This window comes from Dasypus novemcinctus, chromosome 17, assembly GCF_030445035.2.
Source record: "Dasypus novemcinctus isolate mDasNov1 chromosome 17, mDasNov1.1.hap2, whole genome shotgun sequence".
NCBI lineage: Eukaryota > Metazoa > Chordata > Mammalia > Cingulata > Dasypodidae > Dasypus > Dasypus novemcinctus.
The window spans coordinates 67,508,811-67,651,375 of record NC_080689.1 but is presented as its reverse complement, the minus strand read 5'-3'; the positions used below and the strand labels follow the sequence as shown (position 1 = coordinate 67,651,375).

Sequence of the window (142,565 nt, the reverse complement as noted above, 5' to 3'; positions counted from 1 at the left end):
GCGGTTCAAACCCCGGGCCTCCTTGACCCGTGTGGAGCTGGCCATGCGCAGTGCTGATGCGTGCAAGGAGTGCCCTGCCACACAGGGGTGTCCCCCGCGTGGGGGAGCCCCACGCGCAAGGAGTGCGCCCATGAGGAAAGCCGCCCAGCGCGAAAAGAAAGAGCAGCCTGCCGAGGAATGGCGCCGCCCACACTTCCCCTGCCGCTGATGACAACAGAAGCGGACAAAGAAACAAGATGCAGCAAATAGACACCAAGAACAGACAACCAGGGGAGGGGGGGAAATTAAATAAATAAATAAATCTTTAAAAAAAAAAAAAAAAAAAAGACACAGAGGAGAGACAATAAGAGACACAGCAAGGAAGCGGATTTGGCTCAAATGATAGAGCGTCCGCCTACCACATGGGAGCTCCAGGGTTCAAACCCAGGGCTTCCTGACCCATGTGATGAGCTGGTCCACGCACAGTGCTGATGTGCGCAAGGAGTGCCCTGCCACACAGGGTGTCCCCCACGTAGGGGGTCCCATGTGCAACGAGTGCGCCCCGTAAGGAGAGCCGCCCAGCATGAAAAAAGTGTAGTCTGCCCAGGAATGACACCGCACACACAGAGAACTGACGCAGCAAGATGACATAACAAAACAAGACACAGATTCCGGGTACTGCTGACAAGAATAGAGGTGGACACAGAAGAACACACAGTGAATGGACACAGAGAGCAGACAACTTGGGGGAGGGGGAGGAGAGAGAAATAAATAAAAATAAATCTTAAAAAAAAAAAAAAAAGAGACAGTGGACCAGGGAGCTGAGGTGGCGCAGCAGAATGACCACCTCTCTCCTACTCTGAAGGACCCAGGATGGGTTCCCAGAGCTGTCTAATGAGAATACAAGCAGCAAATGGGACACGGAGAGCAGACAATGGAGGGATGGGGGAGAAATAAATAAATCTTTTTTAAAAATTCCTAGTTTATGGCATTCTGCTTTATTTTTCATGGATATCATGTCTTTTCTTGTCTACTTGAGGATATTAATTATATCATTTAAAAATTTTTCTTTGGCTGCTGTATTAGCCAAAGGGGTGCTGATGCAAAATACTAGAAATCTGTTGGTTTTTATAAAGGGTATTTATTTGGGGTAGGAGCTTGCAGATACCAGGCCATAAAGCACAAGTTACTTCCCTCACCAAAGTCTATTTCCACGTGTTGGCACAAGACGTCTGTGGGGGTTCAGGCGTCCTGGGGTCCTCCCTTCCTCAGGCTTCTTTTTCCTGGGCTCGGGGTTTCTCTCTTCCTGGGCCTTGCGTCTCTTTCCTCTCTGAGCTTACTTCCCAGGGCTCCAGCTTAAGGTTTCAGCATCAAACTCCAACATCAAAAACCCTCCAACTCTGTGCTTTGCCGTGACTTTTATCTGTGAGTCCCCACCCCTTAATGCCCTACTGGCACAAGAGGTTTACCTCGATTACTTAACCTAGTAAACCTCTGAATCCAATATAATTTAATATGCCCAGAGGAAAAGATCAGTTTACAAACATAATCCAATATTTCTTTTTGGAATTCATCAATAATATCAAATTGCTACAGCTGCCTACATTGCGCCTGTTTCCTAGGCCTTTCTCTTTCCCTGTTTCGTTTGCTTGTTTTTTGTCTCTGTCGTTCTGATGATGCTTGACTGACTGTTCATGTTAGAGAGTAGAGCACCTACAGCTGTTTGGTAGCTCAGTGGGGACAGGCTGAGCTTAATTAGTGATAAACTCATAGAAAGCAGTTAGGTGGGGCCCCAGTTAATTGTTAGAGTTCCTCAAAATGTCAGAATTGGTAGGTCCCCCGTTTCCACTTGTAGGATATAAGCCTGGCTAGCATTCTAGGAGCTGAATAGGCAGGGGCTGAAGGACCAACCAGCTTTACTTAAATCCTCCCTTTCTATCTTTTGGGGTGGGCAGTACATTCTAGGGTTTGCCTAGGAGAGCAGTAGGCTCCATATGGAGATTTCAGTCAATCCTTAGCTTTTCAGCTCCATACAGCATTTTGGTCTTCACACATAACAGCTTCCTCCCATTTCCTTTTTTCCTAATTTTGAGAACCATTTTGCATAAATTAAGGATTATCTAATCCTTGAAGTTTCAGGTAAAACATTTTATAAAACAATCTGCTCCTGATGTTTATTTTTCCGTACCATCAACCACAATTCTCATCTACCTCTGGGTTCACTGTGTTATTCAGTCCCTAGATTATTCTCTAGCTTTCTTTCAATCGGCATTTACATCCCTACACTACCCTGTTCACCCACATTAATTTCCGCACTTTTACAATAAAGTTATTTAAAACTTCTACATACTTAAAACATCAGTAGTCCATCTCAGTCCTCCCCTTATCTCCTTTAAGAATCCTACCACCAGGTCTTGAAAATATTTTCCTACAGTCTCGTCTAGAAGCTTTATGGTTTTTGCTTTTATATTTAGGTTTTTGAACCATTTTGAGTTAAATTTTGTATAGGGTGTGAGATAGGGGTTCTTTTTTCCATCTTTTAGCTATGGATATCCAGTTGTCTCAGAACAATTTGTTGAATGGACTGTTCTGCCCAAGCTGGGTGGGTTTGACAGGCTTGTCCAAAAATCACTTGACCATAGATGTGAGGGTCTGTGTCTGAACCATCAGTTCAGTTCCATTGATCTATGTGTCTGTCTTTATGCCAGTACCATGCTGTTTTTAGCACTGTAGCTAGGTAGTGTGATTTTCTCTGGAAATGAGAGTCATCCAACTTTGCTTTTCCTTTATAAGATATTTCTGACTATTCAGGACCCCTTATCCTTCTAAAAAAATTCATTAATCATGTTTTCCATTTATTTAAAAATGCTGGTGGAATTTTTAAAATCAGGATTGCATTGAATCTGTATATCAATTTGAGTAGAAATGGCATCTAAATGATATTTAGTCTTCCAATCCATGAGCATGGACTGTTCTTCCAATTATTTAGGTCTTTTTTGAACATTGAGTTGCAGTTTTCTGAATGCAAGTGCTTTACATTTTTGGTTAAGTTTATTCCAAAATATTTGGGTTTTATCTGTCATATTTTATTTCCACCACTCTTTTGACACTTTAGTTACTTTTACTGATATAATCTTCATTTCTAGACTCTCTTCCAAGTCTCTCTCTCCTGTCTTTTCTTTTCAGACTGTAGCACAGCCTTTAGTATTTCCTGAAAAGCTGGTCTCTTGGTTACAAACTCAGTTTCTGTTTATCTGTGAATATTCTAAACTTGCCCTTATTTTCTTTTTATCCACCCCCTTGCGTCTTTTTGCTTGTTTGCTCTCTGTGTCCATTTGCTGTGCATTCTCCTGTGTCTGTATTTATTTTTATTTATTTTCCTCCCCTGCCTTGAGGCTTGCTTGTGGTCTGCTCTGTGTGTCCATTTGCTGTGTGCTTTTCTGTGTTTGTTTTTGCTTGTCTCCCTTTTTTCTTTTCTGTTGCGTCACCTTGCTGAGTCAGCTCTCCGTGGTCCTTGTGGGCTGGGCGGCGCTCCACAGCGCTTGCTTGGTGGCACCCAGGCTGGTGGCTCTCCACTGCATGTGGGTGAACCTGCCTTCACAAGGAGGCCCCGGGACGTGAACCCTGGGCCTTGCATGTGGTAAACGCGAGCCCAACTAATTGAACCACAGCTGCTTCCCCCACTTGCCCTCATTTTTGAAAGACAATCTTGCTGGATATAAGATTCTTGGCTGGAAGTTTTTTTACTGCAGTATCTTAAATATATCAGACCACTGTCTTCTCGCCTCCATGGTTTCTGATGAGAAATCAGCACTTAATCTTATCGGGTATCCCTTATATGTTATGCATTGCTTTTCTCTTGCTGCTCTCGAATTTTCTCTTTGTCTTTGGCATTTGGCATTCAGATCAGTATGTGGCTCAGAGTTGGTCTATTTGGATTTGTTAGGGTGGGAGTACTGTGCTCCTTGGACATGCCTATTTATGTCCTTCAATAGGGTTGGGAAATTTTCTAAAATTTTCTTCAATTCAAAATTTTGGGAAATTTCTTCAAATATCCATTTTGCCCGTTTTCCCTTCTTTTCTCCTTCTAGGACACCCATGACACATATGTTGGCACATCTCTTGCTGTCATTTAGTTCCTTGAGAATGTGCTCAATTTTTTCCTTTCTTTTCTTCATCTGTTCTTTTGTATGTTCACTTTCAGAGGCCATGTCTTCAAGCTCACCAATCCTTTTTTCTGCCTCCTCAAATATGCTATTATATGATTCCAGTGTATTTTTCATTTCATTTATTGTACCTTTCATTTCCATAAGAGTTGCTATTTTTCTATGTATGCTATCAAATTCTTCTTTGTGCTCATCCAATGTCTACTTAATATCCTTAATCTCCTCAGCCATCTAATTGAATTTATTAAGGAGATTTGTTTGAACATCTATGACTACTTGTCTCAACTCCTTTATGTCACCTGGAGGCTTATCCTTTTTTCTTTTTGGAAGGCTTGTCTTGTTCCTTTAACTGGGCCATATCTTCCTGTTTCTTGTTGTGGATTGTACTTTTTGTTGGTGTTTTGGCATCTGGCTTACTACAGTATTTATTCTGGGTGCAGTTTCTCTCCTTAGTTTAGGGCTTTCTTGCCCTTTCTCCCTTGCTGGTTGTGTAGCAGGAGCCAAGGGTGTAATTGGTTTTGTAAGCTGTGGAGGCTCAAGCTGTCCTCATAGCCCGACGGACTGATGAAGCTTCTCACAACTTTCTCCTTTGCCAGGGATAGGGACAGAGACACAGCTGTGTGGAATAATCCAAGTTGTGCAGGCCTAGACTGTAGTTGCCCAGAGAGACTGATGAAACGTCATGCCCATTTCTCCCCTCCCTGAGGCGGGATGGAGCTACAGGTGTGGGCAACAATCTATGCCATGTGGGTCCAAAATGACGGCAGTTGCCCAGGTTGACTTCCTACTGTTCAGTCTGTGCCAGCAGAATGTACCTGCAGTTACCTGGAGAAGGTGTTACAGGGCTCACCAGCTTCTTCCTTGTTAGAGGTGGGGCTGAAGCTTAGCCTAGGCCTGCAGGCTGATCTGGGTGAAAGAAGATGGTCCCTACCGGCAGTGTGATTTTCAGTCAGCCCGGCTTGCCCTCACGCCAGGGGTGGAGTCAAAATGGTGACTACTGGCCTCTTTCTGACTTAGACAGGTTCAAACTTTAGCTGTTCTTAGAGTTTTTACTTTAGCCAGCTGAATTTACTCATCAGTAGCTGAAGTCAGTGTCCAACCATCTCTTACTCCCCTGTGTTTGGGAAATGGAGCTTCCAATTCCTGTCACAGAATAGCTCCTGGGGTGGCTTGTGCTGCCAGAGTAGGAGGCTCCCTGGCCTCCACAGAGAGGTCTGTAGTTCCCCAGAGAGGCTGGCGCAGGTCCCCGCAGCTTCCTCCCTGACGCAGGTGAGGTTGGGGCCTACGCTAGAGCTGCAATATGATCTGGATGGAAAGAAGCCAGTCCCCACTAGCACTGGGATTTTCAGTCCACCCCACTTCCCCTCATGCCAGGCATGGAGTTAAGATGGCGGCTACCTGCCTTTATCTGACTTTGGCAGGTTTAAAGTTTAGCTATTCTTAGGATTATACTTTAGCCCGCTGAATTTACTCATCAGTAGCTGAAGTTGGTGCCCAACCATCTCTTCCTCTCCCATTTTTGGGAAGTGGAGCTTTCAATTCCAGCCTCAGAACAGCTCCCGAGGTAGCTTGTGCCTCCAGTGGAGGATGGGTACTGGCTTTTGGGGCATGGAACACTCTACTTACGAGTCTTCTCAGCAGATGGGCAGTCTCCTCCTTCCATTCTTTCAAGGATGTTGCAGGATGATCTTCTGATCTCCTGGAGCCTCCAAACAGGTGCTTTAGTTAGCTCTGGGTGATTACTAACTGGCTTGTAGCACAAGCTGACTCTAGGAGCTTCTTACTCTGCCACCATCTTGCTGGTTGACACTCACTGCTAAATTTTGTTAATTCCCTTTTTCATTCCTAATTTGTTTACTTATGAATATTCTTTTTTCTTCTCAATTAGTCATGTGAATGGTTTGCCAATTTATTTTAATAATCTTTTCAAATATTTGCCTTTTGGATTTATTAACCATCTCTGTACTTAATTGTTTTCTATTTCCTTATTTTCTGCTATTATCTTTTATATCTGTATTTTTTACTTTCTTTGGGTATTCTCTCTTATTCCATTTCAGTCTTCTTTGGTTGAATGCTTATCACATATATTTTCCTTTTCCTTCCCCCCTTTCCATTGTTCATTCTTCCCTCCCTCCCTCCCTCTCTTCCTCCCTTTCTCTCTTCTTTCTTTTCTTCTTTTTCTCTCTCTTTCTTTTGCCCTCAAAATACTACTATATCTCCCAAGTTTCAATATGTAGTAGTTGCAGATATTTAATAATTTCCATTCTGGTTTACTATTAAACTCATAATTTTGAATTATTTTTACTTATCTATGTATATACTTTACTACAGTGATATGATCCAGGGTCTTTGAAATTTACTAAGGCTTTTCTGTGACATAGCATCTGTGCTCTCTTTGTGAATGTTCCATTGGTATTTGAAAAGGAAATATGTTCTCTGAGATTATTCTTTAACATGTCCAACCCCTTTTTTAGCCTTAATTTGAAAAATCTAAGTCTCCCACTGTAATAGTGGATTTGACCATTTCTTGAAATCCTACCCTTTTTTTCCCTGTTCATTCTGAGGTTTTGGTCATCTTTTCTTTTACAGCCATGAAGGTGGAGGAGGAAAAGGCTGGTCTAGGAGCACTGAACCCTGCTCACTACAGGAGGCCGTGTCAGGACCAGGAAGGTAGGGTCATTTTAAGAACAAATCCCACGAGCGACTAAGAATTCCTTGGGTGTCCTAACAGCAGCCTTTCCAGCTGCGAATTGAGAGTGCCAGAGGTCCTCTTTCCTGGCCCACCCTCACTCTCCTCTAAGCTTGGGGGAGGCACCTTCACCTCATCTTATAGGGACCGGATGGTCGGGCTGGAGACTGGACTCTGGTACCCCGCCTGTGTGCAGTAGGGCATGGCTTCTCCCAACGCAAAATTAAACTCACCTAATTTTACAAGATCTATTAAGTATAATAAATGCCAAACAGGGAAATTTTATAGATTCTAAAAATGGCCGTACAGTTAAAACCAGTGCAAGAGAATGTTTTTGTTGCTCCAGAATTTCTGCCTAGGGCCCCAAGCCATGGAGTTGGAACCCCTAACTAGCCCACATTCTACAGAGAAGCAGCCACCAGCTTATGCAGAGGCTACCAGGTGGGGCTGCCGCTCAGCCATTGTCCTGGACCACCTGGAGGGACATACTAACCTCTGGCCCAGTGGGCCACCTGCCGAGCTACAGAATGGGTGACCCTCTTGGTGGCTGCCATCCAAGGGAAATGATGAGGAGTTCCTGGGAGAACTTGACATGTGTTTTGAGTCAAACTCTGTGAGATGGTCTGTGTGAGAGGGGAGTTCCTACAGAGCAAGGAAGGGGCTTGACTTTGAATTAGGGTGAACCACTCCCCATACTTCTCCAGTTAAATATCCATGCTCTGATGATCATAACTAGAACCAGGAAAAGATGGGACAAATTAGAACTGGAGCAGAAAATAAAACATTTCCCTGACAGCCATCTCCCCAGATTTCTTGAAGAATGATACTTTTCATGTGTATAGCCCCTTATAATCACCACAGTCATGTTTCCATATATGATCCCATTCTATCTTCTCGAAAACCTTGCCCAGTAGAGAGTGGGGTTTCATTCCCACATTACAAATGAGAACACCAAGTCCCTGAAAGGCAGTTGCTTCTCATTTCCATTCCTGGTCTCAAGGGTGGAATAAGAACTCATCATTATGTAACTAGAAAAAGACCTTGAATAAAAGGGTCAACTCAGATCAGCAGAATATCTCAGCCTACATGTAATATCAGGTGTTAAAAACTGCTTTTTGACCTTGAATAAAAGGGGGAAATGGAAAGGACAAATGAGTTTATATGGCTACGAGTCTCCAAAAAAGAGTCAGGAGGTCATCAAAGGGGTTGCGCTTATGCACACCTCAAAAGGGTCCCAGAAACAACCAAAGTAGATACAACCCCAGGTACTGGTTCTCCTGAGGGCTACAGAAACCCACAGGTTCTGTGGTCATGGCAGATGGCTCTGGAGTTCAGGGCCATGTCAGTTGGCCCTCTTTGGAGTTTGTGTTCCTGAGTGTGATGGAGTTGGACTCAGATGTGACCTTTCTACACAGGCCTCTTCTATCACTTTTACTGGACCTGTGGTTGGCGCTGGGGTTGATGTATACTCAGGAGACCTGAATCTCTGGACTGTCCATGTGACAGCCAGGCCCCAAGCCTCAGCAGACTTGCAACTCCTACCCTCTGCTTTATTGGACTTACCCCGGCCAGTGAATAGGGAGGTGAAGAAGGTCAACCACCATACCAGGGAGCCAAGAGTGCCTACAACTGAAAGCAGGAGAATTGCATCCATCATCCATGTGGAATCTAAGCCCCCTATGGATATAGAGGTGGAGTGGACATAACCATCCCAGGGGCCACAGGATGGAGGAATAGAGTATGGATTAGAGTGGACTTACTGATATTCTACTATGGAACTATTGTGATTAGTAATGGAAGAAATTGTGCATTGATGGGGAGAAAGTGGCCACAGTAGCTGCTGAGGATAGGGAGAGGGAAGAAGAGATATGATGTGGGGGCATTTTCAGGACTTGGAGTTGTCCTGGGTGGTATTGCAGGGACAGATGCTGGACAATGCTGTCCTGCCATGGCCCACTGAGTGGCTGGGGGAGAGTGTAAATTACAATGTAAACCATTATCCATGTGGTGCAGCAGTGCTCCAAAATGTATTCACCAAAAGCAATGAATGTCCCATGATGAAGAAAGAGGTTATTGATTTGGGATGAGTGGGGTGAGGGGGGTGGGGGTATGTGGGGACCTCTTATTTTTTAAACGTAATATTAAAAAAAAAATAAAGAAAGAGAAAGAAAAAAAAGAAAAAGAACTCATCGTTAGAAGAACGTGATGTGATGAAGCCTTGGAGCAGAACTATACTTCTAAGAATGCTGGTGGCTCTGGCTTCCCTGGGATCACCTCTTGCCCTAGGCAAGGGAAGCCACCATGCTGGGAGGAGAGGCAGGAGGGAAGGAGGGTCACCAGTTGTTCTAATGTGGGTCTCCTAGGAAGTGAGGTTTTACTTCATTAGCATCTCCACCTAACACACCTCACCCTCATTATACCCAAGAGGCTGGAGGCCCAAAGAGCATGCAGTGGTGAGAGGCGAGGTAGGCTGGGGTTCCAGAGAGGTTGGAAACTGAAGTCCAGGTAACTTGGCTCCCCAGTGCCTAGCAATGTACCAACTGCAAAGTGGAGACACTCGGCAATTCTCTATCAGGCTTAGACACGCTTCCCCCAGGTTCAGCTGGGTGTGGATTCCTTGTATCTCCAGCCAATGAACGCCCAGGCATTCAACATCTGCAGTTCATGAGTTTGAACTAAGAGGCAGTTCCCGATCCAGAAAAGAAAAAAACAATGTGGGTCTTGATGGAAGAACCCCAAATGTGATTTCCCAGTTTGTCCCAGCCTTTCAAATGTCATTTGTCATTCCTGGGCTTCAATAATGGTCAAAATAATCAGTATTTGTTGAACTTCCTGTCCTTGGGTAAATTGTTGTGTTGGGATTCCAGATTCAAACTTACTCTAGAACTGTGGTTCCTAAATGTTTTTACTGCAATGCACTTAAGTAGGGCAAAATACCTCCTCATTCCCTTACCCCATATATTCTCATTTCTTCACTTAAAAAAAAAGAAAACAAAGTATAAAGGTCCAAGGGAAAAAAAAAAAAAAAGGCCAAGAGTGGAAAGTAGCTTTAGATTCAGCATGTAAATGATTTGAAGGAAGTATTAAAGAGAGTCTTACAGCCTGAAAGTAAAAGACAGGAGAGAGAGGCTTAGAGGAGAGTGTAGAAGGCAAGAATAGCAGAAAAGATAACCAAAAGAGTAAAAAGACAGATGAAAATATGATATGACATATGGCAGAAGTAAATAATGTATTTACAGAAATATTGAATGTGAATGGGATTTAATTCCCCAATCAAAAGATATAGGCTGACAGAATGGATAAAAACAAACAAACAAAAAAGAGCCATCCAGGTGCTGCCTATAAGAGACTCATCTTAGACTCAGGGATACAAATTGGCTGAAAGCGAAAGGTTGTAAAAAGATACTCCATGCAAACAGTAACCAAAAAAGAGCAGGGGAAGCTATACTAATATCAGACAAAAGAGACTTTAAATGCAAAAACATAATGAGATATAGAAGGACATTATATATTTTTAAAAAGGGATAATGTACCAGGAAGAAATAAGTCATAAATATCTATGCAGCTAACCAGGGCTTCCCAAAATACATGAGACAAATTCTGGCAAAACCGAAGAGAGAAAAAGACATCTCTACAATAATCATTGAAGACTTCAGCAAACCACTCACATCATTAGATAGAACAAGTAGACAGAATTTAAACAAGCAAAGCGAGAACTTGAGTACTACAGTAAGTGAGCTAGACCTAACAGATATATACAGAACATTGCATCCCAAATCAGTGGGTTATACATTTTTTTCAAGTGCTTAAGGATATTTCTCCAGGATAGACCACATGTTGGGTCACAATGCAGCTCTCAATAAATACAAAAATATTGAAATCATACAAAGTACCTTCTCAGATCATAATGGAAAGAAACTGGAAATCAATTATAGATGGGAAAGGGGAAAATTCACAAATGTGTGGAATCTAAACAACACATTTCTAAACAATAAGTGGGTCAAAGAAGAAATTTTAAGAGAACTTAGTAAATATATTGAGATGAATGAAAATGAGAATACAGCTTATTAAAATGTATGGGCAGAGCAGGTATAGCTCAGTAGTTGAGTGCCTGCTTCTCATGTACAAGGACCCAGATTCAATCCCAGGTAACTCCTTAAAAACAACAAAACAAAATGAAAACCCTTATGATATATAGCAAAGGCAGTGCTGAGAGGGAAATTTATAGCTCTAAATGCCCATATTAAAAAAGGAGTTAAAATCAAAGACCTAACTGAACACCTGGAGGAACTAAAAAAAAAATTGCAACCCAATCCCAAAGCAAGCACAAGGAAAGAAACAGTAAAGATTAGAACTGAAATAAATGAAATTGAGAACAAAAAAAAAAACGAGAGAAAATCAGCAAAACTGAAAGGTGATTATTTGAGAAGATCAGTAAAACTGACAAACCCCTAGCTAGACAAACAAAGGAAAAAAAGAGAAAATGCAAATAAATAAAATCAGAAATGAAAGGGGTACGTGACCCTGTAGAGATAAAAAAGGATCATAAGAGGATATGAGAAACTGTGTGTCAACAAATTAAACAACCTAGATGAAATAGACAAATTTCTAGAAGCACATAAACAACCTGCATACAAGAACTCAAAGCAATCACATTTAAAGAGATTGAATCAGTCATCAAAAATCTCCCACCAAAGAAAAACCCAGCACCAGATGGCTTCACAGGTGAATTCTACCAAGCATTTTGAGAATAATTAACACCAAACTTGTTTAAACTCTTCCAAAAATTGGAGAGGAGTGAAAATTACCCAAAACATTTATGAAGCCAACATCACCCTAATACCTAATACCAAAGCCAGATAAAGATCTACAAGAAAAGAAAATTATAGACCAATCTCTCTAATGAACATAGATGCAAAAATTCTCAACAAAGTACTTACAAATAGAATACAAAAGCATATTTAAATAACTATACACTACGACCAAGTGGGATTTATTTCTGGTATGAAGGGTGTTTCAACACAAGAAAATCAATTAGTATAATACACCACATTAAAAAATTGAAGGGAAAAAATCACAGGAGGGAACAGGTGTAGCTCAGTGGTTGAGCACTTGCTTCCCATGTATGAAGTCCTGGGTTTAATCCCCGGTACCTCCTAAAACAACAACAAAAATTCACATAATCATCTCAATTGATGTGGAAAAGACATTCAACAAAATCCAGCATCCTTTCTTATTTATTTTTTATTTTTATTTTAAAAAAATTTTATAGCATCCTTTCTTTATTAAAAAAACACTTTCAAAATATAAGAATCAAAGGAAAGTTCCTCAATATGATAAGGGGCATGTACAAAAAACCCAGAACCAACATGGGGAAATGATGAAAGCTTTCCCTCTTATATCAGGAACAAGACAAGGATGCCCACTGTGACCACTAGCAGTTCTAGCTAGAGCAATTAGACAAGAAAAAAATAAATAAAAGGCAACAAACAGGAAAAGAAGAAGTAAAATTCTCACTCTTCTCAGATGACATAATCCTATAATTAGAAAACTACAAAAAGTCTATGTCAAGCTACTCAAGCTAATAAATAAGTTCAGCAAAGTGGCAGGATACAAGATTAACATACAAAAATCAATATTGTTTCTGTACGCTAGTACTGAACAATCTGAAGAGGAATCGGGGGAAAAGTCCATTTACAGGGAGCAGATGTAGCTCAAGTGGTTGAACGCCTGCTTCCCACATATGAGGTCCCAGGTTTGATCCCCAGTAACTCCTAAAAAGAAAAACAAACAAACAAATGAAAAAATGAAAAAACCAACTTGGGAGAACTGGTATAGCTCTGTGGTTGAGGGCTGGCTTCCCACATCTGAGGTCTATCTGAGGTCTCGGGTTCAATACTCAGCCTCCCTACCTAAAAAAAAAAAAAAAAAAAAAAGGTGAAAAAAGAAATTCCATTTACAATGGCAACAAAAAGACTCTAACACCTAGGAATCAATTTAACAAAAGATGTCCAGAACCTATATTCAGAAAACTACAAAACATTGCTAAAAGAAATCAAAGACCTAAACAAATAGAAGGACATTCCATGTTCATGGATTGGATGGAAGACTAAACATCCTAAGATGTCAATTCTACCCAAACTGATATATCAATTCCATGCAATACCAATACAAATTTCAACAGCCTATTTTACAGAAATACAAAAGGAAATTAACAAATTTATTTGGAAAAAAAGGATACCCAAATAGCCAAAAACATACTAGGAAAGAAAAGCAATGTGGGAGGGCCTCACTGCCTAACCTTGAAACATTACAAAGCTATAGTGGTCAAACTGCATGGTATTGGTATAAAGTTATACACACTGATCCGTAGAATGGAATTAAGAATCCAGAAATAGACCCTCACTTCAAGGCCAACTGTTTTTTGACAAACCTACCAACTTCACATTACTGAGACAAAACAGTCTTTTCAACAAATGGTGCTGGGAGAACTGGATATTCATAACCAAAAGAATGAAAGAGGACCTGTATCTCACTTCCTATACAAGAATCAACTCAAAATGGATCAAAGATTAAATATAAAAGCAAGCACCATAAAACTACTAGAAGAAAATGATGGGAAACCACTTCAAGATCTTGTGGTAGGTGGTGGTTTCCTGGACCTTATACCCAAAGCATGGGCAACAAAGAAAAATTAGATAAATGGAACCTCCTCAAAATTAAATATTTTTGCACCTCAGAGGACTTTGTCAAAAGGGTGAAAAGGCAGCCAACTAAATGGGAGAAAATATTTGGAAATCACTTATCTGACAAAGTTTTACTATCCATGGTATATAAAGAGCTGCTACAACTTAATAAAAAGGCAAATGACCCAATTAAAAAATGAACAAAATGGAAGCAGATGTGGCTCAAGCAATTGAACACCCACCTCCCACATGGAAGATCCCAGGTTCAGTTCCCAGTGCCTCCTGTAAAGCCAAAACAAACCAACAAACAAACAAAAAAAAAGGTAAAACCAGGTCAGGGAAGCTGATGTGGCTCAATGGTTGAGTGCCAGCTTCCCATCTACAAGTTCCCAAGTTCAATCTCTGGCCCCTGGTACCTCAAAAAAAAAATTTTTTTTAAACGGGCAAAAGACTTGAATAGACATTTATCCAAAGAAAAAATACAAATAGCACAAAACAAACAAACAAACAAAAACGCATGAAAAAATGTTCAACATCACTAGCAGTTAGGGAAATGCAAATCAAAGTTACAATGAGATATCAATTCACACCTATTAGAATGGCCACTATTAAAAAGATGGAAAACTACAAGTATTGGAGAGGACATGGAGAGATAGAAATGCTTATTCACTGTTGGTTAGAATGAGGAATCTACAGCTACTGTGGAGGACTGTTTGGTACTTCCTAAGGAAGTTGAATATAGATTTGCCACATAACCCAGCAATACCACTACTGGGTATATACCCAGAAGAACTGAGCAGTAACACAAACAGACATCTGTACAGCAATGTTCAGAGCAGCGTTGTTCACAATTGCTGAAAAATGGAAACCACCCAGGGTGTTCATCAACCAATGAATGGCTAAGCAAATTGTGGTGTATACACACGATGGAGTATTATGTAGCTGTAAGAAGAAATGAAATCGCGAAGCTTATGATAACATGGATGAACCTGGAGGACATTGAGTGAAGCAAGCCAGACACAAAAGGACAAATATTGTATGCTTGTACTATTATGAACTAAATATTGCATAAACTCATGAAGTTAATAGCTAGAATATAGGTACAGGAAATAGAATGAGGTTAGAGAATGGAAGTTGAGGGTTAATCTGTGCAAAATTGATGAAAAGTTTATTCATAAATCTTTGGAAATGAATAGAAAGGATGAAAGCACATCACAGGGTTTGTAACTAGCAGTGTTAATGTATAGGTATGGCAGCAGTTGAAAGGGAAAGTCTAACGTCATGGATATTGCCAGAAAGAAAGCTAAAAAATGTGATATGAGACTGTATAGCATAGCAAAACCTTGTGTGAAATACAAATATGGATAATATTGCATATATTAGAGTGTTTTTCTTTGAAACTGAACAAATGTACATTAATGTTACAGGATATTAGTATCACGCAAAAATACAACCAAAGCAAAATACATTTAGTTATATATATAATTTTATTTTATTTTTGTTTTTGTTTTTTTTGGATTTTTTTCCTTTTTTTTTTAATGTTACATTCAAAAAATATGAGGTCCCCATACACCCCCCATCCCCCTCACCCCACTCCTCCCCCCATAACAACAACCACGTGCATCATCATAAGACATTCATTGCACTTGGTGAATACATCTCTGAGCACCGCTGCACTTCATGGTCAATGGTCCACACCATAGCCCACACTCTCCCACAGTCCACCCAGTGGGCCATGGGAGGACATACAATGTCCGGTAACTGTTCCCACAGCACCACCCAGGACAACTCCAAGTCCTGAAAATGCCCCCACATCACATCTCTTCCTCCTACTCCCTACCCCCAGCAGCTACCATGGCCACTTTCTCCACACCAATGCCACATTTTCTTCGATTACTAATCACAATAATTCATTAACAGAATATCAGTGAGTCCACTCTAATCCATACTCTATTCCACCATCCTGTGGACCTTGGAATGGTTGTGTCCACTCCACATCTATATCAAGAGGGGGCTTAGATTCCACATGGATGCTGGATGCAATCCTCCTGCTTTCAGTTGTAGGCACTCTTGGCTCCCTGGTGTGGTGGTTGACCTTCTTCACCTCCATGTTAGCTGAGTGGGGTAAGTCCAATAAACCAAAGTGTAGGAGCTGAAGTCTGTTGAGGCTCAGGGCCTTGCTATCACATGGTCAGTCCAGAGATTCAGGTCCCCTGGGTATACATTAAACCCCAGCGCCAACTACGATCTGGTAAAAGTAACAGGAGAGGCTTGTGAACAAAGATCACATCTGAGTCCTGCTCCAACACAGAAACACAAACTCCAAAGTAGGGCCAACTGACATGGCACTGAACTCCATCTGCCATGACCATAGAACGTGTGGGTCTCTGTAGCCCTCAGAAGAACCAATACCTGGGGTTTTAACTACTTTATCTGTCTCTGGGACTCGGCTGAGGTGTGCATAAGGGCAACCCCTCTGATAACCTCCTGGCTCTTTGTGGAGACTCATAGCCATATAAACTCATTTATCCTTTCCATTTCCCCCTTTTATTCAGGTCAAAAAGCATTTTTAACTCCTGGTATTATATGTAGACTGAGATATTCTGCTGGTCTGAGTTGACCCTTTTTGTTTAGTAATATATTAATAATCTTCTATTAAGGGTAAAAAAAGAAGGGAAATATACTAAGTGAAAAAAAACTAGACAAAAGGTACTACATATCGTTTGACTCCATCTATACAAAATATAAATATAAATAAATTAGAAAGAAGGAAACAACAGCAGTTATTCATGGCAAGGGAAGCATAAAGAGACTGAGAGGTGATTTTTAAGGGGTGTAGCTTTTTTTGTCAATTATTATTAGAATTATGAAAATGCTCTAATAATGATTCACATGATAAATGTACAATTATGTGATTATACCAGGTACCACTGATTATACACTTTGGAATGGATTATTAATGTATGTATGCTTTATTAATATCTATCAATAAAATTGATCTAAAAATAATACTATAAACATTAAATAAAATTTTCAAAAAGAATGTCCTTTCCAAGAGCTGAGGGAAGCCCAACTGCCTCTGCATGCACAGACCTAGTTGGGGTTTTGTGTGGTCCCAAGGTTATCCAGTGATTGGGCTTCCTAGAGGAATACGGAACAAGAGTACTTGGTAGCTCTAGTTCGTGAAAATTTCATTTACAAAACTATCTTTGAGAAACACGGAATAACTAACTTGCTTGGTAGTTCAAGTAGTCCTTGGTTGTTGGTAAAAACGGCAGGTAACAGAAAGACATCCTACTTTCTGCAACAACCAAAGAGGGGACGTGGATGGTTGGAGTAAACCTGTGACCCGCTGAGGGACAGTCTCCTGCACGTGAATCATCGGCCACATCTGGTACCTGCTGCAATGGAGAAACAAAAATGGGGAGCTGGGCGCTCCGCTCCTTGGGGTGGAATTCTAACTCCAGCACCGGGGTATCCCCTCGCAGCGGCTGCTGAGACGGTTCAGAGGTGGAGTTCCACCAGACCTTGGGGAAAGGGCCCTGTCCAAAGGCCGGTGTTGAGTAACGCGGCCTCCCTCCTCCTCTACGCTGTGCCCACAGGCTGCTGCTCCGTCCACCTTGTTCCAGTCTCCAGTTACCCGCAAAGGAAAAGAGACCAGAAGGGGTGTCCTCCAGGCCTGCGGAACGTGCGCTGGGGCCTGCGGCCCGAGCAGGCCCAGCCGGAGCCGCCGGGCCCCGAGCGCCGCGCCCGCACCGCGCGTGAGTTCCCTGCGCGCGGGGACGCGTCCCGGGGCGGGTCCAGCGGGGCGCGGCCGGGCAGGGGGGTGCTGGGCGCCCCGCGGTCAGGGGGTGCTGGGCGCCGCGCGGCTCGGCCTGGCCCGCGGGCCCCTGCGCTCTGCTGCCAGCGCCGAGGCCGCCGTGCGCGCGCCGCCCTCCGCCTGGCGGAAGCCCTCTGTCTCTTTCCGGTGACTTCGAGACCTCTGCTCAGGTCCATCCTGTGCTCTCTCGGTGGTTAATTCTCAGAATGACTGCCTTCATTTCCAAATTCCTGGGGCCACAAAGCTGTTGCCCTGAGAACCAGGGCGCCCTGCCTGGCGCGAGGCACTGTGCCCACTGAGCTGCATTTGCTGTATTGCCGCCTCGCCCTCCTCATCGGAGCTTGAAGGACTGGTACAGAAGCACGCAGCCCTGCCTTGTAGCCGGCAGACCCCGGGAAGGTCTCTCCCAGGACAGCAAAGCCCCCGGGTCCTTCCTCTGCTGCTCCAGAAACTAGTTCTGGGCTACTTAAAAATCAGTGTGGAAAGAAAATTATCCGTCTTAAGAGGAGTGGATTTAAAAAGAAAGAAAGAAAATGAAAGAGGTGAAAGGGCCTGGAACCTTAGTGCACAACTGTGACATTGTATTCTTTCTAGACTTGCATGCTTCTGGACACATGATTTCACCCCCAGCATATCCCAAATCTGCACAATAAGCAGTATTTAACTGGTTTCTGCTATGTATTTCCATTTCTTTTTTTTTTTTTTAGATTATTTATTTATTTTCTCTCCCCTTTCCCCCCACCCCGGTTATCTGTTCTCTGTGTCTATTTGCTGCGTCTTCTTCTTTGTCCGCTTCTGTTGTTGTCAGCGCATGGGAATCTGTGTCTCTTTTTGTTGCGTCATCTTGTTGTGTCTGCTCTCTGTGCGTGCAGCACCATTCCTGGGCAGGCTGCACTTTCTTTCGCGCTGGGCGGCTCTCCTTATGGGGCGCACTCCTTGCGCGTGGGGCTCCCCTACACGGGGACACCCCTGCATGGCAGGGCACTCCTTGCGCACATCAGCACTGTGCGTGGGCTCCACATGGGTCAAGGAGGCCCGGGGTTTGAACCGCGGACCTCCCATGTGGTAGACGGACACCCTATCCACTGGGCCAAGTCCGCTGGCCCCATATTTCCATTTCTTAACAAGGCAAAATTAGTTCATCTGACCATCTAAACCCTCAAAGGAGAATGAGAGGCAGTGACTGCCTCTTAGCACTCGTGCAGCAGGAGATCTGACGCACATGCTCCCAAAGACAAGCTGGGCACACACGCCTGCCCCACGCCCTGCAGCTGCCTGTGAAACTCCTCTCGTGGGAACCAAGTCTAGCAGGGCCTGTGGCGTTTCCAGAGTAAATGTGTCTGTGTGGGAGATGGGTAATGGGGAGTCCTTTGAGGTGTTCAGCCTAAGAGATGGGTTCTGATTAAAACATGCATGCATGCACGCACATGCCCAAACATGCACACACCTGCACGCACACACATACACAGTGCTCAGTGACAGGAACACTGGAGACCAAGAGAAGAGCAAGCCAGGTGGGAAGACTTCTGTTCCCATGTTGGTTCTGGATGAAAATCTCTGGCATTTCCCTGTTGCCCCATCACTTCCCCACGTCCAGGGGTTGGGTCACCCTTTGCAAGGAAACGGTTTATCTCCCGGGGCTTGAAGGAGCCCACAGGTGAGCCACAGAGGCCGTTATGCCTGGTGTATCTTACGTTGCTTTGGTGGTTTCTGGTTTGGATGAGGGGACACTGGCTTTAACTGGGAGCTGAAAGGGAGAGAGTATAGACCCTTCAGGCACGAAACCTTCCCTTCAGGTCCCGCTGTTTCCCACCCCATGCACCTTGCCTGCCTGTCCCAGGCGATGCTGCAGAACAGGGCAGAGAGGATGGGAGAGCCTAGGGGTCCGGGAAACAGCAGGCCGTGCTTGCAGGCTGGAGTAAAGCATGAATCCCTTTCAAAGGGTACTTGTGGACCTGTGAAAAGGCATTTGCACATGTGTAGGGTGCCAGGGGCCATCCTAATTGGGAGACAACATCTTAATGAACAGGGTTTTATCCCATGAAATGTCTTCTGGTCATGAATTGTAACAACAACAAAGTTTTACCCTTATATCTGGTAAAAGAAATAATTTTTACGATCGTTATCCAAATGGAAATGCAAACATTTAAAATCAGTAACCCTAAGCGCATGTTCCAGACCCCACATCCAGAAGCCATGGCTTAGGGAGCCGCAAAGCCTGCCAGCAGAGGGACAGCCACGGGGATGCTTCTGCCAGCAGAGGGACAGCCACGGGGATGCTTCTGCAGCCTGTGGGGGCAGAGCTTGTTGATGCCGTTCTCCACGGGGGTGGGAGAAGGCTCGCCCCTCGGCCGCTCACTTCTTTCAAGGAAAGTGGGGCATTGTGTATGTGATCGAGGTATAAGCCCTGCTCCTGCTGCGTTAAATGGCCAGTGACGATGGCCCGCAGTAAGGAAACCAAAACGGTGCCAGGATCATTTTACCTGGTCGTCTGGATAATTGCCTGAATTTCCCACTTTTCCTTGCTGTAGGGCACCTGCCCACAAGTGCTTTTTCTCTGACTGTCCTGTCTATTCTGGGAACTCACTTAGACAGCCCCGGCAGGGGTCCAGCGGACCTGGGCGCGTGGCACCGGTGGGAACTTGCCTATGAAGGGGTGGGAGTCCTGTGGGGGGCGGGGGCCGATGTGGCTGGGCCTGAGGGTGTGGCAGGCTGTGCAGGTGACGGATTGAGGGGAGACCCCCTTAGGTCCTGCTCCACAGAATAACCTGGTAAGGTTCAAACAAGGCAGTGTAGGGGAGGGCGCTTTGCACCTGAGAAAATGCTCTGCAATGGTAGTTCATAATTTTGTTAAATAAACATAAAGTGTTAATAATCATGGCTATTAAGGTGAATTAAATACTAGATAACTCCCTTTTATTCCTTTCAGGGTGTCTCTAATACAGACTCTAGGGTTCCTAACTGGGGTTCCTAGCCACCAGCACAAGCCAACTGCCTGGCAGGGATTCTGACCTACTAGGTGAGGAATGGGCCTTGGGCATCTTTTTTCTCCTTTTAGGTCCCACAGTGCAGCCCTGGTTAAAGATGCGCTACCTACAGAAATTCAGTACTTCCTAGAACCTTGTGCAGTCCCGGCTGTCGCCCCAGCCAAGGCTCCTTGATCCCACGGCAGGCCTGGGCCAGGAAAGAGGCCAGCCCCAGTCTCTGGGTCCTTCTTGTGCTCACTCCATGCCTGGCTCATGGAAAGCAGCCGCTGCTCCAGACTGTCCTCTGGATGCTCTTTGAGCCCCGTGGAGCCATCCTCTCATGCTTGGGGAAGACTGGCCCATAAACAGACAAGTCTAAATGGCGTGGCAGTGTGGTGGAGGCTGTCTGCACAGGGAAACACGGGGCAACAAGGAGAAGCACCCAAACCCAGGAGGTGGGTGGCGGGACCCAGGGACCAACATGGGCTTTGGGGAGCAGGGGGCTCCTGAGGGGCATCTTCAGTGATGGGTGGAAATTAGCTCGGGAAGGCAGCTGGGAGAAATAAAGGGAAATTTGTATATCCTCTCAGTTAAACTTCATGCCAGTGCTAGAAGGGCGATATTATCATCCTTGTCTTTAGACTGGGAGACCCCAGTTCAGAGAGATGTAGCTGATAATCAGTGCTCATCAGTGAAGCTGGGGTTTGAAAGCAGTTCTGCTGACTTCAAAGCCTGTGCATGCTCTTTCTACTCCGGGTGCTGCTTTCCTTTGTAAGACATCAGTGCTCAGGAGGCATGCTGGGCGCGGGCTGAGAATTGCGTCCTTCAAGCAGCCATACTACCTACTGGTGAAAGGGCAAGGCTGGGAGTGGGAATCAGGAGGGAGCAATCCGCCACAGCAGTCGACTCCTTCTTTTGCCCCCTCTCTCCTTACCCCATCTCCCACCCCATGTGAATATGATTTAGGAAGTCAATAGGTAGCAGCCCCTCAATTTTTTTTATTATTTTTAAAAAATTTTATTTCTCTCCCCTGCCCCCACCCCAGTTGTCTGCTCTCTGTGTCCATTTGCTGCGTGTTCTTCTTTGTTCACTTCTGTATTGTCAGCGGCACAGGTATATGTTTGTTTTTGTTGCGCCATCTTGTTGTGCCATCTTGTTGTGTCATCTTGTTGTGTCAGCTCTTCGTGTGGGCAGCGCCATTCCTGGGCAGGCTGCACTTTCTTTCGCGCTGGGCGGCTCTCCTTCCTGGCACACTCCTTGCACGTGGGGCTCCCCTGTGCGGGGACACCCCTGCGTGGCAGGGCACTCCTTGCGCGCATCAGCACTGCGCATGGGCCAGCTGCACACGGGTCAAGGAGGCCCGGGGTTTGAACCGCGGACCTCCCATGTGGTAGACGGATGCCCTAACCACTGGGCCAAGTCCGCTTCCAGCAGCCCCTCAATTTTGACTCAAGCAGGGCCTGTGTGCTAAGTAGATTCATCATGCTTTGGTGAAAAAGGTAGGAGCTGTGCTTTCTGCCCAGGAAACAAGTGGAATTTCTGGCTCTAAGAACCTCCTGAGAGGACGTTAGGAATAAGAGGATTAGAAATAGGGTTGCCCATCCCCCTCTCTAGGCTGCTAATAGGAACGGGAGCCAAGATCAAGAGAAACACCATCAGCCAAGTCCAGCCTGCATGTGCAGGCCCCGGGACCTCAGTGTCATGTGCAGAGTGCAGGATTCTTGCAGCAGGAGCAGCTGTCTCAGTTTGCCTGGAACTGAAGGGTCTCCCAGGATGTGGGACCCTCTATTTGAAAACCAGGCCAGTTTGGGAAGAACTGGGATGATTGGTCATGCTAAATTGTTGTGAGTTGGTAACTGAGATACAAACAGACATAAAATACTTCACATGGGGGAATGGGTGTAGCTCGGTGGTTGAGCACCTGCCTCCTAAAAAAGAAAAAAAATTCACATGGTACATGTAGGCATGTTCTATTATATATGTTAGTTCCCTCATTAATGCAAATTTAAGAACAAGGAGCTAGAATTTTTTTCCTGTACAAGCAGACATGTGTTTGGTGTGGCTGTCAGTACAGCAAGGCTTGTGAGAGCTTTGGGAGGGGTGTGAAAAAGAATATTGAGGTCTTTTTCTGCTTGCCACATATTGATCAACTCTGGGGTCAATAAAAGATCAAAAAATGCCCCAAGAGGAGCAGTAAAGGAAGGAAAGGCTGTTTTTCATCAAGTCATTTGAGCCTCACGTTTTGCAGGCCTCAGGACCAGCTCTGTGCTTCCCGTTGTCCTTCTTTCCCCCTCTCTGATGGAGAAGGAGCAGGGGTTGGGACAGCAGACTAAGTTTTCTCTCAAGTCTCTCTTTCACTAAGGGGTTTCTGAGACAGGCTGGGTCTCAAACACAGGCACGAAGAAACCAGGTTTCTTTTAGAACTTGAAATTTTAAAATGGGATTGGGTTCCTCTCCTTGGTCAACTAATTTGGATCTTGGGGGGAATGAGGAAGTGGGCAGGGAGAAGAGAGAAAAGGGGAAAGGAGGAAGGTAAAGAAGAAGGGGGTAAGGATCATTCTAGACCTTTAAGTCCTCTCAAGATGCAGAGGACAGGAAGACAAATTGAAATTCCCCAGAAGAAGCTTGCACTTACTCTTTCTTCTTGTCCTTTGACACATTAAAACCTGGATCTCCTGGAATTATCAACATGTACAACATTCCCTCATCAGCCTCGAGGGTTATTCTCCTAGAAACAAACAAAAAACAAAACAAGCAAAAACCTATTAGAAGAGACTCCTAAGCAGGTGGCCTAAGGCCTTAAGGGGAAACCAGGGTTGGATGCCCAAGTGTGCTTGTGAACCACCGGAAGCCCTAACGTGTATGTAGCTTTTACAGACCAGAGTCACCTTGTTTCTCGGGCGTCAGCCAGCACGGACTCCAGCCTCCTTGCCCACATTCTGGGGGAGGTCCTCAGTCTTTGCCTAAATGTCGTGTATCCCTGGGGCTTCTAGTCTCAGTGTCACTTCTGGCCCCAGGTACCTGCTCTGACCGGCTTGTGCCTCACCTCCTCTACCTCTTCTCGGCTTTCACCTCCAGGCCAGCTCAGATGTGGAGTTCAGTCCTTTTCCTTTTCCCAAAACGGCCACTTCAGGCTTTGTTGAGGTTTGGAACCACGGTGGGAGTTTATATAGCTGAAATACACAATTTTAAAAATCAGAGACTAGACCTCCCTGTTCTTAAAAATCCTCTGGAAATTTCCCAGTGGCCGTGTTTCTCGGCAGTTACAGCCTCTCACCATATTTTTTGGCAACTCCGCCCTACCCTCACTCCCCTTCCCAAGGCCCCTCTCCGCAGGTGCTCCTCTCCCACAAAGGGCAATTCCCTCATTTTTCAGTCAGCTCAATCTACCTCTGCCCTGCCCGCCTTTGGCTCAAGGGCCTCCAGCTCCGGTTGCTTGTTCTTGGCTCCTTTCCAGCTGAGTCTCCTTCCAGGCGTCGTGCTCCTGAGGGCTAATCTGTAAAATGCATTCACCCAGCAAGTGCTGATTACGTGTCCATGCCATGCGAGCCTGTGCCGAGGGCCAGGGGCATGATGTGCCCTCACAAAGCTTACCGTCTAGGGAGCAGGTGGGGAGCCCACGAGAGAGGGAAGCCTCTGGAAAGGACTCTCCCAGAGCCAAGGACCACACCGTGTCCAGGGCTAACTTCCAGATGCTTATAAATGCCTCCGGGTCTTCACTAGTAGTTGAAGGCTAGGCTGCTTGCAGTTTGCAATCCTCTTGGCAATCCATTTTATGCTTGCTCATCCAGGGACTAAACAGTCCCCATCCAATAAAAGCATGATTATGTTTTCTTCTTTGAGTACGCTTCCCGAAGCGCGTCCCTGCCGAGGTGGTTTCCCTAGTGACAGCGAGCTGAATCTGTTCCCGCAGTTGGGCCGACACAGTGTGACTCTCTCCACCAGCTGTGGAACAGAGGGGCTATGACCGGTGGCTTTTCTCATTACGTGGATGAACTGCCACGTGCGGCATGCGCGTGGACTGCAGCTCATTACAGTGCCCTGGTCTGGGAGCCCAGCAAGTGGCATGGGCAGGAGGAGGGCCAGAGAGAGGAAAGGGGGAGTGAGGGCAGAGGGGGTAGGGGAGCATGGAGTTTAGAAGCTGAGAAGGATTGAGCCCTTGGAATGTTTAGAAGGGCCAGGCTGGAAACCGGTAATGAGGGAGGAAGGCGTCACACCTCTTGGCAACCTCTGCCACCATTTGAGTGACTGATTTTTTTTTTAAAGATTTATTTATTTATCCCCCCGCCCTCTCCCCCCCCAGTTGTCTGTTCTCTGTGTCTATTTGCTGCATCTTCTTTGTCTGCTTCTGTTGTTGTCAGCGGCACGGGAATCTGTGTTTCTTTTTGGTTGCGTCATCTTGCTGCGTCAGCTCTCCGTGTGTGCGGTACCATTCCTGGGCAGGCTGCACTTTCTTTCGCGCTGGGCAGCTCTCCTTATGGGGTGCACTCCTTGCTCGTGGGGCATCCCTACACAGGGGACTCCTCTGCGTGGCAGGGCACTCCTTGAGCGCATCAGCACTGCGCATGGGCCAGCTCCCCCTGGGTCAAGGAGGCCCGGGGTTTGAACCGCGGACCTCCCATGTGGTAGACGGACACCCTAACCACTGGGCCAAGTCCGCTTCCCGAGTGACTGATATTTGCCAAGTACTATGCAAGGCACATTTCATACATTATCTCATCTAAGCCCCACCACAATCTAGGTAGGTAGGCGTGATCATTCCTACTTTATAAAGAGGGAAACTGAGGCTTGGAGAGGTTAAGACCTTGCCAAGATCCTACTGTGTGTGATCAGCAGAGTCAGGAGTTGAACCTAGGTCTGGGCTCTTTAAGCACCACACCATAGAAAGGATCCTTCTGGAACCCTTTGGGGGTTTCTCTGGGGTTCTGTGGGTTACCCACAGCCCCTGACACCATATGGCCTGCAGCAGCTGCTCAGGGGTGCTCAGGAAAGCTGGGCCAACCTCAGCCTCAGCGCAGTGGAAGGGGCAGCGCCCCGGACACCAGGTGGGGCCAGCCCCTCACTGCCCGGCTCCTCTGAGGGCAGGAACTCTTGGGATGCCCCCTGCAGCCGTCTATGTGATGGTGGCCTTTGCTTGGAGGTCAGCGTCTAAACCATGCCCCTGCCCCTCTTTGTTTTCTCCGTTGTGAAATGGGCATTCTTGATCCTTAGGCTTAGGTATGAACATGTGGTAAAGGAGAAGCCTGAGGTAGGATAAAGTGGCATGGGGGATGTCAGGAGACCCGGCTGTCCTCCAAGCTCTACTGACACGCTCTGTGGCCTGGGGAAGGGGGCTTATGAGATGTAGCCTGGTCTCAGCGTTCCCCTCCATGAAATGAGGGGCGTGGACTCCACAGCTGACCTCCCTCCTAGCTCTGGGACAGTGAACCCAGGCTGTGGAGCTCCCTGGAGCAGCGGCTGCTCCGTGACCTCTAGTCAACCTTGGCACATTGTAAGTACTCCGTAGGCACTTGCTGGACCCAACCCAGGAGGTGAGGAGTTTCTCAGAAGTGCAAAATAATCCCCAGTGGGATTCACTGCACACCCTGAAGTGACCAGTTCCCGCTGTCCATGGGTTCTCAGAAAATACTCACTGAGTGATGACACCTTAGGGGTGGGAGAACAGGATTGGGAGTTTGGGTTTAAAGTTGGGGAAGGAGAGAAACCAGCTGCATGGAACGTTGTTGACCAAGCTTTGCTTGCTGCGAAACGTGAGACCCAAGGGCCCTCCCCTCACTCCCTGCCAGCCCACCCCCCACCATGTGCCAGAGAGGCCAGGGCTCGGCCAGGCCACTCCAGCCAGCTCACCTGCCGCCAAGTCTCTTAAGGAGGCCCCGGGGAGTCTCAAGGCAAATCCCACGACTGCCTTTATAAAGGAGCCTGAGAAGAGCGGGGTCTGGGCTCTCCCTCAGCCCCCAGCGTGGTGGGAAGGGCTCATGGGGGAGGGGAGCAAAGGGAACAGCTCTGTCAGTCCTCCCTTAGGTCCTCAGCTGCCAGTGCACCGGCCGTGGAGACCTGGCTTCCTGCTTGAAGTTGGTGGCAGTCACAGAGCTTTCTCTTTCAGGGCACCTGAGGCCTGACTCTCTCTCTGTCTCTGTCTCTGTCTCTGTCTCTCTCTCACACACACACAACTTCTCACATCTTCTCTCACGCATGTGCACAATCTTTCTCACATGCAGTATCTCTAATCCACTCACACTCCGGTTTTCCTCACACAGAATTCCTCACACTCTCTCACCCATCTCTCTCCTCTCTCACAAGCAGCCCCTTGCTCTCTCTTTCTCTCCACCTCCTCAGCCTCTCACACATTCCTACACGCTGCGCCCACACACACACTCACAACTCACTCCACTGCCTCTCCCCTGCCTTCCCCTCTCCCCACGCCTCCCCTAGCGATTAACTGGAAACAAAAGTCAGTCTGGTGAGCCCGGCCCCGTGGGGAAGAGATCTGTGGAGGCAGCGGCCAAGGTGGGAGCAGCGGAAACAGGCTGGGGCCAGGGGCAGCCCCGACGGCCAGCGGCCCCAGCGCTCAGCAGTTCCAGGAGGCAGGTAATGCCCAGACAGGGCTGGTTCGGCCGTCCCGCTCTCCACCTTGTCTCTGTTGTGTGGTGCTTCGGTTTATTTGCCTTCCTACCCGGCCTTGAGGGAAAGGGGAGTCCAGGCTGGGGCAACAGTAGGCACAAGGGCCCGAGGAATGGAGTGCCCTCCTCCTCAGGAGGAGAGCACGCACAGTGACTGGACCCGGGGTGGCTTGTGCCAGGGGCAGCTGGGGTCTGGGACAGGTGGGGTTCAAGATGGCGGGGGTTCGGGTAGCTGGGATCTGGGGTGGGTGGGGTCTAAGGCAGCTGGGGTCCAGGCTGGGTGAGGGACACTGATAGAGCCTACAAAGGCAGGTTAGGGCCCGGTCACAAGGGATTTCTTGAGCCACGTCACAGACTTTAGGCAAGAGGAAGCCACTGAAGGTGTCTCAGGTGGAGGACAATGGCACGATCCAATCTAACTTGAGGAGCGAATGTGGCTCAAGCGATTAAGTGCCTGCTTCCCACATGGGAAGTCCGGGGTTGAGTTCCCAATGCCTCCTAAAAAGGCAAAACGAAACAACAAGCGAAACGAAAGATAAAACCAACTCAGGGGACTGATGTGGCTCAGTGGTTGAGCACTGACTTTCCACATATGAGGTTCCGGGTTCAATCCCTAACTCCAGTACCTCAAAACAAAACAAAACTACATTTCAAAAGAGTAGATGTTATACTCTGATTCTATAGGAAATTGGTGTCCCCGTACCCCTGCCCCAGAAGCAAATTCATAGTCTTTTCCCAATTTGCAGAAAAAATAAGGTTATGGAAAGACTTTTGCCAGTTTAAAGTTTTTCTTTTATAAAATTTCCTTAAACTTTTGGTGTCTACTAGCAAGTGTCAGCATTCAATACATCTAGTGAAAAGGAAGTAAGTCAAAAGTAATAGGAAAATTCAGAAATAAAATCCATTTAAATAAATGAGGTCCACTGATGTTTTTATGCAGATAAATGGCGTTATCTGCTAGTAAACTTATTTCTAACTCATGTGCACAATATTTACTGGTGCACCCCAGGAGTCTACTAAAGTTTGAAATATTTTTAAATGAGATGTTTTAAAAGCAAACCCTATTGATACATAGGGAATGGAGGTGAATGGGGTGATCAGAGCCAGTGGGAGCAGTGGAGGCTTTTAGCAGCACCCCAAGCAGGAGGTAATGAAAACTGAACCAAGGCAGTGGCAATCGAAAAAAAGGGACAGAACTAGAAAATACGCAAATGAAGTAAGTCAGTGTCTGATTGGACATGGATAGTGAGAGATAAAGTGCTTTCAGGAGCACATCCAATGTTTCTTGCCTGGGTGGCTGGGTAGCTAGGCGTGCTAGAAATTGAGCAGTATTTGGGGTATTGAGGGAAGATGGGATGTGAAACTGTTTTGAATACATTGAGGTTGACATGAGAAGCTGTAGAATCTCCACATGGAGAGGGCCATAGGCAGTTGGAAATGGTCAATACAGGACCTGGAGGCACACACAACCTTGTCTATGCTAAAGGACATGAGAATGTGGAGAGAGAGGAGAGAAGAAGGCCAAGAAGGAAGCCAGGGGAGGACCAATATTTATGAGTGAGCCAGACAAAAGAATATTGAGGTAGGAAAAGGATAGGGAAAAAAAATGTATCAAGAAAGTACTATCCAAGAGTAGCTCGTTAGTTCAGAGGGAGAAGTCACCACTACTGATTGACGTCACAGTGTGGTTGGTTTTCTTGATTTTATTAATTTGACAGCAAATTCTATTTTATTAATTTGGTTGGAGCCATGAGGGATCTGGAGGCAAGTTTTGTGAGCTCAGGTGCCTGGCATAAGTGAGAGTGGCAGGGTGTTATAGTAGAGACCGTGGCAAGCAGGAATGTGGGCACAGGCCAGGCATCGGGGCACCTGCATTTTCAAGAAAAGCTGGAGATCTGGATTTCTATATGGAATCTCACAATTTTAAATAACAGCGATTTCAAAAACTTATCCTCTATGAGGGTTGAATTAAACACACTTTTGAGCTGCCAGTCTGAAACCTCTGCCTAAGTCAATGTCCTTAGTGTGTGGAAACTTTAGCAGTTGCAACAGCTTGAACAGTGAGTGGGGGAGGAGGAAGGAAGTGGAAGGAGCTAGTGTAGACCACTCCTTCAAGACGGTGGGGGTGAAGGAAGGGAGAGGAGAGGGAGAGAGCCTGGGAGGCAGGCAGGGTCAGGGGACGGTGTTTTAGCGTAGGAGAGCTTGTTTCTAGGTAGAGAGAAAGCAGGTGGAGAGAAGTAATTTGAAGACCCAGGTGAGAAAGGCAGAAGGGGAAGAGGCAGAAGGGGATGGATGGGACCAGGTATTGGGCTAAAGGAAGAACTCCTTTTGCTCAAAGACAGACTGCAACAGGGGTAAGGGTATAGGAGGGCTAGAAGGGAAGAGGTGCAAGTTGATGGTGTTTATGCCTGACAACCTTTATTTTCTTGGTGAAGTGGGGTAGGGATGGAGCAAGAGATTTGAAGAGTGGGGCAAAGGTTAGGAATGGCATTGAGGGAGCCAGGAAAGGGTAATGACAAGGAGGGGAAGGTTACTGCACTTCCAAGACCTGCTGAGGGTGGAAAGCCTCCACTTACACAGTTGGGTAGTTTCCTCAGGAGCCTGGTGCTGGGGTTGGCGGTAAGGGGGGTTAAGCACTTGTTATAGCCCAGACCCTGTGTCAGGTGTTCTATCCTCCTTACTTAATTGATTCCTCCAACAACCCTGTTCACTCAGGCTGAGTTGCTCATGAGTTAGTGGCAACTCTGAAAGCCCATTGTTGCACCCTGCCTCCACGACACCACCATACCACAGAGTACCCCCAGGACCCCCAGGACATACCTGCAGAGATGAAGGCTGGGCTGGTGAATTATTTGAGTGTTGGCTGGCTGACTTTATTGAGAAGTCAAGGGGCAAGAGAGTGGAAGTTATGATGAAAGAGTAGTTGAAATAATTGGCCATTGGGGGTCCATGGAGAAAGAAGTGAGAGCAGAAGGGGCTGATAAACTGAAAGGAAGAGAGGCTGGAAAAGGAAGGCTTTATGAGGTCCCAAGATAGATGATGAGAAAATGAATGAGGGCAAGGGCAATGACGTTGATGTGGACAGAACATATTCTTGAGAACTTCCAATATGGGAGTGTAGGCGAGGGATGACTCCATGGCATCTTGCCTGTGCAGTTAGGTGGACAGCTGTGCCTTGAGCCAAGGTCTGGCTCTGCTTACCTCTTTATCTTGGTATCATACCACTCTTCCCCTTGCCCACTGTGTTGCAGCACCACTGGCTAGCACATTCCCACCTGAGGGTCTCTGGAACAGTTGGAAGGAGCACTCTTCTACCAGTATGCATAACTGGCTCAATCTCATCTTCCAAGTCACAAAACCAATAATACCCCCTCCAAAGAGAGGACTTCCTTGACCTAACTAATATAGATGACTCCAGTTGTTTCATTTTCTTCAATGCACAAGATTGACCTGAAATGATCATTTATGTACTTATTTGCTTATTTATTATCTCTCTGTCTCTCTCACTAGACCGTATGCTCAAGAGACACACAGGCCTTCTTCATGGTTTTATTTTTTAACACCTAGAATAATGCCTGGCCCATAGTAGGCACCTGTTAAATTTTGAGTGAGAGAAAGAAGGAAGGAAGGAATGCAGGAGACGTCTGCTTGAGGAAGGATATGGGTTTGGTGTTGGAATGCTGAGTTTTAAGGTTCGCAAGAGGCATCCAGGAGTTGGCATCAGTGAGCAGTTGGCGGGCAGGCTGGGAGCTTAGGAAACAAGCTGTGACCTCACCCCTGCCCTTCCTGCCCATGAAGAAGGTGGGTGCACATGGCTCCCTCGTGCAAGAACATCGTTTTGCATGGCCGACTGCCCGTCAAGGCCAACGCACTGGGAGTTGACTGGTTTGGAGCCCAGTGGGAAGAAAAAGGACACCTGTGGGTTAGTTATGCTGAAGCTGAGTCAAAGTCTTTCTCATTATACTTTCTTGTCCTCTCTGCTGCCCTGGTTTTGGCCACTTTCCATCCTTCTTCACTGTCAGCTGCAAGACCCTGGAGTCTGGATGCAGACCAAATTCCTTCATCTCTTTTATCTCAAAGAATATCTCACCCACATCCAACCCACAGTGATATGAATCTAGCCGCACTCAGAAGTTGGACTTGGTTCTACCGAATTGGGAAATACTTCTCTCCTGCGCTTGGCTCCTTCTCCACTTCTCTCGGCCTTGTGGTCCTCCTGCCTGCCCCCGGGCACTTGGCAGACCCTGCTGCCCTCCTTTTGCAGGGTCTCCAGCTGCTGAGCAGCTCCAGGACATCCTGGGGGAGGAAGATGAGGCTCCCAACCCCACCCTCTTCACAGAGATGGACACACTGCAGCACGACGGAGACCAGATGGAGTGGAAGGAGTCGGCCAGGTGAGGTGGGGGCCCCAGGAAAGAGATAGTGGGGGGCCGAGTTGGGCTGCCTGCCACATCTTCCCCGGGCCCAGGCTGGACTGTCCCGAGAAGGGCCACCCACCAGCGGCACCTCATATCTTGAGTTCTGTCAGCGAGCTTCCTGGTCCCCAAGGACCCGCCCACCTACCTGCCTTGGTGTCTAGAACTGGGTTGGACACTAAGGAGAAAATGAAAAAATATGACTTCATCTTCATCCTCAAGGAAATTAAAATCCAAGAGGGATGGTAGAACAGTCACTCACAGACCCTTAGAGAACAATACAAGGACATAGGTTCTTAAATGTCAAATGGTTCATGTCAAATGTTGTAGGAGAAGGGAAAGCACCAAGTGGGCTAGAGAAGATCAGGAGGACGAGACAGGGCTTGTATATTAAGCATGCTGAGTTCTGAGTGGCAGAAAAATCCTCCAGATGCAGAGTTCTAGAAGGCAGCTGCAGAAAAGGTACTTGGCAGAGTTTGGGGCTGGAGCTATTAGAGCCCTGGAGGCAAGCACGGGGAGCATGCTCTGTACAGGGACAGTAGAGGGAAGAGGAAGCTAGAATTCTGGAGAGGAACCTCAGCGCTGAAGTCCCAGGTGCCTTGGGAAGATCAGAGGGCGGAGTGGGGTCAGCCGTGTCCCCTGGGCCTGGGACCGAGCAACCCCTGAACTGAACTGGAACTGGCAGCACCACCAAATTCTGCAAAGAGCCCAAGGACGGGGAGGGACTGGTGAGGGGTGGAGGAGCCTGGCAAGGAAGTTGAGTGAGTCTGGAAGATGCATGATACCAGTGTTTCTCAGCGTTTTTTACATTATGGCTCCTCTCCCCGCTGCCAGGAGAAAATTTTCATTTAATATAACTCTATTAGTCAAATTTTAATTTAATGTATTTCTAATGAGACAAATTAAATACCAAGCAATAAGATTTTGTCAGGTGGAGTTGGAGGGCCACAAACCCTAACTTGAACTTTTCGCTCCCCAAGGACCAATTTTCATCCCCTTGAGGGCAATATCGCCCTGGTTGAGAGTGTGTGGACTGACTCCCTAAGTGCCCGGGATTGGTTCTGCCTGGGGGCCACCATGACCCCCAGAGCCAGACAGCTGCCCCCAGCCATGGCCTGGGCTCCTGCCTCACCCATTTCTAGCACCCTGGAGTGGGAGGGAGCAGGCTTTGATACTCCCTCTGATCTCTCCTGCACAGGGGTTTCTAGAAGCAGGGTGGCTCTCTTGTCTAGCAAATCCCTGCAGGCCTCAGGGAAGGCAAGACCCCCCAGCCCCACTTCCTGAGCTTTACTGGTGGGGTCCAGTGGCTGTCTGGACACGGTCGAGCCTCCTCCTTTTAGCCCTGCCATCGCGCCCTTCCTGTGTGCTAAACGTTTCACAGGCTCATCTCATCAAGCTGCACAGTGGCCCTTGAGGAGCAGGGGTGGGTGCTAGCCATCGAGGATTAGGGGGGCGAATGTCCCACCAAGGGTCACCACCTTGAAGGCTGAAGCAGTTGGCTGAGCTTTCCCCGTTTTCCCAAATGCCCTCTCCACTTCCTCCAACTTCCAGAGACTCTGTTTTGACTTCCAGGGGAGGACCTAGGTCTGGAGACAATTCCAGTGGGGTGGGAGATAAACGGGGACAGCGAGGAGCCCAGGATGCCTGTCCAGGGCTGATGGGGTGGGGGGAGGAGGGCATCACAATGACCAGGGCCAGCCTGGGCTGTGGGGGCGTAATGCCTCCGAGGGGCTGGGGCCCCACGTCACTGCCTGCCCTGGGCGAGGCCCTTTCCTGTCCAAGGAGAGCTGGAAGGGCCTTCTCAGAGCCCGGAGGGAGAGGAGGCCTTCGCCACACCCTGGACAGGATCTGCACCCAGGACCCCCTGGCAATAATTGCCTTTCCAAGGGCCTGTCCCACCCCTGTCAACACACATGCTCAGAGCCTCTGCCGAGAAGGCCTCGGGTCCGTCTGCCTGTGTCCATAGACAAAAGGCACCCATTTTCCGTTCCCTCCGGTGTGGATCCCAGAACCCTCTACACTAAAGAGCCCTGCCATGAAGCTGATAAACTGAGTAGGTAAGGATGTTTCAAGAGGGAGGCTCCTCTTGAAATATAAAGGGGGCCGGCCGGCACCTGCGTACAAGGTGGTGGGTTTCCCTGCAAGGCAAACATTCTAGGAGACCCTGGAAGATCCTCAGTTTGGCGTCGCTCCATCAGGAATGAAAGAAAATGGTCTAGAAGTTCAAATGACTGGACCCAGTTCCAGGCAGATCCCGGAGAGGAGCGGCTTGAGCAGGGGCAGCAGAGGAGCTGAGGGTCCCCTTCTCCCTCTTTCGTCTTGTCGCCAAACTCCATCTGGTTTCCGGCTAACTTGGGGTGTGACCGGCAAGCCTCTTGTGAGGTCAGAGGGGCTTGGCCATTGGCCAAGAAGTCCACCGTGGCCTGGATGGTTGTGCTGGCTCCTCCTCCAGGCAAACAACAACAGTGGAGTCGTTTGTGCCGCCCCCACAAAAGAAGAGCAAGCCTTTCCCCGGCTCACAGGCTGTGGGATCCACTCAGGGGATTTCAAGAAATTGCCAGAATCTAAGAATCAGCAAATCTTAGTGGGTCTGGGGCCACCTAGGAGTAACAGGAACACATGCTGGGGAGAAGGGACACTGTCACAGGACACTTAGGCCCTGGGAAGGTTAGAAGTCCAACTATTCCCACTGCAAAGAGCATGGGGGAAGGGCTGCCCTTTCATGAAAGTATTTAATTTGCTACAGGGACTGTTTGCTTTATTGAGTTAGGAGATTAGCGCAGTGAAAATCTCAAATCCTCAAGGAATTTTCCCCAGCGTTGCTTGGTCAGGGGTTATTATAGTTTGGGGGTGTTTCGGGCCTTTGGAGAAGGAGTCGCTCCTGGGTGGATTTAACCGGCTCTTGGAGCTCGAGGGAACCTGCTCCTGTGCACATAAAGAGGACTGTGTGTGCAGACGTCATTTCTAATGTGATCAATGCTGGTGGGTCAGGCTGTTAATAAGATAGATTTTTTATTAACTCTGCCCCTTTACGTGCCCAAGAGGGAAATGTAGCTGGTTGTTTGCTGACAATGACCTTGCCTGAAGGAGGGTTAGATCAGGCCTGGTAGGGGCGAACCCCTCACTGTGAGCAAACAATTTACGCAGCATTCCACCCTCCTGCAAGCCTGCTCAGCCTGCGAGGGCAGGGGAGGGCAGGAGAATGGCCAGAGCTGGAGCCCACCCAAGTGTGGAGGGCCCTTCGGGGTTACTTAAAAACAACCCGAGCTTAGTGCCTTCCAAGAGTTCTGAGAACAGCACAAATTCCAAATTCAAACTACTTCTCTTTTCAACTCAGAGTAATGGCAAGAACCTGCCAGAAACGTCTTAAGAGAACATATGCTTCTGGAACTTTCCTGTGGTGACCAGGAAAGGGCAGAAAGAGGGACAGGAGAAGGGGGTCAGTTGAGTTGGCTCACACCAGATCAGCACATTTTCAAAAACCCTGAATAGTCTCTGTACATAGGCGGGGCATGCTTTCTCTCTTCACACAGGGTGGAGGAGACGGCTTGAACTTTCTCTTTTTTTCTTTTTTCTTTCTCTCCCTTTCCCTGCTCCTCTTCCCCGCCATTGTCTGCTCTCTGTGTCCATTCACTGTGTGTTCTTCTGTGTCCGCTTGTATTCTTGTCAAAGGCTCGGGAATCTATGTCTCTTTTTGTTGCGTCATCTTGCTGCGTCAGCTCTCCGTGTGTGCGGCGCCACGCTGGGCAGGCTGCACTCTTTTTATGCTGGGCGGCTGTCCTTATGGGGCACACTCTTTGCATGTGGAGCTCCCCTATGCAGGGGACACCCCTGCATGGCAAGCGCACATCAGCACTGCACGTGGGCCAGCTCAGCACACGGGTCAGGAGGCCTGGGGTTTGAACCCTTGACTTCCCATGTGTTAGGTGGACACTCTATCCATTGAGCCAAATCCACTTCCCTGAACTTTCCATCTCAACGCTGAAACTGCTCTTGTTTAGGGCCTTGTACAGTGCCCTCCTAGAAATATTTTCTTTCTCAGTCTCTTAATGGGATATACCTCCAGTCCTGTGGTCTCACCACCCATTTGGGGTCAACTTGATGGGACCAGAGCTGCCCTCTCCCATAAAAGCAGAGTAGGAAGCTGAGCTGTCCCAGCACAGACATCCACAAGCCTCATTCGTTCATTCAGCAGTATTTCCTTTAAGGGCTTACTGTCTGCAAGCTCTACGCCAAGTGCCAGAGATACAAAAGTGGACAGCGGGTGCCATCCCTGTCCACGTGGGCTGTCTGGCAGAAAGGCAAAGAACGAGGCATCTGGTGATGAGGGCGTTATGCACATCGCGCGGCGCAGGGGACCTAATCCAGACAGGAGGGGTCAAGGGAGGCTTCTAGGAGGGAGGGGTGTGCAGGGTGAGCGTGGACGGGGAGTGGAAGTTACCCAGGAGGGGGTGGAAAGGAAGCCTTTGGAACAGAGAAAACAGACACAGGAGAGACTGCACAAGAGCTCAGCAGCTTTGCTGGGGAGCGAGGGCGGGGCAGGGCAAGGTCCTAGGTGAGCCGTGTTATTGAATTTGTTTTTCTTTTTTTTTAAAGATTTATTTTTTATTTATTTCTCTCCCCTTCCCCCCAGTTGTCTGCTCTGTGTCCATTCACTATGTGTGTTCTTCTGTGTCCACTTAGATTCTTGTCAGCGGCACTGGGAATCTGTGTCTCTCTTCCTTGCGTCATCTTGCCGCATCAGCTCTCCGTGTATGTGCCGTCGCTCCTGGGCAGGCTGCGCATTTTTCTCATGGGGTGGCTCTCCTTAGGGGGCGCACTCCTTGTGAGTGGGGCTCCCCTATGCGGGGGACACCCCTGCATGGCACGGCTCTCCTTGTGTGCATTAGCACTGCACAAGGGCCAGCTCATCACACGGCTCAGGAGGCCTGGGGTTTGAGCCCTGGACCTCCCATGTGTTAGGCGGACGCTCTATCAGTTGAGCCAAATCCGCTCCCTGTTATTTTTGAACGTGATGCTGCAAACTTTGGAGGGCCACTGAAGGGCTTTAAGGGAGAGAGGGACAGGATCATGTATGTGTTTTAAACAGATCACTTTGGCTTCATGAGGAAAGTGGAGAAAAGGAGGCAAGACTTGGCAGGTTGGGATGTTGGTTTGGGAGAGAGATGGTGAGCACCTGCGCTGAGAGATCTAGAGGAAGGGGGGATTTGAGATGTAATTTAGCAGGTAGAATTGCCAGGACTTGATGACAGATGGCAGGTGGAGGAGGAAGCTAGATTGCCCAGGTTTCCAGCTTGGGCAAGTGGGTAACACTTAGTAGCAATTCAGGAAACATGAGTAGAGCAGTGAGGTTTTGGTTCACTGGGTGCTTTTCTGTTTGGTTTTAGGGGAGGTGGGTGATGAGTTCCATTTGTGACATGTTATGATTGGGAAAACTCCAAGTGGAGGGTCCATTGGTCACAGGTCTGGAGTTCAGTAGAGAAAAGGGATCAGCAAGATGGATTTGTGAGTCATCAGCATCTCGATGGAAATCAAACCCGTAGGAAAGGAGGAGGTTGCCCTGGGGGCGTGGAAAGTGAGAAGAGCGTCCAGCCTGGAACCAGGGGGGCCAGCGCTTAAGGGAGGGGCAGGGGAAGCAGAGGCCACAGAGGAGCCTGGGAAGGGCCAACCAGAGAGGAAGGAGGGAGCAGGAAGTGTGCGGGGTCCTGGAAACCAGAGGAAGAGAGACACAAGACGAGGGAATGGCCAGCGAGTGGAGAGAAGTGTCCGCAGAGTGGAGCAGCATGGTCGGAGGTGGGGGCAGGAGCCGGCGGGAAGTGGGCTGAGAAGGGAGCAGAAGAAAGAAGGTGGGGGCAGCAAGCCTGGGCGGTCCTTCCAAGATGCCAGTAAGTGGAGCGGAGGAATTAGACAGGTCTGTCAAGGGGGGTGTGGACGGGGTCAAGGAGCGTTTTTGTTTTTTGTGTTTTTGTTTGTTTTTGAGGATGAGAGAGACCTGAGCATATTGAAGGCTGATGAGAAGGGGCCAAAAGAAAGAGAGGTTTAAAGGCTCAAGACGCCTGGAGGCTGCTGGGTGGAGCAGGCCGGGGGGGGCAGGTGGAGGGCTCTCCTCAGCGGGCAGGACCACATCCCTCTCCTGGGCCAGGGCCGAAGGAGCAAAAAGACAGGAGATGGAGCGGCAGGTTGGAGGCTCCGAGCAGGGAGCTGAAGGAGTTCTGGGCTGGCAACTTCCAGGCCGGTCTCTTGGGCAGAAGAACTGATGGGAGGAGCAGGATTCTGAGGTGGGCAAGCAGACTCTGCAGAGCCCTGTGGCTGCCCTGGTTTATTGCAGAAGAACCATCTATGGGGATATGTGGTCAGATGAGGGTTTTTAAGATTGTTTGACCTTGACCTTATGCTTATCTACTGATGTGAACAGTCCTACTGTTTGTCATTATCAAGTCGCTTCCACATCCAGTATCAAACTTGGTCCTCTCCTCCCTCTCCACTAGTCAAACACTGATACTTGAAGCTTATGCTGGGCAAGCAGGAAAAAGTGTTTTGATGTGAATCAGAATCTGGACCAAGGCCCAGGTAAAAGCAGACAAGTTTCCCCCAGGCCCCCGAGGCCCTGGTTCCAGCCAGCGCTTTCACCTGCTAACTGTGTGAATGCAGAACGGGGGCTGTGCTAGGGGGCTTTGGCCTCCCACGCCCCACCCCACCCCCAGCCAGGGACTTGACCGTCACTCACAGTTAGCTCAGCCCTGGGCAGGGCCGCAGGAGAGAGCTGGGGGGCGGCGTGGGGGCCACCTTCAAAGGTCCTGCAATCAGGTTGGGGAGGTGCTGACCCGCACTTCTGGGATGGCCAGGGAGCGATGCCAGGCCAGCACACGGTGACCCAGGATGGCAGGTCAGATGCCTTGGCCAGTGTGCACGACAGGAGGGCCGGTCAAGGGAGGCGAGAAGCTGGGGACTGGAGCACTCAGGGAGCTCTTCCTGGGTACTCTGTGACTGGCTGGTGGCTCCTCAGAACTCCTGGGGGGTGATCAGCAGGAGGCGTGGACGCCCAGCCGCCTGCGTCCCTGGATAGCTCCCACGGGTGCGGCTGTCAGGAGGAGGGAAGCCACACCCGACCGCCTTGCGTGCGTAAAGCCCCCACCTGATTCATCTACCCATATTCATTTAAAAAAATTTTTATCATGGAAAATTTCACATATAAAAAGTAGAGAGAATAGTATAATAAGCCCCCATGTACCCAGTACCCAGCTTCATCAATGAGCAATGTTTATTTCCACCACGGGGTTTTTGGGGGGGGGTTTGTTTGCTTTTAGGGATTTTGCTTTGTTATTTGTTTTTGCTGGAGTATTTTAAAGAAAATCCCAGCCATTGTAAACATTTCAATACACGTTTATACAAAATTAGGATTTCTTTTGTAAGCCCAAACACAATGCCATTGTATCGCCTATCAAAGTTAGGGATAATCCTTAGTATCATCTAATACCCAGTCTAAGTTCAAATTTCTCTTATTATCTCAAAAAATGTCATTTTCAAGTTTGTTTGTCCAGCTCAGAATTAAAACAAGGCCACACATCGATTCTGGTGGTTTTATTTCCTGGTCTTGTTAGCATCGGAACTGTCAGATGCCAGGTGTGCCTAAGGAACAGTGCCTCCTGACAAGACTTTGGCTGGAGCACTTTGTTCTAAAGTCAAACGCCCCTCCCCACCCCCCCCCCCACCCCCCCCATCTGGTATGTTCAGCTCCAGCTCCCACAGCCTGAGTTCAAGGAAGTTGTCCAGGCCTGCATATGATGCCCAAGGGAAAAGGAAATGTCGTTTCCAGATGTTTTAGGCAGCAAGTCACAGAGGCCCGCTCAAGCTAAATTTTGCAAAAGGAGGGAGCATCAGCAGACTCCTGGGTGATCTCAAGGTACCCAGGGACAGTCACATGTCTCAAGGGCTGGACCGGGAGGCCAGGCCGTCCTCTCCTCTTGCTCTGGGTCAGGTCTCTGCTTCTCTCGAAGCATCCTTTTTGCTTTTCCATCACCACAACCAGCTTCCTCTGCTTGTCCTGCCTTTGGCCAATCCTCAGCCTCCGTGATTACATCTGTTCTACTCGAGGGACCACCTAGAGCAGGTGGCTGCTCCTAAGTCTTCAGAGAGACTCCTATTTGCCCGACTTTGGTTGTCCCGTCACTGTGACCCAGATCAGAGTTCAGGGGAGGGGTGGGGGAGGCGGGCCAGGTAGCACAATGGATAGCAAGCTGAGCAGGCACCCCAAGTGCATCTTTGCCATGTAAGTAGTAGTGAAAATACATCCTTTATTTTATCAGTCCTTTGGCCACAGTTAGGAGCTCTAATGCCAAACGAAACCTCCAAAATTCTCATGTGTGTGAAAGAAGAGGAAGAGGTCGGCAAACCCACGCCCCCCTGCCAAGCACCTCCGTGGCCACATGGAAACTGACTCGTGGGCCAAAGAGAACTTGGGAAAGGCTGTCCTATCCACACCTTTCTCTATTTCACTCTAAAAACACCAAAAGGTGCTAGGTCCTGTGGGAGAATTAAAATGGATAAGGTGTGGACTCTGTCCGTAATGTGCTTATGAGCTGGCACAGGAGTCAGCAAACTTTTTCTGTAAAGGGTCGGATAGTAAATATTTTAGTTCTTGGGGCCACAGTCTCTGGTCACGTCTATTCCACCTTCTATTTACAACCCTTTTAAAAGTATAAAAAATGTAAAAATCACTCTTATCTAGCTGGATGCATAAAAATAGGCTATAGATTTTTATGTCATGGTTTGGTGACCTCTGATCTAATTAGTGAAAAAGGCAGGCATGTGCTCATATCTAGACAGATAACTAAAAACCAGGGCATTTTGTGTGAGATGCCCTCACACCCTGTATATTATAAGCTGCATGACCTTGAGCAAGGTCCTTGTCCTCTAAAAGTCTTTTCATCTGGGCGTTGAGAATAGTAACAGACCTACCTCATGGGAATGATTTGAGGATTAAATGAGATAATACAATTCAAGGGGTTCAATGTGGGTATCGGAATTTTTTTTAAGCTCCCATGTGATTCTAACACAGCCAAGGTTGAGAACCACCGTTACCTCTTCCAGCCAAGGAGGAATCAGTGGGGGTTAGAATTTAAGTCTCCATCTGGGATGGATCTTGAATTCGGCACTCTTGTTTTGAGCTCCTTCTAGGTCCTGCTGGAATTAGAAACCTCTCTCTTCTACATACGCTGACTTGAGCCCCGGAAAGCCTTGGCTGTACCTCTTAGCTTGCCCCTTGAGCTTTCTCTGTAATAGGTATTAACTGAAGAGCGACTTCCTCTAGTTGTATCTGTGACTTAACTAGCTAGTTACAGAGAAGACTGCAGTCGTGACGCCCCCCTTGTGGGACAGAGAACGGCCCTCCGAGGCACGTGATTCCCTCCCTCCTCCTAATCGGGTGGCACTTGCTGCCTGCCCCTTGGCACACACAGACGGAGGAGGCAAAATCTCTGAAAGTTTTTTTTCCGACGCAGAGATTTTCTTTCTGCTTGACCTGCTTCTGCAACTCTAAGTCCCCATTTTTCAAAGCCTATCATGGTATAAAAGGTCGCTTTACCACGAGTTGCCTGGGATTACACAGGAACCATTTTATCAAGCTTCCCCAAGTTTTTTGACCCGGCTTTGGCAAGAGGCTTTTTAAAGAGCCCATTCCTTTTTTCACTCTGAAAAAGGTTGAAGGACTTTATTATGGAAAATTCAAATTTGGACAAAAGTAGTATATAATATGAAGCTGGCAAGCCCATCACCTGCCTTCAACATTACCAACTAACCGGGAGCCAGCCATATTTCCTCTATACCCCAACCACTACCCCAAACTCACAAGCACACACACTGGGTCATTTTGACACAGATCCCAGGCAACTTATCATTTCATCTGTAAATATTTCAGTAGGTATCTACAAAAGATAAGGCCTCCTCCGTGTTAACATCATCGCATTACCATAATCACATCTAAAAATGAAATGCCTTGATTTCATCAAAGTATCCAGCTAGCGTCTCATCATTTGTTTTTCTTTCTTTTTTACAGTTGAGCTATACATTGTGTTTGGAAGATAAGTCTCTTAAGTCATTTTTTAAAACAAAGAATTTAGATCATCTTTAATCTACCAGAGTTATGGGTTTATTTTTTTGTTGTTATTTAGTTTATTAGAGAAGTTATTCCGTTTACAGAAAAATCATGCAGAAAATACAAAGTTCCCATATACCACCCCTCAAACACCCAGTTTTTCCTATTACTAACACTTTGCTTTGGTGTGGTAACTTTGTTACGATCAATGAAACAATATTACTATAATTATACTATTAACTATAGTCCATAATTACATTAGGGTTCACTGTTTGTGTTGTACAGTTCTATGGTGTTTTTCTTTTTATTCTAGTAGCATATATACATCTTGGAATTTTCCCTTTTAACCATCATCAAATGTATAATCCAGTGGTGTTAATTACATTCACAATGTTGTACTACCATCGTCATCATTCATTATCAAAATTTTTCCATCACCCCAACAGAAAATGTGAACCAATTAAGCATTAATTCTCCATTCTCCTACCTCCATCCTGGTCCCTGGTAACTGATATTCTAGTTTCTGACTCTATAAATTTGTTTATTCTAATTATTTCAAGTCAGCATGATCATCCGATATCTGTCCTTTCATGTCTGACTTATTTTACTTTTTAACATGACATCTTCAAGGTTCATCCATGTTGTCACATGTATCAGAACATAATTCCTTTCTATGGCTGAATAATATTTCATTGTGTGTATATACCACAATTTATCCATTCATCCGTTGATAGACACTTGAGTTGCTCCATCTTTTGGCAATTAAGAATAATGCCATTATGAACTTGGAGTGCAAATGTCTGTTCAAATCCCTGCTGGTATAGCTATACCAAAATCAGATAAAATGGACTTTAAGTAAAAACTGTTATGAGGACTACCGGGAAGATGGTGAATGTAGTAGTTTGATATGGTTATGAATTCCATAAATAGATATTGGATTATGTTTGTAATCTGGTCTGTACCTGGGCCTGACTGAGTTATGATTAGGGCTTTAATTGGGCCACGTCATTAGGGCATTGAGTCCCCGCCCCTTGGTGGGTGGGGATTCACAGATAAAAGGCATGGCAAACGACAGAGTTGCGGGTTTCTGATGTTGAAGTTTTGATATTGGAGTTTGATGCTGAAGACTTAAGCTGGAGCTCCAGGAAGTAAGCTTGCAGAGGAAAGAGAAGCCAGCCCCTGGAAGGGAGGAACCTTGAACCCAGAGAAAAGCAAGCCCCAGGAACGTAGGAACCCAGGAAGCCTGAACCCTTACAGACGTTGGCAGCCATCTTGCTCCAAATAGACTTTGGTGAGGGAAGTACCTTATGCTTTATGGCCTGGTATCTGTAAGCTTCTACCCCCAAATAAATAACCTTAATAACGCCCAGCAGATTTCTGGTATTTTGCATCAGCACCCCTTTGGCTGACTAATACAGTGGACTAGAAAGACATGGGACTCTCTTCTCCAGAAAAATAACTAGAGGACAGGCTGAAACAGCCTAGAAAAAGATATTCTAGGGTTTAGGACACCAGGCAAAGGCTGGACATCACCCAGAGAAGAAAGGGACAAAGGAGAGAAATCCGGATGACAAAACTGAGTTGAAACCAACAGCTTCTGCCGTGGCACCATCCCACACACAAAAGACACTTCAGAATTCTCGGGCCTCTCGGCCTGTGGCTACAGATGAAGGGGGCTCCAGGGATCTACCACCCCAGGAAAGGGGAGAGAGAGGGACACAGCCTAAGCCTGACTCAGCTTTTGACTCACAAACTTGGTCTGTTTCCAGGCCTGGTGGGGCTGCACCATTGTTAGCCTTGGAAGCGGGCAAGGCGCTAAAGTTAAACGAACCCCCCCTTCCAATCTCCTCCACTAACCTGGACTGATTGTTGAGGACTCAGAGAGGAGTGGAAATATTTCCTAGCCTGGAAAAGGGAGGAGGCTGCCAGAGAAGGCTGGAGAATTGTCTCTAGAGAAAGGTTGAATTGCAAGGCTCTTAGCCTGCAGGCAGGAACCTCTATCACATCGATCCTGTGTTGCAACAAACACACTCAACCATGCATTGAACTGAGAGCGGCCAAGAGCACCATCTGCTGGCAGACCAGGAAGTGCATGAGAAAAAATTATAAATTAGGAGATGCTTTTTCCGGCCTCTATAGCCTCTCTCCTCAAGACCCTAGGAAACAGTCTACAACCAATTATTGGGTTCAGTGCCCAGTTTTGAGCAACCAGCAGGGACAATCCTAACAATCCAGGTTGAGCCAAGAATAAAAAAGCAATGCTAACACACAGCTTCCTGCCACTAAATCACTGCAAAAGAGAAAGAGATTGAACATCTGAGTAAACTACATCCTGATCAGATGTCTAAACACCAGCAAAAAAATTACAAGCCATGGTAAGAAAGTAGAAGATGGGACCCAAGAAAAAGATTATATCAAAAACCCAAAACAGGCACAGAATTTGAGAAAACTAATCAGTGAGATCAGACAAATTTCCAAAATCAAATTAATGAGTTGAAAGACAATATGGTCAAAGAGATAAATGACATCAAGAAGACATTGAGTGTCATGTGCCAGCTGGGCCCTGAGCCTCAGCAGAGTTGCAACTCTGACTCTCCGGCATTGGACTTACCTAGATCTGCTAAAAGTGGGTGAAGATGGTCAACCACCACACCAGGGAACCGAGAGTGCCTACAACTCCAAACAGGAGAATCACATCCATCAACTATGTGGGATCTAAGCCCCCTCTTGATATAGAGGTGGAGTGGACAAAACCATCCCAGGGTCCACAGGATGGAGGAATAAAATATGAGTGGACTTACTGGTATTCTACCATAGAACTATTGTGACCCTAGCAATGGAAGAAACTGTAGTAATGATATGGAGAAAGTGGCCACAGTAGTTGCTGAGGGCAGGGATAGAGAAGAGATGTGATATGGGGGCATTTTCAGGACTTGGAGTTGTCCTAAATGTTATTGCAGGGACAGATGCTGGACAGTATATATCCTGCCATAACCCACTGAATGTACTGGGGGAGAGTGTAAATTACAATGTGAACTATAATCCATGCAGTGCAGCAGCACTCTAAGATGTATTCACCAAATGCAATGGATGTGCCGCAAAGATGAAGGAAGTTGTTGATATGGAAGGAGTGGTGGGTGTGGGGTATGTGGGAACCTCTTATATATATATTTATATATATATGTATTTTTTTAAAGATTTATTTTTATTTATTTCTCTCCTCTTCCCCCGCCCCCTGTTGTCTGTCCTCTCTGTCCATTTGCTGTGTGTTCTTCTGTGTCTGCTAGCATTCTTGCCAGGGGGCCCCGGAAATCTGTGTCTCTTTTTGTTGCGTCATCTTGCTGCATCAGCTCTCCATGTCTGCAGTGCCACTCCTGGACAGGCTGTACTTTTTTGGCAGGGGCAGCTCTCCTTGCGGGGCACAAACTGGGGTCACCCTGTGTGGCATGGCACTCCTTGTGTGTGGCAGCACTGTGCGTGGGCCAGCTTACCACATGAGCAGGAGGCCCTGGGTACTGAACCCTGGATCTCCTGTACAGTAGGCAGATGCTCCATCAGTTGAGACACATCCACTTCCCTCTTATATTTTTAATGTAACATTTTTTGTGATTTATGTATTTTCCAAAAAATTCAATTAAAAAAATGAAAAAAAAAAAGAAGGGAAACGGACTTTGGCCCAGTGGTTAGGGCGTCCGTCTACCACATGGGAGGTCCGCGGTTCAAACCCCGGGCCTCCTTGACCCGTGTGGAGCTGGCCCATGCGCAGTGCTGATGCGTGCAGGGAGTGCCGTGCTACACAGGGGTGTCCCCTGCGTAGGGGAGCCCCATGCACAAGGAGTGCACCCATGGGGAGAGCCGCCCAGCACGAAGGAGGGAGCAGCCTGCCGAGGAATGGTGCCACCCACACTTGCCATGCCGCTGACGACAACAGAAGCGGACAAAGAAACAAGACGCAGCGAAAAGACACAGAAAACAGACAACCGGAGGAGGGGAGGGGAGTTAAATAAATTAAAAAAAAAAAAAAGAAGACATTGAGCAAGCACAAAGAAGAATTTGAAATCACGAAAAGAAAAGTAAATAAGTGAGATAAAAAACACATTAGAGGGAAGCGGACTTGGCCCAGTGGTTAGGGCGTCCACCTACCACGTGGAAGGTCCGCGGTTCAAACCCTGGGCCACCTTGACCCGTGTGGAGCTGGCCCATGCATAGTGCTGATGCGTGCAAGGAGTGCCGTGCCACACAGGGGTGTCCCCCGCATAGGGGAGCCCCACGCACAAGGAGTGTGCCCCGTAAGGAGAGTCGCCCAGCGCGAAAGAAAGTGCAGCCTGCCCAGTAATGGCGCCGCACACACGGAGAATTGATGCAGCAAGATGTCCTGTGCCACTGACAACAACAGAAGTGGACAAAAACAAGAACATGCAGCAAATGGACACAGAAAACAGACAATTGGGGCGGAGGGCTGGGAAGGAGAGAGAAATAAATAAAAATAAATCTTTAAAAATAACAACAACAAAAAAACACATTAGAGGGAATCAGTTATGGCTCAACTGATAGAGCATCTGCCTAATGGGATGTCCAGGGTTTGGTACCCAGGGCCTCCTGACCCATGTAGTGAGCTGGCCCATGCGCAGTGCTGCCATGCACAAGGAGTGCCATGCCACGCAGGGATTCCCCACACATAGGGGAGCCCCACGCACAAGGAGTGCACCCCACAAGGAGAGCTGCCCCATGCGAAGAAAGCACAGCCTGCCCAGGAGTGACACTGAAAGTACAGAGAGAGCTGACGCAGCAAGATGATGCAACAAAAAAAGCAACACAATTTCCCAGCACCACATGACAAGAATGCAAGCGGACACAGAAGAACACACAGTGAATGGACACAGAAAGCATATAACGGGAGGAGGGGAAGGGAAGAGAAATAAATAAAGATAAATCTTTAAAAAAGCACATTAGAGGGCATACAACAGCAGACTCGAAATGAGAGAAGAAAGAAAAAGTGATACAGAAGAGAGAACATCTCAAATTGAAGAAAGAAAAGAACAGAGAAAGAAGAGAATGGAAAAAATGATCAGGAACTCAGAGAAATGAATGAGAATACAAAATGCAACCACATAAATATCATGGGAGTTTTAGAAGGAGAAGAGAAGGGAAAAGGGGCAGAAAATGTATTTGAGGAAATAATAGCTGAAATTTCCCAACTCTCACAAAAGAAATGAATTTACATGTCCAAGAAGCACACCATACCCCAATCAAAATAAATTCAAATAGACCTACTCCAAGATACATACTATTCAGAATGTCAAATGTCAAAGATAAAGAGAAAATTCTGAGAGAAGCAGGGGAGAAGCAAACTATCAAGTACAAGGGATGTCCAGTAGGACTTAGCACAGACTTCTCTTCAGAAACCATGGAGGCGAGAAGACAGTGGTATGATACAATTAAGATGCTAAAAGAGAAAAACTGCCAGCTGAGAATTCTTTATCCAGCAAAATTGTTCTTCAAATATGAAGGTGAGTATAAATATTCACAAACAAACAGAAACTAAGAGAGTTAAGGAAAAAAACAACCTACCTTTGTGGGAAATGTTAAAGGAATCCTTAGAACCTGAAAGAAAAAGACAGGAGAGAGAGGCTTGGAGAAGAGTATAGAAGAAAGAATAGCAGAAAGGATAACCAAAAGAGTAAAAAGACAGACAAAAATATGATACGACATATGAAAAACAAAGAATAAAATGGTGGAAGTAAATAGCATTTACAGTAATATCATTGAATGTGAATGGATTAAACTCCCCAATTAAAAGATACAGGATGACAGAATAGATTAAAAAAAAAAAAAACATGAGCCATCCATATGCTGCTTACAAGAAATTCACCTTAGACCCAGGGATACAAACAGCTGAAAGTGAAAGGTTGGAAAAAGGTAGTCCTTGCAAATTGTAACCAAAAAAAGAGCAGGCATAGCGATACTAATATCAAAAACAGACTTTAGATACAAACAGACTTTAGATACAAAAAAAAGACTTTAGATACTAAAAACAGACTTTAGATACAAAAAAGTTATAAGAGATACAGAAGGCCGTTATATATTAATTAAAGGGACAACCCACCAGGAAGATATAACAGTCATAAATATCTATGCACCTAACCAGAGTGCCCCAAAATACATGAGGCAAACTCTGGGAAAACTGAAAGGAGAAATAGATGTCTCTAAAATAATCGTTGGAGACTTCAACACCCCACTCACATCATTAGATAGAAAAATTAGACAGATGATCAACAAGGGAACAGAGAGCTTGAGCAATATGATAAATGAGTTAGACCTAAACAGACATATACAGAACACTGTGTCCAGACTCAGTGGGTTATACATTCTCCTCGAGTGCCCATGGATCTTTCTCCAGGAAAGACTGTGCACATGTTAGGGCATGTATTAGTCAGCCAAAGGGGTGCTGATGCAAAATACCAGAAATGGGTTGGTTTTTTAAAAAGGGCACTTATTTGGGTAGAAGCCTTACAGTTACCAGGCAATAAACACAAGTAACCTCCCTCACCAAAGTTTATTGCCATGTGTTGGAACAAGATAGCATACCAATGCCTGTAAGTGTTCAGGCTTCCTGGGTTCCTCTCTTCCCAGGGCTTGCCTCTCTCTGAGCTCAGCTCCTCTGTTAATGCCACAAGGCCAGCTCTAGACTATTAGGTGAAGGGTCTTATCTCTTTTCTCATGACAAATCTCCTCTATGTGCTTCCTTCCTGGGACTCCAGCTCAAGACTCCTACCTCCCTTCTCTACTCATGTGGCCCAATCAAAGTCTTAATCATGGGAAACGGACTTTGGCCCAGTGGTTAGGGCATCCGTCTACCATATGGGAGGTCCACGGTTCAAACCCCGGGCCTCCTTGACCCGTGTGGAGCTGGCCATGCGCAGTGCTGATGCGCGCAAGGAGTGCCGTGCCACGCAAGGGTGTCCCCCGCGTGGGGGAGCCCCACGCTCAAGGAGTACGCCCGTGAGGAAAGCTGCCCAGCGTGAAAAGAAAGAGCAGCCTGCCCAGGAATGGCACCGCCCACACTTCCCGTGCCGCTGACAACAGAAGCAGACAAAGAAACAAGACGCAGCAAATAGACACAGAGGACAGACAACCAGGGGAGGGGGGGAAATTAAATAAATAAATAAATCTTTTTTTTAAAAAAAGTCTTAATCATTATTTGATCAAGCAAAAGTAACACCTCTGAATCCAATACACTTTAGCATGCCCAGAGGAAAAGACCAATTGACAAACATAATCCAATATTTCTCTTTGGAATTCATCAATAATATCAATCTGCTACAGGGCACAAAGCTGCGGTCAATAAATATAAAAAGATTGCAATTATACAAAGCACCTTCTCAGATCATAATGGAATGAAACTGGAAATCAGAAATAGGTAAATCTGCAAATGTATGGAGGCTAAACAGCACACTCCTAAATAATCATTGGGTCAAAGAAGAAATTGCATGTGAAATCAGTAAATTTATTAGGCAAATGATGAGAATACAACATATCAAAACTTATGGGAGAAAAGAGAAAAACAAAACAATTTATGGAATACAGCGAAGGCAGTTTTGAGAGGGAAATTTATAGCCCTAAATGCCTATATTAAAAAAGAAGAGCTAAACTCAAAGATTTAACTGAATAACTAGAGAAACTAGAAAAGAACAGCAAACCAATCCCAAAGCAAGCAGAAGGAAAGAAATAATAAAAAATTAGAGCAGAAATAAATGAAATTGAGAACAAAAAAACCATAGAGAAAATAAAACCAAACGCTGATTCTTTGAGAAGATCAATAAAATTGCATCTTTTCTGGGGCTTTAACTATTGTCTTGTCCTGGGTTTCTAGGATTGTCCCTTCTAGTTGCTCAAAACTGGGCACTAGGGAAACGGACTTTGGCCCAGTGGTTAGGGCGTCCGTCTACCATATGGGAGGTCCGCGGTTCAAACCCCGGGCCTCCTTGACCCGTGTGGAGCTGGCCATGCGCAGCGCTGATGTGCGCAAGGAGTGCCGTGCCACGCAAGGGTGTCCCCCGCGTGGGGGAGCCCCATGCGCAAGGAGTGCGCCCCATAAGGAGAGCCGCCCAGCATGAAAGAAAGAGCAGCCTGCCCAGGAATGACGCCGCCCACACTTCCCGTGCCGCTCGACAACAGAAGCGGACAAAGAAACAAGACGCAGCAAATAGACACCAAGAACAGATAACCAGGGGAGGGGGGGGGAATTAAATAAATAAATAAATCTTTAAAAAAAACAACAACAACAACAAAAAAAAAACACTGGGCACTGGACCCAGTAATTGGTCGTAGAGTCACTTCCCAGGGCCTTGGAAGGGAAGCTGGGGAGGCCGAAAAAAGCCTCTCCAACTTTCAATTTTCTCGCATGCACTTCCTCCATCTGCCAGCAGATGGCGCTCTTTGGCAGCTCTCAGTTCAATGCCTGGTTGGAGTGTGTGTGTGTTGCAACACGGACTGGATCAATGTGACTGGATCAATGTGCAGACTGCCTGCAGGTCATGAGCCTTGTAATTCAACCTTTCTCTAGAGACAGTTCTCCAGCTTTCTCTGGCAGCCTCCTCCCTTTTCCAGGCTAGGAAATATTTCCACTCCTCTCTGAGTCCTCAATAATCAGTCCAGGTTAGTGGAGAAGTAGATTGGGAGGTGTATTAGTCAGCCAAAGGGGTGCTGCTGCAAAATACCAGAAACCTGCTGGCTTTTATAAAGGGTATTTATTTGGGGTAGGAGCTTGCAGATAACCAGGTCATAAGCATAAGTTACTTCCCTCACCAAAGTCTATTTTTATGTGTTGGAGCAAGATGGCTGCTGACATCAGCCAGGGTTCAGGCTTCCTGGGTTCCTCTCTTCCCAGGTCTTGCTTCTCTCTGGGCTCAGCTCCTCTGTTTTCTCCACAAGGTCAGCTGTAGACTATCAGGTGAATGGTTTTGTCTCTCTCCCTGGGGTTTCTGCCATGCCTAAGGAGCCATCTCTGTTCCTCTGTGTTCTTCTCCTGGCTCAGGTCCTCTCTTCCCATGGCTCCAGCTCAAGACCCCAGCATCAAACCCCAAATCAAAACTCCAACATCATAAACCCCCAGCATCAAAAACCCTCCACTCTGTCCTTTGCCATGACACAATCATAACCAGATCGCAAACATAATCCAATATCTATTTTTAGAATTCATAACTGTATCAAACTGCTACAGGAGGGTTTGTATATCTTTAGCGCCTTGCTGACTTCCAAGGCAAAAAAAAGGCAGGACCCACCTGGCCTGGAAGGGCTCCTGGGACACAGCAGACCAAGTTTGTGGGTCAAAAGCTGAGTCAGCCTTAGGCTGCAGACCCAGAGGCTCAAGTACTTTGAAGTGTTTTTAGTGTGGGGGCGCGTGATGGCAGCAGCAGCCGATGGTGTCAACAAACACTTCTTTAGGATTCCCCTCCTTTGTCCCTCTCTCCTCCTGGCGGTGTCCAGCCTTTGCCTGGTGTCCTAATCCCAGAAGATCTTTTTCTAGGCTCTTTCAGCCTGTCCTTTCGCTACTTTTCTGGAGGAGAAGAGTCCTGTGTCTTCCTAGTCTGCCATCTTCCTGGAAGCGCCTACTTTTTAAATATATTGCTGAACTGACATGCTAATATTTCTTTTATTGCTTTTCTAATATTCGTAAGTGATATTGGTCTATAGATGTTTTTTTTATCCCACCCCTCCTTTTGGCTTTTTTGCATGCTCTCTGCTCACTGTGTCCATTCACTGTGCATTCTTCTGTGTCTGTATTTATTTTTATTTATTCCCCCCACCCCCTGTGGCTTGTTTGCTGTCTGCACGTTCCCTGCGTGCTCGTCTGCATTTTTGCTTGTCTCCCTTTTTGTTGCATCACCTTGCTGAGTCGGCTATCCATGGTACTTGTGGGCTGGGCATGGTACTTGTGGTACTCGGTGGTGCCCAGGCTGGCGGCTCTCCGCGGAGCGCAGGCGAGCCTGCCTTCACAAGGAGGCCCTGGGACGCAAACCCAGGATCTCCCATATGGTAGATGGGAGCCCGATCAATTGAGCCACAGCTGCTTCCCTGGTCTATAGATTTTTGCGTTATGTTTGCCAGGTTTTTAGTGCCACGGTTATTGTAGTTAGTTTTTTATTTTTTATTTATTTTATTTTATTTATTTTTATTGTGTTTTTTTTTAAAGATACATAGATCACAAAAAATGTTACTTTAAAAGATATGAGGTTCCCATATATCCCACACCCCACCCCACTCCTCCTACATCAACAACCCCCCTCATCATTGTGGCACATTCATTGCTTTTGGTGAATACATTTTGGAGCACTGCCACACTGCATGGACCATAGTTCACATTGTAGTCTACACTCTCCCCCAGTCCATTCAGCATGTTATGGTGGGATACATAATGTCCTGCATCTGTCCCTGCAGTATCATTCAGGGCAACTCCAAGTCCTGAAAATGCCCCACATTATACCTCTTTTTCCTTCTCCCTGCCCTCAGCAACTCCTGTGGCCACTGTCTCCACATCAGTGATACAATTTCTTCCATTGCTAGAGTCACAATAATTCTATAGTAGAATACCAGTAAGTCCACTCTAGTCCATATTTTATTCCTCCATCCTGTGGACCCTGCGATAGTGATGTCCACTCCACCTCTAAATCGAGAGCGGGCTGAGATCCCACATGGCTGATGGATGCAATTCTCCTGCTGCAGTTTTTAAAATCAAAATGGAAAATATTGATTCTTTTTCTAATCTCTGTAACAGATTAAATAATAATAGAATTTCTTGCCCCCTGAAGGTTAGTACAACCTTCTGGGCCAAATGTCCTTCATGATTTGGCAATTCTTTAATGATGTTAATTTCTCTGATGGCATTATGTTTTCATATTTCTGACCTCCTTTCGCATCCTTTTTTATTTTCTATTTTCCATGTTTAGAACAATGCTTTATGAAGATTTCCAAATAAGTAGTTTAGAGTTGTTTATAATAATGTTTCTTTTTTTTTCTTTTTCTTTTTTAATTATCACAGTCCTATGTTTACAGAAAAGTCATGCAGAAAGTACAGAGTTTACATATACCCCCCACTCCACCCAGTTTTTCCTACTAACATTTTGTGTTAGTATGGTACCTTTGTTAGAATTGATGAAACAATATTATTTTAATTATATTATTAACTATTGTCTATGTTTTCATCTTAATCCACTTTTTTTTTTTTGAGGGGGCATGAAGAATAGGCTTTATTTGAGCAAATATCTTGTTTCATTTGAACACTTGTACCCAAATTCACTGCTGTAAAAACTGGCAGAAAAACAGCAGTTTGGGTTTTATCTAAAAGGATAATTTCTGGCTAATTTACAATCTTGTTTGATTTTACATGTCAGTTGTCTCCAATTCAAACCAGATTGCCACTAGGTACTTTATAAAGAGTAAGTCTTCTTGGTTACTCAGTCTTTTTTTTTTTTTTTTTTAAGATTTATTTATTTATTTATTTTTAATTCATTTTTTAAAAAATATTACATTCAAAAAATATGAAGTCCCATTCAACCCCACCGCCCCCACCCCCCACTCCCCCCACAGCAACACTCTCTCCCATCATCATGACACATCCATTGCATTTGGTAAGTACATCTCTGGGCATCGCTGCACCTCATGGTCAGTAGTCCACATCATAGCCCACACTCTCCCACGTTCCATCCAGTGGGCCCTGGGGGGATCTACAATGTCCCGTAATTGTCCGTGAAGCATTAATCCACTTTTAAACTACAGTTTCCCTCTAGGTTTTCTTTTTCGTTTGGTTTTTCTCTTGCAGTGGTTGTTATTTCTATTGAAGAAACTGCACCATTTGTCCCATGTGGTTTTCCCCATTCTGGATTTTGCTAATTGCATCCCTTTGGAAGTGTTTAACACATTCCAGCTTATCTTATTCATATTTGATTTTTTATAAGACTATTCATCCGTGGTGGTATATTTTTCCATCATGAGGCAGATCATGCCCAGCTTATCTTTGAATGCATGTCTGTGATGTTAAAGGACTTAGATCACTCTAAATATTTTAATATATACTTAAGCAAATGATTTTCAAAGAAAGCTTTTTTCCTAGTCATTTCCTCATAGTCAGACTTCATCCAAAGTGGTCAATGAAGTCTTATTACCCTCAGATAAAAGACAGCAAGCATTTAAAGAGGGCTGCTCTGGGCAGGGGACACCAGAGAGAGAGAATGGTTCCTTTCCTCAGGAAGCTTAGCCTTTATTTGTGAAGCAGGTATATACCCCCAAAATCAGAAAACCAGACAGACTACAATTAATTAGTGAGCCCAGAAGTCAGGAACTTTACCTAGAACAGCCCCGCACAGGGTTGCCTGGCCCCACCCCAGATATTCTGATGTAAATTGGTCTAGGGTATGACCAGGACATCGTGATTTTCTGAGGTGACTCTTATGTCCAGCCAGGTCTGAGAAGCATCCTCCTAGAGCGTGGTTCGTAAAGTGTGGCCCCTCGATCAGCAGCATTAGCGACACCTAAGAAGTTAGCAGAGGGAAACGGACTTTGGCCCAGTGGTTAGGGCGTCCGTCTACCACATGGGAGGCCCGCGGTTCAAGCCCCGGGCCTCCTTGACCCGTGTGCAGCTGGCCCATGCGCAGTGCTGATGCACGCAAGGAGTGCCCTGCCACGCAGGGGTGTCCCCCCAGCGTAGGGGAGCCCCACGCGCAAGGAGTGCAACCCATGAGGAGAGCCGCCCAGCGCGAAAGAAAGTGCAGCCTGCCCAGGAATGGCACCACACACACTTCCCGTGCCGCTGACGACAACAGAAGCGGACAAAGAAACAAGACGCAGCAAAAAGACACAGAAAAAAAACAGACAACCGGGGGAGGGGAGGGGAATTAAATAAAAATAAAAATAAATCTTTAAAAAAAAAAAAAAAGAAGTTAGCAGAAATGTTCCTATCCCCCAGAAATCTTGATTTTCCCACACCCTCCTTTGCAAGCTGCAGTTTGAGAACCGCTGCCCTAGGGTGTTTGTTATAGGAGAAATAAGAATAACTTGGAAAGTCTTTGTGTAGGAAGTGGCACTCTTGCTGAGCAATGAAGAAAGAAGGGGTCAGATTTGGAAAACAGAGGAAAGGGGAGGTTCTCCTGTATAGACCCAGGATCTTCAAAGGTGATCCTCGGACCAGTGGCAACAGCACTACCTGGGAGCTTGTTAGAAGGGCCTTTGGACCCATTCTATACCGTTAAGTCAGAATCTGCACTTTAACTAGATTCTCAGGTGCTTTGTAGGCACATTTTAACAGTTGAGATGCACTACAGTGGAGCCTAAACTGTAACAGACTCCAGTGATAAAATGAGAGAAACTAAAGCACAGAATGACCTTGCTAGAAAGAAGGTTCAGGAGGCCCTTTGCTCCTTCAGCCAGTATTCTGGGGCCATTCCGAGGGAAAGGTGACTTTTCCCTTTTGGGTCCACTTGTGGGAGGAGAATGGACACATGAGCTGTATTTGCCAGCATCAGGATCCCATACAAGTCGAACCGTCACTGAGTCACACGGTTGTATGTGGCTGCAAAGGAAGGCTTCTCAATCCCCAGGACACTTTCAAACACCCAGGAAGGGTTCATGACCTGGGTGCCTTCCAGGTGGGGTGGCCGCTCAGGCATCAGGATTCTTAAAAATCTTCTTAGGTAATTCTAACGGACAGCCAAGATTGAAAATCACTGCTGTAGCTCTTTGGTCTTCCATGTTCCCTTCTTCCTCTCAGGGCGAAAGTGAGCTGAATTTCCAGCTGTAGCCATTAAAAACACAAAATTAAGGTCACAGGCTTAGTGATTCAACATCTGTATTCCCAAAATAGTTGCAAAGGAAACTAGAGAGGCTTCCTTAGTGAGGTTGTCTAGTATCCTAGAATTTTTTTAAAAAGGTCTATTTGCGGCATTCCCCTGAATCTGGCAACAGGTACTTTGTTTTTCTGCAAACTGCTCATCTGGGTTGATGCTCTTGTCTGTGTATGGAGCTAATGTCTGGTGTGTGTTTAATACCGTGCAAACATGTGGAGTCCTGGGGGGCCAGAGTGGACTGATAGTCTTTGCTATGTGGAGTTATAGAGGACACCTTAAAGAGGAAGCAAAGTCCCAGCTATTCCTTGTAAGTGAGCTGACATTTAGATAGGCATAAATCTGAAGAAAGGGATGTCAGGGGACAGGGCTGCAAGAGAATGTCCAGCCAAGGACGTTTGTAGGCCAGTGAAAAGAGCAACCAACTGAAGTGGCCCTGTGCATTGGGACACGTCAAACCTTTGGGTGGATGGAGTTGGGCTACTGAGTAGCAAAAGGGTCTTCCATAACAGAGTGACAGAATAATTGATCTTGTACGTTTGTTAGCATAAATTGGCAATTTGGAGAAAGACCCTCAGGGAAAACATTTGCTCATCCTCTTGGTTAAACCCTTACATTAATACAACTTTCAGAAAAACTTTAGTATTAACATCATGCACATTTAAATTGCTATAATTTAAATGTTTTCCCAAAGAGATTTCCACATGAAAAAAAAGTCAGCTACACCTTGGTGAGTCTTGGAGGCAGGTGTCTGTCTGGTCGGTGGGCCCAGCCCCCAACTTTTAGGTCTTTACTTTCCAAACTTCCTCTATTCAAACTTTCCCATTCTATGTTCACCCAGTTCTCCAAGGCCCCACCAGATGCTTGGTTAGCTGGTCTCAAATAAAGAGACGCTTGTTCAACATCACTAGTGATCAAAAGAGTGTAAACATGATATAATTTTTCAATTATGAAATGAACAAAGGTGAGAAGAATGAAAATGTTAGGGTTTGAGAGACTTTTAGGAAATGCGAGGTCTTGTGCTTATTGATGGGCGTGTAACTTGGCGCAAGCTTTTGGAAAAAGTTTGACAATGTCAGTCATACACTTAAAAATGTGCATATTCCACTCCCAAGAATTTATCACAAAGAAATGGTTATGCAGAGGCCAATGATGTTCAAACCCTGTTTATAATAAAGAATAATTAGAAACTATTTAAATGCCCATAAATTGAAAATTGTTAAGATCAATTATGGTATATTCATACAATGGAATAATAAAGGGCTTTAAAATAATGTTCTAATTGTTTATAGACACGAGAAGTTGTCCATTAGATATTATGTCCTTCAGGCCCTTATAATGCCATTAACATAAAAGTATGTGTGCACACGTGTGTATACATGTGCACGGAGAGATCTAGAATGACAGTCATCAACCATGGCATCCTCTTCTTGGGGAAGCTTCGAATGACTTATTTTCCTCTTTCTCTATTGTTTCCAAAGTTACAAAAGTGATATTCTGTACTTTTTCAAAGTGTTAGCAATAGTTAACACTAACAGTATAAATTATGTGCCAGGCACTGCTGTAATTGCTATTTGGTATTATAATAACCCCCAAAAAACAAAGGTAATGAGGAATTAAGCAACTTGTCCAAGGTCCACAGGTAGTACAATCTGGTATTCAAATTCTGATAATTTTGCTCCACGGGCTCTGATCATATTGTTTAACCCCAACAACCCATTCCTCTCCCCAGGAGTAACCATCGATAACTGTTTGACACGTATCCTTCCAAAACTTTCGTTAGGCATTTCCAGACACACGTGCCCATGCCTGCACGTGTTTCTCTTTTTTATAAGACATCCTGCCAGTATGTATAGTTTGCCCTTACTCTTTCACCTCTGGGAGGCATTCCACAGCGTGGATGTATGAATGTGACCATCTCCCTACTGAAGAGCTGATGGTCTCCAGTTTTTCACCTAAGCAGCAAAGCTGCAGCGAGCATCCCTGTAATGCATCTTCCCTTGTACACATGCATGATTTTATTGCTGTTATAAGCTAGAAATGGAACCTCTGGGTCAAAAGGTGCACACACTTTGAATGTGGAAAGAGGCTGCCCCGTGGTGCGCTCTGAGGTTGTGCTGTTAAACCTGCATTAGAGTATCAATTCCCTTCTTTTCACCAACATAGGGAGCTGCCAGTCTTTTTAAATTTTTGCCAATCTGAGAAGCGAAGACTGTTGTTCCATTTGTCTTAATTTGAATGTCTGAGATTACCAGGTAAATTGAGCCTCTTTTCATATGTTGACTAAGTACCTACATTTCTTCTCAGAGTTGTTCACTTTTCATTTGGGTAAAGAAAATCTTATTTATTTGAAGGATTTTCTTATATTATGACTTTGGTACTTTGATACTCTGTTGCAAATATTTCCCCAATATATTGCTTTTCTTGTCATTTGGTTTATGTCTTATTTTTATAGAGAGGTTTTTATTTAATTTACTTTTATGTAATCAAATCTGCCCATTTTTTTCCCTTATGGTTTCATATCTTGTTTAGCAAGTTTTTCTCCACAACCAAGAATAGAATATTATTCTTCCATATTCTCTTCTTAAATACATTTATGGTTTGTTTACAGATTTATTTTTGTGTTTAGACTTTAAGCCATGCAGAATTTAATACCATGCTTGGTGAGAAGTAGGGACTTAACTTTTTTTATTTTCAGGTTGATCATCTTTTAAAACGTTTTTAAAACTTCTTATCAAAACCCAACTCCTTATGTGTGCCCACGTCGTTTGGGGCTATTGTTCCATGGACCCCTTTGCCTATTCCTGGACTGGACTCACACTGTTCTAATTCCTTGAGCTTTTCGGCAAGTTCTTACATCTTCTAAGGCCTATTTTACCCCCATTCTTCTTTTGAAAATGTCCCCAGCCATTCTCAGACATTTACTTTTTCAAAGGAACTTTAGAATGAATAAGGCACGTTCCTAAAATACTCCCTTGGGATTTTGACCGGACTAGCTTGACGCTGCCCGTGAGTTGGAGGGTGACAGCTTACGTGGGGCGCGCCCACCGGGGTCTGCCGCGGCACTGCCCTGTGGGGGGAGGTCGGGCGCTGCCTCTGCCCTCGGTCCAAGGCCTTCCTCCACCCCAGCCTAGGAGTCCAAGGCTCTGAGAAAGGGCAAACCCCTACCTAGCTTTGGTTTAATTTCCTTCCTTCCCCTGATGACATTTGGATTTTAACCTGGGTTTTCAGAGCAGAAGCCCAAAGGCCCGCAGCAGCACCCGTGGGGAAAGTGGCTTTGACAGCGAATGCTTCCCCTGCAAGACACACCATAATACGGCTCTGAACACCTCACATGTGGCCAACTCTGGGTGACCAGGTTCTAGGAGACAGCTTTATTGTTAGAGAATACCATAAAAATTTCTCATTCTAAATGTACAATTAAATGGCTTTTAGTAAATTTACAGAGTTGTCCAACCACCAGCACAGTCCAATTTTAGAACATTTCCATCACCCCCAAGAAATCCCTCACGCCCATTCGGCCACTCCCTGGATGTCACTTTGACCTGAGCGTGACAGCATCAAGAGGAGTGGGGGGCAGAGTGAGGGGGTCTCCAAGAGGTCTCCTGCCTGCGAGTCCAGGACCAATGGCCAGCAAGGTCCACAGCATGACCCCACGCCCATACCTCTCTCCCGGGAAGACCCAGAGAAGGGGCCCTCCTCGGGGCACAGGCCAAGCTCAACCCCGCGCTCACCCCTTCCAGGTGGATAAAGTTTGAAGAAAAGGTAGAGGAAGGAGGCGAGCGCTGGAGCAAGCCCCACGTGGCCACGCTGTCCCTGCACAGCCTCTTCGAGCTCCGCACCTGCCTGCAGACGGGGACGGTGCTGCTGGATTTGGATGGCGGCTCCTTGCCACAGATCATAGGTGAGGCGGGGGCGGCCGTGGCCAGCTCTCCCGCAGACCCCACGGGTCAGGACAGCTCCCCTGCCTCGGGCCCACCTGTGAGGCTGTAGCTGGCCCATCCCCGATGCCTGCCGGATTCTGCAGAGGCTGAGGTTCGGCTCTGATGCTCTCACGGCTGCAATCAGGCTGCCCCGGTAGTTGCTTAGAGGACAAGAGTCTCCTCTGCCACACCGTCCACCAGTGTAGCCAAAAGAGAGGTGAAGGGTGGGCAGAGGCAGCTGTGCCAGGGCAACACATTTCTTTTCAGGGTTAATAGATACTCATTCATCTTTAGGCAGTTAGCTCTCATTTAGTGGAGTGGCAGAGGGAGAGGGTAGCTTGCCTTATTCCCTAAAGTTTTTATGCGCTTTATTTGAGCAAATTCAATTTTGCCAGAAGCATTTGGCCCAAAAATCTTAAAAGATTTCCTGTTAAGGGAGCAGAGGTGGCTCAAGCCATCGGGCTCCCCCACATGGGAGGTCCCGGGTTCAGTTCCCAGTGCCTCTTAAAAAGAAGACACAACAGACACAGAGAGCAGACAGCGAGCTCAAGCAGTGGGGGAGGGAAGGGCTTGAAAGAAATAAACATAATAAATCTCTAAAAAAAAAAAAAGATTTCCTGTTAGGACTAACACCATTTAGCCCAGTACTTCAGTGCTTCTTGGGGCACTTTTATTGTGCACTATTTTATTTCCTTTTCACATTAAGCTTGAGAGAGAGAACAGAGAATTTGACACACATGCACACACCCTTTCACATAGGAGGAAATGAGTGACAGATTCCACAGTTAGCCGCAAAACCAGGGCTGATTCCAGGCCACCTCCAGGTCGCTTTCAATCCTACTAGTAACAGAAGCCACCGAAGACCCTCACGCGCGGGTCCCCTCCGTCCCATGTGGCGGAGACACATTCGTTTCCCACGCAGATGATGTCATCAAGAAGCAGATCGAGGACGGCCTCCTGCGCCCAGAGCTCCGGGAGAGGGTCAGCTACGTGCTGCTGAGGAAGCACCGGCACCAAACCAAAAAGCCCATCCACCGCTCCTTGGCCGACATCGGGAAGTCCGTCTCCTCCACCTCGGGTGAGTCGGACCGTGGGCCGCGGGGCCCGGGGGTGTCTGGGCCACCTGGGGGCTACCTGGAGAAAGTCAGAGGGTCTGGGGATCCCTCAGCCGCTTTCCCCGGTCGGCTCTCGGGAACCCCAGCCACAGGCCAGTGTGGACCCCTCACAGAACAGCTTGGGGAGGCGTGGGCGCTCGGCCTGGGCTACGCGTGGGAATCCCCCGGGCCTTGAAACACGTCCCAGTGCCTGGGTCCCACCCCCGACTGGACAGCCGGAGCTTAGTAGGCTCCTGGGGAGACATGTGTGCAGCCAGGGTTGGGGACGGCTTTGGGGATGGCTTGTTTATAGAAAAGAGGGTGAAGGTGCTCACTGAACCCCCAAGAGGAGGCAAGAGCCCCGGTAGGAAATGGAGCACACAGAGGGGGCGGAAGGGGCCTGCGTGGTGTCCAGTGGGCCAGGACCTTTACACCCGTGTCATTAGATCAGCAGAGCCTGGGGCCCGTGAGGGAGGGTGGCTTTTCCCCTGTGCACGGCTCAGCCCTCCGCTCTCCAGATCTCACGTAACCCCAGAGGCCCTGCCCTGCCGAGCCTGTCAGATAAACACAGGAACCAGAATGAAAGTGATAAAGTTGCTAAATCAAGGGCCTTGAAGAACATCTTTAAATGAATTGGAAAAAAAAAGACTTGTTGAGCATATCAGAATAACGGCAGGTGCACATTTTGCCCTGGCCGTGTGCCAGGCTCAGTTCTTAGTGATCCACTAGGGTAACTCACTTCATCCTCACAATAACCCTAGCAGGTAGGTACTGTTCTTTCATCCCCATTTTACAGAGAAAGAGGCTGAGGCACAGAGAGGTTTAGTAATTTGCCCACGGCCACACAGCTGGGAAGTGGTGGAACCAAGGATAAACCCAGTCTTTTCCACCCTGGTGCCTATTTCATCAATTGGGTCTTTGTCTGACTTTTGAACGGGATGAATATTTCCCCTGTAATCTTGTTCAGAGTATTAACTGGCTTTTTAAAAAAACCATACACACACGCAAAAACAACCACCACCCAAAACACAGACACCACTGTTCTTCCCGTCGCCTGGCTCTGGTGGGAATGCCGGGGTGCGCAGGCCGGCCGCTGGTGGCTGAGCCGAGTCCTCTCTCCTCCCAGGTCGCAGTCCTGCCCGGAGCCCTGCGGCGGGCGCCAGCCTGCGCCACTCCACCGAGGACCTGAGGATGCGCCAGAGCGCCAGCTACGGCCGCCTGTGTGAGTGGGGCTGTCGGACAGAGCCCGGCTCGGGCGTCAGGAGACATCACGCTGTCACTCTAAGCCAGCAGCCCCAGGGGCCCACCTGCCGCCACGATAGGCTACAGAACGGCTCTGGAAAACGCAGCTCTGGCTCCAGCCCGGGCAGCCGATCCCCACCCCTAGGTTCTCCGGGTTTTTATCTTACTTTTGTTTTTACTCACCTGGTCGTTACCCAGGTTTTTGGTAAAGCTCCTTCCCAAAATTGAATTTAAAACGGTTAAGTCCTTCCCGCAGGAGGCCGTAGGGGGACCCGTCAGGGAGGGCCCCTGGGGCGGCAGGAGGTGCCCCGTGACAGGGCCACCTCCCGGGTGCTGGGCGCGGGCGAGGAGGGCCCGCGAGGCCAAGGGCCAGGGCTCGGCCTCTTGAGGAGTGGGCAGGGAGCAGCCCCGAAGTCCTGGGGCAAACGCAAAACACAAAGGAGCGAACCTGGGAAGTGAAGAGAAAAAAAACCGTGTGCACGAGTAGGATTCTTTTTACTAAAATGTTCAGATCTGATCGAGGGCAGCCGGGGCTGCGCCTCTGGCCAGGCCTGAGTGACGCGCGGGGACCACGGAGCCTGCTTCGAGCTGCGGCCTCAGACACGCAGGGATTGCCTCGGCTGCGTCGCCCGCGTCGCCCTGGCCCACGCTGGCCTCGGTTATTCCAGTGGGGGTGGCACTGGGTGGGCGTGAGGGGAGGCGGGTGGCTGGGGAGTCGCCTCAGGGCCTCGCGGCTCCGAGGGGGTCTGGTGAAAGGCTCGTCTCTCCTCTCCTGTGCGGAAGTGAAAGGGGCTGACGCCCACGCCCGCACCCCCGCGGAGGAGGCCCAGGCCATGCCACGCCCCAGGGGAGGCTGACAGGAGCAGACCCGAAACTGCTTCTTGGTGAATCAGTGGGAGTTTTCCAGGAACAAGAGGGAGGCAAGATGGTGTCCTAAAGAAAGGGAACAGGCAGTGGGTGGAGGGGCTCATGAGGGAGCAGGGATGGAGGGGAGGTGCTGTCCTCAGGGAGGAGGGATGGAGGGGAGGCGCTGACCTCAGGGAGCAGGGGTGGAGGGAGGCGCTGTCCTCAGGGAGCAGGGGTGGAGGGGAGGCGCCATCTTCAGGAGGGAGCAGGGGTGGAGGGAGGCGCTGTCATCAGGGAGCAGGGGTGGAGGGAGGCGCTGTCCTCAGGAAGGAGCAGGGGTGGAGGGAGGCGCTGTCCTCAGGAGGGAGCAGGGGTGGAGGGAGGCGCTGTCCTCAGGAGGGAGCAGGGGTGGAGGGTAGGTGCTGTCCTCAGGAGGGAGCAGGGGTGGAGGGAGGCGCTGTCCTGAGGAGGGAGCAGGGGTGGAGGGAAGCGCTGTCCTGAGGAGGGAGCAGGGGTGGAGGGAGGCGCTGTCCTCAGGAGGGAGCAGGGGTGGAGGGAGGCGCTGTCCTGAGGAGGGAGCAGGGGTGGAGGGGAGGCGCTGTCCTGAGGAGGGAGCAGGGGTGGAGGGAGGCGCTGTCCTCAGGAAGGAGCAGGGGTGGAGGGGAGGCGCTGTCCTGAGGAGGGAGCAGAGGTGGAGGGGAGGCGCTATCCTCAGGAGGGAGCAAGGGTGGAGGGGAGGAGCCGTCCTTAGGAGGGAGTAGGGGTGGAGGGTAGGTGCTGTCCTCAGGAGGGAGCAGGGGTGGAGGGTAGGTGCTGTCCTCAGGAGGGAGCAGGGGTGGAGGGAGGCGCTGTCCTGAGGAGGGAGCAGGGGTGGAGGGAGGCGCTGTCCTGAGGAGGGAGCAGGGGTGGAGGGAGGCGCTGTCCTCAGGAGGGGGCAGGGGTGGAGGGAGGCGCTGTCCTCAGGAGGGAGCAGGGGTGGAGGGTAGGTGCTGTCCTCAGGAGGGAGCAGGGGTGGAGGGAGGCGCTGTCCTGAGGAGGGAGCAGGGGTGGAGGGAGGCGCTGTCCTCAGGAGGGGGCAGGGGTGGAGGGAGGCGCTGTCCTCAGGAGGGAGCAGGGGTGGAGGGTAGGTGCTGTCCTCAGGAGGGAGCAGGGGTGGAGGGAGGCGCTGTCCTGAGGAGGGAGCAGGGGTGGAGGGAGGCGCTGTCCTGAGGAGGGGGCAGGGGTGGAGGGAGGCGCTGTCCTCAGGAGGGGGCAGGGGTGGAGGGAGGCGCTGTCCTCAGGAGGGAGCAGGGGTGGAGGGAGGCGCTGTCCTCAGGAGGGAGCAGGGGTGGAGGGTAGGTGCTGTCCTCAGGAGGGAGCAGGGGTGGAGGGAGGCGCTGTCCTGAGGAGGGAGCAGGGGTGGAGGGAAGCGCTGTCCTGAGGAGGGAGCAGGGGTGGAGGGAGGCGCTGTCCTCAGGAGGGAGCAGGGGTGGAGGGAGGCGCTGTCCTCAGGAAGGAGCAGGGGTGGAGGGAGGCGCTGTCCTGAGGAGGGAGCAGGGGTGGAGGGGAGGCGCTGTCCTGAGGAGGGAGCAGGGGTGGAGGGAGGCGCTGTCCTCAGGAAGGAGCAGGGGTGGAGGGGAGGCGCTGTCCTGAGGAGGGAGCAGGGGTGGAGGGAGGCGCTGTCCTCAGGAGGGAGCAGGGGTGGAGGGAGGCGCTGTCCTCAGGAGGAAGCAGGGGTGGAGGGAGGCGCTGTCCTCAGGAGGGAGCAGGGGTGGAGGGTAGGTGCTGTCCTCAGGAGGGAGCAGGGGTGGAGGGAGGCGCTGTCCTGAGGAGGGAGCAGGGGTGGAGGGAGGCGCTGTCCTGAGGAGGGAGCAGGGGTGGAGGGAGGCGCTGTCCTCAGGAGGGGGCAGGGGTGGAGGGAGGCGCTGTCCTCAGGAGGGAGCAGGGGTGGAGGGAGGCGCTGTCCTCAGGAGGGAGCAGGGGTGGAGGGTAGGTGCTGTCCTCAGGAGGGAGCAGGGGTGGAGGGAGGCGCTGTCCTGAGGAGGGAGCAGGGGTGGAGGGAAGCGCTGTCCTGAGGAGGGAGCAGGGGTGGAGGGAGGCGCTGTCCTCAGGAGGGAGCAGGGGTGGAGGGAGGCGCTGTCCTCAGGGAGCAGGGGTGGAGGGAGGCACTGTCCTCAGGAGGGAGCAGGGGTGGAGGGAAGGCGCTGTCCTCAGGGAACAGGGGTGGAGGGGAGGGGCTGTCCTCAGGAGGGAGGAGTGGTGGAGGGATTAGGGAGGGAGCAGGGGTGAAAGGGAGGAGCCATCCTCAGGAGGGACCAGGGGTGCAGGGGAGATGTGGTCTTCAGGAGGCAGCAGGGGTGGAGGGAGGCTCTGTCCTCAGGAGGGAGCAGGGGTGGAGGGAGGCGCTGTCCTCAGGAGGGAGCAGGTGTGGAGGGGAGGCGCTGTCCTCAGGGAGCAGGGGTGGAGGGGAGGCGGTGTCCTGAGGAGGGAGCAGGGGTGGAGGGGAGGCGCTGTCCTGAGGAGGGAGCAGGGGTGGAGGGAGGCGCTGTCCTCAGGGAGCAGGGGTGGAGGGAGGCGCTGTCCTCAGGGAGCAGGGGTGGAGGGGAGGCGCTGTCCTCAGGAGGGAGCAGGGGTGGAGGGGAGGCACTGTCCTGAGGAGGGAGCAGGGGTGGAGGCAGTCGCTGTCCTCAGGGAGCAGGGGTAGAGGGGCAGCGCTGTTCAGGGAGCAGGGGTGGAGGGAGGCGCTGTCCTCAGGAGGGAGCAGGGGTGGAGGGAGGCGCTGTCCTCAGGAGGGAGCAGGGGTGGAGGGAGGCGCTGTCCTCAGGGAGCAGGGGTGGAGGGAGGCGCTGTCCTCAGGACAGAGCAGGGGTGGAGGGAGGCGCTGTCCTCAGGAGGGAGCAGGGGTGGAGGGGAGGCGCTGTCTTCAGGAGGGAGCAGGGGTGGAGGGAGGCGCTGTCCTCAGGAGGGAGCAGGGGTGGAGGGGAGGCGCTGTCCTGAGGAGGGAGCAGGGGTGGAGGGGAGGCGCTGTCCTGAGGAGGGAGCAGGGGTGGAGGGAGTCGCTGTCCTCAGGGAGCAGGGGTGGAGGGGCAGCGCTGTCCTCAGGGAGTAGGGGTGAAGGGGAGGAGCTGTCCTCTGGAGGGAGCAGGGTTAGAGGGGAGGCGCTGTCCTCAGGGAGCAGGGGTGAAGGGGAGGCGCTGTCCTGAGGAGGGAGCAGGGATGGAGGGGAGGTGCTGTCCTCAGGGAGCAGGGGTGAAGGGGAGCAATGTCCTCAGGAGGGAGCAGCGTTGGAGGGAATCGCTTCCTCAGGGAGCAGGGGTGGAGGGAGGCGCTGTCCTCAGGGGGCAGGGGTGGAGGGAGGCGCTGTCCTCAGGAGGGAGCAGGGTGGAGGGAGGCGCTGTCCTCAGGGAGCAGGGGTGGAGGGAGGCGCTGTCCTCAGGAGGGAGCAGGGGTGGAGGGGAGGCGCTGTCCTCAGGAGGGAGCAGGGGTGGAAGGAGGCGCTGTCCTCAGGAGGGAGCAGGGGTGGAGGGAGGCACTGTCCTCAGGAGGGAGCAGGGGTGGAGGGGAGGCGCTGTCCTCAGGAGGGAGCAGGGGTGGAGGGAGGCGCTGTCCTCAGGAGGGAGCAGGGGTGGAGGGGAGGCACTGTCCTCAGGAGGGAGCAGGGGTGGAGGGGAGGCGCTGTCCTCAGGAGGGAGCAGGGGTGGAGGGAGGTGCTGTCCTCAGTAAGGAGCAGGGGTGAAGGGGAAGCACTTTCCTCAGGGAGCAGTTGTGGAGCTCCTGAGGGCGCGGGGTCTTTTGGGAATAGAGGCAGGGCTGAGGTTGGACAGGGTCATGCTGCAGAGGGCCCTGTGGGTCACACAAGAGAACCCAGACTTTATTCTGAAGGTAACGGGGCCCCTGTGAAGTTTTAAGCAAGAGTATAGCATGACCAGCTCTTTAGTTGAGGAGGAATAAACTCGAAGGGGGTGAGACTGCAAGCAAGTGTCGGGGCCTGCACCCAGGCCCAGAGCGCTGAGCTAGAGAGGAAAGGACAGAGGTGGGACTTCACGACCGGGAGCAGGAGCAGGCCTGGCCCTAGGGTTCTGGTCTGTGGGGGAGGGAGGAGAGCGAGTGGAATGGGGCCTATGGGGGCACCGATTTGGTGGGAGGTAGTGAGTTCAGTTCCCAGGGCCTTGAGTTTGGGGTGCCAGGTCTGGAGTTCAGGAGAGAGGGGTCTGGAGGTAGGACTGGGGCGTCCTCTGCCTGGACACATAGCAAGGGCAGCGGGAGTGGACATGTCGGGGAGCACGAGGCATCTCGGGGAGCGAGGGCAAGGAGGAGACCCCGGGGAGAGCCGAGCAGGAGAGGATCCTGGCTGGGCCTAAGAGCGGGAGCGCCCAGGGAGAGCAGTGTGCAGGAAGGCCAGGGGCCACAGGCCCAGGGGGGCTGAGGAACACCAGGTCTGAGTGCTTTTATGGGTGCAGCCACTAGGGGGAGACGGGAGCAGACTTTCTCCTACCTCAGCAGAGGAAGGAACCAGTGGGAGGTCCAGAGAATTCCCCCTCACGCTCCTCCCCACGGTGAGCCCCCACCTCCCACCCCCCGCCCGCCTAAGTCCTTTGCCGTCTCTAAAGGCGCTGGTGGGTCCCAGAGGACGGAGGCGAAGCTCTGTGGGCTGGTTCTCTCTCCCACAAATCCCAAGCTTGGCCGCAGCTGGGCCCCCATCTGATCATGTGTCTCCCCACCCCCTCCAAGGCCTGACAGTGCCAGCCCCTGGAGTAGGCACTCGGTGACATCCCAGAAGGTGGGGCAGAGGGACAGGGACCAGAGGGCAGCAGACTGAGGAGGGAGAAGGGACTCGTGGAACCCAGGGTTCAAGCAAGTTGGTGTTGAAAGGAAGCAAAGCTGGGGGATGATGGATCAGGGGGCTGCAGGATCTGGGGTCGGGGGCGGTCTTGGAAGATGGGAGAGGTGTGTGTAGGGACGAAGGGAAAAAAACCTTCCAGAGTCTGGGTCCCCTGATGGACCGTCTTTTCCTTCTCTCCTAGGTCATGCCCAGAGCAGAAGCATGAACGATATTTCCCGCACACCCAACACAGACCAGGTAGTGAAGGCCGTGCGCTTGGCTGCCCCAGAGGCCAGGGTGGGGACGGAGGAGACGGGTTTCTGAGCCAGGGAGCCCCTATGGGCAGAGCTCTCCAGGAGGGAGAGAAGTCCCCAGGAAGGCCCCCTTGGGGTCTCTTGTCTGCCTTGGGGACTGCCCAGCCCATCAGTCAGGTTCTGATGGAGCCCCAGGTACCGACTCCGTGCCCGGCCCTGAAGGGTGGGGGACAGGGAAGCATGATCAGGGCCAGCTGTCACTGAGCTTGGAATTTGCTGGAGAGAGAGGCTCCCGTGGTGGTCTGACCTCCCCGGGGCCCCGTAGGGTCTTTAAAGTTGGACTGGGGATTTAGGCAGGCGGGGGAAGGAAGCAGGGCCTCCCCACGTGGACAACAGTGGGAGTGGACTGATGGCACTGCCCAGCGGTGTGTCTGCTTCCTCGGCTAGGGCAGGAGTGGGTCTGCTCTTGGTCCTTCCAGAACCCCTTGATGAGACCAGAATCCTACCAACGGGTTGAGCCCAAGTTCTAAGGCCCCCACAGCCTTGGAAACCCCCCGAATATACCCTCTAGGGAAGCCCAGGGGAGGCCCCCTTGAGCCCGGCCTCTGCACCCCTCAAGGGCAGGCAGCTTGGGGACCCCCTGCCCCGTGCCATGGTGGGGGTAGAAAGAAAGGTGAGAAGGCACCCCCAAGCGTGGTGACCTCCAGGCTCTCAAGGCACCCCCAAGTTTGGTGGACGGCAAAACAAATGTCCTTGTGTCAGTCACAGGGGCCCTCTGGTGGCCCGAATAGTAAAATAGCAACGGCAGCCACGTGGCCCCACATGGCCTGACGCTGGGCCAGGGTTTTCTGTGCCCCATGAAGCTACTATTATCCTCCATGTTTTACTGATGAAGTGTTGAGGCTTCAGGCCGTTAAGTAACGGAGTTCCCACGGCCAAGAGGCGGCAGAACCAGGATTTGAACCCAGGTGGTCTGGCTCCAGAACCCTTAACTTGGGAGTCCTTTAGGAACAGGCATTCTGGAATATTATTTAGAAAGACCACTCCATTCTCATCATGTACAGCGGACAACAGAGCATGACAAGAAAGCATTGCACATAAGGGCCTTTCACAACCTGTTTTAATGAACGTGCAAGTGGTAATAATAGTAAGAGCTGTCACTTCTACCAGGCAGTGTGTCCTGGATTTAGGAGTTTGAACCCGGAAACTGGCTCCAGCTGCATCAGGTGTTTGCACGTTGGTGAGCCCCTTTAGGTGCCAGCCCAGAGGCATTTGCTCTGAGCACGGGTTCTTAACAAGGAGTCTGTGAGCTTGAATTGAAATTCACAGAAGCGTTATTCTTGTGGGGACGTGTTGGTTCGGGTGTGATGTATTTATTAAATAATCCCCAGGATAGTGTGGACTTAGTGGGGGGCCCGTGGTTTCACCTGACTGGCAAAGGGGCCCATGGAACAAAAAAGGGTTAAGAGCCCCTGCTCCGAAAGCTGTTCCTGAAAAGCTAAGTTCCGTGCCTGCCCTGGGCTGGTGGGTCCCCAGGGAGCCGAGTGTGGATTCAGACAGCGGAGCTGAGCCGCGGTGCCTCGGCCGAGTTGGACCAGAGTTCCCGTGGGTGCCGGAAGTAGGGTCAGCAGGATCCTGGGCAAGCCAGGGTGGGCAGAGGCCAGCGTGCTCCCATTTCTGGGATGCCACCACCCCGGCCTCCTCACCAAACATGCCACAACCTGCAAGGAGGGAACAAGGAGACGTGTCACCTCCTCTGCGATTCCGGCCCGCAAAATTGGCTGGGCCACCCCAGAGCTGTTCTCAAAGAAGCTCGTTCTCCGTCTCCCCGTCTCCCCTGGACTCTTGCCCTGCCTGATCCTTGGGCACGGAGCTGGCGCGGGGGTGGTGACTGCCCTGGCACGCCCGCCCTCCCTCCTGAAGAACGCCGTCGCGTCAGCTGACCGTGCCTGGGACAAAGGGGCTTTTGGAGCCGCGTGGCCGCTGGCCCTCCCCTTAGCTCCTGCCCTTGTTTACTCTTGCTCGACTCGGATCCTTGGGGCGTTGCTGGTCATGGAGAGTGTTTGTTTTTTTTTTTCTGATTGGATTTAAAAGATTTACAGGGGTGTGGCCTTGCTCCTGTGCCCCCATGCCCGCTGCTAGGCCACCCACCCAGTGCATACCCCACCCTGGGAGCCTAATCAGGAAACGGCTGAAGGCCCACGGGGCCGGCCATGCCCACGCCTCCCCTGGGACAGGGAGAGACAAGGAAGCTGGGTTCTTCCTGAGCTCGTGAGAAACAGACATTCGTGCCCGTCGGAGGGCCTCGGGCCCAGGAGAACTGTGGAAAGACGGTGGCAGCCCTGGGCTCTCCAAAGCCCGCCCTCCCCAAAGGCTTCATCTGCATCCTTGCTCTCCCGGCTGGTCGCTGTCCCTTGCCCCTGCCCTTGCAGCCCACCATCCTAAGATGCTAAAGATTAAGAAGAGCGTGAAGGGCAAGCTGGCGCACTCTCAGAAGGAGTCGGTGTCAACCCTCGGAATGAAGTCGGGGCGCAGAGGGGGGCCACCAGGACCTCTCGGGGAAGACCCTGCCTTGTCCTGCTGTTTGGCCTTCCTGCCCTCGGAGGACACCAGTCAGAGGGAGTGCAGGGAGGGCGCCTCGTTCATTGGAAAGTCTCAGAAGTTCTGAAGTCTCCTTGGGCAGGGAAGCGTCTCATGGAGGTGGCGGTGTGCCCGGGCGTGCCTGTGAGCCAGGGAGCAGGTGGTGAAGGGAAAGCAAAACGCATCGGGCCTGACTGTGAGATCAGGCTGCCTGCTCCCTGCAGCCACCGCTGGGAAGCCCTCAGGGCCAAGGCCGGCAAGGCTCCTCTGGCTCCCCCGTTCACCGCAGTCGAGCACCATTGTCACCCACCATGGGATGTCTTAGTGGTCAAGCCGTGCCAGGTCTTAGTCCCTGGGGTTAACCCGCTTTGAACCTTTTTGTCTAAAGAACGTATGTATGCGTGTGGGGGGGAGGGAAGCAGACGTGGCTCAACTGATAGAGCGTCCACCTACCATATGGAGGGTCCAGGGTTACATCCCCAGGGCCTCCTGACCCGTGTGGAGCTGGCCCACGCGCAGTGCTGCCGCGTGCAAGGAGTGCCCTGCCACGCAGGGGTGTCCCCGTGTAGGGGAGCCCCACGCGCAAGGAGTGCGTCCCATAAAGAGAGCCGCCCCGCATGAAAAAAGCGCAGCTTGCCCAGGAGTGGTACCACACACACAGAGAGCTGACGCAGCAAGATGACACAACAAAAAGAGACGCAGTTTCCCAGTGCTGCATGATAAGCAGACGCAGAAGAACACACAGCAAATGGACGCAGAGAGCAGACAACAGGAGGGGGGGGGAAGGGGAGAGAAATAAATAAAAAAAAAAAAGTGTGTGCGTGCTTGCGTGTGCTCTTCTTTCAGTCCCTGACAAAGCCAGGGACCCTTTTAAAGTTAGGCCTCCACGGCTGTCTGAAGAGGAGTGCGGGCGCCAGGGCTGAACGCACCCGTGCGGGAACGTCCATGGGCATCTTGTTCCCCTTCCCTGCCCAGAGAAAAAACAAATTCATGAAGAAGATCCCCAAGGACTCGGAAGCGTCCAACGTGCTGGTGGGCGAGGTGGACTTCCTGGACCAGCCCTTCATTGCGTTCGTGCGCCTGATCCAGTCCGCCATGCTGGGAGGGGTGACCGAGGTGCCCGTCCCCACCAGGTGAGCCCCCTCGGCCTGCCGCCCCACCACACCTAGAGCCAGCCGGCTGTCCAGGCAGGCAGCTGGCAACGCGGCCAGAGACACCCCTGAAACACAGAAGGAGAATGGGAGAATTTGCCGGCCAGGGAGATCTTCTGACTAGACAAGAGTTTATTCAAAGTAATCAGAAAAGAAAAGAAAGCTAGAAGAGATGCTGTTCAGTGGAGCCGGACAGCAGGACAGTGGTGAGGATGCTCAAGGGAATGCTTAGTGGAAGGAGAAATTAAACAGCATTCAAAAGAGGAAAGGGATGCATTTATGGCCAGTTAAAAACTTAAGAATGGATACGTTTAGTGGCAGAAAATTAATCCTTCTGCTCACCTGGTTCTATTAATATTGTTCTTTCTCATTCTTTTCCTCTTCCTCCTCGATCTTCTTTTTCTCCTCCGTCGTCGTCTTTTTTTGCAGATTTCTGTTCATACTGCTTGGACCTTCTGGGAGAGCAAAATCCTACAATGAAATTGGCCGTGCCATTGCAACCCTCATGGTAGATGACGTAAGTGATAACAAGAAGCACATGCTCCTGCATCAAGCGCCGTGCCTTCCTGCCTTCCTTCGTTTATCCAACAGGCACACTTGAGCACCTACTGTGTACCAGGCCCTGTGCACGGCAGTGAAGCAGTACAAGAACCAGACAATAGTTACTGTCCTTTAAGAGCACCAGTCAAGTGAGAGAGACAGGTCTATAATCATAAAATTAGCGGCTTGCTAACTCTGCCCAGGGGGTCAGGGAAGTCTTCATAGACAGGCTGTTAAAGCTGAGGATGAGCATGAGTGAGGTGGCACAGCACAAGCCTAGGAGGCGAATATTCCAGAAAAGAGAACAGGCTCCAAGGCGCAGCGATGGAGCCGCTGGATGGAAGAGGCTCAGTGTAAAGAGCTTCGAGGGCAGGAGGCAGCACAAGGGAGGTGAGCCAGAGACTGCATGGAGCTTTGCAAGCAGAGCTGAGAGTTCACGCTGTCCCCAGACTAATGGGGAGCCGAGGGGACTTTAAACATGGGCATGACCTGATTGATCTGTAATTCAGAAAAAATGCAAAAGAGGCAGTGAGGACCCTCTTAGGAGAGGACAGGAAGTAATAACTCAGTTTGAAATATCTGTGCTTCTGGCCCTGTGCTTCTTGCCAGCCTGGCCCTGGCAAGGTTTTCTCAACTGTGTGCTTCATGGAAACTGAAATCCAAAAGGCTAAGTGACCACTGAAGTCCCAGAGCTAGACTATGGGGACCTAGCCTTCCGGCCCAGGAGGGCCCGGGCGCCCAGCATGCCATCGTCCACGGGCTCTTCCCTGGCACCGGTCCGCGTGGCGTGCCCCGGGGCCGGGGTAAGGAAGGGCGCTCGGAGAGGGAGCTGACCTCTGCTCCCTGCATTGGCTTTGCCAGCTCTTCAGCGGCGTGGCCTACAAAGCCCGCAATCGGGAAGATCTGATCGCGGGCATCGACGAGTTTCTCGATGAGGTCATCGTCCTCCCGCCTGGAGAATGGGACCCAAATATCCGAATCGAGCCCCCCAAGAAAGTGCCCTCCGCTGACAAAAGGTGTGTGTGGGAGTGGAGGGGCCGCCAAAGTGGTACGAAGGGAGCTCCAACTCTGTTGGTATCGTTTCATTTCCTTAAAAAAGAATTCGGGAGCAACTAAGGTTAAATGTTAACATTCATAAGATCGGGGTGTCCTATGCGGGGTCACCTCAGGTCATCTTCTGCGCTCTCCCATGCGTTTAAGAGATTTCAGGATTTTTGTTGGAGAAGGTGGGTGGGTGTTCTGAAGACAATCCAGGAGGCGGGGGCTCCCCAAAACTGGGGGTCCACGCTCCCTGCAGCCGCCCTTCTCCTCCCAGGAAATCTGTCTTCTCCCTGACCGAGCTGGGCCAGATGAACGGCTCCGTGGGCGGCGGCGGTGCTGGCGGGGGGGCTGCAGGCAGTGGCGGCTGCGGCGGCGGCAGCGCAGGTGGGGGCGCTGGTGGGCCCAGCGGAGGAAGCAGCGCGGATGACGGGGAGATGCCCGCCGTGCACGAACTCGGAGAGGAGCTCATCTGGACAGGAAGGTGCCCGCCCAAAGCCCCTGATGTCTGCCCTCCGGACTTCTCCTCCTTGCCCACCCCACTGGGAAGCTTCCCCCCTGGGCACCCACTCCTGGGCATGCACTCACCCTGCCCTCCTCCTCCAGAGCCCCTCCTGGACGGGGCAGAGGCGGCTGGCTCAGGCCAGGGGGACTGCAGACCAGGGCACGTGAGTGGAGGAACCCAAACTTTTCTCTAGATACTCTTTGGTACCTTTGAATTTTTTTAAAAAAGTTACGTATTCAAAAATATTTTATTTTATTTTATTTTTATTTTATTTTATTTTATTTTTTTAAAAACAAGCAAACATTCTCCTGGGTTGGGTTTCTTTGCTGCTCTTAGAGTAACTCTGATGGATCTAGATTTAAGAAAGGAGATGATTCTGCAAAGCTGTATATGAATCATGCCTTTGAGAAGTGGGTTATATTTTAGATGCCCTTGGATGGCTGGGTGGGCTCTATGCCAGAGGTTCTCAATTGGGGGCGATTTTGTCCTCATAAGGGACATTTCTGTTTGTCACAACCGAGGGATGGGGTACTTTGGCATCTAATAGGTAGGGTCCAGGGATGTGGCTAAACATCTTACAATGCACAGGATATTCCTGGCAGTAAAGAATGTTCCAGTTCAAAATGTCACAGGCACCAAGGATGAGAACCCCTGCTTCATCCTGAGCTCTGTGTCAGGCATTATGGGGAACAGCAGCCCCAAAAGACACTGTCCCTAAACCTAAAATTCACTACTCAACCAGAGAGCAAGGAAACCACTTATAAGGTTCAGGATCTGCCCTTGATGAGTTTTTGTTATAATCTGGGTTGTCTCCATCTCTGGAAGTTGGACACACTTGTGTTGACCAAGCACAGATGCCCTGCAGATGGTCAGGGATGTGAAAAGCTTGCTGTCTTTGGACCCAGGATTTCCATTGCCTGTGAAGTGCTGGGTCTACCCCAGGAAGTATTCCCTTAAAGCTTTCCTCTCCCATCCAAGCTATCGCTGACCATCCTTCGCAGGGTGGGTGGTGTCAACCATCAACTTTCCTCCGTGAATTCATCCCTGGTTCTAAGATCCTTGCCTCCATCCCACCCCCAGTCCAGTTGCCTTCCTCAGCCCAGGCTTGGCAGGCTCCAGAATAGCCCTGCTTCCTGCACTAGAGCTTGTGATGAGATAGTCACTCCTCGCCTGTCTCGAGCAGGTTCTTTGGTGGCCTATGTCTGGATGTCAAGAGGAAGCTGCCCTGGTTCCCAAGTGACTTCTACGATGGCTTCCACATTCAGTCCATCTCTGCCATCCTGTTCATCTACCTCGGCTGTATCACTAATGCCATCACCTTTGGTGGGCTTCTGGGGGATGCCACCGACAACTATCAGGTGTGTGTGAGCTGGGGTGGGGAGTACCAAACTCAGTAGAGTATGCTGCCACCACGTGGTGGCCAGGAGCTTCTTCCCGTAATCCCAACACCCAGGCTTGGGTTTCATCAACCACCCAGATTCAGGCCGTGACTTTTGATAATCCTTCAGCCTTTCAAAAAAATCACAATCTAACATTATTAAAGGATCGAAAGCTAAAGCAATTATTAAAAACCAAATTTAAAGGTGGTACAAATAGGTCAAACTTCCAAATCATCTACAGTACTAATTGGCACTTGCATGCACAAATTACTGAGTTGTTAATTGTGGCCTTCTCTCCACACATTGTTTTTAGTCAAACTTGAACTCTTATCTTGGAGTTCATTCATTTTTATAGGGAGTGTCAACTGCTCTCATCACAATAAGAGGCTTGTCTGTGAACACATCAGCTCAGCAGAGACATCAGCCCATATCCTAGGTGGAGGCCATGGGGTTACAGCCCTTGGTAAGCTCAGCACCAAGGCAAAGATCCATCTTCCCTGATAAATTGAGATGAAGGCCACACCTTCCCACCCACACCTCTCTCCTGAGCTTCAGATCTAATATCCAACTGCCTGGTGGGCAGGTCCACGTGGCTGCCCCACTCCCACAACCACATTGCACTGGTCATTTTCCTTCCAGACCTGTTGCTTCCTGGGCCTTCCCCAGCTCACTGAGTGACACTGTGGCTCACCCAGCTGTCCACACCAGAAACTAGGCATCATCCTCGACTCAGGATAAATCTCAACTTCCCTACGTGGCTCTCGTGACATGGTCCATACTTGCCTCTGAAGCCTCCACTTCTGCAACATTCCTGCCCCACTCGCCCACTGTCTTGCGCTGTGTTCCATCAATCCTGGTCACCTGTCAGTTCTTCACATGCATCCTCTCTTCAGCTCTAGCCTTTGCACACATTGTTCCCTCTTTCTGGGACACTCTTTTTCAATAGTTCACCTACCCTCTTCTGGTCAATTCCCTACTCATTCTTTTGTTCTCAGCTTCCACAATTCTACTTCTCTGGAGGGCCCCCTCACCACCCATTCCCTCCTACTGTGTGCTCCTGTGGCACCCTCAACTTACCTCATCTTGTCATACTCCTTGGCAGTGGTTCTCGACCACGGTGATTTTGTCCCTGCCCCCAAATGACTTTGGGCAGTATTTGGAGACAGTTTGGGTTATATAACTGGGGGAGAGGGTGCTATTGTCATCTTGCAGTAGGGGCCAGGATGCTGCTAAACATCCTGCGATGCACAGGATAGCCCCCACTACTGAAATGTCAGTAACGCCAAGGTTGAGAAATCCTGTTCAATGGGAATGATCTGGTTACTTGTCTCTATCTCCCTCTAGACTGAGGGTGCATTACCTTGTTCACTGATGGGTGCCCCATACCCAGTACAATAGCAGGTGCTTGATGGATTTTGAGTGAGTGAATGAAAGGTCTGACCTGGAAAGCAGAGTATGCATTTACTGGATGTTTGAAAGAATTAATGATTGAATGGATGAATTGGATAGAAGTAGAATGGACACAGGGGCAAACACATCATTGGCAGCGCTGTTTTCCAGGCCCTAGGGTGCCAAAAGGAAATCACACATGACCTTTATCAATGAAACTAGGGAGTGACCCTGGCAATGGCAGGGGTGGAGGGCTGAGGAACGGGGAGATGGGGCACAGAATTTGAGGAGCAGAGGGCCATTGGAAAGGGAAGACAGAGGAGCCTGAGAATAAAGAATTAATGCTGTGGTCTTTGGCCCTTAGCAAGATGCCTGACTTCTAGTCTGTGCCGGAAGTCCCCTTCTCCCCCCTCCCCCAGAGCTTCACAACTCCTTGAACCCCCAGGGAGTGATGGAGAGCTTCCTGGGCACTGCCATGGCCGGCTCCTTGTTCTGCCTCTTCTCGGGACAGCCTCTCATCATCCTCAGCAGCACAGGGCCCATCCTCATCTTCGAGAAGCTCCTCTTTGACTTCAGCAAGTAGGTGCCCCTTGGTGGCCCCGGTGCCTGCCCTCATGCTTGGGCTGAGCCAGAGTGGTATGCTGAGGCCCAGGCAGGGGGACACCCAAAAGCCAACTTGAGCTATGGGCAGGGTGGCCAGGTGGTCCCTCCAGGCTCCCTCCAGCTACCTGCCTTTAAGCCATCTTAGTACACAATAACACCACCCGTAGAGTGGAATCCAGGCAGGATAAGAGGAGAAAATTCAAACCACCCTGCTTGTGAGAATTACGTCTATAGAATTGATGCGATCTCTGGAAAAGCCTTGGGCTGGAGGTCAGTAGGATGCTCCCTGACGGGGCAGATCACGTCACACGCCGGGCTCCATTGCCTCCTCTATACTATGAGAGTTTGGACTAGACACTTTCTAAGACCCGCTCCAGCTCTGTCATTCCAAACGTCTCTGTTTTTCATTCCCTCTGGGTGTTGTCACCAAATGAGAACACTGAGGGGACTTTGCACCTTCCTGTCACCCCCCCACCCCCCCCGAGATCCTTTCCTGGAATTCTCAAAGACCAGACAGCCCCACTGGAGAACGCACTGGGGGTGGGCCGGGAGCCTAATGCAGCGGGAGCCCTGGGCTGAAGGCCTCTTGCCTTCTTTTCCTCTGCCTTCCAGAGGCAACGGCCTGGACTACATGGAGTTCCGCCTCTGGATTGGCCTCCACTCGGCCGTCCAGTGCCTCATCCTGGTGGCCGCAGACGCCAGCTTCATCATCAAGTACATCACCCGCTTCACTGAGGAGGGCTTCTCCACCCTCATCAGCTTCATCTTCATCTACGATGCCATCAAGAAGATGATCGGTGCCTTCCGGTACTACCCCATCAACGTAGACTTCAAGCCCGACTCCATCACCACCTACAAATGCGAGTGTGTCGCCCCCGACGCAGGTGACCGGTAACCCCAGACGTGTTCTGGAGCCCCCACTTAGCCACCCACAGCTCAGTACTCAAATACAGCAGAGTGAGCCCACTTGGGAGGGGAGGGGTGCTGTCTAGCCAAGGGCTCACTGTCCCGAGGAGCAAATGGGAGGCCTTGATCCCACTTTTGGAAGGAAGCCAAGGGGACAATAGCGCCAATAAGGGTCACAGCACCAGCACTCAGAGGGAGCAGGGGATAATACCCCAGGAAGGGCGGCAGGGATGCTTGGCCTCAGTGCATGGGTGATGTGGACGCTACATCTGCCAGGAATGCGGCCAGGGGTCCCTCCTCCAAGTCAGAGGTGGGCCTGACAGGGCCTAAGTCCATCCCAGCCCCATGAGGGCACGGCTTCAGGAGCTCTGCCGACACACCCCTGCCAGGTGTTCATCCAGGTAAGGCCACAGCACAGGGGTGAGCATCCTGACAAACAGGAACCCTTCCAGGGGAGGGCTGGCCAGGGTGGAGGGCCTGGCTGCCATGTCATTGAAAGAATGGTTGAACTTGGGGTTATTCATCCTCCTGGGGATATGAGAAGTTTGAGGACTGTCACCTCACAGAGGGGCCAGATTCACCCTTGCAACTACAAGATGCAGAATGAGGACAGAAGCTCCAGGGAGCCAGATGCTGGCTGGAAGAACTCACAGTGCTGGGAGCTGCCGCCATGGGAGGCGTCAGGCCCCTTGGGTAGAATTACTTGGGCGCTAGCTGGGTGTCCATCTGTCAGGCTATTGTAGAATGGACTCACACATTGGGCGGGAGACAGAAGCAATCAACTGGTCAACCTGATAATACTCAATGTTGTTGTGGAGTTCCTTCTGCCCAAAAACATGCCACCTATAAAGTTAGGGCATAAGGCATGAGCTTCCCATAGCGCCTGAGGCCCTGGCCCCCTTCACAGTCATGATCACACCCTCACCGCCTCTGGCAGGATGTGGCTGGAGTGCCCAGGTTGCCTATAGAGCAGGGACCAGAGATCTGTCCACACATCCCCGAATACTGCAAGGCCAGGTCTGGAGACCAGCTGGGTCACACTGAACCTTGGTTCCCCTACCTGTAAAAGAGGAATTTCAGTGCTGGCCCTGCTAGTCTCTTGGGACTCTTATGAGGTTTTTTAATCTATCCCCAGATTGGGTTGGAGGAAATAAGTAGATATTGGGTTGTTTAGCTCATTAGTACATCCCATAAATAGCAAATACATCATAAGTCAATCAAAAATGTTTGCTACACAGTTATTGTGCACCCTACTTTGGGAGGATAAAGACAGCCTGCCCCCAAGGAAGTGAAGTCTTGTTGTACACCCTCTCCCCCTGTCACAGCACTGTGTAAAGAACTCTAGACAATTTTTTTGCTGTCGTTTCTTTCCTATCTTCAATTTTGAGTTACTCCATTTCAAAACCCAACGGTAGATGAAGCCATCCTTTGTCCGGAGCCAGGACATATTGCTTTCTCGTGGCACTGGAGAGCTTACCTGCCAGCCCCTTTCATTCCTTCCCTAGAACAAATGTCGTATCTGTAGACTGAACCCCCTCAAGGCACTCCCGTTTGCGGCTTTCCCCCTCTACACTGTAGATTCCTTGCATTGGACACCAATGTTCCCACAAACACAACTTTTAGAAGCACATGTCCTTGATCTCTTTTTGAAACAGTTTAACTTTTGGGGTCAGAGGTGGGACTGTGGCTTCTGTCCATAGGAGAAACCAGAGCCGAGGGGCACCCTAGGAACAGGGGACGGAGGAGCATGTAAGTGTGGCTTCAGGGACATAATGTTTCCAAACAGCTTCCCCTCTGGCCTTCGCGAGGCACTTGCTGTCACCTCATTCCTTTGGGGCTCACTGTTGCTCCTAGACCAGCAGTGCCGGTGCCATCTGGGAACTTAACAGAAATGCAAATTCTTGGACCCTAACGCAGAGCTACTGAATCAGAAACTCTGGGGTGTGGCCCTGTGATCTAGGTATTAACAAGCTCTCCAGATCATTCTGATATAGGCTCAAGTTTGCGAGTCACTGCTTTATTGAACTATTTAATTAGTAATACTGAGCTATTGTTCGCCACTAGCCCTGGCAAGACGGATCTTCAGTTTCATCACAGAGAGGAAAGGAACTGGAACAAGTTAGTTTTGTTTAAGAGGTTATGAAAAGGAAAGTTCTAGACATTTAGAAGACTGGGGAGGGGGCAAGTAACTGAAGGGGTTTCTTTCCCAGTCCATGAGCCACCTGCTTACACATTGTTCCATATTCCTAAGATTTACTCTAAAATCCAGTCTGACCCTGGCACATTATCACTCTTTTGTTTCTCTTCATCATAAGAGCTTATTTGGGGATACTGTCTTTTTAAATTTAATTTTGTTCTGTACTAACTGGCTTACATTTTATTTAACAATGCTGCGTACTGATTTGACTGTTTTCAATCCCAAGTGAGTACCACTTTGTAAACACTAGAATTTTAAAATATTTTGACATTCAGACCCTTTCTGGAATTTTTCTTGTTTATTTCTTTCATCTTTATCTCAAAGTGGCTTTCAGATAAACCATACAAAGTTCTTCATATAGAAGAATTGATAGTCCAAGCAGAAGACATCAAAGGAATGTCTGGTTCTGGAAAGGCTGGGAGGTGGGATGGCGTCTCAACTCCCCAGGCTCAAGGATTAGCCAGGACTTCTCTAGACTTTGAGTCCGTAGCTCTGAGTCACTTTCCAGTGAGGAAAGGCATCTGATGTCCCTAATTTCTAATAAGTAAAGCTTTCTTAAGAATAATTGTAACAAACCTCCAGGTTTGTAGCGCTTCTAAGAATATTCTGCCTTGGGTCAAGATTGAATTCCTTGGCCACCCGCAGCCCCAGCTCTCCCAGTACTCAGCAACATAGAAAGAGCCTGTGATTACTTCCCTGTGAAACACTTGTTGGAGGTTGGGGGGAGCCTCAAGAATCACTTCATCTCTCTGGGTTCCTAACCATTTGCAGAATTCAGCAGGAGCCAAATGGAGCTTAATTTCAGACTGGCTCACAGAGCAAGGTGGTCCTTCCTCTCTCCTTCCCTAAACTGGCTACAGTGGAGCTGCTGTCTGCCGTCACTCGGAGGAGGGAGGCAAGGAGCACCTGGTCCCTCTCCACTCTTGGCGAATGGGAACAAGAGAGAGGGCAGACGGCGGCCCCCGAGGCCTGCTATATCCCCTAAAGAGCTGGCCCTGGGAATGGAGAGCTCTCCCTTCCTAAGCAGCAACAAACGAGGCAACAAAGTGAAAGGAGGGACTGGGAAACTCCGAGTGGAAACCAAAGAAGGGAGAGAGTAGGGCTCCTCTCAACGTATGTGGCTCCGCCTAGGACGACCTGTGTGACCTTGGGCAATGGGCAAGTTACTTAATCTCTCTATGCCTCAGTTACCTCATCTGCAAAATGGGAATACTTCATGGGGATTTGGAGACTCAACAAGACAGTGGTGTAAAGGTTCAGCATAGCGCAGCGCACAGAGTAGTTTTTTGAAAATGTTTTTAAGGACAGCAGCATGGAAATGGGTCCAGGGGCTCATAGGGACTCACGAGACACATTATCAATCCACTCATCTCAGCACTGGATTCTAATTTCTTTTCCGACACTAGTCCTGCAGAGGCAGGTGGGAGCTGGCCTGGCTGGGCCTGACATTTTATCAGAGCCGTGGCCGCCGCCCGCCACCCGCATGGGCGCTCTGGGCAACGCGAGCAGAGCGGGGGCGGCGGGTGCACTGCGAGGTGCTGCTCTCGCAGTGAAAGCGGGCCTTGGCTCTAAGGAACTTGAAGGGTGGGGCCACGGCGGGGAGCACAGCTGGTGACCGTGTCGTCCGCTCGTCCACAGCGAATACCACCGTGCTCAATGCTTCAGCCCCGCTGTCACCAGACACCAACACGTCTCTGGTGAGTCCATTTCTCTTATGCCAGACGTTCAAGTACTTCTGTTTGTGGGGGGAGCAAGGAAAGAGTTATAGCCACCCAGCCTTGCAAAGGTCCCCCCCAGGGTTGCTCTCAACCCAGCTGTACGACAGGGTCACCTGTGGAGTTTGTGAACGCATACTTTTATTTTAGGTGTATGCTCTAAAACTCCCATTTTAACAACATGCCTCATTCTAGTACATCTATGTGATATGATAATATATATTTATATTTACGCAAATGAACGGGAGGTAGACGTGAAGGAAGGTAAATAGGACTGCCCAAACAAAGCTGTAAAGAAGGTTTCCGACCCATCTATCTTCCTCATTCCCCTTCTAACGAGGACCTGTAATTCCCACCCAACAACTCTACTCCCCCAGCCCCAGAAAGCAAACTCATGCTCTGCCCCTGCTGTCCCTGATCTGTCCCTTGTGCTTTTTAGCCCCTGAGGGCGTCCAGGTCTGGTCTGCCTTTCCCAATGCTAGCGATGCTGTCCTCAGGAAGTGGTGCCACAGCCAGGTGGCTCTAGTGACAGGAATTTCAAAACCAGGTGAATGGCAGCACATGGTAGGCCCAGGGGCAAATTTTTGGAATTTTAATGCCCTGAAGTTGCTCTTAAGGCAGTTGACTGCTCTGCCTGTACAATTTAATCTAAGATTTTTCAAAGATCTGATTTTTGAGGGGGGAAGAGCAGAATCCGCTAAGACCTACGCCTGAATACCTATCTTGTGCAACATGCTAAGTGCACTGTGAGGGGTAAAAAGTCATAAAAAGCAGACATCTTCCCTGCTCTCAACCTGCTTTGGACATACTCGTGGCAATGAACCTGCAATATTGGCAGGCAGCATAAGCAGAGCTAGCCGAGCATCGCATATGGCCCCTGGAGCACTTCCAGCCTTGAGGCAGGAGGGCCCCTGCCAGCTGAGAGGTCGGGAAAGCCTCACGGAGAAGGGGGACTGTGATCCAGTCTTCCCGGCTTGGGAGAAGCCGGTTCAATAGAGACAAGCACAATCCAGGCTGAGGGGACAGAGCAGGCAAAAAAGGGGCAAAAGAGGAAAGGCACAAAACCTGTTCAGAAGATAGTGGGTGCACTAGGTCATCGAGATGGGGTGGGAGTGGGGGGTTGAACAGGGACAAGAGACGAGATAGGAAAGAGAGGTTGGGCCAGACCAGTGGGGGTTCTAGAGGAATGCCACCCTGCAGGGGGCACGTTTAACTGCTCCAGGGACTGAGGGATGCACCTGGCAGTCAGGAGCCAGGAGTGCAAGACATTGCTGTGCGGGACAGGCACACACCATGAAGAATCGTTTCTGACCTCTTTCCTTGTTGTATCAGTTACCTATTGCTGCATAACAAACCACCCCAAAGCCTAGTGGGTTAAGGAAGAAACAGCTATAACTCTCATGTTTTCCTGAGTTGGCCGGCTGTTCTGCTGGTCTCACCTGGGCTCCATTGCTGCTGTACTCAGCTGGCAGGTCTGCCTGGGACTGCCCTGGATGGAACTGCTGGGATGGCCAGGCCTCTCTCTCCACATGGATTTTTCATCCTGGGCTTCTTTCTTCAGAGCCCAGTAGCCTTGGGGTTCCAAGAAGCTGGTAACAGAAAGGGAAGGCCTCTTGAGACCTAGGCTCCTGAAATTGCTCAAAGTTCCTTCCTCCTGATTCTATTGGTCTAAGCAGGTGAAGGGTCAGCCAAGATCCAAAGAGGCGAAGACATAGATTCTACCTTTTGATGGGAGGATCACCACTGTCACATTGTGAAGGAATGTGGACACAGAGAGACATGATTCATTGGGGACCATTGTTATAACAAATTATCACACTTCTCTTATCCTAGTTTATTCATCACTGCTAGTTGCAAGGATCTGTTTACTTCTTTATGTAGCTGAACCTGAATATTTACATATCACATTTTAAAAATATATGTTAACTATTATTAGAAATTACTTTCCTTTTATTGCTCCTTTTCTGACACTTAGGAATATGCATATAACATAGATACACATATGTATGTATGTGAGCATGTGCGCATGTATATTATGTGTGTATATGTATATATATATATATGGATGGATGGTTTCTTTCATGTGCCCTGGATTTGAGGCATCTAGGCACCAGGAGGGAAGCAACTGAAGTGATCCAAGAGAGGTCTCACGAGGGCATGCACCCCAGAGTGGACAGATGGGAGGAAAAGGATAGGCTAAATATTAGACATGCCGGGGAAGAGGGCCCTATAGGACTGTGGTTGACTGACCGTGATGGGAGCCAAGGCTGAAAGGGAGAGAGCACCCCACCCTCTGAGCTTTTCCTCTTTGCAAACAAAGCAGTGCATCCTGAAACACAATGAAGAAACACGTCAGGTCCTCTTCTTCCCAGCGAGCCACCTGCTCGTCATTCCTTGAACCAGCCTGTCCCCAGGAACATCCCTAAGTTGCTGAGGGCACCATGGTGGGACAGGAGGGCTGGGGCATGTCAGAGGGTGGCGAGGGCTGTGGGCTGTCTGGGAACCGCAGGGGGAAGGCAGTGTTGGGACATCCCCGACCTGCCAGGAAGACCCTAACCCTTTCTCTACTGTGCTTGGTCTCCAAGTACAACCCCCTTAACCTCACAGCGCTGGACTGGTCCCTGCTGAGCAAGAAAGAGTGTCTGAGCTACGGTGGGCGCCTACTCGGGAATTCCTGCCAGTTCATCCCAGACCTTGCGCTCATGTCCTTCATCCTTTTCTTCGGGACATACTCCATGACCCTGACCCTGAAGAAGTTCAAATTCAGCCGCTATTTCCCTACCAAGGTAAGTTCACCCTACAGTTAGGAGGGGACTACAGACAGATGAGAAAAAAGGCACCTGCTGACTTTCCCCAAGAAGATTCTGGCCTACTGAATGGAATGACACCACATCAACATCAGCCCATTGAGGTTTTTCATTCCTGTTGTGGCAGAAAGAATGAAGACTTGAAGTCAGAGAGAACTAGGTTCAATTCTCCTTGACAACGCTTGGTATTGTTAGACTTTTATCTTTAGGCTTTTGGTGTAAATTGTTGTGGTTTTTAAAATTTTCATTTCCCCAATGACTGATGAGGTCAAAAGCCTTATTGTGAGCTTATCGGCCATATGGCCATTTGACTTTCCTCTTGGAAGTGACTGTTTAAATCTCTTGCATATTTTCTCTTGGGTTGCCTGCCTTTTTCTTTCTTATATATCACCTTTTGTGTTCAAATGTGTTGTAAATATCTTCTACTTTGTGACTGGCTCTTTCATTTTCCTAATGGTATCTTTTGATTAACAGAAATTCTTAGTTTTCTTGTATTTTCAAATATCACAATTTTCCTTAAGGAAAATAATGAACAGAAGATATTTGTTTCAGTTTGCTAGGCTGCTGAAAGCAGATACCATAAAATGGGTTGACAATGGGAATTTATTAGCTTACAAGCTTACAGTTTTGAGGCTGTGAAAATGTCCAGATCAAGGCATCACCACGATGTTTTCTTCCTGCACACCAGCTGCCGATGATCCTGGACTCCTTTGTTACGTGGTGAGGCAGGTGGTGGCATCTGCTGGTCCCTCCCTTCTCTTTCAGGTTTCATTGCTTCAGTTCTTGCTTCCATGGCTTTCTCTCTCTATCTCTCTTCATTCTGTTTATAAAGGACTCCAATAAAGAAATTAAGACCTGCCCTGAGCCATGCCTTAAACAAAGTAACTCCATGAAAACCTACTTAAAATAGGTTTACCACACAGGAACGGATTAGCCTTAAGAACATGACTTTTGTGGGGAACAGACAGTTCCAAACCATCACAATATTCTCCCATGTGCTCTTCTAAAAGCTTCACTGGTTTTTATTTCACATAGATCCACCCTCTATCAGAATTGATTTGGATGAACAGTGTGAGGATTCTTTATTTATGTACTTATTTGTTTTGCATGGAAAGCTAATTGTTACAGCACTTTTTAAAAAAGGCCATCCTTTCCCAGCTTCTCAGTGATGCTTCCTTTTTCTGTATATCAAATGTTCATATTTGCTGGGGTCTGTTTCTGAGCTCCTATTCAGTTTCACTGGTTTATCTGTCTATTCGTATACTCGTGTGACATTGTCTTCATTTCTATAGCTTATAATAAATCTGTATATCCTGTAGATGAGGGATTCTTAACCTTTTTTGTTCCACGGACCTCTTTGTCAGTCAAATGAAAACCATGGACCCCTTACAAAGTCCACACTATACTGTGCATTATTTAATAAATATATCACACCCACACCAGCACATTCTCACAAGAATAATGTTTTTTTGAATTTCAATTCAAGTTCACGGACCTCTTGTTAAGAACCCTTGCTACAGACCAAACTTCCCATCTTTGTTCTTTTTCAAGAACATCTTAGCTCTTCTGCTGTTCTTGGCCCATTGCATTTCCACATAAATTTTAGAATCATCTTAAATTTCACCAAAACAAAACCTTGAAAATTTGATAGCACTATATTGACTCTATATGTCAATTAAGGGAAAATTGAAATCTTTCAAATTTTGAGTTTTCCAATCCATGTACATGGTATACTTCTCCATTTATTTAGGCCTTCTCTCTCTCCAGATGTTTTATAGGTTTTTGTTTTGAGGTCTTGCACAACTTTTGTTAGACTTACTCCTAGGTATTTGTTTTTTTTATGCTATTGTAAATGTTAACTTCATTTTTTAACTGTTTGCGGTTGAAGAAAACATTTACTGACCAAAACAGTGTGTGCTTATGTGAGGAAAAGCTATGTTAAAGGGGGTGACTATTGGAGGAATTTTAGCAATTCTTTCCTCCCATAAAACCCATGAACACTTTCTCCTAAAGCCATCTCAAATAAATACTACAATTAGCACTAATAATGATGATGGCGATGATAAAAGTCTTTGATATGAACAGTTGACTTTTTCCCAACGTTTTATGAAGACTGTAAGGCTCTTTAGGAAGCTTTGAAAATACAAACTGAGTATAAAAAAAATAGTGTGCTTGCAACATAAAGGCATCCTCGAGACCAGTTTCTTCCCTTCTTACCTCCAACCAGTCATAGCCCAACATCTCTACAGACATTACAGAGCAGTGACTGCACCTAAGAATGTTGCCTGCAAGATAAAATGGTTCATGTATTATGAAATTCTTGTACCCCCTCAAATTATTTAGAAATTGCTCAGTTGTCTCCTGGAATTTAGTATTGCAGAGCATAATGAGGCTACATCATTTCTTTCCTGTCAGATTGGTAAAAAGTGTAAAGGTCTTAGAATCCTGTATTAGTCAGCCAAAGGGCTGCTGATGCAAAATACCAGAAACTGGTTGGTTTTTATAAAGGGTATTTATTTGGGGTCAGAGCTTACAGATACCAGGCCGTAAAGCATACGTTACTTCCCTCACCAAAATCTATTTTCACATGTTGGAGTAAGAAGGCTGCCTGGTTCAGGCTTCCTGGGTCCCTCCCTTCCAGGGTCTTGCTTCTCTTTGCTCTATGTGCTTACTTCCTGGGGCTCCAGCTTAAGGCTTCAACATCAAACTCCAACATCAAACTCCAACATAAAAAACCCTTAACTCTATCCTTTGCCATGCCTTTTATCTGTGAGTCCCCTCCCACCAAAGGGTGGGAACTCGATGCCTTACTGGCCCAAGAGGTTTATATAATTATGTAATCAAGTAAACCTCTGAATCCAATATAATCTAATATGCCCAGAAGAGAAGATCAGTTTACAAACATAATCCAATATTTCTTTTTGGAATTCATCAGTAATATCAAACTGCTACAAATATCAAGTGTTGGAGAGCTGTAAAGCAATGGGTGGGAGTGTAAATAGGGGCACCCAATCTAGAGAGCAATGTGGCACTGTTTGATAAAGCCAAAGATGCACTTGATCTTCAACCCAGCACTGCCACTCCCAAGCACACACCTCAGAAAAGTTCTCACACGTGTGTAAGAATATTCACAGCAACATTAATCCTAAGGGGGAAAAAGATGAAAATAATCTCAATTTCTCCATCAAAAAGAAGAATGAGTAAATAAATTCAAAAATAATCATATGAACATTAAACTGCAATGTAGATTACAGTTACATCAGTCAATGAAGAAAAATATCAAGCACACAGCACGGAGCAAATGAAGCAAGTTGCAGATTATGAATAATAAGATACCATTTATGTAAAGTTTGAAACATACAAAGCATTGCCATATTATTGTTTAGGGATATACATATATTTAGTAAATTTATAAAGACAAACATGGAACAATAAACTCCAAATTCAAACCAGTGGTTCTTTCTAGAGGGGCAGGGACAGGGGTGCAATTGGGTGACAGAGGTGGTATCAACTGACTGGGTCATGTTTTATTTCTTAACGTGGGAGGAAATACCCAGCTGTTTATTACACCTGTCTTTAAATTAAGTTGAACCAAGGGAAATTGCCTATAACTGACTCTTTTGACCTACAAAAAATGGCAAACTCATATGGCTTAACTTAATAAGCCATGAAGGATGAGTGATAGGAATAGTGTAGAAAAGGAAATGTGAATCTAGCTCCCTACTTGGTTTTTCTGTGGCCATTATTTATGTAGTCATAATATAAAGCTGAAGTTGGTTTTCAACTCTTATCTAAAATCAACTTATAGATAAAACACAAAAGACATGTTTACAGAACAGAATATGAGTGTTCTCAGCTTTCACAATGTCAAGGTCAAAGTGGAAGATAGAAAGGAGAGAAAAATAGTCACAGGGAGGACAGGGGCAGCTGACCCCACCTAGCATGGTAGAGAATGAACAATATCCACAAGAGTTAACGGAGGGAGCAGATCAGATGTGGCTCAAGCAGTTGGGTGCCGGCCTCCCACGTGGAAAGTCCTGGGTTCAGTTTCAGTGCCTCCTAAATAAGACAAGCAGACACGACTAGCAGAGATGACGAACAGACAATGAGCAGACAGACAAGGAAGCTATCTCGGGGGTGCGGGAGGTAGAAAAATTATATTTTTTAAAAAGTTAATGGAAAGAGAAAGTGAAGTTTATATTACTTGAAAGTACAACAGTAACCCAGAAAAGGATTTTTAAAACAACCATCCAAGATCAGGAATGAGGAAGGGAGCAGGGACAGTGTTGGTTAGCTAAATCCTTACTGATTGATTATGCCTTACATTAGTAAATCAAAGTATGAAGGTATAGCAACATGGAGGAAATCACCAGAACGACTGAAATCAAGCAGACACAAGTGAATACATCTAGAAGGTAGGGCTGGAGCAAGAAAGGGTGAGGTGGAGAACTTTGCTTTTCACTATAAGCCTTTTTATACAATTCTGAGTTTTCAATCAAGTTACACATATTATTTTGATATTCATTTTATTTTACTTTTTTTTAAGATTTATTTTTATTTATTTCTCTCCCCCCGCAGTTGTCTGCTCTCTGTGTCCATTCCCTGTGTGTCCTGTGACCGCTTCTATCCTCATCAGTGGCACCAGGAATCTGTGTTTCCTTTTGTTGCGTCATCTTGTTGTGTCAGCTCTCCATGTGTGCGGCCCCATTCCTGGGCAGGCTGTACTTTCTTTCGCACTGGGAGGCTCTCCCTATGGGGCGCACTCCTTGCGCGTGGGGCTCCCCTACACAGGGGGCACCCCTGTGTGGCAGGGCACTCCTTGCATGCATCAGCACTGCGCATGGGCCAGCTCCACACGGGTCAAGAAGGCCCGGGGTTTGAACCGTGGACCTCCCATGTGGTAGACGGACGCCCTAACCACTGGGCCAAGTCCGCTTCCCTGGTATTCATTTTAAAGGGTAGTAGGGGGGTACAGGAAAAAATAATTCAATATGCCGTCACCTCCCCTGCCTTTCCTAGCTTCTTTCCCGGTTGTTTCTCTGGAAACTGCTCTCCGAATGGATTTTAAAAGGTGGCAAGGTGGACGTCAGGGACCCTCCTCTGCCTTGAAACTTGTGGAGGGGGAGCTGGTGTGGAGGGGCTGCACGGCATTGCTTCAAGAAGGGCGGGGCGGGGGGCGTCCAGAACCCGGCCCAGGAAGGCTTCCTGATCACGGAGCCGCCCAGGGCTGAGGCCCACTGCGGCACAGCAGTCTGAGAGCAGCCAGGGTCCCCAGCGGGATCGGGGAGCCTCCCTCCTAGCCCAGGTGGAAGCACAACCATCTGTCACACATTTATTTCCTTCAGCGTTCAGCCCTCTCCCTCCCCACAGCTGAAGGGTGACCCATTTAAGTCCGACACACCCAAAAAAAATGCCTTCAGCAATGGTGCCCGTGGCCACCTGGATAATACCAGCTCCCACTTTCACCACTTTGTGCCAAGCACCCTTAATATGTCTGAGTTCTCTTAGAACTATGAGGTAAGTGCTGTCATCATCTCCATCTTTCCAATGAGGAAACCAAGGCTCAGAGAGATGCTGCAGCTTCCCCGAGGTCACGCAGCTAGCAAGGGGCTGAGCCGGGGTTTGTGCCCAGGTCCCCCAAGTTCAGGGACCTGGCTCTTATCCGTCCTCTTCTCTCCCGCCGTGGCTGGCCAGGTGCTTCCCTGCCTCGCTCACCTCCCTTCTGCAGGTCCGGGCCTTGGTGGCCGACTTCTCCATTGTCTTCTCCATCCTGCTCTTCTGTGGGATCGACGCCTGCTTCGGCCTGGAGACCCCCAAGCTGCACGTGCCCAGCGTCATCAAGGTCTGCCCCGCGCCCCCGCGCCGCGGGCCCCTTCCGCCTGCCCACCCGCGGCAGGCCCTTCCCCCTCTGCGCTGACCACGCTTCCTTCTCCTCTCGGCCGAGAGTCCTCGGTGGTTCTCTGCGCCTGCGCTACACGCCCCCACACAGAGCCTTCCGGGGGCAGGCCTCCCAGATCTACCTACAGGGCAGGGCAGGGAAGTGGAGGCGCTCCCCGCTCTACCCCCCACCCCCCAATAACTTCCTAAAGCTGGAGAGGGGGAGGGGACACGGCCACCATGCAATCCTGCCTGTGGGCTTGGGACGGGGTAGGTGCTGGGATCCAGCCTCTGGCCCTGCTGGATCCCCCTGATTTCTACTCCAGGGCCTCCAAGTCCCTGATGGGCCCCCTGGGGTCTGTTGAGAAGGAGCTCTAGAGCAGTGGTTCTCCAAGTGTGGCCCCTAGACCAGCGTCGCATCGTCACCTGGGAACTCGCTCGTAATGCAAGTTCTCCTTCCCACCCCAGACCTGTGGGAGCAGAAACTGGGGGGAAGATGGGGGCCAAAGAGCGGTCTGTGTTTTCCAGCCCTCCGGGTGACTCCACGTCATGCTCAAGTTTGAGAACCGCTGCCTGGGAAACTAGCCATTAGTCCGAGGTCATTGCCACTTCCTTGTAGCTGGGCCCTCACAAGGGGCACGGGCCATCTGCACGGGGTAGGGGGTCCAGGTTCTAGAACAGACCCTCCCTGTCTTTGCAGCCTTGACCTTGAGATATTACTTCAGGATTCACCTAAAGTGGCTTAAACAAACCTCATACAGCTTGTGCTGGTCTTTAAAAATTAAAGCACCTCCCTTCAGTTAAATTAAACAGGAGATAAACTTCAGCCCAGCTCCTGCACAAATAATACCTTATTTGCAATATGCAGCTCTGAACTGAGGCAAGTCTTTGACGTTTTACAGACAATTTTATAGTGTTACACCGACAGGTGACTCAGAGGTGAGGCAGAAGGGGCTAAGTCCGCTGAAGCTTTTCCTCTGGGCTGAAGCTTTTCCTCTGGCTTGTTCGTCCTCATTTCCGCTTTGTTATCTTGCACTTAGGGACCGCAGCTCTCTCTCCAGCCGCACGCTGGCTCCTCAGCTTCTCGCTTCCTAAGCAATCCCAGCGCTGCTGAAGCAAACGATCTCCTTAGTCCTGCAATCCTCCTTGGTCTCTTTACTCAAGTTGCAGGTGCCTGATAGCTTTAAGGGGCAAGAGTGCAGGAAGGACAGGGAGAGTGGGGCCAGGGCGGCCAGTGGACGCGGAGGGCGGACAGGGCGCCTCTCCTTTGCTCCCGCTCAGCCCACGCGGCCTGACCGCGGCTGGTTGGTGGCCCCCTTTGGGAAGAACCCGTGGTGGGTGTACCCAGCCAGCATCCTGCCCGCCCTGCTGGTGACCATCCTGATCTTCATGGACCAGCAGATCACGGCCGTCATTGTGAACCGGAAGGAGAACAAGCTGCGGGTAAGGCTGGAGCTGGGAGCAGCCTCTGTCCTCCCACGTTGTTCAGAGGAATGGGCGAGTTAGATGTGGTGCAGTGGTTGAGCGCCCGCTTCCCACGTACAAGGTCTTGGTTTCAATCCCCCGTACCTCCTTTAAAAAAAAAGGAGGAACGCAGGCGGGCAATAATGCTTCTTTCAGTATTGTGAGTGGTTTGTTAAGGCAAATATGAGACCAGAAGACTGGAGCTCCAACTTGTTGGGGCAGGGGGGGGCAGGGAAATGTGGTTTCTAGATGCATGGAAAGCCAAGGTGACTTGATCTGACAGCCAGCAGGGCCAGAGGAGCCCAGGGTTGTGCCCCTTGCCTGTCCCAAAGTGACTCTCCGCCTCCACGCCTCCTGCCAGTGACCTTGGGAGCAGATCCGGGTTGGGGGATGTTGACGTGAGACCGTGAGGCCCGAGAGCGTCCTCAGCCCCCAGGGGCCCAGCCGTTCCTTCCCTACCCTCCGGTCTGAGGAGGTTCAGGCTCCCCCAGCTCACAAGACTCTGGGCCCCATCCCAGCTGGGAAGCCTCCCTCAGCCTCCTCAGCGCCCCCGTGGCCACGGGGCAAGAGCCTTCATCCTGAGGACTTCCCCGAGCCTGAATACCCCCTGTCCCCTCACGGTGGCCCTTCCCCACCCTCTCAGACAAGGTGCAGGCGCCCTGTGGGGCGGGTGAGGCCTGGGCGTCTTTGAACTCCTGGCTAGGGGGCGCCTCAGGCTGACGGCCCCCTTGGGCTGCCCTGGGGAAGGCCCTGGGAGCCCTTGACGGTGTTCCACGGAAGGGGCTGCCCTGGCGAGGCGTCTGCCCCGCCGCAGACGCCCCGGACAGCCGCTGCCCTCCGTCGCCCTGCAGAAGGCCGCCGGCTACCACCTGGACCTGCTCTGGGTGGGCCTGCTCCTGGCCCTGTGCTCCTTCATGGGGCTGCCCTGGTACGTGGCTGCCACCGTCATCTCCATCGCCCACATCGACAGCCTCAGGATGGAGACGGAGACCAGCGCCCCCGGGGAGCAGCCCCAGTTCCTGGGGGTGAGGTAGGGGGGCCGGGGCCCATGGGCGCCAGGGCGGTCAGGCGGGGGGGCGGGCAGGCCGGCTTTCCTGACCGTCCTCGGACAGCCCAGGCTAGGGGTGCTATTCCGGAGGCGCTGGTGGTGGAAATTCAGTTCTAAGCGGCGCCTTCTTCTGGTGGGCTCCACGCAGGACGGATGAGAAGCCCCCTTCCTCACGTGCACACAGGAGAGCCTCACCGTCACCCAAGGGGGGCCGCTCAAGCCCCCACGGGTCCCCTTTTCGACCTGCCCCTTGTCTTCTCAAGACACTCCGTGCCCCCGCTGTGTCCCCACCACCCTCCTTTGGGTTAGGATCCTGCTAGGGCGCCCTTTCTCCTCCCTGCCCGGCTGTGGCCCACGGCCTGTCGCTCTGTTCCTTCTTCGGCTCCTCCCGTGCCCCACGTCAGCCCCGTCTTCCGCCTCTTCGGGTCCCCAGAGTGAACCCCCGGCAGACACTGGCCTGTTTGCAGGGGGCTCTTGTGGGAGCTTCTCTGCACTGCCGTGTGGGGTACCCCCAGAGGCAGGCGTCTCCCCCAGGCTGCAGGCATGCAGACAGGGCAGGGCAGCGTCCTGCTCCCAGAGCCCCGGGCTGGGCCGAGCGTCCTGCTCAAGCTCCCGCCGGGCTGAGGCCAGGCCCGGGCACAAGGGAACCACACGCCTGCCCTTGGCCCCGCTCGCTGCCCCGGCGGCCAGCCAGACCCCCTTCCCCCGCCAGCCCGCCTGTCCTGAACCCTCCTTAGTTGTGCCCACAAAGGTGGGGATCAGGGATAACAGGCACTTTAGGTCACCACGGCCCCATGAGGAAGGTGCCATCGTTGTCCCCGCTCTGAGGGGTTCGTGACTCTGAGGGGTCTGCCTGATGCCACACAACTCGCAAGGGGCAGAGCCAGGATTCAGGCACCCCAGCCATCAGCCCCGACTCTGAACAGCCCCCTGAATGCCCACGCCTGCCTCAGGGGCTCCCCGGCTCCCGTGCTTGGGTGGGCTGAGCTGCCGCTGGGGAGCAGGCTTGCTTCCGGAGTGGGCAGCAGAGCAGGAGCCCCTAAGGCCAGGGTCCTGGACGCGGCCTTCGGGAGCCCACGGAGGGGCTGGGGGAGGCTGGCCAGCACCCCCCGCTCACCTCCCGCCGTGCTCTTCTCCGCCAGGGAGCAGAGGGTGACCGGCATCATCGTCTTCATCCTGACGGGCATCTCCGTCTTCCTGGCTCCCATCCTGAAGGTGAGGCTCTCCACCCTCAGCCAGTGCCCCGTCGCCCCCCAGGCCGCCCGCCTAGGCCAGCCCGGGGCTGGAGCCCGGGAGCGGGGGAGAGACCCCCACACTGCCAGGGGGTTGCGGGCTAAGGGCCTCCAAGCCAAGGCAGGGCCTGGGGCCAGCGTGGCATTTCACATCCACCGTTGTTTCCTGTGATATGGCGTCATGCGTTATCCCTGCCAGCAATCTTCACTGCCCTTTCCAGTTCCTTCAAGTGCGCCTGCACCTGTCTGGAGGACACACTTTTCTCAGAAGTTCTGCCAAGTTCTTTCTCTTGCCGAGATCAGGAGCTCTCGGAGCTGGGCACATTTCTACTTTATGGTGGTTTTTTGGCTCACTAGAGGCCTCTTTGCTCACCCATTTTTGGAGGTTTAAAATCTGCAGGGGCGGGTCAGATGCTGGACTTTATATATCCTGCCATAACCCACTGAGTGTACTGGGGGAGAGTGCAAACTGCAGGGTAAACTATTATCTGTGTAGTGCAGCAGTGCCCCAAAATGTGTTCCCGGAGTGCGATGAGTGTGCCGCAATGATGGGGGAGGTTGTTGGAGTGGGAGGAGTGGGGTGAGGGGGTGGAGAGATACAGGACCCTCTTTTATATTTTTGTGTAATATTTTTTTGGTGATGTATATATTTTCAAAAAAATACAATTTTCAAAAATGATGTGGTGGGGAGTGGGTTATATGGGAACCTCTTATGTTTTTTGTTTTTTTATGTTTTTTAATGTAACATTCCTTGTGATCTATTAATTCTAAAAAATGAGAAAAAAAAAAAAGAAAAAAAACCCTGCAGGGGAGCACTTCCCTAGCTGTTTCTTGGAACATGTTCTCTGCTCCTGTCTCACAAATCTTAGGCACACATAAGTAACTTTTCCCACAGAATTTGAAGCTCCTCTTGCCCACGTTCCCCCAGACCAGCTGGAAAAGAGACAAAATCAAGTGGGGGTACCTTCAAAGCACAAATCCTCCAGGATGGCTGGGTGTTCCGACCAGCTTGCCCATTTCTCCATCCCAGCCACTCACCTGTCAATCACCCTTTCCCTTGATTTTTGCCTACACAAGGCTTCCTTGGATTAAACTTACCTGTAATTGTCCCAAGCTTTGGCAGATATACCCCCCCTTTGAATATCTCAAAATGGCTTATTCATGTGTGACATTGTAAAAACCAAAGGATACAGAACCATGGTGCTAGTTGATTTATTTACAATGGGAAATATTTCTGGCTTGGGAACTGGAGCTAGACACACCGTAGCATTGTGTTCAAGGTTGGGTATTTTTCTGAAGAGATGTTTCCATTGCACAGAAAATAAATGACACTCAGGTGGGCAGGCATTTTTTTCCAAGTTCATGTAAAGTGGCTAAAGAATACTTACTTTGTGGAAAGGATTCCAAAGAACCATTGTGCATGTCAATCCTGATTCTGTTCAACAGACAGGCATTTACATTAAAAAGCTATAAACTAAGAAGAGCGGCCTTTAGGGGGCAAAAGTTCCTTTAAACAGTTTGCAGATGGCAGTGTCTTTGACCTTAGGGAAGAGACCTCGTGCCATCTCAAGCACGCTGCCCCGGCTGCTGAGAGCATCAGAGATTCAGCTGTTTCATGCTAGCTCTTACTCATCTCGTATTTAATTAGGACACAAAGCAGTTAGAAAATTGCCCTGCCAGTTTCCCCATTTTGTTTCACTTACAGTGTGATCACTTATTTTAAACATATATTTATTACATTATGACTACGAACATTTTAGACTTTTTTACAGTCCTATTTTGACATATCTGATTTTAGTAAAATTCTTATTTTTGCACCAATATTCTCTAACTTGATATCAATAGCATGGCCTGTATTAATAGTATAATTAAGATAATTGAAATGAAAGCAGTTATATGCATAAGGTTTAACCTTGCCAAAGCATTTGGTGATCAGTCTTTAAATGATTATAGTCACACTGCCCGTTCTTGGCTGATATGTGATAGTTCTCCCTTTTAAGCAATCATGGAAATTCCCTCTGCTGCAGTTCTTCCTGCAAATGTTGTAACTTTTCTGGCTGTGGGCTGTATTTCCATATTAATTTATGTATATTTTAAAAATAAATGGGATCTAAAATTTGGTAAGATGTTGGATATGGGGAAATGTTAATATTTTCTCTGTCATGTAAGAATTTCCGTGGTTTCACATAGCTCTTGATGCTCTGATATTTTCTCTGCATTCAGTCACAAAAGGATTTGGAAAATCTGCCTGTGTTCTGTTACAATAAGAGTGGAAAAAACATGACATTTTAACTAAGCACCAATTAATCTATTTGATAAATTTGACGGCGCACGCAGACGTATCTGGATTTTTAATGGCCATAAGATTTAGGATTTCTGACTTGATCATATCACAGTGTATATACCTTTCTATAAAGATAGGTTTTCAAAAGTGTTAAGTGATGAAAGCATTATCAACAACTGACGCCAGTGCTAAATATTGGATTGATTTTAGGTTAAAGAAAGATACTTTTATGTCTTTGGTATAGCCAGTTTAAGAAATAGCTTTGAGATCCTCGGTTTAATCCCAGCATTTATTTCCAGTCAGGAGAATTTTTCCGTAAATCTTGTTTAACATTTTTGCAACTGTTAATTTGCCCATGCCTGTCAAATTAGGCCCAGCCAGTTAGAGCCACCGAGAACGCACACTGGGGAGCCGTCTACCCAAGTCCATACTTGAGTTGAAATCTTTAATTGTTGTTTATGTAGCCAACAGTACAGAGATCCTCCCGATGCTACTGATTTTAGAGGGTAAAACTGCATCCTCGTCATAACTTGTGTTCCTGTTTTTGATCATGTGTCTGTATCAGTTCTTAACTACATCTGTTTGTGTTCCAACTCCTCCAGTCTAGTGTGTCTCAATTTTTTATGTATATGAAACTCACCTGAGGGTCTTGATAATTGTAGACTCCCGCTCAAAAGATCTGGGGTGGAGCCCCGAATTCCGCATTTTCAGCAAGCTCTCGCATGACACCAATGCTGCTGGCCCTGGCCCACACTTTGGGTAGCAAGGAGCTAAATCTTCCCTTTCTCTTGCTAAGTATCAATGGATATTCCCCTGATAGCCCCTCAGAGATGTTTATTGTTAGGGGATCATTGATAATCTTCAGTCTTTCCATCACCTATTTGCAAATATTTGCTTATCTTGCCAAATGAGGGCACTGGGGCAGGAAGTGGGCCTAATTTTTATGGACCACACTGACAACATCCACATTAAGCTCTGCAGACCCCCAATCCATCCCAAGCTCCTGAGAATTTTTTTTGTTTTTTGTTTTTTGGCCACAGCTCTGGAGATCTGTGGACATCTACATTCGGCCTCAGAGGAAGCCTTAAAAACCAGCAGCTCCCCCTGGGAGCATTCTTATGGCCTGAGCCCCCAGTTCAAGGCCAAGGTGCCCTCCTTGTGAGGCCGCAGTTGCTGGTGACTGCTTTACTTGGCAATGTAAAGCTAACACTAGAGGCACCTTTTTGCTACTTTACTGTGCCATTAATATTTGAAAAGAGCCTTTTCCTGGGCATTCAAGGAGGATTTATTCTGATTAATCTAGAATTTGAGATCATGACCCGATCACTGGTAGGAGTTTGATGTCACGGGTCTTTGGGATTTGGTGGGAAAGCTGCTGGAGCTTGCAGATAAAAGGACTGAAGACAGTTTCCTAGGCTTGATAATAAGGCAACTTTATAATTAGTTTCTGGTAACTACAAATTATCTAAGACTAAACCCAGTTCTCCTGGTTGATGTGACCTTCATACTCATTAGACCAAAAGGAAAGGTTTTTTTAAAAACAGCTTTTTGAGATATAATGGACATAGCATAAACTGAACATAATGTTTACAGTTTGATTAGTTTCAACATATGTATACACCCATGAAATAATCACAATAATTGAGATAATGAGCACATTCAAAATCCCCAAAGGATTCCTCATGCCCCTTTATAATCTATCCTTGCTCATTCCCCTGCCCCTTTTCTCTCTCTGTCTCAGAGCACCATTGTTTTTCTTTCTGTCACTGTAGATAACTTTACATTTTCTAGAATTTTGTATCAGTGGGATCATATAGTATTTACTATTAGTTCCTTTTCTGGCTTCTTCTTTCAATAATTCACTCAAAAAGGAAGTTTTTTACACCATCTTAAATTTGTGTTATTACAGATTATAGCTTAATTTTCAGTTTATGATTTTAGTTCTCTCTCAATTTTTCCTACACTTTGAGGGTGATTAGGACAGCTTTGTTCACTGAAATTTTTACCTTGTTGCATAACTGGGTAAAAATCTCATGAGCCATGTAGAAGGAAAATGACCTTATATTAACCGTTAGTCCAAATGTCTTATAGTAAGCGTACAACGTATGGATCCAATTCATGCTTCTGTTCAAAAAATGAATGAGATCTAATTTATTTTTAAAAGGTAATTAATTAGTTGGATGTATTAATAGTCTTAAATGGCATCTAAAAGTCGGCGACCCCATGCTGGCACAGTCGTTTGTTTTCTCCAAAGGGTCCTAACACAGCAACCTTGACAGCAAGGTAAAGCAGCCTTTGTTCATGGTGGCCTCCTCCAGGTCCAGTAAAGGAAAGGGTAAAAGAAGCAGAATCACAGCTTAGACAGACTGTGGGGAAACACCTCAGAAGGCTTTAAAAGATGTGCAATGATGACTGTATAACAGTGTAAATGGTATGATTCCACTTTTGTAAAAGCAAACAAACTATTTGTGAGTATGTGTGGAAGGAAGGATTCCCAGCAAACCATCAATGGTGAGTTGTCGGTAGCGCCAGGTGGTATATACACTTCTGTTTTCCTCTTCTGAGTGTGCATGATGGGTGGTTTCCGTTAAGTGTCCTCGGTGCGACCTGCTCATGTAGATCAGCCTCCTAAAGCTCCCAGGCTCACACTAGAGGCCCTCACTCCGAGCAGCGCCTTCAGCAGGCGCTGGAGCTAGTAGGCAAGGGCTTCCCTCTCCCACTTTCCAGAAGTTGTGTCTTCAATGAGGCCACGGGCTTCTGCAGGGCCAAAGGGAGGCCAGGCCAGGAGAGCAACTACACGCTGGCCTAGCTCTCCCAGCTAGGGCCCCAGCAACCTGCATCTGTCACCTCACCAACACTCTGGCTCCAGATCTGCTCTCAGACCCTCAGTTCGCCCACCACAGGGGGAAAGCCAGGCGCAGGCCAGGCTGCCTCCACGGGTTGGCAGATACCGTCAGTGGAAACAGGGAGGCTGTGAGCAGAGGCCCCCGGCCACAGCTCTGCTTGCTTCCATGTCTCTCTTTCAGTACATCCCCATGCCTGTGCTGTATGGAGTCTTCCTCTACATGGGCGTGGCCTCCCTCAATGGCATCCAGGTAAGGCTCCCCTCCCCAGGTGACGTGAGCCAGTAGTGCACCTTCCATGTCAGGTTCCAGCTCACCAAGACTCCAAAGGCTCACTTTCCCAGTTCAACCAAAGAATATTTGAAATAATTATATTACCATTTACTATGTGCCAGGCAAAATAATTTAGTGCTTGCTTTACAGACATAATATAACTTAATCTACATAATTACCCCCATGAAATAGGTCCTCCCACCCCCATTTGACAGATGAAGAAACTGAGGCTCAGGATTCAAAATCCAGATCTGGTGGACTCTGATAAGCTTATCGCTACATGGCCTCTCTCTTCCTTTAGGCAATTCCCGTAGAAGAAAACATTTCGTTTAGTTAGTTTTTTTATTATTTGTTGGTTTACCAAGATACCCCGGGATGTCTTGGACACTTGTGTTCCCTTGAATGTGGACCACGTTCATTTGCAGCCAGGTCCCTCACTACATGTCCCCCTAGCACCTCCAGCCCCCTCCTATGCGTCCTGAAGCCCTGATCTGGGTCCCCCTGTGCTGGGCCCCCACTGAGGTGCCCCTGCAGGCCCACAGGGCCGCGGCTGCCTGGCTGAGGCCCCTCTCCCCTTGGCCAGTTCTGGGAACGCTGCAAGCTCTTCCTGATGCCGGCCAAGCACCAGCCGGACCACGCCTTCCTGCGGCACGTGCCGCTGCGCCGCGTCCACCTCTTCACCCTGGTGCAGGCCCTCTGCCTGGCCGTGCTCTGGATCCTCAAGTCCACGATGGCCGCCATCATCTTCCCCGTCATGGTAGGTGGGCCCGGGCCCCCCCTTCCCGCGCGTGGACTCGCCCTGGGCTGCCGTCCCCCGGGAGGCCCTCCCTCCCCGTCCACCCTCCGCCTTCTCACCACGGCAGCAGGCCTGACGTCCTCGGCTCACAGAGGCAGACACAGAGCAGGACTTGAGTGGGGGGCCCAGGCCTGGGACGTGGAGAGGGGCGGGGAGGCAGGGATGTCTGTGCTGCAGGCCAGCCGTGCTGTGACAGCCCCATTTCCCCCAGCCCCACCCCCTAGCTAAGGTGGGGGCAGCTCAGGGAGAACGGAAAAACCCCCCAAACGCCCCTGGCAGCCAGACACATTCAGCCAGGGGACCAAGCTCCCACAGCCAGGTCAATCCAGAAATAGACCCATACCAAGTATGAATCTTTTCATCTTTCAAAACAAGCGAGGCAAAAATAAATAAATAACAGGCAAATTCAGGGAGGGAGGGAGGGAGAAAAGGAAGAGAGGGAAAAAAAGAACTGGGATCAGAGGGCAAGATCTTCGAGACTCAGTGACACTAACCTAACAGCTGGTGATGTTGGGGAAGGGCACGGGGAGCTCTTGGACTATTCTGGTAAGTGTTACGTAAGTTTGAAATTACTCAAAAATAAAGGGGAAAAGACAAAAAAAACCACAACCAACCAACAACATATTGCATCTGGCCCCTAGATGACCGCCCCCCACCCGGCTAGTGCCAGGGCCTGCAGCCCCTGTGCCCGGGGAAGGCCCTGGGTGGGCTGCCAACCTGGAGGCCAGAGCTGCAGGAGGGGCCCAAGGGAGGACAAAGAGGTGGAACTTGAGAGTCAGTGGTTCTTGGCGCTGCTGCATTTTTTAATCACCCTGGGCTTTTTAAAATGACATACACCCAGGCCTCATCCAGATTAATTTAATCAGAATCTCTCAGGGAAGCTTGGTATGGGTGTAAGTCAACAGGTGAGCATAAATGGGCAGCCAAGTTTGAGAACTATCTCTCCAAGGGAAGGATCCTCCAACAGGAGATGCTTCAGAGAAGCCCATGCTTCAGAGAAGATGGGGTAGGCGGTGAAGGATAATAATAGTAATGGTTAGTTTTTACTGAGTGCTGTTATGTTAGTCCCCACATCAACTCCTGAAGTTCTATCAGAACCCCGTTTTCCAGATAAGGAAACTGAGGCTCAGAGAGGCTGTGTGACCCAAGCCATACAACCAGGAAGGGGCAGAGCCAGGGATCTGTTGAACTCCCCCCACCCATTGATTTTTTTAAAATTTGCGTAAGGCAAAATTCACTCACTGTGGTTCTATGAATTTTGACAAATGCATGCCTCCAACACAGTCATGAGACACAACCATTCCATCACTCCCAGAATTCTCCATGCTGCCCCTGTCTAGACCACCTCTCTCCGCACCCTTGCCCCTAGGAACCACTGATTTGTTTTCAGAGCCAGGATTTTTAAAACCCAAGTCTGCCTGAGTCCAGAGCTCTTCTTGCTCCCAAGAAGCAGTGCCAGTGGGAGGAGTCAAATCCACCTGAATGGTTTTCTCTCTGACAAATTCAGCAGGAGACCAGGTTCCCTGACCAGCCCTTTCATGGCCAGCTCCTGATAGCTAGCCATCCTGGGCCCATTGATCTTATTAAAAGATCAGCTGTAAGTTTTCCCCTTGAAATGTGTTCATCCTGAACAAAATCAAACTTTCTAGACTTTCCTTGAAGAATTCCAAATATCCCAGGATACTTTTCAGATATCAGCCTTCATTAGCAGAGAGATTGCAGCCCTCAAAATTGGGGGCCCAGGGCAGGGTACGTTAAAGCAGTGGATCTCTGAGTGCAGTCCCTAGACCAGCTGCCTCTGCATCCCCTAGTAATTTGTTAGAAATGCAAATTCTCAGGCCCCTCCCCAGACCTGCTGAATCGGAAACTCTGGGAATGAAGCCCCGCAATCTGTTTTACAGCAAGCCCTTCCGGTGATTCCAAAGCAGGCTCAAATTTGAGAGCCATTGACTTAAAGAATATCCATCATTCTCCTGCCCATGGGCTCCACGCTGGCTTCCCACCTCAGCTGAGCATGTCCTGTCTCTCTCAAGCACTGGTTAGACGTGCTGGCTCACCTGAGGAAAGGCCAGGTGAGAGCAACCAGCATGGAGAAAGGGTGAATAATGGTGTGGGGGGGCTTTGAGATGGCTCCAAGACACCTGACCAGGAAAGTCTCTACACTCAGCTGACTGAAGGAGGAAAACCATCGTGCTCGAGGCTGGGCACTGAGCCCGTAGTTCTCTCTGAACTCCCACAAAATGCCAGTGCCCTTGTCTCCCCACCACAGATCCTGGGCCTCATCATCGTTCGAAGGCTTCTGGACCTCATCTTCTCCCAGCATGATCTGGCCTGGATTGACAACATCCTCCCAGAGAAGGAGAAAAAGGAGACCAACAAGAAGAAGAAAAGGAAAGGAGCCCCTGAGGACAGTGATGAGGAGGTGGGGAGGCTGTGAGGCCTGGGTGGAGGGGAGAGAGCAAAAGACCCTCCCTCCACTTCAGCCAGGGCCAGGGAGCCGGTGGCTTCTCGTGGCCTGTGGCAACTCCTGGGCTGGGCCAGGACGTGCTGAAGACTCCTCTTGTCTTGGTCCGGGGTGCCGAGAGCCCATCTGGTCATGTGAATATCCTCGGAGTGGGCCCGAGTGAATGGAGGGCCTCCTCCCCCAGGAAAAGCTGGTTGACCGTGACCACCTGGCCCCATCACTGTGGGCTATCAGGGCCATTTTCAATAGCAGCACAGGTCCCTGAGGGAACCTGATGGAAGACTGGGCTCCACCCTGGGAGGAGGTTGTGACGACTGACCTGAGGATGGAGGTGGCCTGGGAAAAGGGTCTGGCGGGGACTCCTAAGTAGACAGTGCATGCACCGGACTCCTGGGTGGGTGGGAGGAGCCCCAGGGACAAGGGCTGCCGGGGCCAGCCCCTAGGGTACTGGGGGGAAGGTGGGGAAGAGGCAGAAAGGAGAGTGGCTCCATTCTCCAGAAGCCTGGGACCACCTGGTTGGTCATCTGTCCCCGTCCCCAATGCTTCCTCCCCATCCCTCCTCCCAAACCCTCAGGAGTCAACAGACCAGGAGGCAGTCCAGAAATTATAGTAAATCACAAACAGGCTGAAAGACGGTCTAATTCAAGATGAAACTGTCCCCTAAACTTGACTTACCCAAGGCAGACAGATACCTAAACATCTAGAAGGGAAAGCAGTCCCCGACTTTGAATGTGACAGCTGTTTTCCCAGTCTACTAAGCTGCCCGTGCCATCTCCTAACGTCGTGCCTGGCTCCCGTTCTCCTTGTTTGACTCAAACACACATTTCCTACATCCACCTTGCCCTGTTCTCCTTGTGGTATTGCCTTTTGCATGTGAAAGCCATTCATGGGCAAAAGCGAATCCTTGCTGCCTGATTGGTCATGAGTGAACCACTCCTCTGATAGTGATGACTTGCCAAAACTCCCCTGGTCCTTAATTACTGTCCTCTTCCAGGAAGGAAAGAGTCCCATAATTCATCCACATGTCTTTTATTCCCCCGGATGATTTGCAAAAGTCGGTTCTGGAGAAAGCAAAGAAACTAAGAGTCTAAGTGCCTTTTGAAGACAATTTATTTATTCTCTCATTGATTCCTTCAAAATATATTTGCATGGCTGCCATGTGCCAGAAACTATTCCGGGGTTGGGAACAATCATATCTGGATCTATCCAATGGAAAAAATTGGCTTCGATTTATATAGATTCATTTTACACATTTTCACAGTGTAAAATGTCAGTGGTTCTAGTTATTGTGTGAAGTTCAGCCTGAAGTGACTTGTTACTGTGACAGATGAAACTGTTCTGATGAGGCGCATTCCTGGAAGAGTTCTGTGCTGTCCGATGGAGTGTCCAACAGTGGGCCCCAGGACTTGTAGCACCCCCTACTGTTTAGTCTGGATGTGGTTGCATGTATTTTCCATCTTGGCAAGAAAGCCAAAGCTGTTGCATTGGTGGCGTTCATCAGCTTTTCCCACTGTTTCTCTCCAGCCCCAGTTTCCTCCTCCCTCAGTTATAAAGATTCCCATGGAAAGTATCCAATCAGAACCCCAAAACGGTATCCACTGCATTGCCAGTAAGTAAAACACATGGTGTCTCTTTCTTCCTAGTTATTACTAATCCTCCAGCTCTTTCCCCCAAGCAACTTCCATCTTTCAACTCAGGGGATTTAACGGTCTTAGATGTTAGAGGACTCCTGTGCTTCAGAGTTTAGAGAGAACTGGGCCACGAGGATGGTGGCCATTCAGACGGAAACCCCAAATCAAAGCCCACAGACTCGAATGATCAGTCTTCACTTTAGGCAAAAACACTCATTACTCCCATTTCCCTGGAGCCTCCAGGATGCCTGTGGCACCGGCTGGCCCTCTTGGACTCATTTCAGACCATATCAATCCAAACATGACCAGCTGGACCTACCCATGTTCTCCAGTGGTGGCTGGAATGATTGGGAGCTCCAAATCAGAGCTGAATTGTCCCCTATAGAGAAACAAGCAGCGTGTGGGTTATAAATTAATTAGAGTGGACAGTCCCAGTGGTGGGGCTGTGATTCAATAGGAATCGAAGCATCTTCCATCTGCTGAAAGGGGGGCTGCCCAGGGGCAGGGGGGTTGGGGGGGATCAGGCCTTGCTTCTGAATGTCCCAGGAGATTCTGTTGCTGCCTCAGCTCCCGACTGGGTATTCCTGTCATCAGGGCACGTCCTGCCTGGGAGCATTCCCTAAGATCCCAGCCTGGGTCCCGACCCCAGTGCTAACCTAGACCCAGATTAGGGGTGCAGAGCCAGGGGGTCCCACCAGCAGCACCAGGAGCCCTTGAAGGGCTTCCCCTCTCTACTCTGCAATATAGGTACTGCTTCCTCTTTGAGTTTCAACCACCTTCCCCCCACCCGTCACCCTTCCCACTCTTTCCTGAGCCTCAGGCTCACCAACCCTGGCCAAGAACCCTCTGGGTGAAGGGGTAACTGAACAGAAGCCAGCTATCTCTGTAATCCTCTTGTTTAGTGTTAGTCATAGGGTTGGAGAATAGAAGAGAATAAATGGGGGTGGGGGGAGGGGGAAAGCTCTGGAGAAATAGGATGTTCTCCAGGATCATTCCCAAACCTGCATTTTAATTTTCCTGCCAGGGAAAAGATCTTCCAGTTGGAGTTACTCACTCTGATTCTTCCTTCAGTGACTCAGAACTTGATCGAAGGTAAAGGCCATTAAGTATCCTGCTTGGGTATTGGATAACACACTAAGCAACGGCCAGGAAGGTGGAGGGACTAGGATTTCCCAGGCTGAACATCTCAGTAAACGGCCTCTGTGGGTCCAGCACAGGCAGACAACGGGAGACAAAGGCTGACAGACCTGATTACGGGGTACCAAGTAATATGTCCGCGCAGCCTCTTACTGACATAAAAATATGATTACAACACACAGTTACTCAATTTGAGAAAAGGATATGATTACAAAATATTGGGTAGAATGAAAAGTGAAAGTAAATATTGAAAAAAGAGAAAACATGCGGAACGGGCGGAGCTTAGTGATTGAGCAGCTGTTTATTACGTATGAGGTCCCAGGTTCAATCCCTGGTACATCCTAAAAAAAAAAGAAACAACCTAGAGGAAAACTAGACTTGATATAAGTATATATTATTGAAAGCCAGGATAAGTGAACTCTTAAGATACTCTAATATTCTAGGAAATAAAACAATATCTGGTTAATTAGCAAAAGTCAGAAAGGTTATCAAGAAAAGCTAACAACAAAGACTAAGTAGAAACAGGAACTGGGCAGGAAAGAAAGGACGGACGGCCGAGTCCCCAGGTGCCCCTTGCCAGCAGTGAGAGTACCTGGTGTTTTTAATGAGCAGCCACCTGCCCACCTCTTGGAGGTTACACACGAGGGGCTCAAAAATGGAAAAGAGGAATTCAGAGGCGAGAAAGTCTTTTCCTCACTCAGTACTAGGGAAATGGTAGAGGGGGTCCCATTTCCACAGGCCCCTAAAATGGACAGGAATCGCTCTCTACTGGCCCAAACAGTAGTAAATGCACAATTCCGAGTCTAGCAGCAGATAAACCTCCAGACTGAGGCGGCACTCACCCAAGAGTTTTTAGGAAACACATATGGGGTCTTCTGAATTACAAGTCAGAGCTGTTACCACAATGCCAGACCTCACCAGTACAACCCTCCCAAAGCCATGGGCCAAGGACGCTCTAGCCTTAGCTTCCTCCTGCCCTAAGTGTCGCAGGGCCACATCCATCCATCTCTGCCTCCTTCTCACCCCACTGCCCTTATCAGGGCTCCTAGGCCCTTGATGTGTCTTATTATGCCCTTATTAGATCTTTAAATCTAAATGTGTTAGGAGCAGGCTGTCTCTCTAAATTGTTTCATTTTTAAATAACCTGCACTAAATTGAATCTCTAATTGCTCCAGTTCCAGGCAGTAGAGAGAGAATTTGGACCAGGAAGGGCCTTTCTAAAAGCCTCTTAAATCATACAAGACCATAATGCAAGGTCAGAAATGCACAAAACTTGATAACCAGAGAAGCTGCCTCCCAACCTCACTGATATTTGGTCAACCCTATGAAAATAGACAGAAGCAAAGATCAATAAATAGCAGGATTCAGGGAAACGGACTTTAGCCCAGTGGTTAGGGCGTCCGTCTACCATATGGGAGGTCCGCGGTTCATACCCCGGGCCGCCTTGACCCGTGTGGAGCTGGCCATGCGCAGTGCTGATGCGCGCAAGGAGTGCCGTGCCACGCAAGGGTGTCCCCCGCGTGGGGGAGCCCCACGCGCAAGGAGTGCGCCCGTGAGGAAAGCCGCCCAGCGTGAAAAGAAAGAGCAGCCTGCCCAGGAATGGCGCCGCCCACACTTCCCGTGCCGCTGACGACAACAGAAGCGGGTGCCGCTGACGACAACAGAAGCGGACAAAGAAACAAGACGCAGCAAACAGACAACAAGAACAGACAACCAGGGGAGGGGGGGAAATTAAACTAAATAAATAAATCTTTAAAAAATAAATAAATAAATAAATAAATAGCAGGATTCAGTTTCAGTGAAGGAAAAGGCCCAGAAATATTTAGCAAAGAGTAAGCAGTAATGATCATCAGGCATGATGCTCAATTCCTGGGAATATAGAAAGGTAGACATGTAAGCAAAGAGAAGCAGCACCTTGTGCCAAGAACAGTAATGGAGCACCCTGGAGGAAGGACAGTTGTCTAAGGGGGGATTTGCCTCATCTGGAGAGGCCAAGAGTCTCGGGGGTGGATCTTAACCTGAGCAGAGTTTGGAAGGATGGCCTCTGCTTGGTGGACATAGCGAGGGAGTGGAGGAAAATGAAGGGCATATCAGAGAGTGGAAACAGGCTTGAGACAACACTGGAAAACACACACACACTCACACACACATACACACAAGGGGCAAGGAGTGGAAAAGGCTGGGAGGGCTGGGGAGTTCACCTGCAGCCAGACCAGAGGAGCCGGCACACGTGCACACACAGACGGCCCTGTCTTGCCAGGCTGAGGAGCACGGACAGATTCTATCCTTTAAGCACTGGGGAACCTCAGAAAAATCTAAGCGGGGGAGAATTGATTTGTGGTTTAGAAGGCTCCTTTGGCAGTGATGGGGAGAGCAGGTTGAACAGGGTGAGACCAGTTAGGTGGCTAGGGATGAAGCCCAAGCCAGCACGAGGCCACTCCTGGTCCGTGAGGAGTTCGTCGGCCAAGAGCTATTTGCATTAGAACCCTACTCAGGGGAGAGTTTAAAAAAAAAAAAAAAAAAATTAGGCACATCATTTTCTCTTCCTTCCATTTCTCCCTCAGCATCACCTTGCACTTCAAAATTTCCTGCCCAGCTTCGCCTGCTTTCAACTACTCGCGGAGCCCAGGCTTCGTGATGCCGCAGGTGAAGATAGAGATGGAGTCAGACTACGACTTCACAGACGCGGACGGGTACAGAAGAGGCGCTGACGGCGAGACCACCCTCTAGGAGTCCACAGCGCTTTCCAGATAGTGCACAGGGTGAGGACGTGGCTTAGCCTGAGCTGCGAGCCTGGGTCAAAGCCCTTACCCTCTCTCTGCCTGTTTCCTTATTCACCCAAACAGAGGGAGTCATTCTGCTTGATAGAGAACTGGAGAGCTGTCTGCGAGAAGTACTGCTTAGATGAAAAACTCCTTTTCCTTTGTAGTTATTAAAATAACCAAAAGCTAAATGCCATGCCTTATTTTAAAATGTGATCCAGAGTAGAAATTACAACACTTATTTTGAAATGAAGAAAAAAAAAAGCTTGCCCCCTAAACCATACCTAATGTAAAGGGGTGGAAATCAATTTTTATTTAAAATGAATGCCAGTTAAGATTTTTACATGTTAAGTGCTAAAAAGGTTCCCATCTTTCCTCTCCATCTCACTCAGTTTTCTAAGGGTCATAAGTTTGAGCCATCTGTATTACAGCTCTTGCTCTAGCACAGAAGTGTAACTGCGCTTTACCAAGTTGAAAGCCAGTTCCAAAAGTCTGTTAATAGAAGTAACTGGCACATTTTGAGTGGAAGACGTTAAAATAAAATACCTTTTGCTAAAGTGAAATCTCAAACGGCATGTGAAACAAAATGATCCTTTAATATCGTTTATTTTTCATGCCCAGAAGCAAATCTCTTTATGCATGTGTTGTTGGTTTGTCCTGCAAATTTTCTGTGGCTTGATTTCCAAAGTCATGAATGTTGTGTTAAGCAGAGCATATGTCAAATTTTGGGAGAGTATAACTTTGCAATATTAATCAAATTAGTACTTTAAATGAATAATAAGAAGCAATTTGGATAGATTAAAACCAGTTAATGATGTAAACCCTTTCCCCAAGAAACTTAATTGTCAGTCATTTTATCTTCAATCCACAGTTATCAAATCCCAGCCATGTTTATTCAACAATGCATCTGTTATGTATTTTCTCCAAAACAACTATGGACTTGAGATTTGAGTAAATCATTTTGGTTAGAGTAACCACATGTACCTAGTGCCGTGCTTGGTCCATAGAAAGCTCTCAATAAATGTTGACTTAAATCTCAGAGCTCCCTCCTGGGGATAGTGCCAAGAGGTAAAGCTATAAACCTCTACCACGTCTACTAATAGCAGAATCACTTAGCTGTCCACCAGTCCAGAATCATTGCCTGATCTTACATATAAGTTCTTTTATCTTCATCTACACCAATCCTGGAAGAGTTAACAATCTACCCTTGACATTTCAATTTTAAAACCTGGCTGCTTTGGAATAGCATTTTATCCAAATTAAATTTTAGAAATGTTATGGACTCAGGAGTAAATGTGCTTGATTAATCAAACAAGCTGGAAAACTAAGATTTTTTTTTTTTTGTAAATTGATCACTGTAATTTTCACATAACATGCCATTTATATTTTGTATATACATGAACATTTAAATTTCAGTAGCTTTTAACAAGTTGCCATGTTGTTAACTTTTCCATGCAGTAGAGGTCAGTAATTTTTTCCACTTGTAATATAACCGTAATTCAATAAAACTTAATCCTGTCCATTCACCTTGCTTTAGGTTAAGTCAGAAGGCATGGCTTACAAATATGAGCTATGACTCACAAAAACATCTCCAGCAAGAGCTATCATCTTCTTTCACTTCCAGAAAATTATCAAAAGAATAAAAGCAGCTGGCAGAGGAACAAGGAGGGAGTAGGGAAACTCTTCCAGTTGTTCTCTTTTTGCCTCAACCTGCCTAGAGCAGGAGCTACTTCAGCACATTCAAGAAAGCCAAAATACAGTGAACCTACCCCAGACTTAAAAGTATATACCACAAAGACTTTCCAATCTCTCCAAGCAAACTAACGCTTTGAATATATACATACATACACACACACACATAGGAGAGAGAGAGAACAAACAGTCAATAGTTCTTGATACGGCAAGCGCATCAAGAAGTCCTCTGAAGGGGGGGATGTGGCCCAAGGTGTGGAGTGCCCACCTCCTACATTGGAGGTGACAGGTTTGGTTTCTGGTGCCTCCTAAAAAAGCAAAAACCACGAGGAAAACATATGAAAAAACCAACTCAGGGAAGCCTATGTGGCTCAGTGGTTGAGGGCCAGCTCCCACATATGAGGTCCCTGGTTCAATCCCCAGCCCTGATACCTAAAAAAAAAGTCCTTTGTAGTAAATAAACACATGGGTTAGTACAAGACTGAGAACAAGACTAACCACTTGAATTAGTCTGGCAAATTAAGCTCATGGCTTGGCAAAGCCTTTTGGGACATAAGACTAAAAGGACTATGCTGGTTTCTCCAAGGCTCTTTCAACCAATTTGTTTTAAGTTAGAGGATTGGCTTTTATCAAACGTAGGTTGATTCCATCTAATTTGAAAAATTAACTCTAGTTCAATCACAACTAAGACAGCAACATGAAGATGCAATATTTCAGAAACTCGTTCCACATCATACCAAATGTTTTATTTTTATTTTTTTAAAAAGCTTTAATCAGAAAGCCTGATTAGATTCAATATTAATTCAAGCTCTTAAAAAAAACCTTTTAGGAAAATCAACAGGTTCAAAGAGAAAAGCAAGCAAGTTCTGACAATTCTTTGGTGGAAAAGTAAGTTAGTTGCATACTTACACAAGCTGCCCTCATGATTATCAAGCCTAACTGTGACAGTTTTGTTTTTCAAAAATAGGTTTCAAGGTATACCAAAGAAACCACATAGATACTCTCTGGTAGTAAAAAACTTAACAATGAAGTTTAAAGATATAATAACAGCCAAATATGACAACACACATAAATAATTTATAACATAAGCCTTTTCAATCCCAGAAAACTAAAATGGGAAATCTCACTGAATGATAACATACATAAAAACAAGAGCTAATAACAAATAGAATCCTAGACATTTTCCCAGTGACTAAGCCACAAAATGGGAACTTAGCAATACTATTAGGATGGAGTTGTTCTTCTTTCTCTCCCAACTGTTCTATTTAGGTAAATCTGGCTATCAACGAATACATGTATAAATCTGGTAATTGCTTTTTTTACTCCTTCTTACTTGCTATAATTTCTTCCATTTACCCTTCCCTTAATTTTCTCTGGCAACATTTTTCCTTTGGTTTGACCAGTTGAACTCAACAGGTTTGGAACCTGAAGTGAGTATCAACTCTTATTAAAATAGCACTTGGGTAAAGCAATCCGAGAAAAGGCAAATTTTAACAGCTGGAGTGGCACACCAAAGTGAAGCATCCGTTCCCAAGGTGACAATGCCCCGTGTTACTTGCTGGGAAAACTGCTTCTCTTGGGTCTCCTGGCTCAGCAAGGATGCTGGAGTGCTCCTGGGTGAGGTGCTGGCCGAGAGTTACCTGTGCCAGCGCCCACCCATTTTAAACTTCCAATAAATACAAAGCACCATTTTAAACCATTTCAGAAGAATAAAAAAATACTGCATTTCTTTTGGCCTGTTTTGCTTCTTGAACTGGCTGGGAAGGCTGTTCATGAAAGAGAAGACTAAACAGTTAATTGGTTGCTGCTCCAAGCTCTTTCGACTTCAGCACTTCCTGCTCTTCAAGCCTCAGCAGTTTCTTTGCAGCAATCACGGTGTTCTTCATGAGCATCGCCACTGTCATGGGACCGACGCCCCCAGGGACAGGAGTGATGTAACCTGCTTTCTTCCTGACTTCTACATAGAAACAAAAAAGGCAGACTGCATCAGGTCTGACAAAGGAAACGGGTACTTTAACATATGACAAAAGCAGCACGCACAGTAAAGGCAATAAAATACAAAAGCATCTTCAGAACTCTCAAACTCATAAATTAATACGTGCTTATGCCATTTCTTAATTTTACATACGGTTTGCCCAAAGCACTAAGCAAAGTAATTTTTCTGGCAAGTGAAAAGTAAGATTTTTTCTTTTAACTCAGTCTTAAGGGAAATTGCCTAGATATCTAGACTTAGGTCTTCAACAGTAAAAAAAAAAAAAAAAAAAAAAAAGCTAGACTAGAACTAACAGCATGAAATTCAGATAAACATAATACCTTAACATCAGAAAGCAGAAATCTACTAGCATGTCCCCAAATTTCAGGAATATGTCTTTTTCCTGGACTATTAACATTCCAGTTCTGTCATCTCTATCCTCAACGTGAAAATGAGAAATCTCTAACACTTTTGAGGATCAATGGCTTAGAAAAACCACTTCATTAAATTTTCAAACTTGTTGAAAGTCAAAAAGTTTCAATTATGAAATAGGCCTAAGAAAATAAATAACCCCCTAAAAAGTTTATACCTAGTCTCCATCGTTTTTTGATACAAATACCTAAAATAATTCTAGAATGGCTAGAATTTTAAAAGATTTCTCTTCATTCTTGTGAAAGACATTTTAAACAATGTAACAGTGACATAAGTTCAAAAATTAAAGGTAAATGATCTGTCTTAAATGTCCATTAAAGGTGGCATTTATTGATTTTTATATTTTAAAAGTAGTATACCATTTACCTTCAAAATCCACATCTCCGACCAACTTGGGCTTAGCGGTTGTGGGATCTTCCACTCTATTTATTCCTACGTCAATGACTGCTGCTCCTTCCTTGATCATATCTGCAGTTATCAGATTTGGAATGCCTGGGAACAGAGAGAAGAATGGTCAATTTACTTAGTACCAAAAAGAAGATTTCACCTGCCAGATTCTTGTCTAATTTCCATTCCAAGAGACCTGGGAAAACAAATTAACATGTTTTATACAATTAAAAAAAAAAATTAACCAAGGAATGATTGTAACAAAGTTAACTACTGTTTAAAAATACAATTAAAAAGAAAAAAAAAAAGTGCTAGCATCAATAGTAACAAATATTAACAAATAGTAACATATATCCTATCTTTTATGCTTGCTTGTTTTGGAAACTCACAACTTCTCTATAAAAAACAACAACAAAAACCCTATTGTGGCTCAAGCAGGTGAGCACCTGCTTCCCACATGGGAGGTCTCGGGTTCAGTCCCCGGTACCTCCTTTAAAACACACACACAAAAAAACTATTAACCAAGGAACCATTTAAACCTCATGGAACAGTTAGAAATATTTTGAAGCTTAGAAATAGCACCGACCCACCCAGTGTATGGTGGAGTACTGGGAACCAGCATTCCAACCACAACTATGTAAACAGGCCAAGTGCCATTTCCAGGGGAATCTGAATGGAATGGCAGCAGTTAGGCAGGCAAATTTTGGACTCACACATTAAGAGGTACGCCCTCACCCTTCTCTCCCCATCCCTTGTGTTCTTACCTGCAGCAGACACCACAATATCTGCAAGAATTGTATGCTTTTTCAACTGTTCTTTGGGAGTGTAGCGATGAGATATTGTAACAGTTGCATCACCTATGAAGAAAAAATCAAAGCTGCAAATGTTTGTCTGCCCAATAACACACACATCCACACCTCAAATTATCTTTTTAAATAGCTCAGGAATGTAACATTTTTTCCTTAGTTGCCCTGACTCTGAGCCGTAGGTCAAGTAGTCAAGCCACTATAGAAATTCAACATCCCTGAAAAATAGCTCACTTTATGCTTGTACCATATTTTCTAATTATTTACTTTGTACAGTGCAAGCAGTAAACCCTAATTTAAACTATGGACTATAGTTAATAATATAATTATAGAAATATTGTTTCATCAATCATAGCAAAGGTACCACACTAATGCAAAGTGTTAATAATAGGGAAAACTGTGTGCATGAGAGGGTACACAGGAGCTTTGCGTTTTCTGCATGACTTTTCTGTAAATCTACACTTCTGTAACTGGGGGAAAAAACAAACTGAATTGTTGGTATTTTTACATGTTGGTCCTAGCCTTACCCTTTATAGTCATATATATTTATTTCTTATCCTATTTAACGGCCTTTCGAGAATTACCTTTTCTAAACAAAATACACTAGAATTACTCAAGGCTAAGAAAAAAAAGTGTACTAAAAGATATTATTTAGAAATAATTTTTTTGCTCTTATTTCTGTTGTAACCATCTAAGGTGTCACACAAATTAAAACTACTTAATATAATGACACATTAGTAATATCAATTCAGTCCTTCACAATGGCCTAAGATATTTTTCTAGCAAATGACACAATTGGAAATTGACTTTAAACAACTGCTTCTCAACTCCAGCTATCGAAGCCACAATCGGAAATTTCTAAAGGCAAGCCCAACTAGGTCCTCATACGTGAGCCAAGGGAATTTCTAATTGTCTACAAGCATGCTTATGCGCAAAACTCGAGTTTACTTCTGAGGCGCATCCATTTCTGAACTAATTCCATAATAAAAGAGTAATAAAACTCCCTGGTGACATTTAGCAGGGCTTCTGGAAAAAGACTCCTCCCCAAGGTTCCTAGCAAACAAAGTGAACGCCCCCCCCACCCCGCAGCGCGGTGCCTGCGGGTTCCCACACGGGAGGAGAGGACGCGGCTGGAAAGGCCGTTCTCTCACCTCCGGGCCGTTCGTGGGCCCCGTCTGTGTGCAGTAACATCGCAATGGGCATTCCAACGTTTTTCGACCTTCCAGCCACAACTACATTCTTCCCTAGAGTTGGAATTCCTATGAAAAGAACATATGTTTGCATTAAAAGTAGAGTCTGGCTTAGGATGAGCACGTCGGGGAAAGAAGGCCGGGATGTGCTAATGAAGGCAGTCACTAAGCTGTGGCCTCATCAGTCAAGCCGAGCACTCATGCGACATGTCATGAGGGCTAAAAGAAAACAGGAAGAAGCACGCTGGAAAATATTTTAAAAAACAAAACAAAACAAAACAAGTCATAGGAAACTGTTGAGAGGGGTTACCTCTGGGCAGCAGGACTAGAGGATATGGGGAGGGGGTTTCCACTCTGTGGTACTGTATGGGTTTTTACCATTTCCAAGTCCTACTTTTCTGATACCAACACAGACACACAGCTAGGAGGAGGTACCTACCAGTTCGCTTAATTATCTCCCACACGCCCCACGGGGTGGCAGGGAGCATGGAACACTGGTCCAAGCACATCCGCCCGACATTAATTACATGAAAGCCATCAACATCCTTGTCTGGAGAAACAGCGTTGCAGATCTTTCGCTCGTCAATGTGCTCTGAGAAAGAAAGCACAGCGCTGGCCTTCCGTCACATATTCAGTACCGCTCTGAGTTAGCACGCTAACCTGTCCCCTCTACAACTTGCCCCGGTGATTCGCTCCTCCACCTGCACTTCACATCAAGCCAAAGCAGCTGCTCCTATCGGAGCCACTGTCCTCCTGTACAACTGCCTCCCTCCGCTGTCCTTTGTACCGGGGCTGGGTTTATAAGGCAACCAAGGCTCTCCACTCCCCAGAAATCATTTTGAATGGTATGAGTCCAAAACTCACCTGGAAGGGGCAGCTGAACGAGGAGGCCATCTACATTGTCATCGCTATTTAGTTTATTGATCAAGGTCAACAATTCTTCCTCTGAAATCGAAGCTGGTTTCAAGATCGTTTCGCTGATGATTCCTATGATAAGAAAATTGCAAGGTTAAGAAAAACACTCAGGCACTGAAGGGGCTCTGCAGTTTTGCCCGCTGAGCTCCTCTAGTGCAGAGGTTTTTTCAATTGCTGCACCTACCCTGCTAGCTGGAAAGCTGAATCAGCTCACAAGGAACCAAAAAAAGTAACTCCACAAATATATGCATTAGAGAATATTAGCTTGGCACGCTGTGTACATAATCCCATGCAATCATTAACCCCACTTTACAGACAAGGAGACTGAGGTTCAGAGATGGAAAAACAAGCCAGCTAGTGACAAAGCCAGATCTCTGCAGTTCAAGTCCACGTGCCTTCCACTGCACCATGCTACTCCTAATGAGTTAAGAAGTGGTGACTCACTATGTCCTAGAGGTCCCTAAGGGTTTTTTTTCAATTAAAAGGACAGGAGGGAAGCAGACATGGCTCAACGGATAGAGCATCCAGCTACCACATGGGAAGTCCAGGGTTCAAACCCAGGGCCTCCTGGCCCGTGTGGTGAGCTGGCCCATGCATGGCACCACTGCGTACAAGGACTGCTGTGTCACGCAGGGGTGTCCCCCATGTAGGGGAGTCCCAAGCACAAGGAGTGCGCCCAACATTGAGCTGCCCGGCACAAGAAAAGCACAGCCTGCCCAGGAGTGGCTCACACACACGGGGAGCTGACATAGCAAGATAATGCAACCAAAAAGAAACACAGATTCCCAGTGCCACCGAGAATATAAGTGGACACAGAAGAACACGCAACAATCGGGGGGGAAGGGGAGAGAAATAAATAAAATCTTAAAAAAAAAGGACAGGAGGCCTTGATCCCTCAGTGATAAAGAATAGAGGATACCAAGGACATATCAGCCCAGTAATTTGGTCTAGTCACACCAGCAGCATTTCGCAGCCCTCTACAACAGAAGAGCACCTGGTGCTTGGGCCACTGACCCAGATGAAAGTGCAGAGCCCCTTTCATCTGCACTCACACAGTCGTCTGCAGTACAGCGAGACCGGAACAAGCCTTCCGTCGCTCAGACCCACGCTGTCTACACGGTCTGCAGTCCAAAAACCCTTTGGAACCACTGAGAGATTTCGGAGGAAATGACTCTGGCTCCTGGGAAACAGCTTTCGGTCTCTTCCCTACCTGAAGGGTGCTCTGGGCACAGCGCTGAGGTCACTTCCATCTTCCCTCCTAACACCCCATGGCCGTAAACTGCAAACGCCCAGACATCTCAGTCTCCCATCCCTGCTCAGGGAAGGTCGCCTGTCAAGCATTAAACTCTAAGAGGAGAGCTTACATTTCAGAAGACACCAACATCACCAACCACCTTCTTCCCGCCCAAGTTAAATCTCCCAGGACTGACAGCTGGACCTCTTTACGACAGCGCTTCGGTTACAGTTCACTCGCATTGCCTTCCTGTTCGTGTTTTCTAATCAGTGACGGGAATGATCAATCCCAGCAGAGTCAGCCTGAGAGAAGCCTCCGGGCGACACTGTCAGCGTGTGAGCAGGACACATACCCACATCCGCAGCCGCCCGCGTCTTGTTGAGGACGTAGGAGTGGCTGGCAGGGTTCTCGCCCACCAGAACGACGCTCAGCTGCGGCCGCTTGTGGCCCAAGGCCACCCACTCTTCCACTTCCTGCCGCACTTCCTGCTTGATCTGCTGGGCAAGTTTCTTTCCAGAAATGATAACGGCTTCATTTCTGCAGAGGGCGACAGAATCACAAAACCAAACAGCTTGACTTTTTGCAAAGAGACCAGACAACAAAATGTTGCTGTTAAAACCCAAATCTTAAAGTTTAGCTTAAAGTACACAGTGCCTAATCGGAGGGGCAAGGAAAACCTGTAAAGGCACTTTCAAAGGGATAAAGTTGTATTTGGCTACACGGTTGGAGGGATAGGGCTCACAGAGTTTAAGTCACTGACAGCTAGCAGGTGGCGGAGCAGGGGTGCCTATGGGATCTAAGGCCAGAGCTCAGGCTCTTAGCGGCTATACCACCCTGCAGCCCCCACCCATCAGGGCCAAACAGAGTGGGGGGGGGGAGGTCTATCACTGGTTTGATTTGCATTTCTTTGACCCCTCCCCACCATGTTGTTAGAGTTTTTCCCACATGCAAATATGCCACTTGTGGTTTGTTGCCAAGGCATGTGTCCAATCACTTCCCAGTCAGTCAACCGGCTTTTCTGGACAGGTCAAACCTCAAAATGCCTATCATTTCCCACAGCCCCCTGCAGGGGAAAATCACCCTCTTAGGTGGCAAATGTGCTCTACCCCAGGGCCCCACCGCCCCACCCACAGCTACACAAAGCTTAGCCCAGCAGGAGCAGTGGTCGTTAGCCACTCCAGGGGAGTTCAAACCAATGCAATTACAGTCAGGGATCAGAAAGCAGGAGCTGGAGGAAGGGGCAAGGAGAAAACTCAGGATCTATTATTAAAACAACCTTCCAGTTTCCAAACCATGTTCCAGTCTCTGAAAGGCTAGCTCTTTCCAGAAGAACTGGTTTAGGAGAGGACAGTGGAAAGACGGGAGAGGACTGTGGGAAGATGGTGGGATAGGAAGCGCCAAGAATCGGTCCCTCCACCAAAACAATGACTGAACTGGCAGGAACCATCTAAATCCACCACTTTGAAACTCTGGGATCCATGGGAACACTGCAGCATCCAAGAGCTGGAGAAGGGGCTGGTAAACTTGATGATGAGCGGATGAGTTTGACCTCCCTGTAGCCCACCACTGCTCTTCTCCCAGCCTCCTGGTGGGCAGCAGTGGAGGCTGGAGCTCTGGCTTCTGGCGCAGCTTGCTAGTGTCAGGGTGGGACAGAAAGAGCAGGTCCAAACTCCTGGGACATATGATCTGATCCCAGGTCTCTACTTTGTTTTATTGAATGAGTGAATCTTTATCGTGGGCTTTCTGCATGCCAAGCATTGTTCTAAGTGTTTTCTCTGCATTTTTCAGTTAATCACAAATCTATTAAGAGGTATTAGCTCTATTTTACAAATGCCTAATCTGAGACTCAGAGGTTAAATACCTTGCCCAAGGTATTAGGCAACTGAGGTGTGCCTGAGCAGATCTTTACTTCTGATCAGCTACAGCAGATGGCTGGGAGCCAGCTGAGGGTATGCTCTAACCCTCCTCGGGCAAAGGCAGCACAAGGAAAACAGTTAAAGGGATGCAATTAACCTGGTGGGTGTTCAGTCAAGACATGCAGCTGCAAAGGTCACAGAAGAAGCTCCTGGCACAATGCCGGGTGGAGCCAGCTTGCACTCCCACCTTGGGTCCTCAGCTTGGGTCCTCAGCCTGTTCCAGAGGGAGCAGAGTGGGAGCAGAGTGGGCCGTTTGCACACAAGGTGCACGTGTGTTAGAACCAATCTTTTTTTTTTTTTTTAAAGATCTATTTATTTATTTTTATTCCCCCCCCCCCCGTTGTCTGCTCTGTGTGTTGGCTTGCATTCTTGTTAGCAGCACTGGGAATCTGTGTCTCTTTTTGTTGTGTCATCTTGCTGCCTCAGCTCTCCGTGTGTGCGGTGCCACTCCTGGGCAGGCAACTTTTCACATGGGGTGCTTTCCATGCTGGGCGCACTCTTTATGTGTAGGGCTCCCCTACGTGGGGGACACCCCTGCGTGGCAGGGCACTCCTTGCGCGCATCAGCACTGCGCATGGGCCAGCTCCACACGGGTCAAGGAGGCCCGGGGTTTGAACCGCGGACCTCCCATATGGTAGACGGACGCCCTAACCACTAGGCCAAGTCCACTTCCTGAAATCAGCCCCTTTGAAACTCAAATCTAAGGGAACACTGGGCAGCACCCAGGAGGATCCCACTAAAAACAAGTGTTTCCCTTTAGATTTCAGCCCTTGGTGTCAGGAGGACTTTTCCAACCTCAAGACCAATGAAACAACAATTTCCTGTAATAGCATGTATTTAATTCTTAGGAATACTGGATATCTTATGTGATCAGACATGATTCTCAAGACTTTTTTAAAGTTTTAACAATCAATTTTTAAGACTTTAATGCCTGCTTGGTTGCATTATGATTAAATATCTACTTTAAAACAAATCTCAATGTCTTAGATATAATGCAGTGATTTTGTATCTACTCCTTATATTAATATGTATTTGCATCTTATAAGGTATTAGGAAGGCCTCATGACTTTATAGCAAATCAAATACTTTTACCCTGATTTTATGTAAGAATACTAGCATAGAACAAATATTTATTAATAATAGATTCCATACATATCCAAGATACATCAAGGAACTGAAAACATTTTAATATTTCAAATACATTTCAGAGTTAAGTTGAAGGGAACATCCTAGAAAAGATTTTGCTGATACAAATACCCATGGCAACATTCCTGAAAAATTCCAAACCTTGGAACACTATAAGATGAAAGACTTCTTAAAAAGAGCTTGGGGCAGTCATTTACATTGCATGAAATAACATTTATAAAGTGCCAGCTGTATATGTTCAAGAAAAATTAATTTCTTAGGCCCCTAGGGCCCTTGGTTCAATTCATATATGTAACAGATATAATAACTGACTGTATAGTAAGGAAGTATGTTTGTGTCTATACAAAATAAATACTCAGAAGGGCTTAGCTGGCCCTTCATTTAAAAAAAGAACTTCTTATGAAACAAAAAGAATTTAGGGAAAATGGTAGCAGCACATTTAGGCTAAAAGTGATATAGGAGAATTAAGGACATAGGGTTCTGGGAGAACCTGATGTTCCAAGTTCCAGTCTGAGCTTCCAAAGGCGGGTTCTGGATGTTATGCCAATTTTCTTAAAAAAAAAAAAAAAAAGGAAACAAACCTGCCAAAAAGTAACAAGAATCAAAACCCAAAGCCACAATACAATGGATATTCTTCACAATATAACTACATTTTAGCCCTCCTCTACAACATGGTGAGAGTGTCATTACCTAACTCCCCAGTCATCCCTTTTGCCAGGGGCACATAAAGTAACTGCCACCCCAGAGTAAAGGAAGAAATGCAGACTCGGCTCAGTCCCAAAGGGAATCCAAAAATTACAGCTACATTAGCTGACATTTATTTAGGAATTAAGTGTTTTCAGAGATGGGCTTAGAAAATTTTCCATTAAAATAACCAGTCAACAAACAATTTTTTTAAAATTAACAAAAAACAAAACAGGCAACAGACTAGAAAGAAGATTGCTCAAATAAAATTCAAAATAAAAATACAAGACTGTAGCATCTTCACTTTCCTCCCAATTCAATAGCTGACAGTATTGTAGTTTTCCATGAGAAATTAATATCAGGCATTTTACAATTCATGACGGAGTAATTTTGGAAAGAGCTCTGTTATATGCTAATTACTGGAAGCAGTAATGAGTGAACATGAAAAGGGAGATAGAACTAACATCTATTAAGCACTGGATGTTTTGATAAGTTTTTTGCATACATCACTCTCACAACCACCTTGAAGCTATGATAATAACCAAGGATTGCAGAAGCAAAACACATACTCAAACCTCTGCCTCCAAACTCCATCCTTCCCACTATCCCACTGTGTCTTAGTCTCCAGAACTCTCTCTCTAGTGGTGAGGTTTATGTTCCTGAAACTTGTGGTATGAAAAACCATCACAACCACCTAAAATAAAAGAAATACATGCAGATTCATACTTAGTTAAAGTTACCACTCTCTCGCATCCATGCACCCAGCAGTAAGCAAAGCAGTACATCCTAAAAATACAGAACTGTGATTGTAAAGATGCAGTACAAATAGTTTTGCCTTCAGAGAGTTGGAAGACTACTTTTCCATTCAAAAAGCAAGCAAAAGGAGAGCATGTTATTCGAGAGTGTAAGCAAACCGGTCCAGATCTTGAGGTAAGGATCTTTATACTTGAATGCCCCTCCAGTCTTCCTTCAGAACTCAATAATCCCCATTCTGTGCTCCAACAGCCTCTTGGAGAGGTCTCTTATAGCACTTTTACAACTGAGCAGAAATTAGACACGTGTTCGCCCCCTTGACAAATAACTGAGTTTCACTAAGAAAAGGGCCGCTTTCCCTCATCTCTAAATTCAGTCTAACATAGTGCCTGGCACGCAGGAAGGGCTCAGTAAACGTTTGCTGAGTAAAGGAAAGACCTACTGTCACAGGACTACGTGCAATGCAAAAGCTTTCGAGGCTGATGGAAACAGAGTGCATAGATCCGGGGAGAGAAATCAAAGCCTTCCCCTCTCCCCCCAAGGAGTCTTCCACTTGGGCTTAAAAATGGGAGTTTGTGGTCCAAAAGGATGAGGAGAACCTACTGCCTGCCTTCGGAGACGCAGAGAGAGCTTCCCCTTCCCTCCTGCCCGGGCACGGAGCAGCTCGAGTCACTCTCGCCAGGCTCGGAGCAGCTCGGGGGTGGGCCGGGGCACACCCTGGTGACGACACACCTTTTCTTCTTTTTTGGGAGGGGGGGGGTAGAGGCAGCTGGAAGAGCAGCGCCAGCCCCACCCACCTCCCGCAGCAGAAGGAAGCGCGGGTACCCGGCAGCCGGCGCGGGGATTTCATCAGACTGCAGCAATGCCCCTCCGCCGCTAGGGTCCCGGGCAGCGGCTCCTCGAGAACCAACCCCGTCCTGGCGCGAGGGTCTGCTCCGCCTTCCCCAGCGCAACTCTCGGCGTGGCAGCCTCCGGCGGCCCGTGGGGTCTGGCCAGACTTGGGCACCTTCGCGGGGTCGCCTGGCAAATCCGCGCGCCCCAGGCCTGGCCCGCCCCAGGCAGGGCGACGCCCCGACCCCGGGGGCCCGGGGGGGGGGTGGGCAGCCCACCGCGCCGAGCCAGCGCCCCCGGCCGCGCCCCGCGCGGGATGCTCGGGAAGGTCCGCCCTCCGCCCCCTTCCCCGCGGCCGACCCAGCTCCGCGACCCTCTTACCGAACCGCCGAGGGGTGGAAGGGGCGATGGCGGGGGCGGCAGCTCTGCGCGGGCCGGAGCAGCCGCGCCGCCAGCCGGGACACCAGGCAGCGCGCAGCCATGCGGGGACCGGGCCCGCGCCGGGAGGGAGGCGCGCGCGCGGGCCGTACGGTTATACCGCGGCCGCGTGGCAGGTCCCGCCTCCCGCCCGCGCCCATTGGTCCCCGCCCCACTGTCCGTCGGGCCTACGGGAGCTGAAGTAGCCAATCAGTTGTCTTCCTTAAACGTCAGCGTCGTAGAGTGAAGCCAGGCTTAGGATTGGAGCAAGGAGGGACGAGGAGCGACGCCCGGGACCGCCTGGAAGCCGCGGTCTCTCCGGTGATTGGCTGAGGAAGGCAAGTCCCTGCCCGGCGTCGCAGGTAGCCCGGGTGGGGTCAGCAAGAGAGAGAATTCGTCCATTCATCCAACAAATATGTGAGCACCTACTGTGTGCCAGGCACTGTAAAAGGTGGATGAAAAGACAGGCAGCCTACAGTCTAGTAAATAAAGAAAGAATGATGGAATGAGATCATCTCCATTTGGCAAAAGCCTAGTAAAAATTGATTCAGGCAAGAATTATCAATAGGTGTCAAATCAACTGGGTGAAAGTTTGGTCAAGAACAAAATATTTACATGTCCGGTTGCCAGATTTAACAAAAATACAGGAAAAGCCCCTTTGTCCTTGTGGATGGGCCACTTCCCAGTCATGACTTTGCCGCTCGCTTTCCAAAACTCAGGAACGGATAGACTGAGAATGTGACGGTGCCGGCAGCCTGCAGTCTGCTTCCAAAGACCGCGAGCCCCGTGGGGAGGCAGGGGCCACGGCCCGTTCAGCTCCAGGACCTGCCGAGCCTGCGCCCTTTCATTCGTCCTTCAAGAACTTCATCCCATGTCCCTCCCTTCAAGAAAGAATCTCTCTCTTCTGCCTTGGTGCTTGGCGAGGGAGGACAGGCAACTGAAGGGCTCAGTCTCTGCTCTCATGAAGCCAGGACCCACAGCAGATGTTGAGGAGATGCTTGTTGATTGAAAAAGCAGGTTCTAATATCCAAAGAGCTCCAGGGAAGCCAGAAGGCCTTGATCTGTGGAGCCAAGGTGTGCGGCACCAGGCTGTCTGGGATGAGAAAAAGGAAATAAAGAATCCTTTCCTTTCTTCCCAAAATAATAATAATAATAATAATAATACAGGAAAGGGGAGTGGATGTAGCTCAAATGGTTGAGCACCTGCTTCCCATGTAGGAGATCCGGGGTTCGATCTCCCTTACCTCCTAAAAAAAAAATGCAGTAAACCCAGTTAAATCTGAATTCCAGATAAATAATTTTGGAGGGTCATACTTATACTAAAAAAGTATTTGGTGTTTTGGCAAGTGCTATCCAGGAAATACTCGTGAGACAAACTATGAATTGCAGCCTGTTTAATGCCCTCTTTTGGTTATCCATTTTAAACGGGTTCCCCTTGGGCTCCCACAGGATATAATCCCAGGAGGGAGGGGGCTGGGGTGCTGGACTTCTCTGCCTCCATGCCCGCTCCCAGGCTTATCAGACCTGACCCCAACTAGGAGGGCAGGGGTGCAGGGAGGGGGCTCAAAGCAGAGCCCTGCCTATACAGGGGTTCCCAGGCCGAGCTCTGGGCACTGTGAAGCTGCTTTTTAAAGACTTTTTAGCAGCCACCAGGTTTGCCCCCAGGCCTTGCTGCCACTGCCTTCTCCCACTGTCTCCCCTCGGCTGCAGTGACAATGGTGGAGAGCCGGGGGCTTCATCCGAGCCTCACCAGCCCACCTTTCTATCCCCACATCCGACTACCTTGTCTGGGACAGGGTGGGAAGGCAGGGGAGGGCAGGCCCAAGGTGGACACCAGGGGGTGGTCCCTTAACCCTTTCCCAAGGGGGGTCACATAGTTAACCTTGACTCCACATTTAATCTTCCCACTTCCTACTACTAAATTTCTCGTTACAGGTTTGTAAAATGCTTTGCAATGTGTTAGAAACTAAAGATGCCTTGTTAGTGAAGTTCTGGTACCGCCCACAGCCACAGTGCAAGAGGTTATTGCTTCAGGATGCCCTAGGCCCCCCGAGGCCTGTTAGCTGGAACAATTGATCTCTAATATCTTAAGGGCCTTTGACTGCTGGTTTAACTGGGAAACTCCCAGGCAGTAGAGGCCAAAAGTAAGACTGCTTTTAAGACCTTTGTAAGAATAGGTGGAAGAAGAGGGAGTTTTCAGTCCCTTTTCCAGGAAGAAGCAATGCATAGCTTGGTATCTCCCAAGGGCTCTGTGATTTCCAGGGTAAGATCAGATCACCCAAACATCCCCTGAGACTTAGCTCAGGTACTTCAGTTTGGGTATTAGTGTAGTCAGTCTTGGACTCTGGAATGCCAGGGGTGCCAGGAACCAGAGCAGTAACTCTGAATGTCTCCCAAGACTTTAAGAGCCTGAGCGCTTCATTTCAGAGAGCAGTGAAAAGTCCCCGAGATTTAGCTCAGGTGCTTCCATTTGGGTAACTGCTCCCAGCATCTCCCGCCAATTTGGCTTGGGTGCTTTGGTCAGAACATCAGGGTTTTCAGGCATCTCCCAAGATGTAGGTCGGCTACAGGGATGCCCATTGGCAGGGCTCTGGATTACACTCTCAGGACACTGAGACCAGAGCATCAACTCCAAACAGTTCAGAGTGGTGAAATGCTTTAGTCAGACTTGGACTCTGGGTAGCTGGGTCAGTCTACTCAAAAGCACTTCTTTATTCTTCCTAGCATAAAGGGCATGGTCCCTAGCCCACCAGTAGACTCCCACAGGAATGTCATCTCAGGAACTGGGAAAATTTGCCTACTGTCGGTCTACGTGGCCAGCTTCTGTACGGGATCCTGAATTCCAGTTAAACCAGTGTAAAAGAGAAGGAGAGAGAGAGATGAGGGCCAAGAACCATGTGGTGATGTCTCCTGAAAGGGATGAGAAGATGCACCTCAAACTTCCATTAACTCCCTTTCAGAAACAGCCTTCTCAGTATTAAACTTGGTTGTACCTCAGAAGGCGAGTGAATGGGATCAAGATCCAGACCAGTTACCAAACTCCTCATATGCCGTCAACTGAGATCAAAACGTTCCTAGAAATGCTGAGGGTGTAGAATTCTCTCTTCTGTTTTAATCTGTGCTTAACTTTGTGTTCAACTTTGAAATCTGTGTTTAACTCTGTCAGTTTGCTTGTGCCTAGGAAATCAGATTTGGGGTTCACCTGTTACAAATTGGATAATGGTGAAAGGTAACTTAAAAATGAGTCTTTAAATATCAATACTGTCTTGCAATTACATTTGACATATAAACCACAAATGGAATTGGTTCAATCACTAGAAAAGCAGAAAACAGCACAGTTGTTATTAAAAAAATTCTTGTGGCTTAGTTAATAAAAGTGCTCAATTTGCTTTAAAATAAAAACTTACGAGAAACTGTAACTAAGAGTTAAGATCATTATATAGGGGAAGTGGACATGGCTCAACTGATAGAGCATCTGTCTTCCATATGGAGGGCCCAGGGTTCTATACCCAGGGTCTCCTGACCTGTGTGGTGAGCTGGCCCACACGCAGTGCTGCCACACGCAAGGAGTGCTGTGCCACGGAGGGGCGCCCCTGTGTAGGGGAGCCCCACACGCAAGGAATGCACCCTGTAAGGAGAGCCGCCCTGCATGAAAAAAGTGCAGCCTGCCCAGGAGTGGCACTGCACACACGGAGAGCTGACACAGCAAGATGACGCAACAAAAAGAGACACAGATTCACTGTTCCACCAGAATATGTGAGTGGATGCCAAAAAACACACAGCAAATGGACACAGCAGACAACAGGGGTGAAGAGGAGAGAAATAAATAAAATAAATCTTAAAAAAAAAAATCATTACATAGGTGCCTTTATATTATAAAAAGCAGAAGGATAATAACCGAAATTATAACTGGGTAGATTTAGCCTAAACCTACTTTTGTAAGTATAATCTTAAACTAAACTAATATTTGTTTGTGGTTACTTCAAGTTTAGCCCCACCCCTTGCCTTTGCTTATGGTTATTTCATGACAGCTTCTGACCCCTGTGACTCAGGGGAAAGCAAATTCGAGACACCCCTGTCTCCTGTCCTTCAACTGGTATTAGTGACCTTGCTTTCTCTCGGGGCTCCAAGTGTGGACTAAGTTGCTGCCTGGTGGGATTCTCAACCCTTGGGGTTGAACATCCGCTCCTCCAGTACGGTGGGTGCCAGCGTTCTGTTATTTCCAAGGACTGGGAAGCGAGGGAGGCCTCCAGTCTTGACTGTTGGAGGTTCCTGTAAGAAACGAAGATTAGTTTACTTTTCACATAAAGGAAGAAAATATTGATTAATGTAAGCTGGCAGCCTACTGCCTCAGTCTCCCACTTCCAGGTTAAGCGGGAAGAAAGGAAACCAGCTTAAGCCAGTCCTATAGGCAGTAAAAAAGATGCCCAAGAAAGAGCTAAGTCAATACCAATTCGGCTCTAAATTCCATTCCTTATTTGGCAAAGGGGAGCAGGTAAAAACTAATGGTTGGAATGTGATGGGGGAAGCGGTGAATCACAAACTTTTGCGGGGGAAAGTTAGATCTTCTTGGATAGGCTGTCACTTCTGAAGTATCCAATCTATGGAGAAACAGAGGAAGGGCTTGCGTGCTAGGCTTAGGGCTATAAATTGTGTCATTTTTCTTTGTTCAGGGTGCCAGCCACATTTTCTGGTTGTACGCCCTTTCTTGCAAGATTGAGAATAAATTCTTTTCTTCTCCACAATCGGGTGAGCCTTATTTTCTTCCAGAAGAAGATTTCTTTCTAACAGTTCCTAAGAGCAGCAATTCATGAGAGAAACCAGTTTCCCTGAGGCTTTAATGACCTCAGTGAGTTTATATTAGAACTAGTATTTTTCATCCAAAGTCTGCCAAGGTCAAAGTGGGAAATAAGCAAAGTTCTGAAGCAAAGGAAAATAGTATTTTCAAGCATTGGGGACATTTTGGTTATAAGCCAATAATTAAAGAACAAAACTCTTGTGCAAAACTGCATAGTCAAAGCGCAAATTAAAGTAATTAGAAATAGCCTTCAGAGAGACCTTTTGAATGTTATTTTACAGTTAAACTTATTTTGTAAAGGAATGAAAATTGTAACAGTGAGTTCTGTTTCTGTGTCAAACTCTTTATTCCAGTCTGCCTATTTACTCAATATGTATCTTCATACATTGGGATGGTAACATCAAATTAACAAATGGAAATTCTTAAAAGAGCTCTATTTAAATTGTAAAATCAAATATGTAGTTATACATGCAAATAAGCATTCCTGGAGCCCAAATTAGGCTGTACAAGATGAGAATGTCATATAGAAACCTAAATATAGAATCTACTGGGAAAGGAAAAAGGTTTTCCTAAGCACTTTAACCCCCACCCCCACCCCCAAGGCCTTCTCTGTGCAAGAGCTTTAGGGGAAAGAAGAAGTATGACAGATTGAAACTCTATCTTCTAAACTGGGGAATTAAAAATTAGTTTGTCCTGTAATTCCCAATTTAAACATTTTAACAGCCTTAAAATAACGGTGATTAATAATCCTATTGCCAAATTTCAGTAAGTAAAGAAAAAGTCATTGAAAGCTATGGAAAGATCTTTTAAAGTAAATTAAACAATTATAATTATTCCAGAACCTAGCAGTCAGTATAAAACTTAAGAAGTTTTAGCCTCCTGTAAAGGAAGGAAAAAGAACATTCCTTGCATAAACTATAACAGTTTCAATTTTATTTAGCTTCAGTGTTATCTCCCCAGGTTTATAAAATACCACATAAATGAATTAACATTACATGATTAATCTTTAAGGTGATAAAAGTTGTTAAGGTCATGTCTAATGAAATTAAGTTAAAGAAATGTAGATCTGCCCTCTTTTAAATGGATAAAGTAAATTTCACTGGTTGCTAATTGTAATTTAAGGTAAACTAACCAGTCTATATGGTTATGGTTAATTATAAGGAGTTTTCTTCTAAACTGAAGCATTTAAATGGCTAATTCCAGGAAGCCATTACGAATTAGAAACCTAAACTGATATTAATGGTAAAAAGTAACTTCATAGCAGGGACACCTGTTGGGGGACACCTCAGTCTGCATATTCAAGTGGTGGCAAGAAAAGATAATTTTGATTCCATTGGGAATCCTCATTTTTCATAAAATAATTTAGAAAGTAGTTTTTCCTATACTGGTAAAGCAAAATACCTGTTAATTAACATCATTATGGTAAAGATAAAAAGCAAAGTACTAAAAAGTTAAGTTCATTTGATATGTTACATTTTGCATTGGAAGTGTGTAAATATTAAAAAGAGATAAAGTCCAATATTTTCAAACTCTCTTGTGCATTCAGACCAGGATTTCAAAACACTGTATTTTGTCTTTCCATTCAAGTCATTGGCTAGGTTGGTCACTGACACCTAAAACAATAAAGGTATCTACTACATCTCTGTTGTGCTCCTGAAGTGGATGGAAACTACTTTGCAGTTTTGGACTCTACCAGCAGCCAGCGATGTTTCAAAATGGCCAGATATACAATGGACATTGCCTCCAGACTGGCACTGTTTCATGTTGTCAAAGGGTGCTATGAACCAAGCTGGTGAAACACTGGAGCCTACCTTTCTGGTTTCTCTCTAGGGCCAACAGTGCTGCAGCATGCTGGCTGTGTGAAGGGCATGCCAAGTGGAGCAATGACCACCAGAGTGATGGGAGTAGAAAGTACTTAAACACAATTGGCATTATGGCCTGCTCCCATGGAGAGATAACATGGATGTTATTGCAAACCTGGAGCTTAGATCTATTTAACTACAGTTCAAAGAGAAACTGAAGCATTGCTTAGTGCACTAATTAGTATTAAGTACTGTACCTATATGTCTGATGATTATGATTATTATGGTGATATCTTTTCTATTCTAGGTCATATGCAGAGGGATATTGAACATATTAAAATTCCTGGTAAACTTCATTTTCTAAGTAGTTAATGAACATGCCTGTAAGATAAAGGAATAGCCACCTTGCCTGAGAGCAGTGGGGGCAACAGTCCTTTAAAACAAAAAGCCACCAAATTAACTTGGGGGCGATGTCTCACAGTCTTCACCCCATACCAGGTGAAAAAAGTGTTTAACCCACGTCTCCCTCCTAGCCATTATTCCAGAACCTGTCCCATCATACATACCCTGGGGAGGGCTGGCAGACCCATGTGCCACCCTGCCAGGGCTAAGCATTTTCCCACCAGGAGGGAAATGGCCAATGGGGTAGCCAGGGCCCACTTCAGCTTAGCTCCTTCAAGATGGTCTATGGGTAACCTTTTCTCACCCAGGACCTGGAAACCAGGTTCTGATCAAAACCTGGCAAGAAAACAAGCCTCACTCTCAATTAAAACCAAAATTAAAGGAACTTTACTCTATAGTTCTGATCACCCCCCCAGCTTTTAAAGTTAAAGGAACTGCCAGCTGGCTGCACTTCTCCCGAGTGGAGCCAGTTGCCCAAGGAAGCGCCAGCTCACCAGAAGCACCTGAGGGGACGTAGGAGTGCCAGTCATTGGATGGCCTGAAATACAAAGCTAATTAGTGTCTGTGTCAAAGCCAACCATTCCCTCTAAGTCTAGAACAAATGCCTATTGCTAGGGGAAGGGCAAACCTGACACTCCTTAGGAAATCTTGTCTGCTTTCATTTCGTGTATTCTCTCCCAATACAATAACTAAAAGGGCAATGCCTCTTCTCATTCTTCTCCTCCACCATAGAAACTGGGATTGGCAATTTATACCAAGCCCCGCTGTCTATTGCAATCTCTCAAGGAAGAATGTCATCGCTATGTAAATCACTCTGAAATAGTCTCCAACAGTATTCAAAACCTGCAAAATAAAGCCCACCAACTTCAGGAAGATGCAGCGTTTATAGGCACCTGGCCTTTTCTACTTTTGTAATCCAGTATCCTTTCAGTGGGACCATATATCCAAAAATTCTAATTAAGTTATTTCTTCCAGAATCAACGCCTGTTAGCCACATGGGGATTTCATCCAGCTCCACCCACGATGCCTCCAACAACAATAGACTAGCAAAAGGGTTTTACACCTTGTCAGGTAGGGCTACTGCCCCTAACCTGCAGGAAGTAATTACAGAAGAATGACCATCTTCCTTCAGCACCTCTTTAAGAATAAAGGTGTGAACCCTCTGAGGGGGGCGTGGAGGCAGGCTAGCTAGGGAATCAGAGTCAGATCTGGAACTTGGCAGAAAGCCCACATGGCCATGGATACCCCACACGATGGTTGCTGGAAGAAGCTTGCAAGGACCCACATTTGGAACAGGATTTCACCCAGAATCAAGGAGAAGCCCCAGATATTCTCCAGGGGCCTTATCATTGGGCCCTCCTGAGGGACTGAGGGACGGGGGTAATCAATCAAAACAGCAAACAACTGGGATTCCTCGCCTGACATTATTAGCAAAGGGACAGAATAATTAATGGTTTAAAAAGCAAGCATGAAATTCAAATCACCCTGTTCTTGCGTTTTCTCCCTCTGTCTGGATCAGCACACATGTAAACCTGGGGATTTGTAATTATTATTGAGACTTGTAGTCTATAAATTAGCCCTTTTCATCTCTTTTCCCTTTTAATCTCTTTTCAGCCCTCCTCTCTACCTGGGACCCATAATCTGTTATATTCTCCCATTTTTCTTCTCTCCATTCCCTAATAAATTAGCCAAGAACCTAGAGAAAATCCGGCAACAGGTATTTATCTGAAATTCAAATTCATCTGGGCAGCAACACTCTTTACATGGTCTCAAAGCATCTCCCCTACAATATACTTATTAATTACAAAGGGAAAAAGTAGTACATTTCCAGTGGAGAAATCTGACAGACATCACCTTAATCATGTGATTAAAGTTAACAGCACAAGTCACATCCTGCCTCCCGATGGGACCCACATGAGGCCACAGCACTTCACAACTTTAACAAGTCTGAACATTTCATGAAGTGATATTTCTAAACCATTGAGTCTCCCAAAAAGTGTTACAGATTTCTTGTTTTCACATCGAAAGAAGAAATCACAGACTTGGAATATTTAAATTGTCTAGGAAAAAACCATACTCCTGAAACTTTGGGATGTGTTAGTAGATCTCAATGTTATCATGAAGACACATTAAACATGAATGTTCGGTGGATATGGAGTGTTTTGAGAAAAGTAATGAATTTTAAATAATCATTTTTCCATTAATAAAGAGACCTTGGCTATGACATTTAACTACTCTGTGTTCATCTGTGTATCTTTCTAAACACTAGAGGAACAACTGGGTTAGTAGTTGGAATTAGATAAGATAAAAGTGCCTAAAAAAGAACTTTAGGAGTAATGTATCTATCACTTGTTGAGTTACCTTTTTCTGTTCTTTTATTTTTTTACATTTGAAATAAAGTTATTAAAAAAAAAAATAAAGATATATAGCAGACAAACCCAAGCTGAGATACATTCTACAAGATAAGTAGTCTCTTCTCCTTAAAAATGTCAAGGCCACGAAAGACAAAGAATGAGGAACAATTCTTAGGGGAACAGATGTAGCTCAGTGGCTGAGCACCGACACCCATGTACATGGTCCTGGGTTCAATCCAGGACTTCCTTTAAAAAAAAAAAAACAATGCAGAGGAACTGTTCTAGATTAAAGGTGACTAAGCAGACATAATGACTAACTGCAATATGTGATTCTGAATTGGATTGTAGACCAGAAAGTAGTAGTTTCTTCCTTCCCCCTTCTTCCTCCTCTTCTCCCCTCTACTCACCTGCCTCTACTTCCTTTTTCTTCTCCTTGTATAAAGGATGTTATGGGAAAATTGGCAAAATATGAATGAGGTCTGTGGGTTAACTAAGAACATTGCATCAACATTAGTTTCCTGATTTCGATAACAATGCTGTGACTGTGTGCAGTGGTTGTCTAAGAGAATGTTGGTTTTAGAGATAAAGGAACATCATGTCTGAAACTAACTCTCCAAATGCTTCAGGAAAAAAATAATGTACATATACATTAAAGAGAAGCTGATAAAGCAAATGGCAAATATAAGATGTTAACAACTGAGGAATTGAACAAGTATTCTTTGAACTTTTCCAGCAACTTTTCCATAAATCTGAAATTATTAAAATTTTTAAAAGACTAGCAAGATTCCTGCCCTCATGGGACTTGAAGGTAAAGCAGACATGTAATGAGTGAGAGAAAAGACAAATAATATGGTCTGAGGCATCTCAAAACTGTGCCTGTCAAAAGTTGTGCAGCTCTGAGTATGCTCTGCAAGCCTCATAACTGGGCACTGATGTTTCGCTGCCCTGGCCCCAGCAAGCCCTGAGGTGAGGAGGCACCCAGGCCTTAGAGTTCTATGGCCCTTGCAGCAGAGAAGGACAGGAACCAGACATGTCCTACTTTTAGGACCCTAACCCTCCCACCTCCCCAGCAAAATTTTGGAAAGCCTATATTCCAAAAAAAGAACTCTTAAAAGTGAAAATATGAGGACATTATTATATATTTTTAATATTCTTAACAAAAGGATCTGCTTCTATGCACTCACAGTATTATATTGAAATATCATTTGGTTAACACATATTTTGTGCCCCAATTTTTAGTCCAAGTTCTGTAGGTCAGGGACGCTTAGGTTACAGCTCCAACTGGCCTTTCTACCAACTCTTTCTTTGCCCTGCCCTCCACAGAGGACGTTTGGTTGGCTCTCTTTTCTCAGCTGGAAATGCCCTCCTCTATCTGCTCCTCACTGACCACAGTTACTCAAGACTCCACCCCAGAATGCCTGACTTGAAAGTTTTGTCTCTAGCCCTCTGAAGGGGTGAGCAGGTAACTGAGCCTGGGACCCCTAAGCAGAGAGATACTGAACTAACCAATAGGAAGAGGGATTCTGAGTCAACCAATAGGGTAAGAGGGTGATTAATAGCTAATCAGCGCCTCCTGTAGCCAACCAATCAGCATCTCCCAGTTAGGATACCCTGTTTATGCTAATATGCTAATCTGGTTTCCAAACCCTAACCAATGCCCTTGCTTGGAACCAGTGATTGACCAATCAGAACATCGCAACTGGGGCTCCACCCTCAGGGATGGTCACACAGAATATATTAAGAGTGGCTCTGAAGCTCTGAGCACGCATTCCCTCTTTGCCCTGGCTAGAGGAACGTCAAGCTGTGAACACGGAGCTGAGCTGCAATGATGAACATCGACTGGCAAGTTAGCTGCAATGCCGAGCTGTGCGCTTCCACCGGCACCCTGGCCAGACTGGTGCCTTGGCCCAGGTTGAGCTGTAACACTAAAGTTGCTTCCACTGGTGCCTCAGACTTGTGCCTTGGCTAGACTTGTGCAGCAACACCAGGGAGCATTTCCATCATTGCCCAGACCAGTCTCGAGTTCAATACTGAGCTGATTAAATAAAGTTTGATTGTACTGAGGTCGCGTTTCTTCATTCTGAAGTACATCTGAGCCAGAGAATAAAAGTGGCGACAACACCCTCCATTTTAAGTGGGCCCAAATGTGTCAGTGACTGGTAAGAAGGAATTGGGATAACATACAGGCAAAATAATATTTTGTTTCAACACAAAAAATGGGCCAGCAGAATTAGCTGCCCTCGCTTCTGGCCTACTATAGCTCAAAGAATTCTCCTATTTCAGCCCTCAGAACAACATACAGATGTTATTTGTGCACCTATTTGTCTCCCTCAATACCACTTGGGCTTATCTAACCAAGACCATTCATATCTGATGACTTATAGCTCAGCGATCTTTAACATTCAAGCACAAAGCACATAAAGTACATCTATTAATAATAATCCTAATTATAGCTTATTTTTATTGAATACTTACAGTGCATTTGGCACTATTCTTTTTTTAAGATTTATTTTTATTTATTTCTCTCCTCTTCCCCCGCCCCTGCCCCAGTTGTCTGTTCTCTGTGTCCATTTGCTGTGTGTTCTTTTGTGCCCACTTCTATTCTTGTCAGTGGCACCGGGAATCTTTTTGCTGTGTCATCTTGCTGTGTCAGCTCTCCATGTGTGCAGCGCCACTCCTGGGCAGACTGCACTTTCTTTCGCACTGGGCAACTCTCCTTATGGGGCACACTCCTTCCGCTTGGGGCTCCCCTACACAGGGGGCACCCCTGCGTGGCACAGCACTCCTTGCGCACATCAGCACTGCGCATGGGTCAGCTCCACACGGGTCAAGGAGGCCCAGGGTTTGAATTGTGGACCTCCCATGTGGTAGGCAGACACTCTAACCATTGAGCCACGTTCGCTTCCCCCAGCACTATTTTAATAAGCACTTTATGTGTATTATCTGTTTAACACTCCCAACCACCTTATCAAGTAACTGCCATTATTATCTCCATTTTACAGATGGGGAAATTGAGGCACAGGAGGCTGAAGGAATGAGTCTTCACAGAGCTATAATATTAATGGAGGGGCACAGATTGGAACTCAGACAGTCCGATTCCAGAGCCCATTGTCTAATATTAGCTGCCTTTTCTTGAGTAACTTATTCTGTGAAGGCAATGGGTTAAGCATCATTTTCTTTCATCTCAAAAGCCCTGTGAGGTAGGTACTATGTTTCCCATTTGAGATGAATGAGAGATATTTGACTAAAGTCGCTCAACCAGCAGGATGAGGCAGGCTCTGCTCCAGATCTGCCTGATTCGAAAGCCATCACCCAGCCCCTAGCTTAGAGGGGACCTGAACATTTCATAGTCACATAAGGAGGAATCGAGGCCACAGACAAAACAACTTAAAACTGTGAATGGGTGGAAGGTAACAGGTGGGCGGGGGCGACTGTGGCGGTGGAACCCACGAGGAGGCAGTTAAGCCACAACAGCATTCCACGTCTGGAAGGAACCACAGGGCTCAGGGACTCCAGCTCACTCCACGGACTGCTCGGAAACCCACTGCAGTCAGCTCACCTGAAGACCTCATAGAGCCTCTATTACCTCAGGGCATTTTCTCAGTGAGGATTGTGCCAGACACTGAAGTTTCACCTCTTGTAACCTAGAGGTCATTATGGGCCAATATGCATCAGTAGGTACAGGTATACCCGTTGTTAAAATATTGAAATATTTCTGTACCAGTTGGTAAAAATCTGCTTCCCAGGCCCCTCCCCGGGCTCCCCAATCTCCCTAACCATGTAGACACCTGGAACATCAGGACCTCAGTGACTCCACCTTGGCACTAGGCCAGCTTGGGCCATGCCCACTGCACCCCCACTTTCATCTCAGTATAGGCTAGTCCTTGGCCAAGGGGCTATTTCATTACCACTTGAGTAGAAGTACTAAAGCAGGGCAGCCCAGTCTCTGAAACACCCACCCAGAGAGAGCTGTGCTTATTTTCTTACCATAAAAGCAATCTATGTTTTTTGTTACAACACACACACATAGGCACACTTGTTAACAACTACCAAGAAGACTAAGAAGTAGAAACAAACTGACACCCCCTGTATCATCTTTTAGAAACACCTAGAATTAAATAAATGGAATTGTGCTAGAAACTGAAGGTATAAAGAAGTCCCATAAGATGCAGTTTTATCCTAAACAGGCTTCAAGCAAGCTCAGGTGGAATGGAAGACAAATCAAGTTGGTAGTTGGGTGGATAAGTGGCAGAGATGTGCCCAGGGGACTCTGGGAGATCCATGGGGAGAAGCCTGACTCCCAGCAAAGTCCTCCCTTTACTTTTAGACTAGAATTATCTTTACGGCCTCCTGGCCAGATAGTAAGTGTAGGCTGGGAGCCCAAGGCCAAGGAGTAACGATGTGTCAGCTTGGCTAGGTTATGGTGTCCAATTATTTGTTCAAACACTGGCCTTACATGTTGCTATGGAGGTGGTTTTTTTTTTTTTTTCCTTTTTGTTTCGTTTTGTTTTAGGAGGTACTGGGGATTGACCCTAGTCAATCAACCACTGAGCTACATCTGCTCCCCAGTGAGAGCTGGCTTTTTCGTTTGTTTATTTTGTTTTTAGGGGGTACCCGAGTTCAAACCCAGGACCTCATACATGGGAGGGAGGCACTTAACCACGTGCGCGACATCCGCTCCCCTGGAGGTACACTGTAGCTAGGAGTCACATCTGCAATCCCGTGACTGTAAGTAAAAAGGTTACCCTGCACGATGTGGGCGGGCCTCACGCAATCAGTTGGTTTGTCTCCATTCAAAAGCCATGTTCTTCCACAAAATCGGCTTGAGTTCTGTCTGATTGAAGACAAGACATTTAGGCGAATGCTTGACCAGAACACAGAACAAGGAGCCCCTGACAAGGTTTCAAGAACACTTAAGGAAATGGGTTCTTCCTCAAGGTTACATTCCAACAAGCTTTCCTTTTTCTTTCTTTTTTCCTTCCTTTCACCCTTCCTTCCTTTTTTCCTTTCTTCTCCTCTTCCTTCTCCTACTTCCTTTTCTTCTTTTCAGCCTGCTAAAAAGAATATCCATTGAATTTTTACCATTTAGAAAACTTTAGTATGGTTTTTTTTAAAGGCTAAAGATGACGTTTTACCAAAGTGTTTAAAAAGAAATGATTCTCTTTTTTTTTTGTTAAAGAGTTATTTATTTGTTTCTCTCCCCTTCCCCCCACCCCATCCCCAGTTGTCTGTTCTCTGTGTCTATTCGCTGCGTGTTCTTCTTTGTCCGCTTCTGTTGTTGTCAGCGGCACGGAATCCGTGTTTCTTTTTGTTGCGTCATCTTGCTGTGTCAGCTCTCCATGTGTGCGGTGCCATTCTTGGACAGGCTGAACTTTCCTTCGCGCTGGGCGGCTCTCCTTATGGGTGTACTCCTTGCGCGTGGGGCTCCCCTACGCGGGGACACCCCTGCGTGGCAGGGCACTCCTTGTGCGCATCAGCATTGCACATGGGCCAGCTGTACACTGGTCAAGGAGGCCCAGGGTTTGAACCGCGGACCTCCCAAAGTGGTAGACAGACACTCTAACCACTGGACCAAGTCCTCTTCCAAAAAGAAATGATTCTAACTGGAGCTCCAAAAGCTGTGATGGAAAACATTGTTCCTCTTCCTTGATATTGGCATTTAGATGCCAAACCACCACGCTTCTGCTTATACTCTCCTTGCAATTAATTACAGATAAATTTCAAATATATATAATTTTAGGAGGTACTGGGAATCAAGCCTGAGATCTCATACATGGGAAGCAGAGGCTCAACCACTGAGCTACACCCACTCCCCAGAAGTAGTACCGTTAAGGGAGAAGATTTGCAGCAGAGAACATGACTAACAGCACTTTCTGTGGGCCAGGTCCTCTCTTCAGGGCTTTGTGCTTGATCACTCAATTTCCACAATAACCCTATCAAGTGGCATACGAATATTATCCCCATTTTGCAGATGAGGAAACTAAGGCACAGAGAAGTTAGTAACTTGCTGAAGGTCACATAGCTGGTGAATGGCAGATCTAATTTTTCAAATCTTTTTTCTTTCTTAAGATTCAAGAAAAATAGTTTTTGAACTTAAGAGACAAGGAAAGGACTCAACTATGCTGTAGCAGTTTGATATGGTTATGAATTCCAAAAATAGATATTGGATTATGCTTGTAATCTGATCTGTACCTGAACATGATTCAGTTATGATTAGGGCATTATGATAAAAGGCATGGCAAAGAACAGAGTTGAGGGTTTCTGATGTTGGAGTTTTGATGTTGGGGTTCGATGCTGAAGCCTTAAGCTGGAGCTCCAGACAGTCAGCACACAGAGGAAAGAGAAGCCAGCCCCAGGAAGAAAGGAACCTTGAACCTGGAGAAAAGCAAGCCCCAGGAACGTAGGAACCCAGGAAGCCTGAACTCTTGCAGACGTCAGCAGTCATCTTGCTCCAAATAGACTTTGGTGAGGGAAGTAACTTAGGCTTTATGGGCTGGTATCTGTAAGCTCCTACCCCAAATAAATACCTGCTATAAAAACCGACCAATTTCTGATATTTTGCATTAGCACCCCTTTGACTTACTAATACATATGCAAACCTTGGTTCCTGAGACTAATAATAATAGCTAACATGTACTAGGCATTGTTCTGAGTTTTACATGTATTTTTATTAGCTAGTAGTGATCTCACATCTGTCCCATTCTCCCTATTTTACACATGAGGAAGGGGAGGCACAAAGAGGTAAAACAACTTGGCCTAGGTGTGCAATTAGGAAGTGGCAGAGTTAGATAGCAAGGGAAAACGGCAATAAAAAAGGAGAAGGAGGAGGGAGGGAGGAGAAAGGCATTAAAAACACATTAGGTGTAACTTATGGACTTCGTAAACAGCAATACTGTAATATTCTTGCATCAATGTCAATGAAGTTACTATATCAACACTAAGGGTCACAAGAGCAGGGAGTATGGGATGTTTTCTTTTGGACTAAGAAAAATGTTCAAAGGTTTACTGGGGCAACAATTGCACAACTCTGTGATGAAAGTGAGAGCCACTAAATGCACACTTCGGATAGAATATACAAGGCATGGGACCATTGTGGGAGGAAGGGCGCCCGGCTTGCCACAGTAGCAAACAGTGCGGCAAGAAGTGACACCGCCTCTGCCCACTGGGCCTAGATAAGGTGACCACGCCTGACTAGGCCTTTGCTGCTAGCGGCTGGCCGGCGCTGCCCTCCCCCTTTCTATCTCCCGCCTAGCCCAACATCCAGCCGGCTCTCACTCCCCCTTTCCCCTCCCCTATTCCAAACCTCTCAGCCAGCCCTCTGCCTAGCAACCGCTTACATTCACCTATCAGGAAGCAGTACCCGCCCGCACCTATCAAATCCCTCCACGCAGTCCCTAACCCTATAAAGCTGTGTCCCCTTCGGCAATAGACCAGACTTGTGCCATCAGCCTGTCTCCACGACTCCTTCCTGGGTCGTGCGCCCTCCACACCTTCGGAGCCCCCGAGGGAAGCCTCAGCGGCCGTAGGAGGCTTTCTTCCCCACGCCAGGGACCCCGCTCGTCCCATAACAGGGACCCCGTTTCGTCCCTCAGACCATATAACTGAACCATGTGGTGGAGGATGGACTGTGATTAACAGTACAAATATGACAGTGTTCTTTCATGTACTATAACAAATTTACAATACTAATACATAGTGCTAATAACAGGGGGTATATGGAAAAATATACCAAGTGTATGCTATGGACCATAGTTAGTGGTAATAGTCAGATGACATTCTTTTATATCTGTAACAAATATTCCACAACAATGTAAGGTGTTGGTGGAAAGGTGATATATGGTAATTCTGCAAGAGCACACAACTTCTCTAATAAATAAACATGGGAAAAATAAACACATTAGGGTTAGGGGCTGAAGGCAAGCCGAATTGCTTTTTTGTCCCCATTTCCTGCTCAAGTGTACACTTTCAGAGAACACTGCCCTCCAGCGAGGGAACCACAGGCCTTGCCTCGGTACTTAGTCGTTTCCTGCATCCATCTGGTTCCTGCCTGAATCTCCTCCCCCACACTGAGGGCATTTACGAGGCTTCACTGCTGCATGGCTGCCGCGTGAAGGTGAGAACGCTCTCAGAAGATTTTCCCACGATCACATTTATAAACTTGCTGTTCAGCCCTCATCTTACTGGCACTTTCAAGATCATCCAAGAGAGCTGACCTCCTTTCTTATCTTAAACACTCTGCTCTTGCTTTTATAGCAACCCCTCCTAGTTTCTCTCCTACTTCTCTGGCTGCACTCCTTCCTATATATTCTTTCTTCAAAATATCTTTCAATTCCCTTCTTTTTTGGCCTAGTCCAGGGCAACTGTTTCAACTTATTAAAATGTGGGGCGCCAGGTTCAAAATCTTTCAATGGCTGGCCACCTGGCTTCAAATAAGACCCAGATTGTTGGTGACTTCTTTCGAGAAAACACCAAATGGCTGATGTCACCTGAGCAGTGGGGGGCTGGGGAGGAACAAGAGGCCACGGAGCTCGCAGAGGTGATGCAGAGGACAAGGAGAGGTCTGTGTCACTAAGCTGGGCCACAAGGACAGGAAAGTTTTCAAACGACAAATCAGAGTCTAGTTAGCAGACAACAAACAGCATTTTACGCAAGGCAAACAAGTTCTGCTGCAGCAGAGGAAGCCAGATCACTTGCAGGGATGGCAAACGGTTTTTATAGACATAAAAAGTAAATTAGCTAGGGAGATCAAGCGGTGAAGGATTTTCTTGTTTGTTTTTTGTTTATTATTGAAATAATGAAAATGCTCTAATGATGATTGAGGTGATGAATGCACAACTATGTGATTACACCAGATACCATAGATTGTACATCTAGGATGAATTGTATGCTTTATTAATATGTATCAATAAAATGGATTTGTGTGGTTTTTTTTAAAAAAAAGTAAATTTGCTTGACTCCTACTGATTGGACCAGGGTTTGCTGGCCTTTTAGGGGTGGGTTTAAGGCAAGTGGCTTTATTTTGTGACATAAACCAGGAGCTTGATTGGCAAGCTGGGACAGCTGCTTGCTGGGGATTTCAAATTTGAAAAGATATGAAGATGGAGTTCAAAGAGGAAGTAAGGGCACTTTGTTCGTTTATGTCCCTGAGGCGTCCCCAGGGGGCTTTCTTGATAGGAAATGTCACCAAGCTCAAGTCCCTGGAGGAGCTCTCTCTCTTCTCTGCCCGTCATGGAGGCCGAGAGCACGGACTTTCCTGGGGACACCCTGAAGGACTAGGTGTTGAAAACGACGCCCCTGCAGGAGCAGGCCCCGGCAGAAGCAGACCCGCGCGGGCCGGGGCTCCAGGTTCAAGGCCTTCGTCGCCGTAGGGGACCGCCGTGGCCACCGCGGGGGCGAGGCCACCATCCCGGTCAAGGTCAAGCGCTCCATCGCCCCCGGGGATCCAGGGAGCCCTGCGGGCGGCGGCGACCGCCCCGCTCGGGCAGCGCCTCGTCCCGGCCCCCGGAGGCCACGAAGCCGCCGCTGCGGGCAGGCGGCGGGGACCGCAGCGCCTGGGCCAGACGCCGCTTCGCCGAGGCCGCCTCGGGGGGCCGGGCCCTCCGCCCCCTGCGGCCATCCACCCCCGCGGAAGGGACCGCGTTGGCGCGTCCCGCTCGGGCCCGGCCGCCATCTTGGGACGCCGCCGTGAGGAGGACGCGCGCCCCGGGGCGAGGGCGGTGCTGGGCGGGAACCAGGAAGCGAGAGAAGGAGGAGAAGGCACTTCGGAGACGGGCCTCGGCGCCCTTCACTTTCCCCGTGGCCTTAACAAACACTCTCATGACGCTGGCTTCTTTCAGATCCCCAAAAGCCTTGCGCAGGCCGTTGGTTCGATCGGACTCTCCCTTCTCTTTTTTTCAGCAAACTCATCCCCTGGGGTCTCCGCTTAAATGGCATTTCCTCAGAAAGGCGGTTCCCAGCTCCCCAGTCTGAGTTAAGTCTCTCCTGTCATACAGCCTGTGCTTTTCCTTCTAGCAGTCGCCCCAACTTGCAATGATACGTCTGTTGGTGGGATTGTTTGATTAATATCTATCTTCTCCACCTGAATAAGAGCTCCGCGAGGGCGGGGGCCATGCGTTGTGTTCACCAGTGTGTACGGCCGACGTAGAGGCTGCGACGGAAGACATTTCCAAAGTAGAAACTTTAAAAAAAATAAAATAATACTTATTTTATTCCCTTGATTAGGCTATTGAAGTCATTGTCTCTTACAGTGTGATTTTTTTTTTTTCAATTTATTCAGCAACCATTTATTATTTTTAGGAGGTACCGGGGACTGAACCTGGGACCTGGGAAGTAGGCGCTCAACCACTGAGCTACACCCCCTTTTGTGTGGCGTCTTTGCTGAGTGAGTTTTTGGTGTATGATAAATTGGGCTTTCTCTTTCACAGTCTGTGAACTGAGTTCTGAGATATTAGGCAGGGACGGTGTAGCAACTTTAATGTCTGTCTCTTTCCATCCACTCGTGACCATAAAGCACCAGCTGGCTAGGAGGGGCAGGGCCTCTGCTTGTGACCAAAGTGGGAAGAGTCCCTGCCTCGTGAGGGTATTACTTTACAGTAAAGAGGTAGTTTTGCAAATGAGGGGACTGAGCACTTACACAAAATGAAAATGCAAGGTTGCAAATCCTGCTGGTCTGAGCTGGAAAGGGGAACTGTGTAATGAAAGGAAACTCCGGAAGGGGGGTGAGGTGGGGAGGTTCAGAAGGGGCAATGCTGGTGGCTTTAAATTCTGCCGCCTAGCTTCTG

The 142,565-nt window shown here is 48.0% G+C and overlaps 2 protein-coding genes across 3 annotated transcripts; one reads left to right on the top strand and one right to left on the bottom strand.

Moving 5' to 3' along the window:
* The first annotated feature begins 26,132 nt into the window (after nucleotides 1-26,132).
* On the top strand, nucleotides 26,133-109,579 carry SLC4A5 (solute carrier family 4 member 5). The gene is made up of 25 exons (XM_058278930.2): nucleotides 26,133-26,894; nucleotides 31,191-31,320; nucleotides 59,016-59,176; nucleotides 60,118-60,273; nucleotides 61,416-61,511; nucleotides 67,381-67,436; nucleotides 70,988-71,145; nucleotides 71,593-71,680; nucleotides 72,565-72,719; nucleotides 73,019-73,225; nucleotides 74,430-74,604; nucleotides 76,460-76,593; nucleotides 77,230-77,501; nucleotides 81,359-81,417; nucleotides 84,021-84,221; nucleotides 89,971-90,084; nucleotides 91,401-91,562; nucleotides 92,435-92,613; nucleotides 93,774-93,846; nucleotides 99,174-99,242; nucleotides 99,847-100,020; nucleotides 102,329-102,481; nucleotides 104,048-104,132; nucleotides 105,179-105,246; nucleotides 107,856-109,579. The coding sequence occupies exons 2-24, from the start codon at nucleotides 31,268-31,270 to the stop codon at nucleotides 105,211-105,213; spliced, it is 3,015 nt and encodes a 1,004-aa protein (XP_058134913.1). The 5' UTR covers nucleotides 26,133-26,894; nucleotides 31,191-31,267; the 3' UTR covers nucleotides 105,214-105,246; nucleotides 107,856-109,579.
* An 890-nt stretch (nucleotides 109,580-110,469) lies between these two features.
* Nucleotides 110,470-122,554, bottom strand: MTHFD2 (methylenetetrahydrofolate dehydrogenase (NADP+ dependent) 2, methenyltetrahydrofolate cyclohydrolase). 2 transcript variants are annotated; one of them, XM_004467987.5, is made up of 8 exons: nucleotides 122,393-122,554; nucleotides 117,034-117,218; nucleotides 115,397-115,519; nucleotides 114,972-115,124; nucleotides 114,494-114,601; nucleotides 113,301-113,393; nucleotides 112,516-112,641; nucleotides 110,470-111,702 (listed from the first exon to the last, which is right to left on the bottom strand). In XM_004467987.5, exons 1-8 carry the CDS (start codon nucleotides 122,491-122,493, stop codon nucleotides 111,539-111,541), a joined length of 1,053 nt encoding a protein of 350 aa, XP_004468044.1. In that variant the 5' UTR covers nucleotides 122,494-122,554; the 3' UTR covers nucleotides 110,470-111,538. The 2 variants fall into 2 exon arrangements, with proteins under 2 accessions (XP_004468044.1, XP_023447333.1); XM_023591565.2 differs by lacking the exon at nucleotides 122,393-122,554 and adding an exon at nucleotides 121,978-122,118.
* Nucleotides 122,555-142,565: the final 20,011 nt, after the last annotated feature.

Coding starts and splice junctions, on each gene's coding strand:
- SLC4A5 (XM_058278930.2), top strand. CDS start 31,268: ATGGACACACTGCAGCACGACGGAGACCAGATGGAGTGGAAGGAGTCG. Junction 60,274..61,415: donor GTCCGTCTCCTCCACCTCGG/GTGAGTCGGACC, acceptor CTCTCCTCCCAG/GTCGCAGTCCTGCCCGGAGC. Junction 71,146..71,592: donor GAGGTGCCCGTCCCCACCAG/GTGAGCCCCCTC, acceptor CTTTTTTTGCAG/ATTTCTGTTCATACTGCTTG.
- MTHFD2 (XM_004467987.5), bottom strand. CDS start 122,493: ATGGCTGCGCGCTGCCTGGTGTCCCGGCTGGCGGCGCGGCTGCTCCGG. Junction 115,520..117,033: donor GCGGGCGGCTGCGGATGTGG/GTATGTGTCCTG, acceptor TTCTTATCATAG/GAATCATCAGCGAAACGATC. Junction 111,703..112,515: donor CGGAGATGTGGATTTTGAAG/GTAAATGGTATA, acceptor GTTTCTATGTAG/AAGTCAGGAAGAAAGCAGGT.